The sequence below is a fragment of the Myxine glutinosa genome, chromosome 6 (genome assembly GCF_964187855.1).
Source record: "Myxine glutinosa chromosome 6, kmMyxGlut1.1, whole genome shotgun sequence".
Taxonomy (NCBI): Eukaryota; Metazoa; Chordata; class Myxini; order Myxiniformes; family Myxinidae; genus Myxine; species Myxine glutinosa.
The window spans coordinates 110,785,565-110,929,743 of record NC_136266.1 but is presented as its reverse complement, the minus strand read 5'-3'; the positions used below and the strand labels follow the sequence as shown (position 1 = coordinate 110,929,743).

At 43.7% G+C, this 144,179-nt stretch overlaps 3 protein-coding genes across 3 annotated transcripts in view; 2 read left to right on the top strand and 1 right to left on the bottom strand.

Annotated features, from left to right (window-relative positions):
* Positions 1-55,675, top strand: part of LOC137430184 (1-acyl-sn-glycerol-3-phosphate acyltransferase alpha-like) — a 68,090-nt gene extending 12,415 nt beyond the window's left edge. Inside the window, exons 2-6 of the mRNA XM_068120833.2 lie at positions 28,229-28,362; positions 41,280-41,458; positions 46,081-46,176; positions 51,900-51,972; positions 55,078-55,675. Coding sequence (XP_067976934.2) covers positions 28,229-28,362; positions 41,280-41,458; positions 46,081-46,176; positions 51,900-51,972; positions 55,078-55,199 — 604 coding nt within the window. The 3' untranslated portion in view covers positions 55,200-55,675. The remainder of the gene's footprint in view (positions 1-28,228; positions 28,363-41,279; positions 41,459-46,080; positions 46,177-51,899; positions 51,973-55,077) is intronic.
* A 7,786-nt stretch (positions 55,676-63,461) lies between these two features.
* LOC137430186 (uncharacterized) lies at positions 63,462-89,484 on the top strand. The gene is made up of 5 exons (XM_068120837.2): positions 63,462-63,665; positions 65,398-65,890; positions 70,938-70,994; positions 80,689-80,835; positions 88,859-89,484. Exons 1-5 carry the CDS (start codon positions 63,606-63,608, stop codon positions 89,308-89,310), a joined length of 1,209 nt encoding a protein of 402 aa, XP_067976938.2. The 5' UTR covers positions 63,462-63,605; the 3' UTR covers positions 89,311-89,484.
* A 335-nt stretch (positions 89,485-89,819) lies between these two features.
* Positions 89,820-134,781, bottom strand: LOC137430185 (laminin subunit beta-3-like). The gene is made up of 13 exons (XM_068120836.2): positions 134,351-134,781; positions 134,120-134,223; positions 127,787-127,858; positions 127,238-127,649; positions 123,943-124,127; positions 114,697-115,034; positions 110,264-110,408; positions 108,521-108,707; positions 105,100-105,241; positions 100,702-100,878; positions 96,539-96,707; positions 95,132-95,289; positions 89,820-90,305 (listed from the first exon to the last, which is right to left on the bottom strand). Exons 1-12 carry the CDS (start codon positions 134,404-134,406, stop codon positions 95,144-95,146), a joined length of 2,133 nt encoding a protein of 710 aa, XP_067976937.2. The 5' UTR covers positions 134,407-134,781; the 3' UTR covers positions 89,820-90,305; positions 95,132-95,143.
* Positions 134,782-144,179: the final 9,398 nt, after the last annotated feature.

The following is a 144,179-nucleotide window of genomic DNA, read 5'->3' as shown; positions in this document are numbered from 1 at the left end:
ATTGCTGTTGGATTTGTGAGACGCATCACGACGTGGATGAGACATTGGGGTGATTCCATCTCTCCCTCCCTAGGAGGGACTGATGATGAATTGGTGATGGCAAATTTTGATGTTGAGTTGGAGATGGCAAATTTTGATGAGAGTTGAAAATGGCAAATTTGATTGGTTAGGAGGGAGAGAAGACGAATTTGGTATATGGGAGGAACGGGGAAGACAGTAGGGATGTTTGTTGATTTGTAAAGTAGATGTTTATGGGTAGTGTTGTGTTGTGTGGATACAGTAAGGGGTAAGGGAGGGGCCATGTAGGTTACCTGGTGGGGGGGGGCGTACGATAGGAACGTACCTGTCTCACCTGGTTCCCATGTGCCCCCAGTGTGCATCACCTTACATTGCGTGCACTTTTGTGCCCTTACCACCTTACTCACTTGTTTCTTCTTTTGTCTCCCACCTCCGAGGATCTGGCTTTGGGGTAGAGAGAGAGGAGAGAGAGGTGCTGGCTGCGCAGTTGTGGGCCTGCACTTTCGCTGTTTGCTGCCGGGATCGATACACCATATGGACCGCAATGTTTGTGGCCACCCACAATGGACCGCAGTTCGTTTGCGGCCAAGCACCACCCGGGGATGGACCTATGGGTCAACGTGGCACCTATGCCATACAGGTGAACCACTAATAGTTAACACCACTGAAGGCCACACGAAGAGCAAGAGACACCTGCAGGGTTAGGGGTTGTCGCATTTATTTTTAATCATTGAACAATGGTGACTGCACCGATTGGTGGTGGGGTGGTGCTTTTGATGCTGGGATGGGGTGCTCTGCACGTTATTAAAGGCCGTCGGCCACAGAGCACTCGTGGGTTGGTGTATCGATGCTGGCAAGCGCGCTCTCTCTATGCATAACATCTGCATGTGTTCCTCCAAAAACAGGTCCTGGATCGTAGTGTAAATAGCAGCGTAGTCTTGTAAATAATGCTCCCTACCGGCTGTATGTGTAGTTTGAGAATTCTTTCCGGATTCGGTTATCCTGTGGGTGTGTTTCTGAGAGGAGAAGGGTGCAACGTCGCAGGGGGACATATTTACTCATTTGTGAATATCTGTAAAACTGTCGCACTCAGGGTAGAGTTAATAGTAGAGGGAACTACATTGCGTGCCACACTAAAGTAGGTAAAAATTTATCGGGTCGGGACGCCCCGAGGGTAGAGAAGGGTGCAATGTTGCGAATATGGAATTTGGCCTCCATATCCGCTTGTAAATATTCCCCTATTTTCTCCAATACTCCCCAACTTTCCCCAATCCCCCATTCCCTAGTCCCATTGCATGTAAATAACAATCAGTAGAGCCGACCTTCCCCTTATTCCCCCATTAAATGTCGTGCCCAGGTCCACCGCACCACACGTAGACAACTTTCGGACATCTTCCTAGTTATTCTTAATCTATGTCAGTTAAGGCCTCGTTTCCATTAATTATGACTCTTCGTTGCACCAGAATGTGATTATATGGCATCAGTAGTGAGTTTAGGACCTTTCCCATACCTCCTTCCATCTTCTTCCCCAACAATTACAACAACAACAGAGGAGATGGCGGCGGAGCGGGGGAGGATGCGTCCTCACACCGGCTCGATTAGCGCCATTGACCACGCGCTCCACGGGGTTACCACGAAGGGGCTCCTTGTCAGCTCCTCGTCAAGGGCGGAGCCTGGTAAACCCCCCGCACGCACCCAATGAGAAGCAACGTGCCGATTCCACGAGGCGGAGCTAACGAGCCGAGGGCGTGTCACTCCCCGCCGGATATACGCGGCCACGCGCCGGATGTGACGTCAGATGCGCCTGAACTACGGAGAGCAGAGGAAGCCACCGCCACCCCCAGCGCGACGATACCTCCCCGCATCTTTGGACCGGACCGAACCGGGTCGATTCTGCCCTGAGCCAAGAGTGCACCTTGAGCCATCGACTGCCTGCCTTTCCTTGCCATCAATCCCCGTGTGAGTCAGCTTTGTCCCGTTTATCTGTCGTCTGTTGGGAATAATATAAGATTGTGTCTAAGTGCCTGTCTTCCTGTGATTATACTTCTAGCCCCTGTAATCTGACCTTTCCGTACGAATACCACCTCCTCCGGAGGTCTTGAGAACTGAACCCCTGGTGTCGTATTGTGTTATTGTAATCCAGCCGGGTGTCTTCTTTTTCTTATTGAGCCAGCATCGCGCGACTAGTCAACGTTCGGGCACAATCGGGTAACTTGTGCAGACGTGGTCATACCATAAAACCGCTCGGTAAATAACATCCAAGCCACGTCTGTAACAATATATATTGTTGGGGTTTTGAGAACCCTGCAATGTGTAAAGTGTTGTAAATATACCCCTTTGTAAATAATTATTTGTGTAAATACCTCCATTCATTGTCAAGGTCAAAGGTCGTCCCCTAGTTAGTCCACATCGCAACACGTAGCGAACCATAGGCCCTCTTCATAGTTATTTCATTATTATGTGTTTCAGGTAAGGCTGTGTTTCCAATAGTTTGACTCTACGTTGCATTAATCAAATAAGATAGGTCCCCTTTCAATTTCCCCAATCATCTCCGCTCTCCAAAGTTCCCTTCAAAAGCGGTGCGAGTGGTTTTCTATCCCACAAGCCGCCATTGCCCATGTGCTCATCTCGGAGAAGAAGGGGGGAGGAGCCGCCAAATCACGGGCGTGGCACATCGTCATGATCGGAGGTGGAGTCGGCCAGCCCTAACAGCCAACCAGCACCGCGGTGAGTGACCCGGTAGGCGTGCCCTCGCAGCCGGCGGCTTGATTCCGAGACGAGTGATAAAAGCGACTGAAAGGGACTGCTACGGCAGACGCGTGAGGAGGTTCATGAGAGTCGGTGAGAAGGCACGAGAAGCAGTTGAGTGATCCAGCCGAACCAGAGAAGAGAGAGGGAGACGTGAGGGGGTGCTCGTATTGCGGCAATAGACCGAGACCCTCTAGGGCCCTATTGTCGCGGGTTGTGGAGACACGGAGCTGCCGGCTGCTGTTCGCTTCGAGCCCGGAGCGTGAACCTGAATGCTTACCGCTGCCTGGACCCTTCTCTCCCTGGCGCATCCTTACCTGTACCATCGGCCTGAAACATTCGCTCCCTGGAGCATCCCTGCCTGCAATTCCCTTTGTCGTGTAAGTCCGTGGTCTGTCCTGTGTGTTGTCTGGGATCCAATAATTAAGACTGTTTTAAGGTTTGCGCTGTGTCTTCTTCTTCTTCTGTATATAGCTTTCGTTTCTCCTTTGGTTTCTTTGGTTTTGTAAATAATTAATAAATGTCTGTTATTTCTTCCCCTTTTGGTTTCATTCTTCCCCGATCGCTTTAGTCTTTTCCCCATTGAGTATCTGTGGCGCGATTTTGGCTGAACCGCTTTTAATCGGGTTTAGTCCCTTGATCACGGCTCGAACCGCGGATTGCTAAACCGCTCGGCAAATACCATCTTGTCCGTGGTTCGAGCGGTACCTGTCTCCCTGTTTTGCGGAGGGATTGATAAAGGTATTCGGGATAATACCTGGACCAATAACCCTGATCAATCCCACCCCGCAAAAGAGCGTTACAAGTACCAAGACCGGTCGGATGGCCAGCTTAACAGGACAAGGTGATTAACCCCCCCCCTTGCTAACGGGAGTGCCGTCCCCCGGATCTGTAACAATTGGTAGTCAGGAGTTGGGATCTTGAACCTGGGACTAAATTTATTCAGCCCAAATTTTGGACACCAATTGTGCTATTGGCCATAACAATTGGTGTCGGGGAGTGGGATTTGAGGCCCGAAGCAAATTTTTTAAAACGTCTAAAAATTTGTTCGAAATTACGAGCGGCCGAAATTTTTATTAACATCCAAATTGAGTCGTGCCATGGATAGTTAAGGCGATCGGATGCCGGTAGGGGAGGTAGAAGAGGGTTTAGAGGCAACCCAGGACCCCAGGGAGGAATTGGGAGAAAGAGAGGAGGAAAGCAATGAGAATGCGGTAGAGGGGGTGTCAGGCGCACAAGATGGCGGCACCTCGCACGAGGTTGCAGCAGCACAAAATGGCGGTGCCTCGCACGTGGCGGCGAGGGCCACGCCCACTGCGCAAATGGGGGTGGGCGACATGCGAGCCCTCATGGAGCAATTTATGACTCAAATACAGGCGTCCATCAAACTGGAGGGGGACAGAGCCACGCGGGAGAGAAATGAGATGGGAAGCCAAATTGGGGAATTGAGAAATGACATGGGAAGCCAAATAGGGGAGCTTGAAGGCAAAATAGGGGGGCTCGAAGGCAAATTGGGAGGAGTAGGAAACAAGTTAGGAAGCAAATTGGAGGGATTCGGAAGCAGATTAGGGGACAAACGGGGGGGCATAATTGGCCAAGCCAAATAAATTAATGAGGGGTTGGCGAGGGGGCAAGCCACGTATGAGGAGAAGGAATTGGAGAGGGAGGTTAACCGCAGGTTGAGCGAAGAGGTCGCGGAGGTGCACGACGAGGCAACGCGGTTTGAGAAGCGCGTGTTGAGCGAGTCGGAGCAAGGTGCAGGTAACTGGCCCAGGGTAGAAATAGCGACCCGGGGTATGGGGAAGCCGGCGACCGCCGAGGTAGAAAAGGAAATTTTATTCGGACCAGCGGTCATCAAGGGAAAGAAAAAAGAAATTATGTCTGAATCAATCGAAGCAGTCGTGGAAATTGGATTTGAGCAGACAGCAGACGTAGAAAAGCACTCACAGCGGAGGGAAGAAATGGATTGTGCACAAAGTCTAAACTCACACCTTGATGCCGTGCTTAACCCCAATAAAGATTTGCAGGTGTTGGAGCAGGGAGGAAGAAGAACCCCCAAGGTGAGACGCGCTGTGTATGGTGCGAAAAGGTTTTTCGGAAAAGTGTTTGGCTCGAGAGGGTTTGTCGCACGATTGGGGTCGACATGGCACCCGGGCGTTTGTGGGAGGTCCGTGGTGCGTGGTGTGAGAAAGAATGGCATGCGTGTAAGAAAAAAGTGTGCATCGGAGAGTGAGTGTGTGACAGAGTATGGGGGTGATACCGGGTGCGAGAGCGAATGCACGTCGGAGGGTATGTGTGAAACAGAGTGTACGGAGTGTGACACGGAGAGTGAGTTGGTGGTGGAGCGGGTGCGAGAATGCACACTTGGAATGGTTGAGCATGTGCGAGGAGGCACACCTGAGTTGGTGGTGGCGCGGGTGCAGGAGGGCACATCGGAGCGCATGAGTGGGTGGATGCAAGAGTGCACCCCCATGAGTGGTACGGAGTACGTACCGAGGGAGAGTGCGCAAGATGGTGCACGAGGAGGTGTGTTAAGGAAGTGTGTGAATGACGAGTGTGCGCAAGGTGCGCGAGAGGAGTGGTGTGTAACAGGGTGTGCGAATGGTGGAATGGATGCGCAAGAATGTGCGCGAGAGTGTGTGGTGAGCGTTATGAGTAGACCGGAGTATGGAGCGAAAGAGAACGCACGAGCGAGTACGGTGGTGGAATTGACAAAGTGCATGGGATGTATGAGCAACGAACGGAACAAGTGGTGTGAGAATGCAAAGCGAGCATCGACGTTAAACGGAGCAGCGGTTAGACCGGCGTTTAACCGACGCGAGCTCTCGGTCCGTGCCGGGCTGTGGGTACTGCGGGAACCGGCGAGGGTCGTAATCACGGCGGTTTCAAAAGAACCGCCGTGCACGATCCGGGTCGGGCCGGGCCCCGCCCTGCACGGTCGAGTCCGGGCTTTGCCGGGCAAGGCGACCGGCCCGGTTCGAGGGCAGGTAGGAGGGATCGGAACGGTGCCCCCTTGTGGTGGCGGCATCCCACCTGGGCAGGGTTGGCCCACCGCGCATGGGACCGAAAGGCCTTGCGTAGGGATGGTGCTTTAAACCTCGGCCCAACCAAACCTCCTCCCCTGAACCAAATGCCGGAAGGACCCAACCGCGGTAGACAAACCACCCGCATTCATCGCTCGGCTTTGCGAAGCCAAGCTTTGACAATGTAATGACGCACCGAGGCTCAAGTTTACTGGACATTTGGTAGGGATAGGGAATATGATTGGCAAATTGGATTGGCAAATTTGATGGGTAAATTGATTGGCAAATTTGATTGGCAAGAATTGGATGGGCGAAATTGATAGTGGGAGATGCCTGAGGTGGAGGGATGGCAAATCCACCATCCCTCACATCCACACCGGGCACATGAGCTATAGATTATGGGGTTTGGCAGTGTAAGCTCGCTGAGGGCAGGTTAGGATAATGGATTAGGGATCTAGAGAAATGACAATAGGTAACTTTAGAGTTAAGTAGCGACATGTACCTGTAGTAGGGGACGTAGAATAGATTAGTGGATGATAAGGACGTGGTATGTGCAATAGTGTAAGGGATGACGGGGAAGCATGAGTATTAGGGGACGGCAACTAGTTAGATGATGCTGTGTGTGTGAGAATCTTGGTGTTGAGCAAATGAGGAATTGCTCGTGAGAGATGTGTGTGTGTGTAGAGAGCGTATTGAGCAGAGTATTGTGAAAGAGTGTGATTGTGCATTGTATGGAGTGAACGGTCCCGGAGGAATGAGGGTGCAGGGAGCACCAGGTGTGATGGAACAGGTGTGCAAATGAACAGGTGTATGGAGAATGGTTGTGTGAAATAGCTAGTATGGAATGGATGGTGTGGAGTGAGTATGGTGGAAAATGTGGAGTGGAGTGGTTGGTGCGAAAGGAGTGGATGGGGAAGATGGACCCCCTTCGCGAATACCCGGGGAGGGTAGTTTAAAAGTAGGTAGAGGGTATAGGTAAATTGTGGTTGGATATTGGCATCTGTGGTGTGTGTGGTAGAATGGTGTTTGGCTGGGTGCATTAGTGACGTGGAAATGGCTGGGCGTGTGGCCTGTTAGTGTGTGTGGTTAAATGGGCACTCCGCCACTGTGAGGATGTCGGCCAGGTGAGGCCGCAGGTGGGCTCTGGGAGCCTGTAGAGTTGTGAATGGGGCCCGAGGATCCGAAGGACGGACCCGGGTAGTCCAGTGCCAGAGAGGGCACCGAGTGGGGAGAGCGCCAGAGGGCCTTCCCCAGGTAGATAGGTTAGGGTAAGGAGCAGGTAAGCTCGGAGGCAACTGCAGTGGCGGAGGTGTGCAGGTGAGCGGACCTGCTGGGAGCGCCACATGACCCAGTCCTGAAATTGTGCAAAGGCACAGGGAGTTGAATCGGGGGAGTGAGACCCCAAATTGATGAGCACCACAGTTTGGTCAATGGGAGTTCGGTTTTTAGAACTGCATAGAGTAAAGTGTCCAATGGTTTGGCAGGGAAAGACCCCGGGTAGAGTAAAAGTGTTAAAGTCATTTAGAGGATAGTTAGGATTGAAATCTCCTCGCACCATCTGCATCCACTCACCTGAGGTGATAACGGAACTCCACACCATGGTTTGGTTCTATTTGTTGCGGATGTTTTTGGGAATGTGAGACGCATCATGACATGGGTGTGACATTGTGTTGTTGTTCCATCTCTTCCTCCTTAAGAGGAATTGATGAGGAATTTGAATCGATGGCAAATTTGGTTAGAGGGATTGTGGACGAATTTGGAATTAGGGGAGATATGGGGAAGACAGGATGTAGTGACGGAATTTGTAAATGTAAATTGTTGTGTAAATATGGGGTAAGGGGCAAGGGTAGATTAGGTGACAGGGGGGGTGACGTACGATAGGGACGAGCTTTCTCCGCTCGCTCTCCATGCGCACCTCACTCTGCATTGCCTTGTTCTAATGTGTACCCTTGCGCCCTTACCCATCACTAACTCTGCTTTGTCCTCCTTCCCCACCCATGGATTGTGCTCTCTGGGCACTGAGGGGAAAGCGTGCGGGAGCCGCATCTGTGTGCCCGAGCCGCCGCTGCCAGCTGCCTGGACCGATGCACCACTTTATGGACCACACGATTTGCGGCCTAGCACCACCTTATGGACTACACGTTTGTGGCTAAGCACCACACCCATATGGACCCCACGTGTTGGGGCCTGGCCCCTCTGCTGGGACCAGCCATGATGGCCAGAGAAGAGTTGGCTTGCGGACCACGGCGAGGTGGCCCCTTTTGACCTACAGGTGGACCACCCATAGTTGGCCCCTGTGGGCCCCAAATAAAAATGGACACGTTTTGTGCTTTTTATTATTAGGTGCAAATAGGCAGCAAGCCACAAGAAGGACAACATCAGAAAGAAACATCGGCCAGCAGAGGGAGCAGCAACAAGAACCGGACAACCGTTTGTTGCTTGTTATTTGAAATGTGTGTGCAATGTGCACTGGATGGTGCTTGATGGTGCTTGCTTTGGTGCTTTTTGGTTTTTTTGGTGCTTGCATGCTCGCGGATGCATTGCAATATCAATTCTGCATCCCGGGCAAGTGAGGGTGGTGTATCGGTGCAGTGCATGCTTTTCCTCCCTCCCGCAGGATTCTTTTTTTCTTTCCCAGAAATGACAGGTCCTGGGTTTGCCAAGTAAATACAAATAGTGTCTTGTAAATAATGCTCCCCACCGTAAATGTGTAGTTTGAAAATAATTCCGTAATTCGGTTATCCTGTGGGTGTGAATCTGTTAGGCAGGATGCAACGTAGCAGGGGGACATACTTAATTGTGTTTTAAAACTGTCGCACTCAAGGGTGAGGTTAATCGTAGAGGGTAACTGCATCTGAGTGTCACATTAAGTTAAAGTTTTTTCGGCCCGGGACGTGCCTGGAGGAATGAGGGTGCTGTGTGGGGGTTTTGAGAACCCTGCACTGTGTAAAGTGTTGTAAATATACCTCTTTGTAAATAATTTTTTGTGTGTAAATACCTCCATTCATTGTCAAGGTCAAAGGTCGTCCCCTAGTTAGTCCACATCGCAACACGTAGTGAACCATAGGCCCTCTTCATAGTTATTTCATTATTATGTGTTTCAGGTAAGGCTGTGTTTCCAATAGTTTGACTCTACGTTGCATTAATCAAATAAGATAGGTCCCCTGTCAATTTCCCCAATCATCTCCACTCTCCAAAGTTCCCTTCAAAAGCGGTGCGAGTGGTTTTCTATCCCGCAAGCCGCCATTGCCCATGTGCTCATCTCGGAAAAGAAGGGGGGAGGAGCCGCCAAATCACGGGCGTGGCACGTCGTCATGATCGGAGGTGGAGTCGGCCAGCCCTAACAGCCAACCAGCACCGCGCTGAGCGACCCGGTTGGCATGCCCTCGCAGCCGGCGGCTTGATTCCGAGACGAGTGATAAAAGCGACTGAAAGGGACTGCTTCGGCAGACGCGTGAGGAGGTTCATGAGAGTCGGTGAGAAGGCACGAGAAGCAGTTGAGTGATCTAGCCGAACCAGAGGAGAGAGAGGGAAACGTGAGGGGGTGCTCGTATTGCGGCAATAGACCGAGACCCTCTAGGGCCCTATAGTCGCGGGTTGTGGAGATACGGAGCTGCCGGCTGCTGTTCGCTTCGAGCCCGGAGCGTGAACCTGAACGCTTACCGCTGCCTGGACCCTTCTCTCCCTGGCGCATCCTTACCTGTACCATCGGCCTGAACCATTCGCTCCCTGGCGCATCCCTGCCTGCAATTCCCTTTGTCGTGTAAGTCCGTGGTCTGTCCTGTGTGTTGTCTGGGGTCCAATAATTAAGACTGTTTTAAGGTTTGCACTGTGTCTTCTTCTTCTTCTGTATATAGCTTTCATTTCTCCTTTGGTTTCTTTGGTTTTGTAAATAATTAATAAATGTCTGTTATTTTTTTTTTTTTTTTTTTTTTGTATACAAGATCGAGGCTCGTGAAAGAGCGAACATTAATCACACAGAAAGACAAACCGACACATAAAACATATAACATAGGGAGCGGTAGACAAGATGGGGAGAGAGGGGGAAGGACACAAACACAACATTTGAGAGCAGGGACCGAGAGACATGGAGACATCGAGAGATCTGAGAGAGGGCGAGGGCTTTGGGGGGGGGGGCTTGGGAAGGGGGCGGTGGGAGAGGTATAAAACATATGGACACTGCCAGGACTTCCAGGAAAGAAGTTGGAATTTCAAACAAGGTGGATCTGGGGTGAATTAGCGGGGGTAGAAAAGATCAAGGTTTTGGATGGGGGAAGATAAGAGATGGTGGTGAACAGCTGTTTTAAAGACCTGGAGGGAGGAGTGGGATTGAAGGGAGTGAGGGAGTTTGTTCCAGAGGCGGGAGAAAAGAGGAATGAAAGAGTGAAGGTGAGCAGAGAGCCGAGATTTCGGCAGTTTAACCATCAGAGGGTTGCTGGCAGATCTTGTGCGACCTGTAGGAATATTTGGGGGACAGAGCACAGAGAGAGCTGGGGGTGCAAGGCCGGAGAGGAGTCGGTAGAAGACAGAAAGACCACCTACCTGCCTGCGGTGAGTGAGTGAAAGGCCCTCAGAGATAGCTTCATCGCGGGAGATTCCAATAATTCTGAAAGCTTTGGTTTCAACAGCGTGAAGCCGAGCTAGGTGTGAGGCAGGAGCACCGGCCCATAGGGGAGAACAGTATTCCATTGAGCTGCGGATGAAAGCCTTGTATGTGGTGAGGAGCTCAGGTGTGCCGAGGAAGGACTTCGCACGACGGAGGATGCCCAGTCGGCGACTGGCTTTGGAGGCCAGCTTGGAAATGTGGTTTTCCCAAGAAAGATCATGGCAGATAGTGAGACCCAAAATCTTGAGCGACAGAACTTCTTGGAGAGGATTGTTGAGAAAGTAGATGGGAGGGTTGTCCAGTCGATCTTTTCGGAGAGACATAGTAAGAGTGTGAGATTTGTCAGGATTGAAAGACATGTTCCACTTGTTTGACCAGTCTGTGATTTTGTCCAGGTCTTCAGAGAGTGAGGAGGCAGCAGACTGCCGATCTGAGGGAAGAGGAATGGAGCGGCAGAGAGTGGAGTCATCAGCAAAGAGATAGAGAGGATTTTCGAGAGAGTCAGAGAGATCATTGATGAAGACCAGAAAAAGCACGGGGCCCAGAACACTGCCTTGGGGAACTCCAGCCTGAACAGGAAGAGGAGATGAGAGAAACCCATTCAGGGCCACACGTTGACGACGACTAGAGAGGAAGTCCGCCAGCCATGCGTGGAGATTTCCATGGATACCAAAGGAGGAGAGTTTGGTGAGCAGAGCGGGGTGCCAGACCGTGTCGAAGGCACGTGATATGTCGAGGGAGACAGCTCTAATTTCCTGTTTGGCATTGAGGACCTCCATCCATTGTTGAGACAGCAGAAGCAGCATGTCCAGAGTAGAGTGACCTGGTCTGAAACCAAATTGATGATCAGAGATCAAGCCATTGGAGAAGAGGAAAGATTTCATATCCGAAGCAATGATGGATTCCATGACTTTGCTGATAATTGGGAGAAGGCTGATTGGTCTGTAGTTGCTAGGATCTGTTTTTGCACCTTTTTTGTGCAAAGCGGTGATGTTGGCTGATTTCCAAGCACTCTACATTAGAGTAGTATTAGAGACATTAGAGAATCCTTCAATTCCTAGAGGGATTTCTTACCCTTTTGGTTTCATTCTTCCCTGATCGCTTTAGTCTTTTCCCCATTGAGTATCTGTGGCGCAATTTCGGCCAAACCGCTTTTAATCGGGTTTAGTCCCTTGATAATGGCTCGAACCGCGGATTGCTAAACCGCTCGGCAAATACCATCTTGTCCATGGTTCGAGCGGTACTTGTCTCCCTGTTTTGCGGAGGGATTGATAAAGGTATTCGGGATAATACCTGGACCAATAACCCTGATCAATCCCACCCCGCAAAAGAGCGTTACAAGTACCAGGACCGGTCGGACAGCCAGCTTAACAGGACAAGGGGATTAACCCCCCCCCTTGCTAAAGGGAGTGCCGTCCCCTAGTTAGTCCACATCGCAACACGTAGCGAACCATTGGCCCTCTTCATAGTTATTTCATTGTTATGTGTTTCAGGTAAGGCTGTGTTTCCAATAGTTTGACTCTACGTTGCATTAATCAAATAAGATAGGATATATATATATATAGTAAAGGATAGCACATTGAGCAGAAAAATAATTTAAAATTCTTTATTAATCACCTGACATTTCGCGAGCAAACGAGTTCTCTTCCTCAGTGGTGTTGAGTGAGGTGTGGTGGTGAAACCGTTAAGCTCCGTTGGAGGCGGTTCACGTCATGGATTGGTCCAGTCCTTGCCAATCACAGGGCTTCCCTGCATGCAAATTGATTGCGTAGTATTTTCTATGTGGGATGTAAGTCGATGTGTCGGTTGATGAAGTTTTTATCAGAGTACCGGGCCTCGATAAATCTTTCGACATGTACATATACACAGTCGTGGCCAGAAATAATGCCACCCTTGCACTTTTTTCAAATAATGCACCATTTCTTCCAGAAAATTGTTGAAATTAAAAAACATTTTCGTATCTACATTTGTATTTCTTTAGTTTGCAGTGGAACAAAACAAAAAAGCTGAAAAAATTACTAAATGTAAGCTTATTCCACACAGAAATCCTAAAATGGCCCGGACAATATTATGCAACTTTTAGAAGTTGTTAGAAATAATTAGATTTCAAGCAGGTGATTCTCCTTTGCTTTGGAATTGAACTCACTAGTGGTGAGTTTCAGGTGCCTGAAATATATAAATCACTCACTCAACCAGTTTGAATGGAGAAAAGGAGTCATTCTGCAGTTTTGTGTCACTGTGTTTACCGCAATGAGCATGATGAAAAGAAAGAAAACCAGGGAATTGTCTGAGGAGGTCAGACACAAGATTATAGCCAAGCATGGACAATCTCAAGGCTCCAAGTCCATCTCCAGAGAGCTTGGTGTTTCTGTGTACACAGTACACAATGTTATAAGGAAGGTTAAGGCCCATGGCACTGTGGCCAACCTTCCTGGACGTGGCCGCAAGAGAAAACTTGATCGAAGATTGCGGCAAATGATTGTTCGAATGGTGGAGAAAGCACCTCAATCAATTTCCAAACAGATTCAAACTGACCTTCAGACACAAGGTACAACAGTTTCAACTCGCATCATCCGTTGCCAACTCTATGAAAAGGGGATCTGTGGTAGGAGACGCTGGAGGACCCCACTGCTGAGAGAGAGACATAAAGCCCAACTGGAGTTTGCCAAAACACACATGAACAAGCCAAAATCCTTCAGGGAGAATGTCCTGTGGACAGATGAGACCAAAATTAGAGCTTTTTGGTGATGCACATCATCTCTATGTTTACAAAAAACAAAATGAAGCCTTCAAAGAAAAGAACACCTTCCCTACAGTCAAACATGGAGGAGGTTCAATGATGTTTTGGGGTTGCTGTGCTGCATCTGGCACTGGGTACCTTGAATGTGTGCATGACATCATGAAACTAGAACGGCACTCAGTAGAGCGCATACTCCCGCCGTGGGTCCAAAAAATGAGCCCTATCTTCCAATGGTAAAAAAAATCCTTCAAAAAATTCCTGGATCCAGAATAATATCCTGAGCTTCACCAAAAACTAATCAATTCTTCCTTATCCCAAGGGCAATCATCCCACCAACTTTCATCCAAATTCATTCAGAACTTTTCCAGATATCTTGTTCACAAACACACGAACACACACACGGACGGACACGATCGAATGCAGTACTCCCTGGCGGGAGTAATCAGGAGATTACCAAGCATTTTGGAGTGCAATGTTCAACCCAGTGTCAGAAAGCTGCGTTTCCGTCGAAGGTCATGGGTCTTGCAACAGGACAATGACCCCAAACACACTTCAAAAAGCACCCAGGAATGGTTCAAGAAACGCTGGACTGTTTTGAAGTGGCCAGCAATTAGTCCAGATCTAAATCTCATTGAACACCTGTGGGGGGATCTAAAAACAAAAGTTGGTCATGCTGTTCACGTCCGCCATTACATGCTGACAAAGCGGTTCCCGCTCGTGCGTATTTTACCTCAGAATAGAAAATTTAAAATTTTCTGAAAAACGCGATGTTGCACTTCATACACCAAGAACTATAGAATTTGGACACCCCGGTACTACAATCGCCCCCCCCCCCCCCTCAACGAGAGAAAGACTTGTTAAAAATGTTGCTTCCGAAAGCTGAGCACAATTTGCCCTCAGAGGGTGTCGAACTCGCAACCTTCAGACACCGAGTGTCCGAGGTTCGAATCCCAAACTCCTGACACCAGTTGTCATGTGTCTACCCTGTAGTGAACACCGCAGGGGGACATGGATGACCAAACGAGCTTAAACTTCAAGGTGTTCAATCCAATGGCGGACCTTCGTTATACACGTGGGGGGAAGAGTGGGGGGAAGAGCCATGAGTGCTTACCTGCACAGGTCCACCGGCCATCTTCACACCTGCGATGATTAATTCAAAACCGACACAGAATTTAACTGTACAAAAATACCAGCGTTATTAACGAAATGCTGGTAACAAAATAATGCACGATTAAAAACTATGATTCCTAAATGGGACGTCCCCATACAGACCAGTACACAGCATAAAGGGTAGAATAACTGGAAAATAAATGTGTTATTTTGTGAGCACTTAGCTCTGAGCGCCTCCTGAACCCCGTTGGGAATCGTCCAGGCCCCGAGCACTCAATCCGGATGTGGCACAGGCCCTGGCGGGAAAAAGGCCTCAGCGCGCCCTCGTTTACTCAGCCGCGCTCTTCCTCGTCGTCTGCCTCACCGGCACTCATGTCTATCAGCGCACGCGTGCTATGAACAGTGACTGTTCGTCGTGAAATCCCGCAGCAGAGAGAGCTTGTCGGCGACCGTTCGCTATCAAAGCCAGAAAACCAAGAGAGAAACCAAAAGGAGACTACACAAACGGTGGTCGCTTTCGATCAAATACAATCGCGCAAGAGGAAGAGGACAAAATGTCGGGACTCAAGACTTTTATTACCCGGTCTTCCAACTCCTCCGATGACGTTCACGCACTCCCCAATCAGCGGCCGCCATTCCATCACTCCATGGTCCCAGACCAATCACTGCTCTCCGAGGCATGGCCTTACAGCCCTGCCTGCTTGATGTGGTGATGTCGCGGCTAGCAGTGTGTCAGGGAACTTTTTACTGAACCCTGAAGGTAATAACTTAAGACGAGACTCAGATTCAAGGAGCTTGGTACATCTATCCGAGCCAAGGTTTATTCCAAAGTTTAGAGGGAAACTCGTTACACAAAATATAACAAAGATATATGACGCGTCTCTTGGTTGAAGAAATCTTCTCCCCTCTCGTCCTGCTTCCTCTGATGACCAGTTTCTCCTGCTCTCGGAGCATGGTGCTTAAGTAGACCTTCGCTCCTTTGATGTAGTGAGATTAGAATTCAAAGATCAACACAGGACTCAGCGGCCCCGTCTTTCTGGCACCAGGAACCCATCTGGTCTTCATTATCAGCCGCTAAAGGCATACAAAAGATGGCTATCAAGGGAACAGGGTCACTGTTTGGGCCGAAAAGGTCAACACTCTTTGACAATTTAATCTCAGTCAGTTGACTCTTGACTCATCCAGGGTGAGTCAACACTCTTCCCTGAGCCTTTCACAATGGTTCAATCTTACAGATGGTCGCTTATCGTCTTGGTCCCATTTCCAGTGCATTGCTCAAGCTGCACGATTTGAATACCCATTTTACACAAGATCACATTGAGATGCAATTTAACTGTTTTTAGCAATATTAACATATACTGATAAGTGATAATATATATGAATATATATATTATCCCACAATCCCTCACTTTTTTATTTTTGTTTATATTAACCATTAATCTAAACATCAACCTATTAAATATTCAAACCACAAATTTGGTAATCCAATTTTTTCATACATAAGCAATAAGCATACCCCGTCATCCTGGAAGAATCTGATCACAAAACATTTCTTTGTTCATTGACTCTTTCCATATTGATAATGCAATTCATTTCATTTGTATAAAGCATACAACACTTCACCTTTACCACAACAATTTCAATTCACCATTTAAAAATAATAAAGCATCTGCAACATTTTGCAATACATTTTGCTTCAAAACAAATATTGACTTTGTGTTTTGAAAAGAAAAGAAGAGGCTGATCACTTGTTTGACATTCAAGTATGAAACATTTTCTTCTGGTGTCTTCATAACACCTACACTATTTTGCGTAGGATTTTCCGCTGTTGTGATAGCTGGGCGGAGTCATAAACTGACCCTGCTCTGCATGTAGCATCCTTGCCACTCTTGCTGTGAGCCATAGTAGATTTGAACAAGGCCTTCGTCCAGTTGTTGTCGACTTGCCTCCTCACTCATCATGAGCATGGAGCAAGTGTTGATAAGATGTTGGTTGACCAGCAAGATGTGGAACAGAGATGCCAGATGCATCCACAACGATGTTAGGACCATGATGTTCAAGTTGTCCATGGTCCATACCAGGAGCCTCCAGCAGAATCGTGCACAGCTGTTGTGGAGGAAAAGCACAGCCGTCCACTTACAGCTCCACGCTGGCTCTTCAGATGTTGGTAGAGTAATGATACACATCACCGCATTCAGTAGAAATCGCAGGCAAGATGTCGCCGTCCCGCAATTGCTGACTTGATGAATGTTTGAGGCATTCGAACAAAAGTAAGTGATCGCCTTTCTTCCATATGTTGCAGTGTGATCCAGGCAAATGGTCACATAAATTTTTCTTGGTGAAAGTAAGCATCCGTCTCCAATTTTACAAAGGAGAATATCTTCATCATTCTTTAAGAAGGAGGGTGTATGCCAAGATTAACTTCATTTTTAGCCACAAATTTTCTTTCTCGAACTTCTTCCCAATTCCGTTATCACTCCATTTGAGATGTGATCTGGTCTTATCCTTTTACTCAGCCACATCTGAATCTGCTTTCCACACACACTGAATCAGATAAGGTACATCTTATCATAAAATCACCATATTTAAACTAATCATGTATTTCTTATAACAGTTTCACATTCAACAATTTGTTGTTTTCCTTAAAACATTCAAAAAAGTTATATTCATTTATATGCTTCACACAAATAATATTCAAATCAGGTATGTATTTCACTACTAAACTAAGAATAGCATTTTAAATTGCTTTCAAATCAATATAGTTTGAAAAATTAAACTCATGCAGTTATTTTAACACTACTCAAAGAAAATAAATGCATTAATAAATGAATGTATATGATTAAAATCACAAACAGGAATGTCTAATTCCCAACAAATTATACTTAACAAACAAACTATGCATAATGTATCATTATCATAGTCCTCCCTACTTTTTTTCTTTTTTTTTAACTAACAGTGTGTAACTTGTGTTGATATGAGTTCACTAATCTTGTAAAACTGACACAATTGATAACATTGTCGTTATGCCATTATCTTAACTCTATTGTACTCATTTGCAACATTACTTGATTCAATCTTTTAATCTCAGTATTCATATCATCATAAAATCTTTCTATTTTGGGTCCATATTTGTTTCTATTCTTATCAACTTCCTATGGTTTATCAATTTGTTCCAAAATACCGCAACCAAAGGTTTTAACCAAAACTCTACCAAACTATTTCCAATTTGTACTCAAAATACTAGTGAAACAACAATTCGAAGAATTAACTTCAAAGGGTCAACAAATTCATTTTATAAACAGATCTAATATTCTCATCCAATAATTTTCCTTACCAACTGTCATATTGCAACACTTTAATAAACCTTCGAAAAATGTTTCCCAAATCAAAAAATTCCCTTTTTACTTTACAAATAGCCATCTGTAAATTAGATATTGAATTACAATTTTCTCCCAATTTGTTTGGCCTAAATGGCCGCAGAAGTGGCTGCCAACATGCAGTACCGTTTTTAGCTACCAAGCAAGTATTCGTCCACATAAGACTTCTACCAATTTTTTTTAAATCTGGGATTTCTAATTATATGGATGCACCTCAGGGCATTTCAGGCTGCTGTTAACAATCCACTATGATAAATTAATTCCTTTACCCACAATCAAATAATTAATACAAATTGAGGATATTATCCCTATCACATTCATTTATGGATTCATTATGTTGGATCTAATTTTCAACTGCTGTAAGGAAGAACAATAGCTCTTATAAGTCTTAGTAATATCGTACTTAATTTACCCAACATCTAAGAATTGTGTACTATCCATTCCCCGTCTGTTAACCAGTAACTTTGTTGAAACTCCAAAACTTAATTTGATGAATCCCATGTGTACAACCACCACTTATTGAAAACCCTACTTTTTATGTTGTAGAAAATATCCAAGTAAGTTTTTTTTTTTATGCCCCCTTAACTATTTCTCATCTTTGTCTATACAACTAGTGAGTACCACTGACACCAGTATGCCAATATAGGTGTGCCAGATTAACAAATATGTTGCAGGTACACGTAACATCGCGTTCTGAGTTTAAACGACGTAACAGCGCGTTCATGTCTGCCCCTTGGTTTAAGATTCACAATGCATTCCGTTTTTAGAAACTCACAATAGATCAATTCAGCCAGATTTTCTTTACTATCTTTCTATATCATCTATGCCTAATACACATCCATACATACAGCACAGTTTATATGCTGATAAAATTCAAGTTTATATATATCAAAAATCCGTGAGCAGAGTACTCTGGTAAATCAGTGTAAGACCTCTCCCAAATTTGGCTAATTTTGTACTCCCACATTTTTAAATGAAGCTCATATCCATAAATAGCTTCTATTGTCATATAAATTCTATCAAAAATGGAATCCCAAGATTACTCACAATTTTTTTTACTATTAATTAATGGCTGTTTATAACTCAGCACATCAAATCTGTATATTCCATCTGTCTTGACAAAAGAGATCATTTTCATAATCAAATTATATTTCCATTTTATTTTACGGATTCTCTGGATATTCGATCCCATCCACGTGAAACTATCTATTTCCAGACAGGCACACTGTCGGTGTCAACAATCTTTTAAGATTGACACACAAAAAAACAACAAAAACACAAACATTGACACACAAACAACACACACACACACATGCATTATGCGTATTTGTTTGCGTTGGAACCATTATTTACAGATCAAGATGGGTGTCAATTTTATTTCAATTTCATTAAATTTGTCCTTTAATTTTAGAAATGCAGATACACAAACAGACAAAAAAGTTTATTCTTAGAAAACCCCTATAATGTCACATTGAAATTACCCTTTCGGTTCCCACAATAATTTATCCAAATTTGACAACACACCCATTTACATGTCAGTCGACCACTGACCTATCAATCATGCAAAACAATAGTCCGAAATTCCCACCTGATCATCATGTGACTCTTGTCACATGGTTTCCAAAAAAAATTTGCAAAGCAATTGTTCCAAACTTTGTAAATTCAAATATTGTTTTGCCCAAAATGCTCCCTAATACAGTGGAACCTTGACTTACGAGTTTAATTCGTTCTGTGACCGAGCTCGTAACTCAATTTGCTCGTTTCTCAAATCAAATTTCCCCATTAAAATGCATTGAAATGCTATTAATCCGTTCCAGCCCGCCAAAAACCACACCAATTTTTTTTTTAATATGCAGTATATATAAAAATATCTCGCGCTTTATATTTCACCTGTATGCAGCATACAAGTTGGCAGGATGGCCTGGACTGGAGGTATGCACACTTGACTCTAAACTGTCCAGCCTGGGTTTGAATCCCGACCCAGCTATAACCTGTCATGTCGGTGTTTCACAGGCAGGGTGATTCATCAATGTGTGTACCGCTAAACTGGGCGCCCCGTTTGCGTCCCATTAGTTGTTGGATGTTAAGGATCTCACCGTGTCTTCCACAAAGAGAAGGCGAGCTATCGCCGGCACTCTGAACAAGTTGTGGCCTGGCATGCTCTTCTCCTCTGCCGTTATATACGTCCTCCTCGGCATCTTTTTCCAGAAGAGCCCTGTCTCGTCACAGTTGAAGATTTGCTGGGGGATGTATCGTTCGGCTTCTATCAGTTCGGCAAAAGTTATAATAAAATCTTCAGCTGCCTTCACATCCGAGCTTGCTGCCTCACCAAGTCGACAACACGCACACCTCGCTCATGTTTTTCGACGATTGCGTGTTTTATATCCAAGCACATCATCCTCTTCTTCTTCTCAGTACTGCCCTTGGCACTCAATTACTTAGGACCCATGGTTAAAACTAAGAAATTTTCCAAAATAACCAAAATGCGAAAACAAAACAGCAGCGATATACGGCAGATATGCTTGCACGGCAAGATAACCACGTGACCGGAACCCACCTAGTGGCGGGTGGCGTAAGCTCCAAAATAACCAACATGCGAAAACAAAACAGCAGCGATATACGGCAGATATGCTTGCATGGCAAGATAACCACGTGACCGGAACCCACCTGGTGGCGGGTGGCGTAAGCTCGTAACTCAGATCTCGGCTCGCATCTCAAAGCAATAAACCGCCCGAGCGACGGCTCGTATCTCGGAAAACTCGTAAGTTGGTGCACTCGTAAGTCAAGGTTCCACTGTATTTGCATTTATATTTGGCAAATATGAGACTTCCAGAATTAACTCTAATCCTGGATCTTTTAATTCCATGTTCCAAAAAGTATCCAATTTCGGCATTTGATCAATTAATTATTAATTTGCTAACAAGCAAAAAAATGAATCATTCTTGCTCCGAAAACTTTTCAGACACAAGAAGCATCGACAGTTACTCATGTTGGTCTAGTGATCTAATCTGTTGAGGCCAGTCGTCATTTGGGATCTGCAGCAATGAGGCCTAATCGTTATCTGAGGTACCGGTAAGCACTGGTACCCTTGGGCTTGGTTTGCCCTATGAACTAGTCTTCCTATTTGAATATGGACAACGTCGTCTCCAGTGTCCCATATTTCCACACTTAAAACACCTGGCCTTATCATTAGATCTCTGATTTTCCCTCGGATTGTAAGAAAATTCTCTGTACTGTTCTTTTTGGGGAGACAAATGGGAATTAGATGGGACAACTGTCACTTTTATTCCTACATTCGAGGGCAGTTGTGCATTTATCTCCTCCAATGTATCCTGTATCCTTTTTATTTTAGGTTCTAGGTCCGTTATCCTTTCTTGTTGTTCCCATTTCCTGGATTCAACATCCCAATGATGGAATGCAAGCCAGTCTACCATTAAATTTTGTCTCTTCCTGGCTTTCAATTCTTGTCCTAATCTCTCCAATCGACTTCGCTCAAATGTACCATCTCTTGGAAACTCCTTAGCATGTCCCTTTGTCCACAAATACCAATTCTCAACCTCCCTAATGGCCTCTACACCATAATGGTCGTACATATAATATGTACATGTACCTCTTCGTGGAATATCTGGTTCAACTTTCATACCCTGACAGGCCCCATTCCCCATTCTGCCTGTGTGTGAATAACACTCAGTATTCACTCAATGTACCAGGTAAATTACTAGGATCTGTGCTTTGGAATACACCTGTGCACACCTGTACTATCCACTATGTATGTACTGTAAATAAAATCTACTGGGGTTTGTTCCACCTTTTATCAAAGTAGCGTTGGATGCGTTGTTGCCTAGCTTGTTCCTATAAGCTCCACTCGTACTTCCAGGAAGGATCTCTCCACCTGTTCAATCGGTGATTTCCAGAGAGTCTCTCTCACCTGTGGCTTTTCCACAATCCAATCTCACAGATCTGTATTGCAGATGAGCCAAATGGGTCAGTATCAAATGGGTGAATCCGCAGATATCCCGTTCTGTTGAAGAACACACACAGAATCACACAGAATAGTAATCGCATATATATATATATATATATATATATATATATATATATATATATATCAGTCACTATGCGACCTTCATATCATCAGTGGAGAACCGCCAGCAAGGTGTCCCATACAGCTGCTGCTGCACCTTGCTGGGAGCGATACGCACCGCCTGCCACGCGGTGACGTTATCTCTGGTATCCACTCATCATATGGAGTCGACCTGGTTGCGGTTGGGAGTTACTAATAATGGTATCTGTAATCTGGTTCTCCAACCTGCACAAGTTTTGCATGCACTTGTGACAGTATCTGTATTTATAATCCGTAATGACGCACTGCTAGATGGTTCCTCTGGAACTTTGCAGGCAAGGCGGACGTGCATGGCGATGACGTCATGTTGTCCGCTCATTAGGTTGGAGAACCAGATTACAGATACCATTATATATATATATATATATATATATATATATATATATACTCACCACCTTGCTCTTTTTCCAAGGTTTTCTTCACATTGATAATATCTCACAAATACATCAAAGCTTCTTTCTTGATTTATCAATTTATCAATCAATTTATCAATATTCATCAATAAATCAAATTAATCATTAAGATGACTCCATGCATAAGCCAGATGACTCCATGCACCCCAATGGTGTCAGAATAGCTTTATCTGTTGACTGAGATATATGATCATTGATCGTCACCTCTGTCCCATACCTCATTACCTCATGTCAATTGACGAATCACTGTTCTGTCCTAGGGTCATATCTGACATATTTTTCAATTTTTGCCTGGCCATTACATCACAAAATTCGACTTTTGCAACCACTAAAGGCAACTCATCCTTCATTCATGAGACAGTCAGCCAAAATTGACGAGACAGATATGGAACAGTTCATTGGGAAAAATGTCTCAATTTGAATGGTACCCAAACCTCTTGATAATTAAAATTTTGTAAAACTCCTGAAATGTTCTACCAACGAATGACAATTAATTCATAATATTTGCCAATTTTAATCCAATCATGCTGAAATTTTGACACTTCATTTAACTCTATTACTTGTAATGCACAATTGATCCTACAAGGCTTGAAAACTGTTTTTTTAAGCCCGTGCAATCATTTTACACCGAAAACCTCATGATCTCATTCCTATCAATCATGACAATGGTCATGATTTTAAAATCATTATCATAATCATTATCATTATTATCATTATCATACAATATTCATCCATTTGAAAGAACAAACATTTCCTGTATAAGCATTATACTTTTGTTATCACATCCACGTGGTATAATCTACAATTGTATAAACATCAACAATCAAGAAAAACAAAGAAAGAGAAAAAAAATGGATAGAAAAAAAAGGAGAGAAAGACTGAAAATGAGACTGAAAAAGGAAAGGATAAAATAAAGAAGAAAAATGAAAAAAAATGAGAGCTGGACATAGTAAGAAGCTACAATAAGGGTTTGAGAGGAAGGGTGTGGGAGGGAGGGAAGGGGGGAGGAAGAAAGAGGGGGGGGAGAGAGAGACAGGTAGAAGACAGGTGAGAGAGGTAGGAAGGAAGGGCGAGTGAAGAGAGGAGGGAAGAGGGGAAGAAAGAGGGTGGGGCGGAGGAGTAGGAGGAGGGGTAGGGCAAGGGAGGAATGAGGCTGGGGGGAGGATGGGGCGGGGGCGGAGGAGATTCATAGATTACATGCATCAGCATATTTTTAAAACAACTCATTCGAACAAACGAAGCATTCAGATTTCATATTTTCAAATTCAGAATCCAAAATAAATTTTCACAGCATGGATTGAAAACATTATTGGGTCAACACTTCATTTCATTAGCTCTTGTATGAGCCTCAACCCAAGTGAGTTCAAGTGAGAAATGAAGAAAGAAATAAAGGGAGACAGAAAGATTGAGATGGAGAGAGGGGGCAAACAAACAAGGAGAGAGAGAAGAAAAGAAAAAAAGAACAGGAGAGATGATCTCTAATAATACTGCTGACAAAAGACAGGTGTGATAACATAATGATATCACAAACATCACCTCGAATTAAAATGAATTAATGTCGCAATGAGTGGAGACAGACGGAGAGACTTAATGACGAAGAAGGAAAAAAAACGTCGATAGGAGAAAGACATCTGCATTTGCATCCCGAGAAACATTTGCTACTTAGAAGCATCTGCTGCTTAAAAACATTTGCTACTTCTTTAAAAGCCCAGTCTAATTTACCTTTAAGCCTTTTACCCTTTCATCGATGACCGAATGAACATTATGCAATTTTCATTCAATTGCCCTGCATTATAAAAATTCTACGTACACGTAAAATGGGATTCCCTCTTATCAATTTTTATGCCGATCGGGTAAAATTTAACTGTCATCCAACATGGCCGCTGGAATAAAACCCTAAAAAAAAGAAGTATATTTTCCTAATCGGGATTCAGATATAGGGATGATTACAGATCAAAGTGTCATATTACACAAAGAGCGGGGAGGGGGGGGGGTTTATGATTGACGAACGTTTCGCCCGCACGTACGAACCCGCCCGTGTATGTGCGTACGTGTACGTGTCATGTCGTACTGTGTAGACATGTTGCGGATTGCGCCCACGTGCCAAGTCACGTAAACAAATACGTAAACACAGCAAACAAACACGCGCTACAAACACGCGGGCGCCCGATGAACCGTGGAGCGCAGATTCACGCGTGTTTGGCCCGCACGTACGTGCGAACGCACGTGAGCCCAGTTCAAATTCCTGTCATGCCGTTGAATGAACACCCAGTGGGTTGACTCAGCCTGTCATCCTTTCAAGGTTAATAAATTAACTCTGACCTCATTCCCATGCGAGCAGAACCTTTTCATCTGCAAAACTTGCCTCTATCAAATGATCTTCACACGGATCTCAAACAAAGGTCAAACTTCAAAGGTAACCTTTTCATCTTACAAATACAACAATTAACACAAACACATCTGGTGGCATTTGCACATCTGGTGCATTTGCACACCTGGTGGTATTTGCACCCTCCTTTCATCCAGGCACATTCATCCAGGTACATGACATTAATTAATGACATTGACATTAATGACAATTGATTAATTAATTAATTGACATGACATTAATTAATCCAGGTACATGACATTAATGCACCTCTCTCCAGACGGCTCTCCCAAACTCGTTCGTTTCAATCTACTCCGGAACGTCTCGCACACCAGTCCCCGCTCGGTCGTCATGGCGACTAGCCTGCACGTCGCGGTTGGCGCGATCACACTGTTGGCTGTTTCGTTCACAAATTATGTACGCAAAACGCTGCGAAATGATAAAACTTCGCACCGAAACCCATCTACTTCGCATATTTCATGCAGACAAAACAAGTAGAAACAGACAATCATACACACGTCCATAAGTCGGCCAAATACACACGTCAATGACACATGCCTGGAGATTGTTCATTAATTTGGCATGGGGTTGGTTTAAACTGTGACCTCTAACCCCTGATCTAAGCTAGTGGCGGGGTGTGATTCTTACATGACTGTCAAAAAAAGTGAATTGACGGTGCACTTCATCAGTTCATTTCCTGTCAGAACATCGTAAGATTCTAATTTTCTGTGTTCGTAGGAGCACATCTGGCCAATCACGCACACGAATGTGCGTAAAAATACAGACGCGTGTCCAAACCGCCCGCGGGGCTATCAACCCACGCACCTCCACAGCTGATTAGTATACGTATTTACAAAAAGTCGTAAAAAAATCGAATAGTCGCTAAAAAAAAAGAGGAAAAAATCGCTTTTATTGCTCCTGCCGCAGCATCCGTCATTCTGTCCGCTCCTCCGCCATGACCGAATCGAAATAAAGGGAGCTCAACCGTAGTCTGCGCATTTAATGGCACATGTACCAAAATACAGCACCTCAAAATACCCGTGCAATGGGAACTCAACGTAATTACGACTCGGCCACAAAAACGAGCAGATTTCGCAGGACGTTACCTCAGCAATGTTAATCGTAACAAAAAATCGTAATCTATATATATAATATGTATGTACAGTATACACCTCAGGTCGACCATTATTTACATAATTATACACTAGTACACCATATCAGTGGTTCTTCATGGAACATGAGAGCACAGCACCGTTTCTAAAGACAAAAAAGTCTTAGTGGTTCTTTGTGACCAAAAATTCCATGGCAATGGCACCCTTTCCGAAATGTGTACACATCTGTAGCACAGGGCTTTCTGCATCTCCATACATGCCTTGTGGATTTCACCCATCGACCACATTTCTAATAAATATTAACACTAATTAAGCTAATAAATATTTAACAGTAATTGAGCAGGTCCTTTTTATATCGTTCTGTAAAGACCAACAAGAGGCACGCTCACCTTGGACCTGGAATGGTCTTCTTGTGGAACTTCACAGTTGATCCTGGTACGGGACCACCAAACTGTCAGGGAACTTTTTACTGAACCCTGAAGGTAATAACTTAAGACGAGACTCAGATTCAAGGAGCTTGGTACGTCTATCCGAGCCAAGGTTTATTCCGAAGTTTAGAGGGAAACTCGTTACACAAAATATAACAAAGATATATGACGCGTCTCTTGGTTGAAGAAATCTTCTCCCCTCTCGTCCTGCTTCCTCTGATGACCAGTCTCTCCTGCTCTCGGAGCATGGTGCTTAAGTAGACCTTCGCTCCTTTGATGTAGTGAGATTAGAATTCAAAGATCAACACAGGACTCAGCGGCCCCGTCTTTCTGGCACCAGGAACCCATCTGGTCTTCATTATCAGCCGCTAAAGGCATACAAAAGATGGCTATCAAGGGATCAGGGTCACTGTTTGGGCCGAAAAGGTCAACACTCTTTGACAATTTAATCTCAGTCAGTTGACTCTTGACTCATCCAGGGTGTCAACACTCTTCCCTGAGCCTTTCACAATGGTTCAATCTTAAAGATAGTCGCTTATCATCTTGGTCCCATTTTCAGTGCATTGCTCAAGCTGCACGATTTGAAAACCCATTTTACACAAGATCACATTGAGATGCAATGTAACTGTTTTTAGCAATATTAACATGTACTGATAATATATATGAATATATATATTATCCCACAAGTGCCAGCGGTATTGTTCAACATCTTGTTCTGGTCACTTTTATTTAGTGTTATAAATGCGAGATTTCTTGCTTGTGTGTGTGCTGCATTGTCATAAGGAACCTCAATAACAGAGGCCGTTACATACAGGGGATTAATTACCTATAATCCCACCCCTTGTGATGGGAACGAAGATATGCGCTTACACGACATTCGGTCTAAACAAAATTCCTACTTATGTACATGGGGGTTCTTCTTCTTCATTGTGACATACAGAGCACACTACCTATGCAAATCTACCTGGCTCTAAGGTAATCATTGTCTACCCCTACAAACGTAACAATATACATATATACACACACACACACACACACACACACACACACACACATATATATATATATATATATATATATATATATATATATATATATATATAGTTATATATACAAATACATATACAGTGCATTCAGAAAGTATGAAAGCCCGCTTGGAGTTTGCAAAAAAACACCGAAAGGACTTTCAGACTATGAGAAACAAGATTCTGTGGGCTTTCATGTGTCTTTCACTGAGGAGAGGCTTCCGTCTGGCCACTCTGCCATAAAGCCCAGATCGGTGGAGTGTTGCAGTGATGGTTGTCCTTCTGGAAGTTTCTCCCATCTCCACACAGGATCCATGGAGCTCAGCCAGAGTGTCCATCGGGTTCTTGGTCACCTCAATGACCAAGGCCCTTCTCCCCCGATTGCTCAGTTTGGCCGGGCGGCCAGCTCTAGGAAGAGACCTGGTTGTTCCAAACTTCTTCCATTTAAGAATTATGGAGGCCATCGTGCTCTTGGGGACCTTCAATGCAGCAGAGATTTTTTTTGTAGGCTTCCCCAGATCTGTGCCTCGACGCAATCCTGTCTCTGAGCTCTGCAGGCAGTTCCTTCGACCTCATGGCTTGGTTTTTGGTCTGATATGCATTGTCAGCTATGAGACCTTATATGGACAGGTGTGTGCCTTTCCAAATCATGTCCAACAATTGAATTTACCACAGGTGGATTCCAATGAAGGTGTAGAAACATCTCAAAGATGATCAAGAGAAATGGGAGGCACCTGAGCTAAATTTCAAGTGTCATAGCAAAGGGTATGAATACTTATGTAAATGTGTTATTTCGGTTTTTTGTTTTTTTATTAATTTGCAAAACTTTCTAAAATCCTGTTTTCTCTTTGTCATTATAGGGTATTGAGTGTAGATTGATGAGGGAAAAAATGAATTTAAACGATTTCAGCATAAGGCTGCAACATAACAAAATGTGAAAAAAGTGAAGGGGTCTGAATACTTTCTGAGTGCACTGTACATACAGTATAAGGGTTGCTTTCCAAATTACCTGGAAATTTACCTTTTTATCAAAATTCCCTTTTCATACTTTTGATGAGTATCTTTCTATGTCAACATCTTTCTATTTTTGAATCACCCCGTTTATGGAAGTTATGATTTCTTCTTTTGATTTCTCAGACTGGCCAAGTGGTTTGCTAACCCCATAAAGCATTTGCTGGGCTTGCAGTTCGAGATCCGAGGAGCAGAGCATCTCCTGCGTCCAGGACCGTACATTATTGTATCCAATCATCAGAGTTCCCTTGATTTCCTGGGTAACCCTGCTGCACCTGTCACCTGCTTACTAGGAACACCTGCATGGTCGATTTTATATTTACTAAAATGTGGATATGTCTGTTATTGTGGCATTGTAAAGTAGTTACGTGAAAATCATTCCCATCTGAGCTTACCTTGTGTTTTGGCAATGTTATTTGTAAATACTTTTAATGCATCCATAAATGTATTTACATTGTCAGAATTAATTTCTATGATTTTTAAATCGAGGATTAATTTATCTTGTGTGTGTGTGTGTGTGTGTGTGTGTGTGTGTGTGTGTGTGTGTGTGTGTGTGTGTGTGTGTGTGTGTGTGTGTGTGTGTGTGTGTGTGTGTGTGTGTGTGTGTGTGATAATAATAATAATCTTGTGATCTTATTATATTGCCACATCAGATATCCGGCTAATGCAGATGACCTTTGACCCTTTTGATGAAGGGGCCTTTGACCCCTTCCTTCTCACCCTCCCACCCCACAAATGGCCAAATGATCTTCACACATGAAGCTGCTAGTGGACAGTGTTCGTTTGCATATCCATGCTCTAATAGCGGGACACTTCCAATTTATTGTTCCCAAAAGGACTGGTCAACAATGTTATGGCCGCTGTTATGTTTCGAACAATGTCCGAAACTGGTGGTTGCTCGTGCGGGAAAGCAGGAGGCGGGAGGATGTTTCTTTTCATAAATGGGTTTATTTAGAATTAATACTGTGGATGAGGAAGGACAGGACACTATAAATATATGGAATAGATCTGGCGGTCTATGGACACAATTACGGCGAAGGGAAAAGACAAACTTATCTGCAAGAAAACGAAACCTGCTAATTTAATGGCGCCAAAATACCGGACTCAAACCAGAAATAAAGGGGTGGGCGAGGACTTAAGCAGGCCCGATCCAGTGTTCGGTACAGTATGACCCGGTCAAGCTAGAGTACTATACCTACATAAAGAGAGTAGCGACAACTTCCGCATTGACGCCATTTTGTTTCACTTGCCAGCGCACGGTGCGAGCGCTTGCCGCACCGCCAGTGAACTAATATCTACATGGTCCAAACCTCGGCTGTATGGCAAAGTCGTTTTACCCCCCCCCCCCCCCCTTTATGCAACTCATTATCCTCTCTCTCTCTCTCTCTCTCTCTGTGTGCATGTCCCAGTCCGTGCACGCCTTTATCGTCCGTGCATGTCTTTTATCGTCCGTGCACGTCTATCGTCGTGCACGTCTCTGTCCCTGTCGTGCACGTCTTTTATCGTCCATGCACACCTTGCAGTTGCACAGTTCCTCAGTTGATTTGATGCATTGCAAAGACGGTCTTTGGGACATATTTAACACAAAATACTCGTCGTGTGTGTGTGTGTGTGTGTGTGTGTGTGTGTGTGTGTGTGTGTGTGTGTGTGTGTGTGTGTGTGTGTGTGTGTGTGTGTGATTGGGACTGGGTGCATGTGATTGGGACTGGGTGCGTGTGATTGGGACTGGGTGCGTGTGACTGGGACTGGGTGCGTGCGACTGGGACTGGGTGCGTGCGACTGGGACTGGGTGCGTGGGACTGGGTGCGTGCGACTGGGACTGGGTGCGTGCGACTGGGACTGGGTGCGTGCAACTGGGACTGGGTGTGTGCGACTGGGACTGGGTGTCTGGGACTCGGGGTGTGCGACTGGGACTGGGTGCGTGCGACTCGGACTGGGTGCGTGCGACTGGGACTGGGTGTTTGCGACTGGGACTGGGTGTTTGCGACTGGGACTGGGTGTTTGCGACTGGGACTGGGTGTGTGCGACTGGGACTGGGTGTGTGCGACTGGGACTGGGTGTGTGCGACTGGGACTGGGTGCGTGCAACTGGGACATTGTCATCCCAAAACATTGGAGTCCATGGTGGTGCTCGGCCACAAACAAGTGGTCCATAAGGTGGTGCCCCAAGTTCGTTTGCTCGAGAAAAGTAAAATTCTTAGTCGAGGCAATGGTAGATCACATATTGTCATGGCAAAATCATTTTTCTGACTGAGGGTAATATGATTACAAATAGGGTTTTTGGAAATAATGTACTATTATATCGAGTATGTCTTATTGAGTTTTATAAGCAAAATGAAAAAAAAAAAAGATATTGTCTTCTTGGTAAATAATTAAATAATACAAATACACACATATACACATACACACATATACACATACACACATATACACACACACATATATACACATACACACACACACAGACATATATATACACACACACACATATACACATACACACATATACACACACACACATATATACACATACACACACACACACAGACATATATATATATACACATATATGCACACACACACACACACACACATATATATGCACGTGCACACACACACACACACACACACACACACACACACACACACACACACACACGTACACATATACACACATATACACCCACACACATATACACATACACACACATATACACACACACACGTACACATATACACACATATACACCCACACACATATACACATACACACACATATACACACACACACACACCCCTGGAACTGTATGGAGATTCCGCTCTTGTTCTGCGAGGCTGCGTCATCGCGTTTTTTCATGACGTCATACGATTAAGCTCCTCCCTTTTTGTGCGAACCGATACATACGCCAATATTAATACATGGGACCGATATCACCACTGCTTACCTCGCACAAACACGATGACGAAGTTGGTTTCCATCCCACTCTGCTCACATTGTTCTCCCATACTTTCCGTCTTTGTGGATTTGCAGGGAACCTATACATCTTGTACCCATTCTCCGATTTATTGCTGCATCCAAAGGCGCAACATCCCGTCATTTTGTCAGATTTTTTGATCACCAAACTTTCAGTACTAATTCGTTTTAAGCTGCGTACGGCGTTGATTGATACGCGATCGCGTGTGAAACAAAATGGCACCTGGAGTCACGTGACCCTAAATTTCTGGTCCCCCTATGTCGCTACTCTCTTTATGTAGGTACTCTAGGTCAAGCTGGTCTTGTGCAGGAGGACTAGAGATGAGCAGGAGATGCAAGAGGCCAAGAGACGAAGAAAGGGCAAACAAGATCCACTGTCCATACACAAAATGCTGGGCTTTCACTGTTAAGCCCAACACTTTGGTGATCTTCTCTCCCGAGTGCAAGTATTTACTTGGCTTTTAAAGCTCCACTGACCGTCATTGGCTACCCACTACCAATGAGTGGTAGTCTTCCAGTCTGTCTTGTCTATCTCCAGGGCTTCACAGCTTGCTATACTGCTTTGGCCTGCAGTCCTCTGCCCAAACAGCCCATGATACTTTCATTTAAAGTGTGGAGCACTTTCCATGTGCCTCTGTGCCCACAAGTCCTTCACCTGGCCTCGCCAGTGCAGAAACCCTTACACAAGACTCATTACCCTATTCTGATTACAATAACCACCTTTATCGGTGCACATATTACAGACCACTCATCTCTGACAGATCCCTAATACAGGTTAAACTCTAACGACTCAAATATATGGAACAAGCTATTCATAGCACATTTTAACTATGGATCCCCCCCAAAACCCCTTGCACATAACAATATATAACATGCTAAGCAGTCAGTGCAAGTACATTATACCATTTGTTATTGTTTCAGAATTCTAAATATTGAACAAACCACAGCAATGTCAAGTTCAAATCTATATTGGAAAGTCACCTGCACATCTCTACTGAAAAATTACCAGCACATATCTATTGCAAAGTTAACGGCCCATCTCTTGTTTTTGTTACCCTCGCTAGAGGAGAGGGTATTGCATTTGAGTCCGTTTGTCTGTCTGTCTGTTTGTTTGTCCGCACAGAATGAATATGATTTTCTCTGCAACCGTTGGTCCAATTGACAGGAATTTTTCACCATAGGTGCACCTCCTCCGGTATATTTTTTATGATAATTATGACGTCATAGGTCACGTGGTATGGGCGCCATCTTGGAAAAACCGAAAAACTTTGCACCTCTATATCTCCAAAAGCGCTCCGTAGAAAAAATTGAGACATGGCTCATTGTAAATATCTCTCCATGGGGAATAACATATGTTAATGATGATGTCATAGGTGCCTCTATTATGATGTCATAATTTGACAAGTACAAAACTTCATCCAATCAAGATGAAATTTATTGAGCGTCATCTAGGGATAAATTGGTGGAGAACCAAATTTATGATGACGTCATCGGTCACGTGATTCAACCGCCATATTTGATTTAACACAAAAGCCCTAAAAAACACTAAAACGCGTCCTGGCAAGGGTCTGCAATCTTTGATTGCCCTTTATTGTAACAGTCACGAGGTCCATTGTTTCATATTGTAACAGTCACGAGGTCCATTTGCCCGGTTTGAATATGGTGAGTCATGTCAAACGACCACGACAGTCCTTCACCCCAGAGACCTGTCTCCTGGATCCCACGTCCAGAACTGCGTTACCATGCAGATTGAGGTCATTGGTACCAGTGAGTGCCGTGCAATCACGTGATAGATCTTATCTTCGGCCAGGCAAGGAATCATGTGATGCAATCTTATCTAATCAATCAGTCTGCCTTTAACCCTAAAAAAGGACCGAGGGGTCAACATGCCCCTCCCTCAGCTCCTCCCATTGCCGTGCATTAATTTCACGATTTCTTCACAACCACTCGGGATCACACTCCACTGGCCATTTCATGAATTTTTCCTTTCAAGTCATGCTCATCTTTTGATACAAAAATCTGGTTATTCTTGGCTTGCCACATAAAGTTTGACTAGGTTTCGTATTTCGTGAGTGCTGCATATTGGAATATTCCTACAAGTATAGGCATAATTAATTAGCTTGTAATTATTAAAATACATTAATTTTACCAAAACCAACAGCATATTCTTGTAGATTATATTGAGCACTATGCACATGCCAAATTTAGTAATGATCAAATATTCTATAGCTGAGATCTTAGGGGGGGGGGCATCATCCCCCCTACCCCTCCGTCTTTTGAACATCCGCTCTTTTGAGCATAAACCAGAGACCAAGTCAGTTTAATAAAGTTTATTGTGTAATAAAGCAAGAACAGGATTTGTAAATGGATTCAAAATAAACATTTCTGCTTTACCCCTAATAATACACACCAAACGAACAAGCGGAGCAACACACGGAGGTCTTTAATTATCTATGTCCTTAAGGCCTTCAGACATAGGATAGAAGACAAGGGAAGCCACAAGACAGCAAAGTTCTGAAGCCAAATCCAGTAAGCTGCAAAGCGCTTGTAACACTACTAGCGGGGCAGCTAAGTGCCAAATATCAGTACAATTGTTCAGATTGTGGTAAAAGCACCAAATTTCGTACAGTTCATCTTGAATACATAATAATCGATTTCAGATATAGTGCCAAGAAAAAAATCCCCCTGGTGGCCATATTTGGCCAAAATTCAAGATGGCCACCAGCCGAGCCGTGAATTTCTATTAAACCCGATATTTTCTTTAATATTCAAGCTACAGACATGAATAAAACATCATTTTGTATGTTTTCAGACACAAGGAATCCAATTACAGCATTAATTCTTTCATAAAATGCATATATTTCAGCATAAAGGGCATGTTTATGTCGAAATTGTCAACAATCGACGAACAATTGACCGGATTACAATTTGGAATATTCACGATGACAACAGTCGGAAAGGTGAATGCTTACTTTCTAATATGACTATTAACTGTATTCAGAAACAATTCTTTTCTCTTTTCTGTCAGGTTTACATGTATGGCGCCAATGATGCCATCCAGGTGTTAAGTCTGAACCTTCGGAGCTCCCACAATGTCGACACGGAAAAAGTGTAAGCTCAATGAACATGAGAAGCTGTCCTCACCTCGAAACACACCAGGACCTATTGATTGGACAATATGTGTGCTATGTCAAGAACGTTCGACTGCACCACTTCAGTGTCCTGCACTATCAAAACGAACAGATGTGGGAGCTGGTTCTGACACATTGGCTGACAATTTGAAATGTTTTCATGACTTGGGCAAGCTAGCGGTGGCTATCGATATATCACAGCTTGATGAGGGCGATGGCATTGCAAATACGTTGTCCAAACATAGTGCCAAATGGCATCACTCCTGCCGCTTGAAGTACTGAAGTACTCTGCTAGTAGGCTGACAAGACTACAACCGGTGGAACCATGCACCAGTCAGAAAGGAGATGGTCCTTATATGCTTCGACAAGCTAGTGAAGATCAAAGTAGTGATACATGTTTCTTCTGTGACATAATGGGAACAGAATGTAGTCCGCTGCACGAAGCAATGATGTCAAAACTTACACAACGTGTCAATCACTGTGCTTTCAAGCTACAGGATCAAAAGCTAATTGCCAAACTTAGTGCAGGTGACCTAGTGGCACAGGAAGCGAAATACCATTCAGCATGTCTGGTGAAACTGTACAATGCTAGCAACAGGAAAGTAGAGGAAGAACAAAACCAGAGCCCAGATGGACAGGCTCACGGTATAGCTTTGGTCGAGGTAATTGGCTATATCGAAGATATACGTTTAGCTGACAAGACCGTGGCTCCAATATTCAAATTGAGTAATCTCCTGCAGCTGTATACGGATCGCTTACGAGAGCTAGGGGTGGACATATCGGGCCGTATAAACTCTACACGTCTGAAAGAGAGACCCCTTGCCCATGTATCAGGTCTTCACGCGTACAGACAAGGTCGCGACATCCTTCTGACATTCAAAGAGGATGTAGGACTTGCTCTGAAAGATGCATGTTTGGATGACTTCGATGATGAAGCTATTTGCATAGCAAAGGCAGCACAGATTATTCGCCGAGACATGCTGAAGAAGCACACATCACACTTTGATGGCTACTTTGAAAAAGGATGCCAGGAAGATGCTGTACCAAAGTCGTTGGTAGCACTACTTGGTATGCTAATGGATGAACCCAATATAAAGAACAAGGCATCAGACACAGTGAGACAAGCAACTCTGAGTCTCGCTCAGCTGTTGCAATACAACAGTCATGTGAGAAGGCACCAGGAGTCCACCAATTCGCATCACTGTAAGGACAGAGAGACCCCACTGCCTGTTTATATTGGCCTGATGATCCATGGACATATGCGTAAACGTGAACTGGTGGATATACTGTTTCATCTCGGCTTGTCAGTTTCATATGACAGGGTTCTTGGCATATCAACAGAACTTGCCATCTCAGCATCTGAGCAATATCAAACTGATGGGGTTGTGTGTCCACTTGTCCTGCGTAAAAATCTATTTACAACTGCTGCTGTGGACAATATCGACCACAACCCCAGCTCAACTACAGCATGCGAGGCCTTTCATGGTACAGGAATATCCCTGTTTCAAAACCGAGCAACAGCGTCTGATGGTATTGTACGTGAACCCGCCATTCTGCAACCAACGTCTTCAAAAACACAGATACCGCCACTTCCGGACTCGTACACAACTTTGACACCAGTTACACTGATCAAGAAGGATCCCATTGTTCCATTGCAGAATGGTCCACTAACATGTGACAAAGAACTTGTGAAATCTGCTATTGACTGTGAAACTAAATGGCTGAACAATACCCAAGACCTTATCACCAAAGAGCTTCAGAGCACAGATGAGCCAATATCGTGGGGTGCGTTCCATGCAAACACACTGGAAAGTCCAAGAAACTTTGATGTCACAATTACATCACTGTTACCGTTGTTCTCAGACGATTCCAAGTCTGTCGCCATGATCCGTCATGCAATGGATGTTGTAAAATCTGCGGTTGAACTTCTGAATTCTGGTCAGGTACCAGTGTTAACAGCGGACCAGCCTCTGTTTTCAATTGCAAAGCTGATCCAGTAGAACTGGCCAGATGTGTAAGGAGAAGAAAAGTTTGTTATTCTGCTTGGTGGACTCCACACAGAGATGGACATCTTGAGAGTCCTTGGAAAGTTGCTGGACGGAAATGGCTGGACACATGCGCTAACCCAAGCAAACGTTGCCACAGCAGGGACGGCTGACTCATTTTTAAAGGCGTCACATGTTACAAGAACGAGGCATGCCCATCAAGCCACTTCTAGTGCATTGTCAATCCTCATGCGTAAAGCTTACGACACCTACACGTGTGAGGAAATAGAACCATTGGCCTTTGACAAGTGGTGCCTTAAACAAGCTGAGATGTCTCCACAGTTCCAGTACTGGCTGATCATTATACGATTAGAGCTCCTCGTTTTGGTGTATGTGAGGTCTATTCGTGAAGGGAACTTCGCACTCTACGTCGCAGCCCTAGAAGCAATGGCTCCCTGGTTCTTTGCCCTTGATCAAACACACTATTCCAGATGGATTCCCGTTCATATTCAGGACATGGTTACACTGCAGGACAGACTTCCTGATGTAGCGAGACAGTTTGAACAAGGTGACTTTGTGGTGCACAAAACAAATCGTCCATTCTCAGCTCTTGCCATAGATCATGCACACGAACAAAATAATGCGGTCGTAAAGGGTGATGGTGGGGCGGTTGGTCTTCTGCAAAATCCACGAGCACTCCTACGGTGGATGGTAGCAGGTCCTGAACTGGCTAGGGTTGTACATGGCTTTGAAACAGTTGCCCTCGAGAGCAGTACTTCGAAGAACAATCTTAAGCATCATGAGCATACGCTGTCCGCACAAGTCTCCTTTGCAAAAGAGGTCACGACGCTCGTTCAAGTAATTGATGACATGGGAAATCCATTCACAGAAGAAAGCGGGGACTTGCTGGTCTTGGATAGCCGAGATATTGTTGATTCAGAAATAGCGGATAACGTGCGCTCCATAGAGAATTTGGGCCAGCAGCAGTATGAGCAATATGTCAAAGAGCGTATGTTAGAGAGAACAACCCCTATAATGGATCCCATCAAGAGAAACAACATACCTTTGTTCAGCCGACCACCACCAAAGGTCTCATCTAAAGCAACACACCTATCATCACTTAAAAGTGACTGTGCACTGTTTTCGAGACTCTACATAGCTTCTCAAATGCACGAAGGGGACCTGGAAAATTTCTTCAGGCACGAGAACCACGCGTATCCTCCTTCTCTGTCACAGCTTGGGAAACTCCGGTTTGGGACAAAAGCTGACCTCACGGAATGTTTAGAAAAGCTATGCAAACCCAGTGGAGAAGCCCCTGTAGCTGATGTTATCATATTGGATGGAGCAGCAATCGTCAACATGTTGAGACCAGTAGGGACCAAAACCTTCCAGGAATACGCTACCCTAGTGTTTCTGCCGTACATCAAAGCACAGCTACGAAACGTCTCGAGAGTCGATATCGTTTGGAACATGTACGTAGTGTGTTCAAAAAGTATCCGACCTTTATTTTTCGTGCGTAAAAAAGAAGAAGCTAGGGAGGCGTTGATTGGTGCACGTATGTAGGCGATCCTAATGCGCACGCGTTAATTTTTTCCCACCTGCAGAAGCTGTCATTCGACGGCAGACCGCCGATGAGTGAGGACATGTAAGTGAGCGCCGTCGTATTTTCGTTTTTGACAAAATGACGGAAAAACTTGAACAACACTACTGCATCAAATTTTGTGTTTCATCAAACTTGCATCAAAACTGCAACTTGGTTTCTGGGTCATACCCATAAACCCAGGACTCATCGCCAGTGATCACTGTGTTGACTGTTGAGGAAGCTGGGATCACTGTTCACAGTCTCCAGCATGTCCTGTGCGATCTCCAAACGGAGTTGCTTCTGCTCAATCGTTAGCAGCTTTGGTACAAACTTCGCTGAGATTCTCCTGAAGCCCAAATCCTCCTTCATAATGGAATGAACGGTGTTGAATCTTGCGGATCGTTTCCACTTGGGAATCGCCAAGCTTTACACAAAATTTGATGCAGTAGCGTTGTTCAAGTTTTTCCGTCATTTTGTCAAAAACGAAAATCCGACGGCGCTCACTTACATGTCCTCACTCATGGGTGGTCTGCCGTCGAATGACAGCTTCTGCAGGTGGGAAAAAATTCACGCGTGCGCATTAGGATCGCCTACATACGTGCACCAATCAACGCCTCCCTAGCTTCTTTTTTTTTTACGCACGAAAAATAAAGGTCGGATACTTTTTGAACACAGTAGTACATCCAAGGGAGCCTTAAATCCACAGCTAGAGAGAAACGAGGCAAAGGTATTCGGAGATGTGTAACAGCAGCAAACACTATTCCAGGAAACTGGCAGGAGTTCCTGCGTTTGGACAACAACAAGACTGAGCTCTTCGAATTCTTGGCACATCAGGTATTACCGTCACCAATCACCATGCTTAATATAATTCTTAATATATGCAAATAATTGTACATAACATTTAATATACAATGTAGTTTCATTAACCATGTTAGCAAGTGTGCGTACTACTGATATACCAATGCTCTATACCAATATGAATCTATAATCACTAATACTTCTTTACTGTCGCTACTTCTAACCATAGGTGGTGGAAAATCTCTCCACAGAGAAGGAAGTGTACACGACATGTGGAGAGAATGTGTTGTGTACTCGTGTGAATCAAAACGTATCGGCTATGGCACCTTGTTCGCACGAAGAAGCAGACACGAGAATGTTCGTCCATGCAATGGATGCAGCAAACCGAGGACATCGCAGAATTGTCTTGCGGACAGTCGACACTGATGTACTTGTTCTTGCCGTCTCCAATGCTGTACGTCTTGAGAACACGGAGATATGGGTTGCGTTTGGCACAGGAAAGCATTTCCGGTACATCCTTGCTCATGAGATCGCCACATCGTTAGGCCATGACAAAGCAAGGGCGCTTCCAATGTTTCATGCCTTCACTGGTTGCGACACCGTGTCATCATTTGCGGGGAGAGGAAAGAAGACTGCTTTCGACATTTGGAAATCATTCCCCGAGGTCACTCCAGTCTTCATCACTCTTACGGAAACGCTGTCAAGTTTCAACGAAGAGTACATGTTAGTTTTAGAGTGCTTCGTTGTACTGCTGTATGACAGGACATCTTCAGAAACCAGCGTAAATGCAGCCAGGCAACACATGTTCAGTACCAAAGCTAGATCTCTCGATGGTATACCGCCAACAAGTGCAGCACTGTTACAACAAGTGAAACGGACAGTCTACCAAGGTGGACATATTTGGGGACAGTCACATGTGCGTGTTCCAGAGGTGCCTTCCCCAGATGCATGGGGGTGGAAGAAGAACGCTCTACAATCTACATGAATGGGAACCACTGTGGACACTACTGCCTGAAGCAGCAATGTCTTGTTCCGAGCTGATAAAGTGTCATTGTGTGAAAGGTTGCAGGGGACAATGCAAGTGTGTCAAAGCAAATCTTAAATGCACAACACTCTGTCAATGCAGGGGTGATTGCGACCACAATGAAGGCAACTGACTGTTGTTTGTAAATGATGTAATGATATGGCGTTTTCATTCGCTAGTCGAATGTAGCCTACTGCAGTATTAGTAGTAGACATCATCATGTTTCAGTAGTATTGTCATTCAGTTGACATGGGTGTATATAGTTAATGTATTTGTTGTCTATCATGTCTATATACAACATGAACTGGTCAATTTATTGTTTATTTCAAGATCTGCCAATGTGGGTAATTGTGTTTTAATTCTAGTCTGATTTGTATATCAGTTTTACGGTATCGTTCTTGCCAGCAGTCAGCTATAGTGGCTACTGGTATACTGGTATATCATATCAAGGTGCTTAATAATCTGTTATAATGTGGAATGTCAACCACACCCAACTGCAGTCAGAAGTAGTTGCTTAATGATTTTGTGTTCTTACTTCCCAATATATTGCATTGCGATATTTGTTTACATTTTTATTTATGTTTGCTTCTGCTTGTACATCATATGTTACCATGATGACAATGCATTTATTTTAAAACTCAACCATGTGGTAATTCCATGTAAAGTAATTTTACTTTTCATTTAATGTGAAATGTTTTAATATTGTTCATTTTTAAATCTCATTTCACATGCATCAGTGTACTATGTGCATAATTTAATGGTAGCGATGTATTGTTGTGCTAAACTGTTGGCAGGTGGAACAACAGAGCGATTCGGTTACTAAATTACCATATTATAAATGATGTGTACAATTACACCTTCATGCATTACATATATTATTGCAAGTAAAAAATACTTAGAATTTATATTATGAGTATAATACACCCATGTTGTGATATGATATCACATCACATTGCTTAAAATCGGTCAAATTTTTCACCGATTTCAGATAATTTGGCACAAAAAAGCCCTTTATGTTGAAATAAATGTATTTTATGAAAGAATTAATGCTGTAATTGGATTCCTTGTGTCTGAAAACATACAAAATGATGTTTTATTCATGTCTGTAGCTTGAATATTAAAGAAAATATCGGGTTTAATAGAAATTCACGGCTCGGCTGGTGGCCATCTTGGATTTTGGCCAAATATGGCCACCAGGGGGATTTTTTTCTTGGCACTATATCTGAAATCGATTATTATGTATTCAAGATGAACTGTACGAAATTTGGTGCTTTTACCACAATCTGAACAATTGTTTCACATATCTGCCCCGCTATACCAAAGTTCCTGCAGGCTGCTAGGGCGGGGAAGGGGGTAGGGTGAGGTGGAGGGGGGGTAGGGTGAGGTGGAGGGGGGGTAGGGTGAGGTGGAGGGGGGATAGGGTGAGGTGGAGGGGGGGCATTTTGCACACACAACAGGGTGGGTTTGACGTTTCGAACTATACAAATTAGCAACGCATGTCTACGGTCACATTTAATCACTTTCCGGTCACATTTAATCACTTTACGCTTATTCTAAACATTCAATATGGAGATAACTATGCTATATTAAGCATTTATTAACCCCTAGGAATAATTTCTGCAACAATATTTTTCAAATCGATATTCTTTTTTTTTCTCCAGCTGTTCATTTGCTTTCTTTCCAGGTATGATGGAGGTACTTCCAGAGCGTACCGTGCCCGTGGCCAAAAAGGAGGTTCTCATGTTCACAGGCGCATTTGGCCTGGCGTCGTATCTGTGTGGGACAGTGTTTATCGATCGCAGGCAGCCTGGGGCGGCACGTGGAACGCTTGAGAAAACAGCGTGTTCCCTGCACCAAGACAATGTGAGTTATTGGAAAGGAAATGTTGGGGGAAGAAGGTAAAACTGTCTCTCGGATGTCAGAAGAGTATTATTTCATACTAGCAGAAATACCCGGCATTGCCGGGCGGGGGAGGGGGAAGGGGAGGGGAGGGGAACGGGGGGGGGGGGGGGGAGCGAGCCCCTTGGTAAAGCGAGCGATTTTTTTTTTCATAGCGTCATAGCGTCATAGCGATTTTTTTTTTCATAGCGTCATAGCGTCATAGCGTCATAGCGTTCATAGCGTTTCATAGCGTTCATAGCGTTTCATAGCGTCATAGCGATTTTTTTTTTCATAGCGTCATAGCGTCATAACGTTCATAGCGTCATAATGTTCATAGCGTCATAGCGTCATCACGTGATCGCTCTGAGCGAATCAGCGCCCACCTGCTCTGATTCCGTTGATTCCATGTGCTGAAATGCGCTGAGGTAAATATGAATAAAAAATATGGATCGTCAAATATTTTGAGTTCAGCCATGTTCGTCCCAGGCTCAATGGCCATGTCTATGCCAAATATCAAGCACGTAAGCCTCTCCGTTTAGGAGTCTATCGGTAACATTACACACACACACACACACACACAAACTGTGTTTTATATATACTAGGGCATGCCCGTACTATATATATATCTAAAATTATATCCCCCCCCTCTATTTACATGAAATGGTTTGGTCCAAAGCGAACGGCTTGCGAGTACGGTGACAATCCCCCCCCTCTATTTACATGAAATGGTTTGGTCCAAAGCGAACGGCTTGCGAGTACGGTGACAATCCCCCCCCCCCTCTATTTACATGAAATGGTTTGGTCCAAAGCGAACGGCTTGCGGAGTTTGGTAAAGAAATCGCCAAAGCGTGCACAAACGCGCAGGAAAGCGAAAGAATCGCAAATTAGTTTTAATTAGTTTTAAAACATAGTTTAACGCCAACATAGTTTGCCAACGTGAAATAAATGAATACGCTCTCAAATGTGCCGTCCGAGGCAGAGTCTGTTCGGCACGTTCGGCACACGTGATAGCTCGCTGCTCTCTGATTGGTTGAATCGTTTTTTGGACATAGCTCGGTAACTACTTGTCCGATTAATATGAAACCTTGAAAAGGCACATCCTCGGGTCCCCAGCAATATACCTGGCAAGTTTAAAGTATATCGGACCCGTGGTTGTCGAGAAACAGCGGTCACAGACAAACAAACAAACACACACACAGACACACAGACACACAGACACACACACACACACAGAGATTGCTGGAATTATAGATAGACTAGGGCATGCCCGTACTATATATATATCTAAAATTATATCCCCCCCCTCTATTTACATGAAATGGTTTGGTCCAAAGCGAACGGCTTGCGAGTACGGTGACAATCCCCCCCCTCTATTTACATGAAATGGTTTGGTCCAAAGCGAACGGCTTGCGAGTACGGTGACAATCCACCCCCTCTATTTACATGAAATGGTTTGGTCCAAAGCGAACGGCTTGCGGAGTTTGGTAAAGAAATCGCCAAAGCGTGCACAAACGCGCAGGAAAGCGAAAGAATCGCAAATTAGTTTTAATTAGTTTTAAAACATAGTTTAACGCCAACATAGTTTGCCAACGTGAAATAAATGAATACGCTCTCAAATGTGCCGTCCGAGGCAGAGTCTGTTCGGCACGTTCGGCACACGTGATAGCTCGCTGCTCTCTGATTGGTTGAATCGTTTTTTGGACATAGCTCGGTAACTACTTGTCCGATTAATATGAAACCTTGAAAAGGCACATCCTCGGGTCCCCAGCAATATACCTGGCAAGTTTAAAGTATATCGGACCCGTGGTTGTCGAGAAACAGCGGTCACAGACAAACAAACAAACACACACACAGACACACAGACACACAGACACACACACACACACACACAGAGATTGCTGGAATTATAGATAGATATATATATATATAGACTAGCAGAAGTACCCGGCATTGCCGGGCGGGGAAGGGGAGGGGAACGGGGGGGGGAGCGAGCCTCTTGGCAAAGCGAGCGATTTTTTTTTTCATAGCGTCATAGCGTTTTTTTTTTTTTTGTTTTTTTTTTTTTTTGTATACAAGATCGAGGCTCGTGAAAGAGCTAACATTAATCACACAAAAAGACAAACCGACACACAAAACACAAGGGGAGCGGTAGACAAGATGGTGAGAGAGGGGGAAGGACACAAAAGAGAGGGGGAAGGACACAAACACAACATTTGAGAACAGGGACATCGGGAGGACTTGGGGGGAGGTGGGAGAGGATTAAAACATATGAACACTGCAAGGACTCTGGGGTGAATTACCGGGGGTAGAAAAGATCAAGGTTTTCGATGGGGGAAGATAAGAGATGGTGGTGAACAGCTGTTTTAAAGACCTGGAGGGAGGAGTGGGATTGAAGGGAGTGGGGGAGTTTGTTCCAGAGGCGGGAGAAAAGGGGAATGAAAGAGTGAAGGTGAGCAGAGAGCCTAGACTTTGGCAGTTTAACCAGAAGAGGGTTGCAGGCAGATCTTGTGCGACCTGAAGGAATATTGGGGGGACAGAGCACAGAGAGAGCTGGGGGAGCAAGGCCGGAGAGGAGTCGGTAGAAGACAGAAAGACCACCAACCTGCCTGCGGTGAGTGAGTGAAAGGCCCTCGGCGTTGACTACATCGCAGGAGATTCCAATGATTCTGAAAGCTTTGGCCTCAACAGCGTGAAGCCGAGCAAGGTGTGAGGCAGGAGCACCAGCCCAGAGGGGGGAACAGTATTCCATTGAGCTGCGGATGAAAGCCTTGTATGTGGTGAGGAGCTCAGGTGTGCCAAGGAAGGACTTCGCACGACGGAGGATGCCCAGTCGGCGACTGGCTTTGGAGGCCAGCTTGGAAATGTGGTTTTCCCAAGAAAGATCATGGCAGATAGTGAGACCCAAAAGCTTGAGCGACAGAACTTCTTGGAGAGGATTGTTGAGAAAGTAGATGGGAGGGTTGTCCAGTCGGTCCTTTCGGAGAGACATTGTAAGAGTGTGAGATTTGTCAGGATTGAAAGACATGTTCCACTTGTTTGACCAGTCTGTGATTTTGTCCAGGTCTGCAGAGAGTGAGGAGGCTGCAGACTGCCGATCTGAGGGATGAGGAATGGAGCGACAGAGAGTAGAGTCGTCAGCAAAGAGATAGAGAGGATTTTCAAGAGAGTCAGAGAGATCATTGATGAAGACCAGAAAAAGCACAGGGCCCAGAACACTACCTTGGGGAACTCCAGCCTGAACAGGAAGAGGAGATGAGAGAAACCCATTCAGGGCCACACGTTGACTACGACCAGAGAGGAAGTCCGCCAGCCATGCGTGGAGATTTCCATGGATACCAAAGGAGGAGAGTTTGGAGAGCAGAGCAGGGTGCCAGACCGTATCGAAGGCACGTGAAATGTCAAGGGAGACAGCTGTTCATAGCGTTATAGCGTTTCATAGCGATTTTTCTTTTCATAGCGTTCATAGCGTCATAGCATTCATAGCGTCATAGTGTTTCATAGCGTCATAGCGATTTTTTTTTCATAGCGTCATAGCGTCATAGCGGTCATAGCGTCATATCGTTCATAGCGTCATAGCGTTCATAGCGTTTCATAGCGTCATAGCGATTTTTTTTTTCATAGCGTCATAGCGTTCATAGCGTCATAGCGTCATCACGTGATCGCTCTGAGCGAATCAGCGCCCACCTGCTCTGATTCCGTTGATTCCGTTCGCTAAAAGGCGCTGAGGTAAATATGAATAAAAAATATGGATCGTCAAATATTTTGAGTTCGGCCATGTTCGTCCCAGGCTCAATGGCCATGTCTATGCCAAATATCAAGCACGTAAGCCTCTCCGTTTAGGAGTCTATCGGTAACATTACACACACACACACACACACACACACACACACACACACACACACACACACACACACACACACACACACACACAAACTGTGTTTTATATATATAGATGTAGTCTGTGGCTGCTGGTTGCATCATTGTTGGGAGCGTGGCTGTGCCAGTGATCATGTGGTGCCCCCTGTTTCCCTTAAGCTGGGACTCATTTTGCCGACCTCGGAAGGGTGACAGCCTGAGTCAACCCACCTGGTGTTATGTAACGGCACGACAGGGGCTCAAACTCAAAACCCTAAGATCTTAAGCCAACCATCTTAACCATTAAACTAACACCTGCTGGTTTAGTGTCAGGATGTGCGATGTGAACCCCAATACATCATCATGGTGACCCATCTTGCCCCACGCCCCAGCCATGTCACCACACTCACCTCCGGCCTGAAGAACAGGTGTAAACAAGCCTTCTGTAATGAGGGGTGTAAGGAATACAAGTTCTGCAACGTTTGTGTATGTAATAAATAGATGACCCTTTGCTGCTTAATTTTCTTGATTAATAAAGTGAGGATACAAGACAAAACATTTAATAATAAGGATAAATATTGAAAGTTGTTGTTTTCACTTGATTTTAATTATTTTTTTTTAATATAAATTAGAATGATCTGAAAATGAATGAATCATTTTTAATGTGTAATGGTGATAAAGAAACAATTAATTCGAGGTTTTCGAACGAATATCTCCAGGTGTCGTGTTCCCGTTTGCCTGGCTCACAGATACGTTTATGGATATTTCCAGAAGGGACTAGAAACCATGGAAGACACCTGCTGAATTTCAGACGTGGCGGGTTTCATCTCGCTGTCCAGGCTCAAGTTTGTATATCCAGATCTAACTGTCGAGCTTTGCCTCAAACTTTGCATTTTATTGCACTGTGGTGTTAAAATCACGTCTCACATAGTCTGTGTGTGTGGCGACATCGAATTGAATATATCACATCCATGAGAGAGAGGCCTAAGTATACATCGGTGTTCTTTCATGTACATTGCAAGGACATTAGTAGACGAAGGACGAATATTTATAATGTTAAATGACCTGAGTTAATTCCCTACATTATGAGCCAACCATTCACCAAATGAGAATAAAGAGGCCAACCCATATTTTGCATCTGCCTCTGAACTTTATTATGTGGACTGCAGTGAAATGACTGCTGACATCGTCATATTTATGACGTCACCACAGCGGTTTTCTAGCGGATCAGCCCAGCTGAGTCCCATATTTGTACCTTTTCTACAAATATTATGGCATTGTTTACGTGAGAAATTCAACACACGGGGGGGGGGGGGGGGGGATGGGGGGGTGGTGGATGCCTCATCACGGTGGTTGTACCCTTCGACTCAAGTCAGGTACCAAATCTTCCCCATTCTTCCTTGCTGCCAAGATTTGTCAGGGCAGTGCAGTCACGGTCACAGTGCCGATCTGTCTCCAAATGGACCGGCCCTTTCCCTCTTGTCCGGTCTCCTCTCTCTCTCTCTCTCTCTCTCTCTCTCTCTGTCGTGGCCTTGACTTCGTGAAGATGGGGGAGAAGGGGGACGGGGGGACGGGGGGGGGGTGGGGTGGGTGGGGTACACCAGTGCCGTGTATGAGAGTCTGGCCAACTTAAATCCTGGCGCCATGTTGCATACCTAACTTCGCGCGCTGGCACTGCGAGATGTATGTCAGCTGTGGCAATCCTGTAGTTCTGTGACGAGGGAATCGATGTTATTACTGTTTGGTCGCAGATTTAATGAGGAACAACTAATTCAAGTTAAAGTGATGTGTTGTTTGTTATTGGAATAATAAAATCTGCAAGTGGCGTCATTTATTCACACGAATTGTTTGCCTGTCGCGGCACACGATTTATTGTCAGCTGCATACAGCATACTGATACATTTTATTTCTCTTGGCATGAAATTGTAATTTGATAAAATGGAGCTTGTATACTAGTTTTCATCTATTATCTGGAAACGTAACATACAAAAATAAAACATTAATAAATAATACAAATACTGCCGTACGGGAGTGCAGGCTGTTCAGATTGAATTGGGGCTCCATATCAACCTACACCCACAACGTTGTGCAGAGTCCTATGTATTGAAACAATCCAAATTAACTGCTTTTTTTGACAATATAATATTTGGAAACAGTATTATTTTCCCCCCAAAAATGTTACGTTTTCAAAGAACACTTCACTCAGGAAACTTTCACAAACAGTGACAAATATTGCGTCATAAACAAGTATTTCCTGATATATAAGCATATATAAACAGTGCATGTTACAGGGTATACAGTCACGTGAAAAAGTAAGTACACCCCATGTAAAGTTGTGACTTTTTCAACATATTTCAACATACAGCTATTTGATCTTCATTTCAACAATATTGATAGATAAAGGTGATATAATATAACAAATATCATGAAACATTCACATTTTGTAGTCCATTGTATAATTTAAATAAACATAAATGCAAATTTTGCATGTGGAAAAAGTAAGTACACCCTTGGCTCGAATAGGTGGTATTGCCCCCTTTGGCAGCAACAACCTCAAGTAGGCGTTTCTTATAACTGTCTACCAGTCTCTGACATCGACTGGGAGAAATTTTTGCCCACTCCTCCATGCAGAATTCTTTCAGCTGTGCGATGTTTGAGGGGTTTCTTGCATGCACAGCTCGTTTCAAATCCCCCCACAACATATCGATGGGATTTAGATCCGGGCTTTGACTTGGCCATTCCAGAACCCTCCATTTCTTTCTTTTCAGCAATTCCTTGGTGGATTTACTGGTATGTTTAGGGTCATTCTCATGTTGCAAGGTCCACCTTCGGTTGAGCTTCAACTTTCCGACAGATGGCCTCACATTATCCTCAAGCACGCTCTGGTACAATGAAGAATTCATCGTGGATTATATGATGGTGAGCTGCCCAGGCCCTGATGCAGCAAAGCTGCCCCAAACCATAATATTTCCACCACCATGCTTTACAGTTGGTATCAGGTTCTTGTGGTCAAATGCGGTCTTTGTTTTTCACCAAACATGTCTTCTGGTACTGTGGTCAAATAGCTCTACCTTTGACTCATCTGTCCAGAGCACTTTGTTCCAGAAGTGCTGGTCTTTGCCAAGGTGTTCATTGGCAAACTTTAGTCTTGCCCTGATGTTCTTTCTGGACAGCAATGGTTTCCTCCTGGCACACCTCCCATGTAGATCAAATTTGTGCAGCCTCTTTCTAATGGTAGATCCGTGCACTTTGACATCAACAGTGGCAAGAGCTACCTGTAGGTCCCGTGATGACATTCTGGGGTTCTTAGAGACTTCTTTCAGCATCTTGCGGTCTGCTCTCTGGCTGAACTTGCTGGGGTGGCCTGGCCTGAACAAGTTGGCAGTTGTTTGGAATCTTCTCCACTTGTAGATGATCTTCCGGACAGTCGAATGATTGATTTCAAATTGTTTGGAGATCTTTTTAAATCCCTTCCCAGACTCGTAGGCATCTATAACCTTCTTTCTGAAGGCCTCAGAGAGCTCTTTTGATCTAGGCATGGTGACGCCGCACACTTCAACAACAAAGAGCAAACCAAACTAAATGTCTGAGGTTTAAAAAAGACAGGTTCCTCCAAGATCCTCTCTAACGATGTTCTAATCATTTGCACCTGAGCTGGTGCACCTGATTCTAATTTTAGGTATTTGAAGTAGTGATAAATGTAGGGGTGTACTTACTTTTTCCACATGTGAAATTTGCATTTATGTTTATTTAAATTATACAATGGACTACAAAATGTAAATGTTTTATGATATTTGTTCTATTATATCACCTTTATCTGTCAATATTGTTGAAATGAAGATCAAATAGCTGTATGTTGAAATATGTTGAAAAAGTCAAAACTTTTCATGGGGTGTACTTACTTTTTCACGTGACTGTATGTATAATAAGGGATTATGTATAATACCTGATTTTCAGTTATTATACATAATCCCTTATATATATATAACCTATACACTGCATATGTACACGAAAAATGGTACAGGGAATATGTATAATATATATATATATGGTTGACTAAATAAATGTTAAGCTCACCAGAGACCTAATACACACGTGTCACGTCACTTTTGATTTGAAACCAATGTATATTAAGCGATTTCACTTACCGAACATAAATGAGTAAGGTGATGGATTCCTTCCAACTCGGCGTATTTTAACCGCCCAAATAGCACTTCGTTCCTTGTCTCGAGGAAATCTGTGCATTATACGACTTTGTCCTGGTCTAACAGAACATCCCCAAGTGGCACAACACACCATATTGGTTGATTTTATTGAAATATTACTCAAATGAAATATGCAACGATACGAAGCAATGGCATGGAATGGGTGCAGCAGGAAAGCTGCTCGGCTGAGGTGGTATGCAAAATGGCGCCTGTAAACCACGTGACGCGGGCTCGACCAATCACGGCGGTAGTTGAGCAGATCAAAGGCTGGCCAGACTCTGTTAATATACGGCACTGGGGTACACCATCCTGGATGTCGGTGAACTCTGAGTCGCTCCTGGGAGATCGATCAGGTGTCTCCGTGCCACAGGCTTGTTTGAGAGAACTGTCCAGGGCTATACAACAACAACAATTAGAGCCACGCAGTCTTGAGAAAAAGGACACGAAAGGGTCTTTTCAACTCTTGTTTGCGCTTCTGAGCACAATCGATCTTTCCGAGCACGTTTTCGATCACAAGCCGCGATTTTGTCTGAATCCCGATATTCCCTTTCTCAATGGAATACTGTTCTCCCCTATGGGCTGGTGCTCCTGCCTCACACCTGGCTCGGCTTCACGCTGTTGAATCCAAAGCTTTCAGAATCATTGGAATCTCCCGCGATGAAGCTATCTCTGAGGGCCTTTCACTCACTCACCGCAGGCAGGTAGGTGGTCTTTCTGTCTTCTACCGACTCCTCTCCGGCCTTGCTCCCCCAGCTCTCTCTGTGCTCTGTCCCCCAAATATTCCTACAGGTCGCACAAGATCTGCCAGCCACCCTCTGATGGTTAAACTGCCGAAATCTCGGCTCTCTGCTCACCTTCACTCTTTCATTCCTCTTTTCTCCCGCCTCTGGAACAAACTCCCACACTCACTTCAATCACACTCCTCCCTCCAGGTCTTCAAAACAGCTGTTCACCACCATCTCTTATCTTCCCCCATCCAAAACCTTGATCTTTTCTACCCCCACTAATTCACCCCAGATCCACCTTGTTTGAAATTCCAACTTCTTTCCTGGAAGTCTTGGCAGTGTCCATATGTTTTATACCTCTCCCACCCCCCCCCCCCCTTCCCATGCCTCCCCCCCAAAGCCCTCTCCCTCCCACAGTTCTCTCGATGTCTCCATGTCTCTCGGTCCCTGCTCTCAAATGTTGTGTTTGTGTCCTTCCCCCTCTCTCCCCATCTTGTCTACCGCTCCCGATGTTATTTGTTTTGTGTGTCTGTTTGTCTTTCTGTGTGATTAATGTTCGCTCTTTCACGAGCCTCGATCTTGTATACAAAAAAATAATAATAATAATAATAATAAATAAATTTTAAAAAATGCTAAGAGCACAAGCGGAAAATTTGATTGGTCGAGATGGCGTAAAATGGCATAATATTTTGACCAAGTACTGCTAAACTGGAGGTTTTTGGAAGTGCCAACAATGTGATTTGTGTTTTACAGTATTAAAATACATAATTTAATTCAAATAAAAGAAGTTTTAAAGGCTGTAGGGAAAAACTTTTTCAGAAGTGTACCACAGTTGATGCACCATTTTTTACACCATATTATTTAGCATTTTAAATTAGTTATTTGTGGCTGTTGTTTGTGTCCTTTATGCCATCCCTAAAAACAGAAAGTTTCCTGTTTGAAATGATTTTTTATTTTGTTTGTCTGCCGGGAAGATAGACTGAAACAATGACTGTACTCCTCTCTGTGCATGCGTGATCCGGACGAGATTCCGTCCATGTTGCCAAATTCAGAGCCATAGTACGTGGTGTTCCGATTCGTGTTCTACAGTGTTCAAAATATATAATTCAATTGAAATTAAGTAGTTCCTCAATCATAGACTACCGTCTGTAGACAAACAGCTATGCGTGCAGGATAAAAACAATACAGATGTCCAGGCTCATGGAAGAGCTGTTTTTAGAGCACTCGGGGCTATACACTGACGAATTGGCCACAGGTGGACTCCAATCAAGTTGTAGAGACATCTCAAAGATGATCAAAGGAAATTGGATGCACCTGAGCTCAATTTTGAGTGTCATAGCAAAGGGGTTGAATACTTATTCACTGCAGACATTTCAGATTTTCATTTTTATTTAATTTGTACAAATTTCTCAAAAGAAAATCTACTTTGACATTACCGGGTATTATGTGTAGTTAAGTGACAAAAAAATCTTAATTTAATCCATTTTAAGTTCAGGCTGTAACACAACAAAATGTGAAAAAGTCAAGGGGTGTGAATACTTTTTGAAGGAGCTGTGTTACATTTTGTTGCAAGATCACGTGTTTTGCCTGTTACTGATCATACAAACTTCAAATATCATTTACCAGACTGTTTTGCAGGTCCCAATAATTCCTGTTGTTTTTTCATCGTATGCGAAGTTCTACAACAAGAAAGACAGGAAGTTCAACTCAGGTGTGTTTTCCTTTAACACTTGACAAAAGGTGTATGATGTTCCACAAGCCAAAGCTCACTATATTGCTTACTACTTTTGTGTACACACTTCTAGGACTGGTGATCACTAAATCAGTAACCTGGTTCCTCTATTAACCCCCAGATCATTAAACTTCTAAAATCCAGGCTGACCCCCACCCCCTCCCCCACACCTCCCCCACACCTCCACTCATTTCTTCTCTCTTATCCTGTTTGTGAAACCTCCTTCCAGAGGCTGTTCAGTCCCACTCTGCCTTCCAGTGCTTCAGGCAAATGGTGCACCACCATCTCATGCCCTCCCCCGTCCCCACCTGTGATCTTTTGTACCTCCATTAACCCAACCTAATCTAACCCCCATACGTCCAGGTTTCTAGCATTCCTTCCATCCTCTGGTAGGAAGCATCCTTCCTTTCAAACATCCACAGGATTCCATCCATCAAATGGCATGTTATATACAGTATTATGGAATGTGCTTCTTCATCCTAGGAAGCTTTTATCAGCTTATAGCATCAATTGTAGTTCACAAATGTGATACAGCTGTTCTTCATATGTAAAGAAGATCCTGAAGTTGTTAAGCAAAGGTGAGATTCGATCTATCAATGGAGTCGTTTTTGCATATTTATTTTGCGAAACAGCGTGGCTGTTTGGAGTTGTGTAGATAAGACCTACTTGGGCTTGGAGCCTAATCTTACTATAATTCACCAAATGTCTGTCCGTCTGTCTGTCTGTCTGTGTCCGTCTGTTCCCAGGTACCGCAAAAATGGCTGAACCGATCACAACGAAATTTTGGATGGGTAATCCTGGGACCCCCTGGAGTAAAATAGGCCATATTGTTTTTCCAATTTTTTTTCCAATTTTTCCAATTTCCAATTTTCCAGCTTTTCCAAACACGATGGAATAATATTTACCGATATGAACAGTGATGTGGGTTTTGTTGAAATTCTACAAATACTGTTTAGATTTTGATGATTTGCGTGTGATATTATTTAACGGATGTTTATATGAATCGTTTAAAATATAAAAAAAGCCTTAAATTTCTGATATTTTGCCTTTTCATTTGGGCCTCCCAATTGAAGCCCGCCCGTAGGACGGGTACCGTTGCTATTCACTTTAATTTGAAGTGGAACGTATAGGACAATGGTTGGACCTTGAGTTATTCAGAACGACCTCCTGTAACAAGGGGAGGGAATAATAGTGAATCATGGTGCCCGCAAGGCTAACCCCCGCTCTAGCGGGGAAAATGGCCTTAAAACGATCATTCATTCATTCATATATACCACCCTGATGGGCATTAATGAGCCAGCTGGGTTTTCGCCAAAACATGGCGATGCTCTTGAATCTCGCTCAACTTCCTGAGAATACAATTCCAATTACTACTGCTACCTTCAGCTACACTTGAACCGACAGACCTACAAAGTTGCAGTCCAGTGTCCTCAGCAATAGGTAGTATACTGTACTATGCGTCAATTCCTACATCAATTCAATATAAATTCCGCTGTGAGAATGAAACTGCATAATGCTGCCACCATTCTGGGAGGCAAATTGAGGTTGGGAGAAGTACAGGGTGGGCCATTTATATATTCATGGTTTTGAACCCCTGTAATTATATTGCTAAGAAATTAAATCGAACAAAATATTTACAGGATATAGGTACATATTTCAAGTTTTATGGTAAAAAAATTTCATTGAATTTACAAATGTACAAAATTTGTTATGAATTTTCATGTGATTTCCATCATTTTCAAGCAATGTGTGCATCCTTTTGGGATACTCCAAGACCATTTTCTGTCACATTTCTCCAAAAGCTGCTTGAACCTGCTCTTTCAGGTCTGGAATGTTCATGGTTGAGTTGCGCAAACCTTGCCCTCAAGAAAGCCCCACAAAAAGAAATCGCACGGGGTGAGCTCTGGTGAACGAGGGGGCATATTGGGTGAACTGCAACCCATCCACCGGTCTGTCTCTTGAGCCATTCTTGGCAAATCAAATGCCTCTTCAAATGCAAATCAAATCTTGTTCAAATCAAAAATTCAAATCAAATTTGCAAATTCTTTCTTTGTTCAAATTAAAATTAAAATTTTTATTCTAAATTCATTCAAAATTCAAATTCAAATGTTCAAATTTTCAAATTCATTCAAATGTTCAAATTTTCAAATTCATTCTTATGTTCAAATTTTGTTCAAATTCAAATTTGCTTGTTAAAAAAAAAAAATCAAATTCAAAAATGCAAATCAAATGCAAATGAATCTTTGAAATGCAAATGAAAAATTCTTGGCAAATTTTCAATCGAATGTCTTGTTGAGCCATTCGCGGATCTGGAGACCCCAGTGGGGTGGGGCTCCGTTTCCTGTGGAGCTTTCTTGATAGTAAGATTTGTGCAACACAACCAGCGAACATCCAAGACCTGAAGGAGCAGATTCAAGCAGCTTTTGGAGAAATTACGGTCGGAATGTGACAAAAAATGGTCCTGGAGTATCGCGAAAGGATGCACATCACATACTGCTTGAAAATGATGGAAATGACATCGAAATCCATAACTAAGTTTGTACACTTCTGAATTCAATAAAATTCTGACCACAAAACTTTAAATATGTACCTACATCCTGTGAATATTTTGTTCGATTTTGTTTCTTAGGAACAGAATTGCAGGTGTTCAAAAGCAGGAATAGATCAATGGCCCACCCATATATGAGCTGGTGTGTGACCATTTCATCAGTGGTATCTCCCATACTGGACTTGGTATTAATTAATGAATTCTAGTCTTTATCTGTGCGTGTGTCTGCCAGGGTGGCTTAGCTGTCTCGTTTTTGTCTCCAATAATGGCGGATGGTATTCTTATCCCTGAGCGACGTGATGTCATTGCATACTTCCGATGGGGTTTTTCTTGTACATTTCGGACTTTAGGTATCTCGTGGTTCTCATTGCCATTTAGTGTACCCCGCAAATAAAAAGAAACATTTCCACATATTACAATTATTTCTTTCGAATAATTTATCAGTCTTAATGATTAGAGAATTGTTTGAATGAAGTTATCACAGTTGTGGTGCTGTGCTTTTAATCTGAGCCATCGTTCCTGCATGCATTTCCCAGGCCTCTGCTGCTTGACTGTTCTACCACCAGTAGAGACACGAGGACTCAATGTGACTGATGTCCCTGAACTGACAACCAACGTGCAGTGTGCCATGTCATCCTTTTTTATGGACAACCAATGATGTTGGTTGTCCATAAGACATGTCAGTCATGAAAGACTACGTGCCTTCAGAAAGTATTCACACCCCTTGACTCTTCACATTTTGTTGTGTTGCGGCCTGAATTTAAAATGGATTGAATTGAGATTTTTTTTGTCATTGATCTACACATAATACCCCATAATGTCAAAATGGAGTTTTTTAAATTTTAATTAATTAAAAATGAATAGCTGAAAATGTCCATAACTTTTTGAGATATCATGCTATGTATAGTTTTTGGCCCTATCTCTCAATGGTGAAGGATCACTTAAAAAATTATACTATCCGGATCCGAATGTTGTGGACGGATTTTGGGAGAAACTTGGTGGAGAAGTTGTGTGTGTGACGAGGAAGAATCGATTCAATTTTGGTGAAGATCCGGATCTAGATAGAAGAATTTAAGTGAGTGAAGTGAAGAATTTTTAACCAAATCTAATAATAAATTGTCTTCTGCACAATTCGAGTTTGAGTTTCTGATGACGTCGTCAATCAATGTGCTCTCGGCGTTGGCGGCCATGATGTATGACATTCTCCCTCCATGACATGGTGATTTAAATTATAACAGTTATTTGATCTGTCTGGCTAAGAAAATTAATTATTGGAGGATGTTTTAGAGTCCAGACAGAGATATGTTTCTAAGCTATCTCTAATCGGCACATAAAGTCGTGCTAACCACTGGTAAATTGGCACAACTGCCCCCATGATGGCGGCATAGATAGGCCTGGCATTTGTGTAAATACTTTGGCAGGAATTAGAAATATAGCCAGGGTGCAGCACACAATGGCGTGCACTTTTTAAAAAAGCGCTGCAGGTTCTTCAATGTACCAGTGGATGCCAGCAAATGGAAGAGCCAGCTGAATGTCCCCTGGCTCCAGAAAATTATATGAGCCACCTTTAGAGGCCATTTTCCCCGCAGAGCAGGGATTAGCCTTTTTTCGGGCACTGTGGTCCCCTTTTTGAAGCAATGTTTTATGGCCGGATGCCCTTCCTGTCGCCAACCCTATTAGTCGCCTCTTGCGACACGCGGGGAATTACCAGTGAACTGGTACTCAATTTGCCGACCTCGGAAGGATGACAGGCTGAGTCAACCGTCCTGGCGTTAATTCAGCGATCGACCGGGATTCAAACCCAGGATCCTAGGATCCCAAGCCGGCACCCTAACCGCTAAGCCAACACCAGGCTTCATCAAATGATGTGAACCCGAGATTATCCTGTGAACACGGTAAAGGGAGCTTTTTAGTTCATAGCCATGCAGCACCATGACAACACAGCGCAGAGATAGCATATTCGCCTTTGACCTGTCCATTTTGGGGTTGATTCCTATCCCTACTATAAACTGTTGGACTGGTGCTTCACAGGCGGGGCTCACAAATTCTGCCATTGCTCGGATGGACGTTCATCTGGGTGTTCTGTTCCCTAGCGTTAGTTGCTGGACGTTAAAGATTCCCACTGTATACTTCACGAACAGTAGGCGAGCTAGCGCCGCCACCCTGAACAAATTACAAATTCCTGCCCGAACTACTGCTAGGAAGGCAATGGCAAACCACCCAGTATAATCATTGTTCAGGAAGCTGCTTTAGAGGCACAGACGCCCTGTAACACGTATCGTATGTCAGATATCAAATATAAGGAACAATTGAATAGCGAAAACAAAAGAAAACAGAGAAGACCCTCGGCGTAGTGTGTGGTAAGTACCGTCGGGTAGGACATCGCAGTTCCGTCAGGTAGGACAAGGAGGTCGCAGCACTGTCGGATAGAACTACGATGTTCCAACACCATCGGGTACGACTAGAACGTTCCACCATCATCGGATAGAACTAGGATGTTTCAGCACCGTCGGGTAGGACGAGGACGTTGTAGCACCATTGGGTAGGACGTTGCAGTACCATCGGTAGGACGTTGCACCACCATCAGGTAGTACTTGGAGGTTGCAGCACCGTCAGGTAGGACTAGGAGGTTGCAGCACCGTGGGTTAGGACTAGGTGGTTGCAGCACCGTCCGGTAAGACAAGGCGGTCGCAGCACCGTCCTGTAGGATAAGGATGTCGCAGGACCGTCCTGCAGGATCAGGAGAATGCAGCAACGTCACATAGGACGAGGAAGTCACAGCACCTTCGGGTAGGACTAGGACGTCCCAACACCATCGGATAGAACTAGGACGTTCAAGCACCGTCGGGTAGGACTAGGACGTTCCAGCACCATCGGGTAGGACTAGGACGTTCCAGCACCGTCGGGTAGGACTAGGACATTCCAGCACCATTGGATAGAACTAGGACGTTCAAGCACCGTCGGGTAGGACAAGGACATTGCAGCACTGTCGGGTAGGACGAGGACGTTGCAGCACCGTCGGGTAGCACTAGGACGTTGCAGCACTGTCGGGTAGGACGAGGACGTTGTAGCACCATCAGGTAGGACGTTGCAGTACCATCGGGTAGGACTAGGAGGTTGCAGCACCGTCGGGTAGGAATAGGAAGTTGTAGCACCATCGGATAGGAATAGGAGGTTGCAGCACCGTCGGGTAGGACTAGGAGGTTGAAGTACCATTGGGTAGGTGGACGTTGCAGCACCGTCAGGTAGGACTAGGAGGTTGCAGCACTGTTGGGTTGGACTAGGAGGTTACAGCAGTACCATCAGGTCGGACAAAGAGGTTGCAACACCGTGGGGTAGGACATTGTAGCACCGTCGGGTAGGAGTAGGAGGTTGCAGCATCGTGGGTTTGGACAAGGAGGTTGCATCACCGTCCTGTAGGATAAGGAGGTTGCAGCAACGTCAGATAGCACGAGAACGTTGCAGCACCGTCGGGTAGGACTAGGACGTGGTAGCACCGTCGGGTAGGACGTTCAAGCACCGTCGGGTAGGACTTGGAGCTGGCAGTACCGTCCGGTAGGACTTGCAGGCTGCAGCACCGTCGGGTAGGACTAGGAGGTTGCAGCACCATCGGGTAGGACTCAGAGGTTGCAGCACCGTCGGGTAGGACTAGGAGGTTGCAGTACCATCTGGTCGGACTAGGAGGTTGAAGTACCGTTGGGTAGGTAGACGTTGCACCACCATCAGGTAGGACTTGGAGGTTGCAGCACCGTCAGTTAGGACTTGGAGGTTGCAGCACCATCAGGTAGGACTGGGAGGTTGCAGCACCGTCGCGTAGGACAAGGAGGTTGCAGCACCGTCGGGTTGGACTAGGAGGTTGCAATACCGTCGGGTAGGACTCGGAGGTTGCAATACAGTCGGGTAGGACTATGAGGTTGAAGTAACTATTTTGGAGGTCAACATAGGCCAAAAGGTCAACAACCTTTTCAAATTTGCTAAATCCTCAATTTTCATCCGATTGACTTGAAATTTGAATGGGATTTTCATATCGGCGAACTGAATTCAACCACCAACTATATTTGAAGTCATCATAGGTCACAAGGTCAACATAGGGCAAAGGTGAACCACCACTTTTCTCAAATTTCTAAAATCCTCAATTTTCATCCGATTGACTTGAAATTTGAAGAGCATTTTCATATTTATTTTTTTTGTATACTGAATCGAGGCTCGTGAAAGAGCTAACATTTATTTCACAAACAAATCAACCAGACAAACAAAATATACAAAAAGAGGGAGCGGAAGACAAGATGGGGAGAGAAGGGGAAGCACACAACCACAACATTTGAGAGCAGGGAGAAGTGTGGGAGGGAGAGGACTCGGGGGCAGGAGGCGTGGGAAGGGGAGGGGGGGGGGGGGGGGAGAGGTATAAAACACAAGGGGACCGAAATTAGCGGGGGTAGAAAAGATAAAGGTTTTGGATGGGGGAGGATAAGAGATGGTGGTGAACAGCTGTTTTAAAGACCTGGAGGGTGGAGTGGGATTGAAGAGAGTGAGGGAGTTTGTTCCAGAGGCGGGAGAAAAGAGAAATGAAGGAGTGAAGGTGAGCCGAAAGTCTTGATTTTGGAAGTTTAACCATAAGAGGGTTGCAGGCAGATCTTGTGCGACCTGTAGGAATATTTGGGGGACAGAGCCCAGAGAGGGCTGGGGGGGGGGCAAGGCCAGAGAGGAGTCGGTAGAAGACGGAAAGACCACCAACCTGCCTGCGGTGAGTGAGTGAAAGGCCCTTGGAGTTAGCTTCATCGCGGGAGATTCCAATGATTCTGAACGCTTTGGTTTCAACAGCGTGAAGACGGGCTAGGTGTGTGGCAGGAGCACCAGACCAGAGGGGAGAGCAGTATTCCATAGAGCTGCGGATGAAAGCCTTGTATGTGGTGAGGAGCTCAGGTGTGCCAAGGAAGGACTTCGCACGACGGAGGATGCCCAGTCGGCGACTGGCTTTGAAGGCCAGATTTGAAATGTGGTTTTCCCAGGAAAGATCATGGCAAATAGTGAGACCCAAAAGCTTGAGTGACAGAACTTCTTGGAGAGGATTATTCAGAAAGTGGATGGGAGGGTTTTCCAGTCGGTCTTTTCGGAGAGACATCGTAAGAGTGTGAGATTTATCAGGATTGAAAGACATGTTCCATTTGTTTGCCCAGTCTGTGATTTTGTCCAGGTCTGCAGAGAGTGAGGAGGCTGCAGACTGCCGATCTGAGGGATGAGGAATGGAGCGACAGAGAGTAGAGTCGTCAGCAAAGAGATAGAGAGGATTTTCAAGAGAGTCAGAGAGATCATTGATGAAGACCAGAAAAAGCACAGGGCCCAGAACACTACCTTGGGGAACTCCAGCCTGAACAGGAAGAGGAGATGAGAGAAACCCATTCAGGGCCACACGTTGACTACGACCAGAGAGGAAGTCCGCCAGCCATGCGTGGAGATTTCCATGGATACCAAAGGAGGAGAGTTTGGTGAGCAGAGCAGGGTGCCAGACCGTATCGAAGGCACGTGAAATGTCAAGGGAGACAGCTCTAATTTCCTGTTTGGTGTTGAGGACCTCCATCCATTGTTGAGAAAGCAGAAGCAGCATGTCCAGAGTAGAGTGACCAGGTCTGAAACCAAATTGATGATCAGAGATCAAGCCATTGGAGAAGAGGAAAGATTTCATATCTGAAGCAATGATGGATTCCATGACTTTGCTGATAATTGGGAGAAGGCTGATTGGTCTGTAGTTGCTGGGATCTGTTTTTGCACCTTTTTTGTGCAAAGCGGTGATGCTGGCTGATTTCCAAGCAGATGGCAGATGACCTTGAGCAAAAGAGAGGGTGAAGAGAACAGAAAGAGGGAGTGAAAGAGCGGAAGAACATGATTTTAGGACCAGTGGGCAGATGCCGTCAGGACCAGTTGCAGAATCAGAGTCGAGGGTTGACAGAAACTTTTCCACCTTGTCAGGAGGAAAGGACACAGAGTCCAGGAGCAGCTGGGTACGACTGGGTACGGAGAGGGATGGGTTTGGGACACAAGATTTAGAGGCAAACACAGAGTTGAGGCATTCAGCTTTTTCACGTGCGGAGTCAGCCGTTAAGCCGTTTGAGGTGAGGGAGGGGATGGAGGGGGAACAAACACCAGAAACAGATTTGACCAGACGCCACCAGGATTTGGAAGAGGGAGACAGATAAGAGAGTTCGGTCTTGAGAACGGTGAGATATTGTTTCCTGGCTCTCCTGAGGGTGGACACACACTTGTTTCGGGCTTTGTGAAAGGAAATGAGATTTCCTTCCGTTGGATTTGCTTTCCAGGAGACTAAAGCAAGTTGTTTCAGGGCAACAGCCTGAACAAGATTCCGTGTACCATGGACGGGAGGAAGGGTATGACAACTGAAGACGAGATGGGATAAATCTGTGCATGAGAGAGAGCAATTTACTTTGAAAGAATTCCCAGGATGAGTTGATGTCAGAGGCGGTAGAGATGGGAGACCAGTCCAGATGATTGATGGCTGCTTGAAGACCGTGCCAGTTGGCCTGAGTGAAATGCCAGACTCGTCGCCGCTGAGCAGGCTCTCTGAGAATGGTCAGAGAGATGTCCACTTTGACAAGCACATTCTCAGATGAGCCGATTGGAGCAGAAGAAGAGCAGCAGACATTTTCAGGGAAGTTTGTCATAACCAAATCCAGAAGAGAAGATGCTACGTTGACTGAGATCCGGGTCGGTAAATTGACAGATTGTGTCAGTCCCAGTGAGTCGCAGAAGTCCTTTGCTGAAGAGCCATGGCTGGTGAGAGAGGTACCCACACCCAGCCAACTGGCATGGTGACAATTGAAATCACCACATATGAGGAAGAGAGAGTTGGGATGGGTAGATAGAAGTTGGTCCATATTATCAGACAGCGAGATGTAGATGGAGTCATCACTGTTTGGTCGACGGTACAACACACATATGAACAAAAGGTGGGAGCGAAGGGGAAGCCGTAGCCAAAGGTATTCCTGGGGGTGAGGTGGAGAGAGGGCAGTGGAGGGCGAGTGAGGAAGAGAGTTTTTTTATAAAGATAGCAACCCCACCTCCAGGACGAGGCTCAGGTCTATCATACCGGAGGAGGGAGTAACCTGGGAGAGATACCAAGGCATCAGAGACATCATGAAGGAGGAAAGTTTCTGTTAAGCAGATCACATCTGGTTTGTCAGAAGCAACCTGTATGGAGAGATCAGTCAAGTTTGAGCGAAGGCCCCGGATGTTTGAGGTCCATACCGTTAATGAAGAGGAAGGGGGAGCATCGCGTCCAGAACAGGGGGGGGGGGGGGGGGAGGGGTAGGGTAAGATGTGGAAGAGGAGGAAGAGGTAGGGAGAGCTGTTGAAGGTGTCAGAGATTTATCAGTGAATTATATCAGTGAACTGAATTCAACCACCAATTTTTGAGATCAGCATTGGCCAAAAGGTCAACATCGGCCAAAGGTCAACAATTTCTAATTTCTAAAATCCTCAATTTTCATCTGATTGACTTGAAAACTGAATAGGATTTGCATATCAGCTTACTGAAACCAACCACGAACTATTTTTGAAGTCAAAAGGATGCTCTACTGAGTGCCATGCTACTTTGTTTTATTTTGCCAAGTGTCACTCTGAGTGATTTTTCATTTGTTTGTTGGTCGCCGGCCTACAGGTCACAATTCTAAACCGATTGTCATGAAACTTCACCGAGTTGTAGAGGTCGTCACAATTGAGAAGCCTATTGATTTTGAGGTCAAAGGTCACCTGGAGGTCAAATTTCGAAAATCGCCATTTTAATCGGTTGACTTGAAAATAGAACAGCATTTGCACACTGCTTCACTGAATTGGGAAACCAACTATTTTTGAGATCAAAAGGTCAAAGGTCTCAAGGTCAAACTTCCAAAATCATAAATTTTCATCTGAAAAACCATCAATTTTCATCCAATCGACTTGAAAATAGAACAGTATTTGCATATTGCCTCACTGAATTGGGAAACCAACTATTTTTGAGGTCAAAATGTCAAAGGTTAACTCAAGGTCAAACTTCCAAAATCATAAATTTTCATCTGAAAAACCATCAATTTTCATCCTATTGACTTGAAAATAGAACAGCATTTGTATATATCACTGAATTGGGAAACCAACTATTTTTGCGGTTCAAAGGTCAAAGGTCAACTCAAGGTCAAACATACAAAATCATCAATTTTCATCTGAAAAATCATCAATTTTCATCCGATTGACTTGGGGATTGAACAGCATTTGCATATTGAGTCACTGAATTGGGAAACCAACTATTTTTGAGGTCCAAGGGTCAATTCAAGGTCAAACATACGAAATCATCAATTTTCATCTGAAAAGCCATCGATTTTCATCCGATCGACTTGAAAATAGAACAGCATTTGTATATTGCCTCACTGAATTGGGAAACCAACTATTTTTGCGGTTCAAAGGTCAAAGGTCAACTCAAGGTCAAACATACGAAATCATCAATTTTCATCTGAAAAATCATCAATTTTCATCCGATTGACTTGGGGATTGAACAGCATTTGCACATTGAGTCACTGAATTGGGAAACCAACTATTCTGAGGTCAAAAGGTCAAAGGTCAACTCAAGGTCAATCTTCTAAAATCATCAATTTTCATCTGAAAAATCGTCACTTTTCATCCTATGACCCGAACTTTGATCAAGATCGTCAATTTTAATCTTGATGAAATGGACAATTTGATGGATCAATGGCATCCTTTTAGGGGGTGTATTTTTGCAAGTATCGTCATGATGGTATCTGCAAGTATCTGCATGGCGTCGGCTTCTTGTCTGTTTGTTCATCGCTTGTTTTGAACGTCTCCTCAAAGATCGCCACTCAACGTTAAAACGTCACACATGCGCGCACTGTAAGGGGTGGAGACTCACACTGTACCAGCGCACTATACCGTGCGCACGACGTCGTTGTTCGTTGTACAGTGGCACGGTGTCTGTGTGCGGCGGGTTTTGTTCGGGTGTGAATCGCCTGCTCACCAATTACAAACTCTTGGGGGTGTTCGCGGCAACTGGACCACGTGGTGGATGTTTGCGTGGACGAAGACAAAGCCTCAATTGGACGACAAATCGTTTGTAACTAACAAGGTAGGGAGGCCTTGCTCCTTCAAGCTTCATGTGCCACAGATTCATCGTTCTTCACGCGACTTTCCTTTGTATCAAACGACATGGGAGTGTTCGGTGTTCCGTTTGTGTTGAAGGATAACTTGTGCCGTTGGTTGATGATTGACTCGTTTGTGTTTGTCGCACAGGTAGGCCATTTGGCCCACATTTGTTTATTGCGAAGGTAGGTAGGTAGGTAGGGCGGGAGGGGGGGGTCTATAATGTGATCATTGTACCGCGCGCACTGTTTAAGGTGCAATCGTAAGAGGAAGAAAGGAGTGGTCACGTGTATGGGAAGGGAAGAAAAGAAGAAGAAAAGGACGAAGAGTCAAAATTTAGCAATACAGTATTTGTGTACGTAATAAGTAAATTTACTTGTTTGTGCATTTTTCGATGACGTCATCGAAACGCTCTTGTCCTGGGCCCTCACCGGGCTGGCCACCTCTGGCGGACAATACGAGTAGTCAAATGACTTTGTCCGCAGCCACGCACCGGTTCTTCTGGGCACTTTTTTTTTTTTTGTATACAAGATCGTGTAAGAGCTAACATTAATGACAAAAAACAAACGGACATATCAGACAAAACAAATGGAGCGGGAGACGAGATGGGGAGAGGGGGAAGCACACAAGCACAACATTTGAGAGCAGGGACATCGGGAGATCTGTGGGAGGGAGAGGGCTTGGGGGGAGGAGGCGTGGGAATGGGGGTGGGTGGTGGAAAAGGTAAAAAAAAAATACGGACACAGCTAGGACTTCCAGGAAAGGAGTCGGAATTTCAAAGCAGTGGATCTGGGGTGGATTAATGTGGGTAGAAAAGATCAAGGTTTTGGATGGGGGAAGATCAGAGATGGTGGTGAACAGCTGTTTTAAAGACCTGGAGGGAGGAGTGGGATTGAAGAGAGTGAGGGAGTTTGTTCCAGAGGCGGGAGAAAAGAGGAATGAAGGTGAATAGGGTCTTGATTTTGGCAGTTTCACTAGAAGAGGGTTGCAGGCAGATCTTGTGCCACCTGTAGGAGTATTTGGGGGACAGAGCACAGACAGGGCTGGGGGGGCTAGGCCAGAGAGGAGTCGGTAGAAGACAAAGACCACCAACCTGCCTGCGGTGAGTGAGTGAAAGGCCCTCAGAGTTAGCTTCATTGCGGGAGATTCCAATGATTCTAAAAGCTTTGTTTATTGTTAAAGCCATTGGTTGTATCGACCGTAGATTTATTAATGGCAGGAAGTTTTTTTTACCTGTTCAAGGATATTGAACTCGCCTGATCTTCGAGAAAGACGGTCATGCACTCTTCGTGAAAGACCATGTCCGCATTGAACTAGCAACAGCAGACCGGACACCCAGCTTGACTTCAATCCCGTTGAAACGATGCACCTGCTTGCGAAACGCCTGTTTGTAGTCGGTAGGGAATCAAACCCAGATGAGACTGTTCAAAAGTGTGCTCGCTACCTCTGAGCTGCCCTGCCAGGCGGATGGACCTTTCTCGGTAACGGAAGTAGATTTTGGTGAAAACTTTAATATTGATTCGAATTGAAACATTGGATGCTGAACAATATTGGTCATACCCTGCTTTTTGCACAATATCAATGTAATTGTGATTTAGTTGTCATTAATCACCTTGTTGATTGAGGGTTGTGGTGGGGGCTTTGTTTTTCATGAGGAATTTGAATGTAGAGCAATTGCTGCTGTTTGTTGTTTCTTATGGATGTTTGCTTCGTGACAGGCTATGGCTTTGGCAGGAGCGTGGTCCACGTCTGCTCCATTTCCGACCTGGCTGCAGGGCCAAGGACTCAGTGAAGATGCGGTCAGGGCCATGATCGCCGATCTAGGCATCAAGAGTCACGACGCTCTTCGTGCATGCGCCGAACCAGTCCTAGTGAGAACCGAGCTCTTTCTCGTGGCTCGGGAAAGGTTGCCCTTCGCCATGTATGTTGAAATTCGCCGTTTCGTGGAATCCCTGTGGGAACCGCCGTACTCTGAATTCGGCTCCGCGGATTTGGTGAGTGCAGCTGGCAGCTCACCGCTTCTAGCTGTGTTGTGCTCCATGATGAACGGCATGATTCAGGAGCTTTCCAGTTGTGCCCAGAAGCTGAACTCTTTGTCCAACACTGGAAGGAACAATGCACGTTTGAGCGACACCACTGAAGATTCCAACCCTGCTATCAGAGGCTTTCAAGAATTCTGCCATCAAAACGATGCTTCGGAAACAGAGCCTGGTGAGTGATAACCACGGTTCATGTTTGATTGGTTTTCATAATGATGGGTTTAGCCTGGTGTTGGCTTAGCGGTTAGGGTGCCGGCTTGGGATCCTAGGATCCTGGGTTCGAATCCTGGTCAATCGCTAAATTAACACCAGAGGGGTTGACTCAGCCTATCGTCCTTCCGAGGTTGGCAAATTGAGTACCAGCTTGCTGGGATGAATGATCCCGGTGTGTACCCCGGTTTAGAATAGGTACACCGTATCCCTGCGCATCGTAAGAGGCGATTTAAGGGTTGGCGCCAGGAAGGGCATCCGGCCAAAAAAAAACATTGCCTCAAACAGGGAACCATGATTGTCATGGGGCCCGCAAGGCTAACCCCTGCTCTAGCGGGGAAAATTGCCTTAAAATGATCATTCATTCATTCATTCATTCATTCAATGATGGGCCTTCGTAATTGAGTCTGATGTATGATGTTTCTTGGTGATGCGGCCGCTCAGCACATCTTGTAAATATTCCTTCCGTACGCCATTACAATATAGATATTGGGAAATGTGTTTGAGTGGATATTCCGTTAAGAAAGTTGGTAAATTAATAATCTGTTTTTGTGTCTGTGTCTGTATGTCCATGTGCTTTGTGTGTTCTCCCTGGAAAGGTAGTCGCAACAGAAACTGGGTACTGTTTAAATTTTGGTAGATACTTACCTCCAAGAATTGGGGATGGAGGGATACATTGACCTATGTCCTTTATATTTCCTTGTGCTTATCAAAATTTAATTACCCGGAAATATGTCCATTGTATTGAGATCCTTGAAGCAAAAGGGAAGACTGTTTATGCGCTCCACTCTTCCTTCGAGTAAGGCTCCGTTTGTCCCATTGCACGGCTTCCAATTACGTGGAGGGTTCAAAAAGTTCTCCGTGTGGGAAACTCGGTGTATATTCAACAGAGATGTCAGTAAGTCTCTTTCAGAGCCAAGTCTCAAGTCTTTGAGGGCAAGTCTCAAGTCACAGTCATATTATTTCAACTCGTCAAGTTCCACACCCACATTTACTTATAAACCTTTCCAAGAATGGAGAGATAAATGTTCTTCTCCGGGTGAGTTTTCAAGTGTCGAATTAAATTTGATGTTGAAAAAGCATCAGATATTTTTGTGGAACCTTTTAAACGGCCCTTAGCATCCATTGCATTCTTGCATTTTCACAATAACACAAGAAGGGATCCATATGATGTACAAGCCATCTTTCAAACTCTGAGTCGTCGCTGATGGAACCAACCGGGCATGATTTGTTGAAAGGGTAAAGGCATCGTCTTTGAGGTGAAGTCTGCAGACTCTTGGATCGCTGTGGTTGTCAGTACATCCAGGAAGGCCACCATGACTGTGGAGATTGGCACAGCTCACCTGCACTTTTATTGTCTGATTGTCTTGGATCTTGTGGCCATTGAATATGTAGTAGCCATCAGATGATGTGAAATTGCAGTCCTGCACTACACGGCATTCTTCATTATTAAGTCTTTTCAGACTTTGCTTCCTTTCCATGTTAAGAAAAACGCTGGATCCTCACGGATACACAGAGAGCGAAGTTCGCCAGTGGTCGTTGTGATGTCATCGGGCAGAAATTTTTGAATTGATCCCCAATTCCTTCCGGGAGTGGGCTGGATTTGGTGAAATAAATGATTTGTTTGAGGTTTCTGAGGAAATTCCTAACCCTAAGCCCTTAAATAAAGATAACATGACCAATAGTTGTACATATTGTCTTTGAAGATAAATGACGCGCTTGTCAATAAACATGGCATTGTGCTCTCTGTGCTCGTCTTGATTTGCCTCCGCACGAGCTGTTCGGAAGGAAGAAAATGAGTCTAAAGACATCGCCGTTTCCTAATTTTTAGCTCACCTGGAACGAAGTTCACGGGAGCTTATGCGACGGCGTGTCGTCCGTCCGTCAGTCCTTCAGTCCGTAAACATTTGAAACTTCTTCTCCGAAACCGCTGATGGGATTGCGACCAAATTTGGCACAAATTATATTTGTTGTGTTGTGACTAAAGTTTGTTCACGGCATAAAAAATAATCGGGGTCTACCGGGGGTCAAAGTGGATCCAGGTTTGCCCCCCCAAATATGTGTTTGCTTTCTTCCCAGAAACTACACACACTATTTCAATGAAACTTCACCGCAACCTGCACCACCCGTAATGTATCAACGTTTGTTCACGACATTTAAAAAAATCTGCCCCTTTGGGAATATACAGGGGGGGGGGGCGGTTGCCCCCCAAAATAGGTATTTGCTTTCTTAGAAACTACATATGAAATTCTGATGAAACTTGACCACAACCTTAATCACCTGTGTTGTACCAAAGTTTGTTCCTGGCATTTAATAAATCGGGGTCTAAGGTGGTCTCAGAGGGGGGAGGGCGGGGTTCGGGGTGGGTTGCCCCCTAAAATAGGTCTTTTGGGGGGGGGGGGTTGTTAACTCAGCCTGGCGTTGGCTTAGCGGTCAGGGTGCCGGCTTGGGATCCTGGGATCCTGGGTTCGAATCCCGGTCGATCGCTGAATTAACGCCAGGGGGGTTGACTCAGCCTGTCATCCTTCCGAGGTCGGCAAATTGAGTACCAGCTTGCTGGGATGAATGATCACGGTGTGTACCCCGATTCAGAATAGGCACACCGTATCCCTGCACATCGTAAGAGCGTGACCAAGGGTTGGTGTCAGGAAGGGCATCCGGCCAGAAAAACATTGCCTCAAACAGGGAACCATGATTGTCATGGGGCCCGCAAGGCTAACCCCCGCTCCAGCGGGGAAAAATGGCCTTAAAACGATCATTCATTCATTCATTCAACTCAACTGGACTATGTCCAGCTGAGTTTTTGTCGACACGCAGTGTCCGGCGTCTGTCTGTCTGTTGTCTGTAAACAATTCGACGTCTACGCTCTAAAAGTCACAACTATTGATTATATTTGATGAAACTTGTTATGCAGCATCTTTAAGACATAAACTAGTTTTGGATTGCATTTGGGCGTTGCACGCCCAAAAATGGGCGTGGCAGGGCGGCCATATTGAAAAATCAATTTTTGTCATATTTTTAGCACATATAAACTATATCGTTTGTGGTTCTATTATGCATATTCTAACCATATTGATATAGACCAGTTGAGTTCAGGTTCCCTGGAACCTCTCTAGTTTATTTAAAGTCTTATGATTATGATAGTATGATTCTACATGCTGCCCCTGTCTTCTAGCAAGCATTGAAATTGGTTTAAAATACCTTTAGTCAGTGCAGTATACTGTTTATTCCACCATGTGAGCACCAGGGGTATTGCCCCTATGTGTTTACTTCTCAGCGAGCTATGTAGCATATATATAGTTTTCATTTTTCATGCAATTTACTGTTAATGTTTTCTCAAGCCAGGATAACTTTTATCTTTCACCTTTTTATACAACGCTGAGGCTCGTGGAGAAGCTAGAACATACTGTGCCTTCAGAAAGTATTCACACCCCTTGACCTTTTCCCATTTTGTTGTTACAGCCTGAATTTAAAATGGATTAAATTTAAAAAAATTGTCACCGATCGACACAAAATACCCCATAAAGACAAAGTGAAAACTTGTTTTTCGAAATTTCTACAAATTTATTGAAAATGAAATACAGAAATATCTAATTTACATAAATATTCAGCTCCCTGAGTCGATACTTCATAGAAGTGCCTTTGGCAGCGATTACAGCTTTGAGTCTTCTTGGGTGTGTCTTTATCAGCTTTGCACATCTGGATTTGGGGCTGTATGCTTGGGGTTATTGTCCTGCTGGAACGTAAATCTTCACCGCAGTCTGCAGTCTTTTGCACTCTGAAGAAGGTTCTCCTCTAGGATTTGCCTGTATTTGGCTCCATTCATTGTTCCCTCTCTCCTTACAAGTCTCCTACTCCCTGGCAATGAAAGGCATTCCCTTACCATGACGTTTCCACCACCATGCTTCACGGGAGGGATTGTGTTAGATTGGTGATGAGTTGTGCTTTGTTTCTGCCAGATGTAGCGCTTTGCATTCAGGCCAAAGAGAGTCTCAAGAGTATTCGTTTCATCAGACCACATAATATTTTCCTTCATGCTCAGAGTCTTTCACGTGCCTTTTTGCAAACTCCAGGCATGCTGTCATGTGCCTTTTCAGGAGTAGCCTCTGTCGGGCCACTTTCCCATAAAGCCTAGATTTGTGAAGTGCTGCAGAGACTGTTGTCCTTCCGACAGGTTCTCCCATCTCAACCAAGGAACTCTGTAGTTCTGTCAGAGTGGTCATTGGGATATTGGTCACCTCCCTGACCAAGGTCCTTCTTGCCCGGTTGCTCAGTTTGGTCGGACACCCAGCTCAAGGAAGAGTCTGCGTAGTTCCGCATTCTTTCCATTTCCTAATGATGGAGCACGCTGTGGTCTTGGGAACTTTCACCACTCTAGAAATTGTTTCATATCCTTCCCTATATCTATGCCTCCTCACAATTCTATCTCGGAGTTCTATGGGCAATTCCTTGGACTTCATAGTATAGTTTATTCTCTGACAACTTGACATGCTCTGTCAAATGTGGGACCTTATATAGAAAGGAATGTTTATTTCCAAATCATGTCCAATCAAAGGAAATTGGATGTCCCTGAGCTCAATTTGTAGTGTCATAGCAAAGGGGTTGAATACTTATTGACTCAAGACATTTCAGCTCTTCATTTTTAATTGATTTGTAAAAAATTCTAAAAAAAACAACAAATTCTACTTTGACATTTCAGGGTATTCATACCATGTATGGTGTAGATCAGTGACATAGAATCTTTTAATTCAGGCTGTAACACAACAAAATGTGAAAAAGATCAAGGGGTGTGAATACTTTGTGAAGGCACTGTACATCAAACTTTTTGAATGCTCCTCGCATCATGACTTACACCATTATGTTTCGTGCATTTTGTCAGTTTTACAACTGTGTGATTCTCCAACTGTTCTTCATCTGGGACATCTTCACCAAAAGTACAATAACATTGCTTTGTCATATCAGGAGATTAAAAGTTGTTGTGGTTCAACAGGAGAGTCATGTCATTGCAGTGTTAATGGACAACTTGAAAAACGAGCCAAGAGACTGGGAGCAAGAAATTACAAAAGGTATGGAGTGTGATGACTTCGTAAAGAGATCGTGTAAGTTATTTTATAAAAATTCCACATTTCCACATGTATGTGGTGAATATTTAGGAACACATCATTTAAAGCTTGTGGAATGGCTTTGAGTGCATAAAATGTTCCGAGCACATGTGCGTAAACACACCTAAAACTGACGGTGATGTTGTACATCATTTGTACCCGGAAAGTGTTCTATTCCAAGTTCCATAACCATCCTGAGGTGTTCCTAGCCATGACCAGAGCTGGCTAGTTTTGCTTTCACACATGCTGTGGGCGACATGTTTGCATAACTACATGTGCACAGGATTTGGTGTTGCAGGCCTCCCTCTCCCCCTCCCCCGAGGCCTGCGACAAGTTTCTTGTAGTATTGGCTTGTTAGCTCACCTGGAACGAAGTTCAGGGGAGCGTATGTGATGGCTCTTCATCCGTCCGTTAGTCAGTCCGTCCATAAACACTTGCAACTTCTTCTCCGAAACCGCTGAAGGGATTGTGACCAAACTTGGTAAAAATGTAGCGCTGTGTTGTTGACGGCATTTATATTTGTATTTGTTGTGTTGTGACTAAAGTTTGTTCACGGCATTTAAAAAAATCTGGGTCTAAGGGGGTTTACCGGGGTCAAAGTGGATCCAGGTTTGGCCCTCCAAAATAGGTATTTCCTTTCTTCTCTGAGACAACACACACGGTTTCGATTAAACTTGACCACAATCTTCACCGCCCGTGATGTACCAAAGTTTGTTCACGGCATTAAAAAAAATATGCCCCTTTGCGCGTCTGTGGGAGGGGGGGGGGGGGGAAAGGGTTGCCCCCCAAAATAAGTATTTAAAATTTTCTCAGAATAAGTAATTTTTTCTCAGAAACTACACACGCAATTTCTATAAAACTTCACCACAACCTTCATCACCCATGATGTAACAATGTTTGTTCAAGGCATTAGAAAAATTAGGGTCTGAGGAGGTATATGGGGTTGGGGTAGGGGAGGAGGAGTTGCCCCCCAAAATAGGTATTTTTTGTTTGTTTAAAGTCTTATGATTAGGCCGAAAAAAATATGTTGCTGGTCTCTGGTCAGACCAAAGTTCCAGAATTGATGCGGCGATGCGGTTTTTTTTTCTTTTTTTTTTTGAAAAGCATGGATTTCACATATAAAGGTGTTTTTTGTGTCCTCATGCCTTGCGGTCCTCCTCATCTGCTGTGGCGTCGTCCAGAGAGAAATTAAAGACAGCCAATGGGACTGGTAGGCCTTTTTGTAAATAATGAACACAAGCTTAAGTTATTTTAAAATGTATTTACATCCTGAAAATCATTAAGTTCTTCAAGCATATTATAGAATGCCATTTCGTTCTCGAGATCGCCTCGCCGTACCGTCAAACATTCCAATGTGTCGATCGCGTCAACACTGCGCATGCGCAAGTGGTCTAACAGGCCGATGGTCTCCCACGATCTCTTCTCCCAGTCCACCAGATTATCACAGACACTTACAACTTCATGACAAATGAGATAGGATCCAGGCCTAACTAACGAGACCACCCGCAGCTCTCTAGGCCTTCTGGTTGCTTCACACGAACCTCGACAAAGAAAGTCTTCGTTTCAATAAATGACAATATCCAGCCGATTGGATTCATGACGTCACGGCAAACAAAACTACTCATATCTTTGGAACGGCTGGTTGGATTTGGACAAACTAAACGTAGTTTTGTAGGGGAGAACCGTGCAACAACAGGGGGTTGTATGTACCGTTGGAAAAAAGAAAAAAAAATGTTGACGCGCAGGGTCAAAATCGATTGGCGCGCTGACCAGAGACCGGAAATATATTTTTCTCGGCCTTATGTTAGTATGATTCTACATGCTACCCTGTCTTCTAGCAAGCATTGAAATTGGTTTAAAATACCTTTCGTCAGTGTAGTATTGTCACGTTTGTGGGGGTAAAGAAAGGAATCATAGAGTAAAGGTAGGACTGTATAATTATAGCATGAATCGTGGATGTGTAGGAGAAATCTCGATGTACTTCAGTAGGGAAACTGTAGCTTAAGATTGTTTATGTGTACAAGTTGATGTGTACACGTTGATGTGTACATGTGTTTATGGGGGTGGTGTTGTGCTAATTAGTTAAGGATTAAGGTTCGTTTTCCCCAGTATGTGATTTTTCCCTCTGTAATTTCCCTCGTACGTTTTGCTGAAACCTCTATTAAACCAGCCATGAAAACCTCTATTAAACCACAACAACCATCCACTGTAAGCCAGGCAGGTTCCCAGACACTAAGCCCCGCCTTCATGGACCTCATAGGCAGGCTCTGCCCAGTAGAGGCAGAGAATCAGTGGGCAGCCAAGAAAGGCCACCCCAAAGTTCATGATTGGCCGAGAGGATCATGGAGTGATTCGGAAAGAGCTTTGCCATTGGTCAGTGTGACGTCAGCGGAGAGAAGCTTGGAGAAGCGGGGGCATTTCTGAGAGGATCGCAATAGTTCTGAGGTGAAGGAGGAGCATTGCGTGATAACCGAGGAGATTTGGAGAGTGGACAAGACGCTGGCCATTGTGACAAAGAGGTGGAGAAGTGAGAGGGTGTCTTCACAACTCTCCTTACGTTTGTGGTGCCGTTAAGTTCAACAGCGTGGCCATCTTGTGCCGGGTTCCCGCCGGAGGGACATCGAGCTTCGAGCCTCGTCCCCAGCTACCAACATCACAGTGGAACTCGTGAAGCCAGAGCTAAGTGCCGGCACTGAAAAGGGATTTTATTTTATTTCATCTTTCCCCTTGTCTGTTCTTGAGTCTGTGTGTGGAGGTACCTCAGATAGGAATTAGTTTTACCTCGGCATTCATTTTATTTCTTGGTTTATTTTTAGTAAATCATTATTATTATAGAAATTTCTTCGTCGCGTTTACTTGTTTGTGGTTTCGGAATAAACCCGTGTGTTCCGTTCAGGTAAACGCTTCGCCTTCCTTCATTCCGCGTGTGACAAAAATACCGCCATTTTTTGGGGTGCCGCCTCGGGAGTAAAACTGTCTTGGTTATCCGTCATCCGGCAGTCTTAACCACTGGTGACAGGACAGTATACTCTTTATTCTACCAGGTGAACGCCAGGGGTATTGCCCCTGTTGTTTTTTGTGGATTTACTCTGCCTTTCCGATCGTAGTCCTTGATTTGCTTGTATGCCTCTTTAGGTGTTGTTTTTTCTGTCCGGTGTCTGGACGAATTCTATCTCGCAAAGCAAGTTTGATTTCATCATAAACAGATCAACAAGTGACAGGTGCAGCCACTAGGATTCTCTTGAGAGGATTTGGAATGCAGGCTTTTTATGAACAAATAGAAAATATATGTTGTATTATGCAAGGGAAGGAATTTAAGTGGGAAATTGCAGAAATTATTTGCAATATGCCTTCCGAGCTTAGAAGCAGCCAAATTTGCAGGTCTTCAAAACAGCTGTCCGCCACCATCTCTTATCTTCCCCCATCCAATACCTTGATCTTTTCTACCCCTGTTATCCCCGTTCTAACCCCAAATCTACCTCCTTCAAATTCAGTTTTCTTTCCTGAAAATCCTTGCAGTGTCCATCTTGTTTATCCCGTATACCCAGCCCCAGTCCTCTCCCTTCCACAGATCTCTTGATGTCCCCGTTCTCCATTGTTGTTGTGCTTCGCTCTCTCTCCCCCTCTTGTCTCCCGCTCGCTTTGTTACATGTTCTATGTGTTAGCTCTTACACGAGCCTCGACTTAGTAGTAAAAAAATTTTTTTGGATCAAAAAACATTCTTGATGAAATGTAAATAAATCTCAAATGTTGTCGGATCGACACACATCTGCTGCGAGTCCTGCGTAAAGATTGGTGATCTAGTGAGGCTGGCCTGGCTTTTTATGATGGAAAAGAAATTAGCTGATCAGCTGCTATAATTCCATCAAATCTTCATTGAATGGAGGTCTGGAAGAAAGGCATCAAATATTTCATTTGAACTCTAACAATATAGAAAAGCAATAAAGGAAGCTTGGCCCCAGTGATATCCATATCAGAAGAGACTTCTTTTTTTTTCTTCTTTTTTTTTTTAACCAATTTTGAACTTGTGGAGTGGTGGTTGGTAGATTTATTGTTTAATACATACATAACTTTGTACACTTAAGCATACCTTGCACTGGGTGATTCGTCCACGCAAATCCCGGGTGATTCACCGCATCGTCACCGAGACTTAACCCGAGTGTCACCTTGGGATTGCCTCACATTTGAGTGTCTTGTTTTGGACTCAGCCATGAATCACTTCTACCACTTCAAAACTGCAACTTGATCAGCATGGAATTTGGACTTGCTCAACTCCTAACGAACCTCCAGTGAATAGGTGCTTTCAAAATGACAATCTACCCCAGATTTCCCCTTGCACATGCGTAGAAACCCCCGAAAACAAAGTCGATCGTGATGGCCTAGACATGTATCATATGTGCCAGATAAGGATTGTAGCAAGGAATGGCTTGCCAAGCTTTTTAAAAAGCAGAAAATACTTGGAAACATACCTGCGAGAAAAGGGTCTGCCTCTACACAACAAAAGGTTTGGAGAAACTTGTAATAAACTTGTCCAAAAAGTTCATATCTTGCTGTCTATACTGCAAAAACTCCAGACCATGTGGGCCTGTGAAAAGCCTGAAGGTTGGTTGACGGTCACATTCTACCCAAAACTTTGTGCGTCTTAACACCGATGGCAAGGTTATAGTTGGGGCTTACGATGCACAGGGTAAGTTTAAAATGATAATATTGTGACGGACATCGCCTCCGGATAACTCTAAAGAGGTTGTTGTGTCTTAAAAGACCACAATAGCCAGTTGCCCCAGAACTTCCTGTGGGATCCCATGCCCAGAGTCATGTTACCATACAAAGAAGCCCAAATACGAGCAAGTGTCATGCAACAGACTTTAATTAGTTGGCTGAGCAGAACCAATATTTCATAACTGCTTCTGCCATCTAGAGCCAAATTAAGTTGGTCTGTCTTTTTCTGTCACTTTTTTTCTTTTTCTGTCACTGTCGGTTTCTTTGTGCCACCATCAAAACTGACAGGATAAGTCAGAACACTAATTCTTGCTAAACAATGCTTGACTTGGACAAGGCACGTATTTATAGTCATATATGTACAGGCACATATACAGTCACGTGAAAAAGTAAGTACACCCCATGTAAAGTTTTGACTTTTTCAACATATTTCAACATACAGCTATTTGATCTCATTTCAACAATATTGATAGATGAAGGTGATATAATATAACAAATATCATGAAACAATTACATTTTGTAGTCCATTCTATAATTTAAATAAACATAAATGCAAATTTCGCATGTGGAAAAAGTAAGTCACTCTCACTCACTCACCGCAGGCAGGTTGGTGGTCTTTCCGTCTTCTACCGACTCCTCTCTGGCCTTGCCCCCCCCCCCCCCCCAAGCTCTCTCTGGTCTCTGTCCCCGCAAATATTCCTACAGGTCGCACAAGATCTGCCTGCAACCCTCTTATGGTCAAACTGCCAAAATCAAGACTCTCCGCTCACCTTCACTCCTTCATTCCTCTTTTCTCCCGCCTCTGGAACAAACTCCCTCACTCTCTTCAATCCCATCCACCCTCCACGTCTTTAAAACAGCTGTTCACCACCATCTCTTATCTTCCCCCATCCAAAACCTTGATCTTTTCTACCCCTGCTAATTTCACCCCAATTCCACTTTTTTGAAATACCAACTTCTGTCCTGGAAGTCCTTGGTGTCCTTGTGTTTTATACTTCTCCCTCCCCCCCCCCCCCCCCTTCCCACGCCTCCTCCCCCCAAGCCCTCTCCCTTCCACACATCTCCCTGCTCTCAAATGTTGTGTTTGTGTGCTTCCCCTTCTCTCCCCATCTTGTTTTCCGCTCCCTCTTTTTATATATTTTGTTTGTCTGGTTGATTTGTTTGTGAAGTAAATGTTAGCTCTTTCACGAGCCTCGATTCAGTATACAAAAAAAAGAAAAAAAAGTACACCCCTATCATGACTTCAAATACCTAAAATTATAATCAGGTGCAAATGATTAGAACATCGTCAGAGAGGATCTTAGAGGAACCTGTCTTATTTAAACCTCAGCCATTTAGTTTGGTTTGCTCTTTGTTGTTGAAGTGTGCGGCATCACCATGCCTAGATCAAAAGAGGCCTTCAGAAAGAAAGTTATAGATGCCTTCGAGTCTGGGAAGGGATTTAAAAAGATCTCCAAACAATTTGCAATCAATCATTCGACTGTCCGGAAGATCATCGACAAGTGGAGAAGATTCCAAACAACTGCCAACTTGTTCAGGCCAGGCCGCCCCAGCAAGTTCAGCCAGAGAGCAGACCGCAAGATGCTGAAAGAAGTCTCTAAGAACCCCAGAATGTCATCACGGGACCGACAGGTAGCTCTTGCCACTGTTGATGTCAAAGTGTACGAGTCTACCATTATAAGGAGGCTGCACAAATTTGATCTACATGGGAGGTGTGCCAGGAGGAAACCTTTGCTGTCCAGAAAGAACATCAGGGCAAGACTAAAGTTTGCCAATGAACACCTCGGCAAAGACCAGCACTTCTGGAACAATGTGCTCTGGACAGATGAGTCAAAGGTAGAGCTATTTGGCCACAGTACCAGAAGACATGTTTGGCGAAAACCAAAGACAGCATTTGACCACAAGAACCCGATACCAACTGTAAAGCATGGTGGTGGAAATACTATGGTTTGGGGGCAGCTTTGCTGCATCAGGGCCTGGGCAGCTCACCATCATAGAATCCACGATGAATTCTTCATTGTACCAGAGGGTGCTTGAGGATAATGTGAGGCCATCTGTCTGAAAGTTGAAGCTCAACCGAAGGTGGACCTTGCAACATGACAATGACCCTAAACATCTATCTATAATTCCAGTAATCTCTGTGTGTATGTTTGTATGTTTGTATGTTTGTATGTCTGTGACCGCTGTTTCTCGACAACCACGGGTCCGATATACTTGAAACTTGCCAGGTATATTGCTGGGGACCCGAGGATGTGCCTTTTCAAGGTTTCATATTAATCGGACAAGTAGTTACCGAGCTATGTCCAAAAAACGATTCAACCAATCAGAGAGCAGCGAGCTATCACGTGTGCCGAACGTGGCGAACAGACTCTGCCTCGGACGGCACATTTGAGAGCGTATTCATTTATTTCACGTTGGAAAACTATGTTGCCGTTAAACTATGTTTTAAAACTAATTAAAACTAATTTGCGATTCATCGTATTCATCGCTTCACATTTGCGACAGTGAAGACTTCACTTCCGGCAGCCAATCACAGAACGCGTTGTTGCGAGCCCGAGAGCCTGCGCCATTACGGTTCGTAATTCGATTTCTTCCGGAGAAAATAATAATTTCTCGATTTCTTATGCGCATTATTTCTCCCAATTCAGTCAGAGCGAAGGGCGGAAGCGAAGAGCGTTGTTTTTTTTGTTTACGGGCGTACGGGCGGGGTAGAGCGTACGGGTAGCGTTTTTTGTTTTTTTTGGCAAGGAACGGGCACCCACGTACGGGCATGCCCTAGTACCAGTAAATCCACCAAGGAATAGCTGAAAAGAAAGAAATGGAGGGTTCTGGAATGGCCAAGTCAAAGCCCGTATCTAAATCCCATCGAGATGTTGTGGGGGGATTTGAAACGAGCTGTGTATGCAAAAAAACCCTCAAACATCGCACAGCTGAAAGAATTCTGCATGGAGGAGTGGGCAAAAATTTCTCCCAGTCGATGTCAGTGACTGGTAGACAGTTATAAGAAACACCTACTTGAGGTTGTTTCTGCCAAAGGGGGCAATACCACCTATTAGATAGGGGGCAAGTCAAAGCCTAAAGGGGGCATTGCCCCCATACCCTTTGCCTTCTGCCACTCCTTGAACTTCTTCCTCCTCTCGTCAATCTTCTTTCCAACTTCATCATCCCACCACCATGTTTCCGATTGCCTCGGTGGTCCTTTTGTCCATCCACATACCTCACCAACGGCTCCCAACAGACTATCTTTCATTGACATCCAACCACGTTCAAGCTCAACCACATAATCCTCTACCATACTCAGCCTCTCTTTTAATGCCTCCCTCACTGTCACCTCTTTCAACCTCTACACCTTCATTCTCGGTTGGTACTTCACCCGCCGAGCTCTCCTCGCACCTTTCACTCTGATGTCGCAGACAACTAAGTGGTGCTGTGAAACAGCCTCCTCCCCCGGGATCACCTTTGTGTCCCGGAGGTGCCCCCTATCTCGCCTACACACCAGCAGCTAGTCAATGGTTGTCGTCGACCCACCTGACGTGTATGTACGTCGACCCACCTAACAAGCTTATTATCCTCTTTCTGGAACTGAGTATTACAAATCAACAAATCGGCTCCATCAGCAAACTCCAAAATCCTTTCACCTTCTCCATTTGTCACACCATATCCATAACCCCAATGAACTCTCTCAAAACCATCCATACTCCTTCCCACATGTCCATTCAGGTCTCCTCCTACCACAACAACTTCCTTATCTTTCACGTTTTCCATCATCTTCTCTATTGCACACCAGAACTTGTCCTTCTCTTCATCGCTCCGACCAACCTGCAGAGCATATCCTGAGATGACGTTCACCAAGAGCTTTCCAATCATCATTTTCACCATCATCAACCTTTCACTCACTCTAGTCACACTCACCACACTGTCTACAAACTCCTCAGAAAACCGGACACCAACACCATTCACGCCTTCTGGGCACCCTTGCCACACAAACTTGTATTTCTGTCCCTGCCTCTACCCTTCACCATTCTCACACCACTTCCCTTCCATCTAGTCTCCTGCACACAACATATGTCCACTCTTCTTCTGACCAATACTTCCACCACTTCTCCTGATCTCCCTGTCATTGTCCCTACATTCCATGTCCCAAACCTCAGAAACCGATCTCCACGTCGGGCATCAGACGTTTCGTCATCATAAATGGAGTGATTTCCACCCTTGCTTCGATCGAGTTCCCCACCTTGAGTTTTGACGAGATGGAGTGGGGTCCCCCACGGGGTACTTCGGGCTGTACCCTGCCCATATGTAGTTGTAATTGTCATGGTTCTCTTTTTGAGGCAATGTTTTTATGACCGGATGCCCTTCCTGACGCCAACCCTTTTAGTCGCCTCTTACGACATGCAGGGATACGGTGTACCTATTCTAAATCGGGGTACACACCGGGTGCAAATAGGCGATCACTCTTAAATAATCAATCGCGAGGGATTAACCCAGACTTGCAGCTTTGTTGTATTACTGTCTTTATTCTAAACTGTTGTCATACTCGTTAAAGATTGATGTGTAAAACTCATTGTAACTAAAACGGCATTCGATAGAGCACAAACCTCCGACAGGCTGAACCGTTTACGTTTTCTATCCCACTGATAGGCCGGATGTGGATCCAGACCTAAACCAAAATCGAATCTGCTTGCTCTTGTCACCTAACCAACTCATCCACCTAGTTTAGTCTGAATCCGTCCATCACGTTTTGAGATAGATAGCCTCATCGACAGACAATCACAGACAGACAAACAGGGGTAAAAAGCTAATATCCGTCCACCTTCCTTGACAGAGGTAATTGAACAATATCAATGAGATTTGCACACAAATTGCATTGGCTTTTCAACTTTTCTTCTTTGAAACATTGTTTTGTGAATCCCTGCTCTTAATCTCTGCCTTTGTACAGCAAAGCTAGAGGTGGAAGCAGAAGAGCAAGCAAACAGTGGCACAAGGTTGATCACATTTATTGACGATACAATTGAAAGCTGTAAACGTTATTCAAGACCTGAGACTACCGATGAGCAATCAAGTGATCTCCAAGGTTCCACGAGAGGTAAGCAATCTCCATCTTAAACAAAAAAAGAAGAAGAAGAGTGTTGAAGATATTTTCGTTTCAGAAAAAAATGTTTTTTATTTTTGAGATACGAGAGGTGGTAGTCATGGTTGGTCATTGTTTACCAATCACTGGTGCTAGATTAACAAGCATTCTGAGTATTGCGCTGCAATACATGTCCCCTACCGGCAGTCTGTCGTCCGGAAAACTGTTGGGGAAATTACCAAGGGTTATTTACTCACAAGTTCTGAATCGTTCCCAATCGCTAATTACCTCAGGACGGGCTCACCTGTGATTCACACTCAGGACTTCGATTTATACACCTTGCAGACAGGTCAGCAGAAGCACGACAAAATAAGTTGTTGATAAAGAACCTTTTGAGTCGCTAAATATCAGTAATTTATTATATTTTCCGGTTCACGATCAATGATCGATGTCTATATTATATATGTGTTGCTCGGCTTGGCTCCGCCCCTCCGGAAACCGCACGCTGTGTCGCGCTTTTGACGTTCGCGAGACGAGGCTGAGGGCACGCGGTGCGGCTTGAGGAGAACTCTAGAATAAACAAGAGATATCCCTTTTTAAAATATTTTCGTTTAATTAACGATATCTGCCAAACCATGTGCCCTATCACAAATTCCAAAAGGACTTTTTAGTAGACTGATATGCTGAACAGATCTGTGAAGTTTCCCCTCAATTGGATCAAAAATGAGGGAGGAGCTCGGTTTCAATGAAACCATATGACGCATGACGTCATGCTCACTGACTTTTTTGGTCGTCATGGGTATAGCGATTATGCCTGCAAAGCTTGGCCTCAATCTGTTCAGCTGTTGCAGAGAAAAAGGGGTTTTCATGTTTTCACGAAAAACAATATGGCGGCCGAACCACGTGACCTGTGACGTGATAATTACCATTAAAATATTCTACAGACCGAGTCACCCCTACGGTGAAAATTTGATCTCAATTGGTCCCATTGCAGAGAAAATCTTTTTTAAAGGAAATTAAAACTTAAAATGGCACTGAGTTAAGGATCATCAGAATTATCAGAATTCCCAAAGTTCAAAGTGCCATAACTTTGTCAAAAATGATCGAAACGTCGTAAAGTTCGAACTGGATCTGTAACTTATCATGAGGAAACCATGCGCCAAGTTTGAAATCATTAGCATTAAGCGTTTAGAAAAAAAGTCCGGAAAACTGTTCTTTGCGTGACAGACTGACGGACTGACGGAGGGACGGCGTGCAAACCTATGGTCCCCTCCGGTGTACACCGGTAGGGGACTAATAAGCTTACCACTGATTGGATCAGCCTATTTTTGCCGTTGGGTGACGTGCTTTTGTTTCCTCGAATGGTGAGTTTAATATCGAACTAAAAACAGACCAGACACACCATGTATTAAACTTTCCAGAAAACAAATCTCTTGCAATGCACCGCATCTGTTCATATGAATGATCAAGCTGGCATAATTGTCATGATGATGACCTTGGCATTGGCACAGTCTTGAACGTATAAATGGGGCAACTGTGCTCTGGCTCTTGGGTGAGTTCTGGGTGATTTGCTAGAAAATATAGGCAGGTGACGAAATGCCGCTATAAAATCACATCGCCAATAATCGCTAATAAACAAACAAGTAATCAAATGGTGACTAATGCATGCATGTATATTGTATGTGTATATGTATATTTGTATATGTGCATGGTGACAATACTGGGTACACCTTTACACAGATTTAAAAAATATGAACTGAATGAAAAGACACCTATGGCTTTGTTGTAGCAAATAGTCTTCAGGACCTGCAAAAACCTGATTTTCACATTATATCATGCACTTAGATTTGCATTGGTTGAGTAAACAAGACAAAAATGGCATATTTTCGAAATAAAATGTTACATTCTCACTATGTCAATTTTTATTTCATTGTCTTTAAATAAAAATATGCATTGATGATTAAAATTGTAATTAAACAATGTTTGATGTCTAGTATGTCTTGTTTTTTTACATTTTCTAAAATTCCTTCAAATGTGCAATGCGTGGCAAAATAAGTGATTCGTGCATAACGCTTGGTGTACACCAAATTCACAATAATTGTGATGTCAGTTTCATTTTCAAATCACGAAGGACTCGTGAAATGAACTAGGTGTGTAGGTTAAGAAATACCTTAAGAAGCATGCCCTTGATGCATATTCAATCGGTCAATCAGAAAGTTAATTTTTTTCGCGATAATCTTGTCATATATTTTTTCGTGTCCGCCCCGTTATGCACGAATCATATCCCAGCAAAAGTTAAAGAAACCCGCGTCGCTCGAAACTTGATTATGTGTAATGCGGGTCCCGTTTGTTGTAATAACAAAGCAGTCACTCGCTGGCAGACGACCACTCATTTACAGATGACGTCAGAACTTGTTTTCGTGTCCGTGTCCTCCGGTGCTGCGTTATGCGTGAATCCAGCATGCGCAGTGCACTCTCGTTTTCATTTTGGTGAAAACGAAGCATGTAGCAGGTCTGATGCTTCAAACTCGGACTCCAATATACAGGGTGAATCAAAAGTAGCGTCCGCGCCCAATTTCTGTTTTTTTTGGCTGTCAGATTCTTTTCCCCCGAATTTTCCCCCAAATAAATGGTTAGATAAACATGTCATTCATTTATTTCTACCTTCTTGTACACTGTAATACAAATGGCAAACAAACAATCGACTGACAGAAATATATATATATATATATATATATATATATATATATATATATATATATATATATATATATATATATATATATACATACATACATACATACATACATACATACATACATATACATATACATATACATATATACATACATACATACATACATACAGTGGGGAGAACAAGTATTTGATACACTGCCGATTTTGCAGGTTTTCCCACTTACAAAGCACGTAAAGGTCTGTAATTTTTATCATAGGTACACTTCAACTGTGGAAGACGGAATCTAAAACAAAAAATCCTGAAAATCACATTGTATGATTTTTAAGTAATTAATTTGCATTTTATTGCATGAAATAAGTATTTGATCACCTACCAACCAGTAAGAATTCCGGCTCTCACAGACCTGTTAGTTTTTTCTTTAAGAAGCCCTCCCATTCTCCACTCATTACCTGTATTAACTGCACCTGTTTGAACTCGTTATCTGCATAAAAGACGTCTCCAGACCGTCTCCGACCACAAAGACCGCAAAGACCGACCGCAAAGCCGTCTCCAGACCTGTCCACACTCAATCAGACTCCAACCTCTCCACAATGGGCAAGACCAGAGAGCTGTCTAAGGACATCAGGGACAAATTTGTAGACTTGCACAAGGCTGGGATGGGCTACAGGACAATAGGCAAGCAGCTTGGTGAGAAGGCAACAACTGTTGGCGCAATTATTAGAAAATGGAAGAAGTTCAAGATGACAGTCAATCTCCCTCGGTCTGGGGCTCCATGCAAGATCTCACCTCGTGGAGCCTCAATGATCATGAGAAAGGTGAGGGATCAGCCCAGAACTACACGGCAGGACCTGGTCAATGACCTGAAGAGAGCTGGGACCACAGTATCAAAGAAAACCATAAGTAACACACTACGCCGTCATGGATTAAAATCCTGCAGCGCACGCAAGGTCCCTCTGCTCAAGCCAGCGCATGTCCAGGCCCGTCTGAAGTTTGCCAATGACCATCTGGATGATCCAGAGGAGGAATGGGAGAAGGTCATGTGGTCTGATGAGACCAAAATAGAGCTTTTTGGTTTAAACTCCACTCGCCGTGTTTGGAGGAAGAAGAAGGATGAGTACAACCCCAAGAACACCATCCCAACCGTGAAGCATGGAGGTGGAAACATCATTCTTTGGGGATGCTTTTCTGCAAAGGGGACAGGACGACTGCACCGTATTGAGGGGAGGATGGATGGGGCCATGTATCGCGAGATCTTGGCCAACAATCTCCTTCCCTCAATAAGAGCATTGAAGATGGGGCGTGGCTGGGTCTTCCAGCATGACAACGACCCGAAACACACAGCCAGGGCAACTAAGGAGTGGCTCCGTACGAAGCATCTCAAGGTCCTGGAGTGGCCTAGCCAGTCTCCAGACCTGAACCCAATAGAAAATCTTTGGAGGGAGCTGAAAGTCTGTGTTGCGCAGCGACAGCCCCGAAACCTGAAGGATCTGGTGAAGATCTGTATGGAGGAGTGGGCCAAAATTCCTGCTGCAGTGTGTGCAAACCTGGTTAAGAACTACAGGAAACGTCTGATCTCTGTAATTGCAAAAACAAAGGTTTCTGTACCAAATATTAAGTTCTGTTTTTCTGATGTATCAAATACTTATTTCATGCAATAAAATGCAAATTAATTACTTAAAAATCATACAATGTGATTTTCAGGATTTTTGTTTTAGATTCCGTCTTCCACAGTTGAAGTGTACCTATGATAAAAATTACAGACCTTGTCGTGCTTTGTAAGTGGGAAAACCTGCAAAATCGGCAGTGTATCAAATACTTGTTCTCCCCACTGTATATACATACAGAAATCGGGCGCTACTTATGACTCACCCTATATACAGAACATCATAATACAGCATACTTGCTGTTTCCTGAAACTTTATTTTTTCCACTCAGATGTAACACTTCGTGTATCCAGTATTGCAGCCATATATATCCTGTATATATATTTTGTAACATACTCGGTCTCCCTAGCGAGTAACGTGAGACTGCCAAATATTAGCTCCCACGGCACTGAGTGGAGACTTCCCCTTCCCTTATCCCTACCCATCTCCCCCCCCCCCCCCCCCCCCCCCGCATGAGACGGTTCTGGCGCGCTGTCGTTATGTTCAATTAACTTGGATGTGCAGCGGTTTCAACGTCCATGTATAGTTTGGGGGGAGAACTTGGGTTATGCTGAAACTGTTCTGCAGCTCAACATCCACAGCAAATACACTTTATAAATAACAGGTATCATAAATAATGAGGTTGGGCTACAGCAAGAAATAATGAATGAAGTGAGATGCGAAAATCCCGATTGGCGAACACACTTAACTGGACAGAACGGTTTCCTCGTCTCGGCCTTAAGGTAAACATATCATATGCAGACTCGTTCAGGGACACAGGACAGAAAAAAAAAATAGACTGAATTGGAAAGGGTAGAGGTTTTGTGTGGCCTTCTCTTTTTGGTTGAGATGTCAATGGGGGTGTAGTCACATGGGTCAGGCTCTTTTGCGTTCGTGCAGGATGCTCTGAGCGCTGACTTGATTTGATGTCCATATGCAGCTGAGGCTGCCTGGCTCGCCCATACTCCTCCAGACTCTCGAAGTCACCTCAGTTGTTTGCTAAGCAGTCGGCAGCTGACGAGCACAGCAGCTCTAACTCCACCGCCTCCAACTCCCCTGTTGCTTCACTGCCCTCTCCCTGTCACTTTACCTGTCTGGGTGTGGCTGCTTTATATAGCCAAGGCCCCCCAAACCCCATGGTGTGAGACTCCCAGACGCCTCCCTAAGGTCGCGCATGTGCTGCCATTTTCAAATGGAATGTGTGGGGGAGTTGTGAAAGGACAATGGGGAATGACAGTATTAATTATAGAAGGGAAACAGCTGATCCCAGTCATTGTTCGTTTGGTTTACAAAACGCTTGGAATACCATTCATTATTTAATTAGTAATTAACCCCCAAGTCATTTTCATAAAGTTCTATGTATGTATTTTTGTTCCTGGTTGCCGATACTGTTGTTCACCGCACACACTCGTCCACCATTTTCAAAACCGTTCACACCATCTATATACATTTTACCACAACATAGTTCGTACCATATTGTGCAGTCATTCTCTTAAAAATGTCATGGGGTTTGACACCTTCACAAAGCAAAAACCTGATGACTGCTTTGTAACGGTGTACTCTTGTCGTGGGGCAACCATCTTTACAGCACGATTATTAGTGCCACACATGGGGAAGTCGGGGACTAAGTGGTCAACAACAAATAACTCTCTTTTGCCTCTGAAATATTGTTGCATGCAATAGTTATATTGCAAACATCCATATAATAATAGTGTAGCAGCATAGCAAACCTGTTGTGCATTTTGTGATACAAGCACCAAATTTGGCACAAATGTACATTAATATGTTGCGAACATTTTCAGATATTGGGCCACTTGAAATTCCGTAATTTTTTTTTTCAAATTTTTTCAAATTTCGTAATTTCAAATTTTTCGAGTGACACCGTCACAATTTCGGTCTTCGAGGCCGGCCGATATAGTGGGGCGGCTTAGCCCAAATATTCAAAAGAATTGTGCATTTTGTGATACAAGCACCAAATTTGGCACAAATGTACATTAATATGTTGCGAACATTGTGTGGTCAGCAATGAAGACGAGAGTCTGAATTACATGTATGCAAAAGACCTTGTGAACCAGTGAAGCAAATACACGGGTAAGCATGAATTAAATCTAGGGCATGATATAATTTCCATGATGTTTACCTCTACACTCAATGGTGGAAGGAGGTAATGTTTTGATCCCAGCTTGTCTGTATGTCTGTTTGTCTGTTAGTCCACAAAATTCCAGACAAAGCTTGTAGTAGTGGTAGTTGTAGTGGTAGTGGTGATAACAGAAATTGTTATATAGAACTGAACTTATATTATTATTATATGCAGAAAATAACTTCATTTCTATATGCCCTGCAGTGGACAGGTTAATTGGTTTATGCACTGAAGGGGTCACCCTGGTGTGCACTGCTGTGTTCTGCCTCACTGAGTTGTTCAGGTATGATGTACTCAGCACAAGCTTCCGGTCGGCCCGGAGGTGGGGGTGCGGGGCCTGTCACGGAACGTCAAAACAAACGGCCTGCCGGGGCCGCCCAAAAGTCGGGCGTGAGGGGCGCGTCCACTAATGGAACGCCTCTCGCTTCCCAGATCGAGGGCCACGTGGTCAGGAGAACCTCGTCCCTTCCGGTCACACTTTGCCTATCGGCCGGCCTCGAAGACCGAAATTGTGACGGTGTCACCCGAAAAATTTGAAATTACGAAATTTGAAAAAATTTGAAAAAAAAAATTACGGAATTTCAAGTGGCCCAATATCTGAAAATGTTCGCAACATATTAATGTACATTTGTGCCAAATTTGGTGCTTGTTTCACAAAATGCACAATTCTTTTGAATATTTGGGCTAAGCCGCCCCACTATAATAGCGTAAGGACTCGACTTTGTTATCCCTTTTACGCCGCACCCAGTGACCCGATGCCCACGGCACTAATGGATTTACGATCTACGAACCGCGCTCTTTGTTTATCACGTACAGCCATACTCGAAAAATCTGAATTAGCCGACGTTGGGGCCCAAAAGCATCCGATTAACTGCCGATACGACGCCATCTTACGACGCCATCGTATTGGCGTCTGCTGGGCGAAGGCGAAGCGAGCCGTCCGCTGATTGGACAGTCGAGTGGTGTGAACATGGGTGGTGTGAACCAAATGGTCTTTTTATTCCCTTGAACATTTTAAATTAGGATATATAAGGAAACGTCTTTATCGTCATTTTAATAAAGTTAAATGGAGTGACGTTGCGATACTCGGGGTGCGTTGCATAAATCCTCGTAACTCAGAGAGGTGTAGCAGGTGGCGAGACGTAAGGAAGCTTAAAGATAACGAGCTGAAAACAGACGAACGATATGTCAATCTCTTTCTACACCGAACGGAAATAAAAGTATGAGAGTGGGAAGGCATGGCCTGAGCACTTCGAGCAGAGAGGACTGATTGGACTTAACTTAAAGAGAGAAAATTGGAGCTTAACGGAAGAAGAAGATCCCATGAGCGCTCCCCTATGCCATCCATAATGGTACACTCTATCCATACACCACATCCTCCCTTCCGTGGATGTTCCACGGGTTTCGGCTAGTGCACTATTAATGAGAGTAAAATTTGCTTTATTTATTGACTAACATTTGTACTTAGATGGACTTGACTTTGTCACGTGTTGGGTGATAATGTTCACGAGTTCAACTTGACCTCTATTTTCACATGTGCATGAACATATCTTTCAGGTAGACCGGTGGAACATGGAAGGCAGCTGTTCTTAAGACGTCAACAAGAGGTACTTGGTATGGATGAATTGCAGGTGGATGTGCCAAGGTGCTACCAGAGCGTAGGCAACAAGAAGCACAAGTGTAACCACTGTCCGTACAGTTCCAACAACGTGGGACATTTTCAGGCACACTTGAGAATTCACACTGGGGAGAGGCCTTACAAGTGCAGTGCTTGTGGCAAAGCGTTCACTCAGTCGTCGGTTCTACAAACGCACATGAGAGTTCACACCGGAGAGAAACCATACAAGTGTACGGCCTGCGAAAAGACTTTCGCTCACCTGCACTCCCTGCAGACGCACACACGGATTCATACTGGCGAAAAGCCATACATGTGCTCCTCTTGTGGAAAGGCGTTCACTCACTCGACAACCCTTCGGAATCACATGAGAACCGCAGCTTGCCACCCTTGATTGCGACCCGGTGGGTTTGCTGACCATCGCTCCATGTGTTATTTCCTACATTGATTTGTTTTCTCCTGTCGTGTCAGTATTTTTATTTCATCATAAATTTGCTCTTCAACGTTAACATGGAGATGCAAACTTTCCTTACAAAACAAATAAAACATTTAACGGTGAAAATTCAAATATACGAGACAATTTTTGTGGTACGCAAACTTTCTTCACCAACGAGTAATTAATTGATAGTCAAAAGTTCAAATTTGTGTATTTACCTGCTTAGTGTAATTTGCATGACTTTTTACGATAGAGAGCCTTAAAACCTTTGTTTGATGCGAAGGATATTCTCTGGCATTTACCCAGATAGCATTGCAAATAGTTGTTCGTTAGGTTTTAGGTCCTTTAAATATTGTGGTTGAAACTCCAACTGTGAGAGCCAAAGCCAAGCCATAAACATGTCTGTTACGATCGCAACAAAGCAAACCAATTGATCGACTCGGTCAGTAATGAGAATAAACGACTGCTCGGGCGTTACATTTTATTATAAATATATGAACCAATGTTTGGAGTTTATTAGGTGAACCACTTTTTTTTTTTCTTCCCCTTTTTTGTAGCATTCCTTGGAATGACACCAACGGACATCATGAGATGAGAGATGAGTCGAGTTGCCATTTAAAATCTGATAAACAGTCATCAGCTGGCAAGGAATACATTGAAACCTTTCTTTGGTAAATGGGTCACAAGTTGTATTAGTAGGTATAACCGAGTAATTTTTGTCAAAATGTGATGGTACCACATCGATAAACTGATCCCAAGTGCAAGGCGACGGGTGTGGTCTCAACAAAAATCAAAGCATTTCAGACTCAACATAAAGAATGTTCAAGTGAGGGAGTTGGGGGTTTAAGTGGGTACAACTAACATGCCAATATATTATGTGAAATGAGACCATTAACATGTAACGTGCTTGGCCGGATGAATCGATCCCGTGCTCATTGCCTCGTGTGAAGATTCTGCGAAGAGAAACATTGCGAAGATTAAGCGAAAGATGCTTGATGAAAGCTCGTCTCCTGGAAATCAATTACACACTTGTGCATTTCGGTGATTTAAGATTGTAATAGGAGGTGCATGAAACGTGTTAACTATGGCTACGACTACTACCACCACTACTACCACTACTATGACTACTACAACTACGTGCTACCAATTAATCCCTCATTTTAGCGGGGCCAGTTGGGGGAACGTTATTACCCTCCCTGCCCCCCCCCCCCCCTCCATAATGTTATATTTTAAACACTGGAGAACATGAATCAGAGCACAAACTTGCCGTTTATCAGTATATTGGCTCTGGATTTGGAAAATTGTATGGAACCTCCTCCCAAGTGCACATGTGCAGAGAGAAATTAGGCAATTTATTTTGTCTATATGCCCATTTGATAAATCAAACAAAATTGAAAACGAGAACGGCACTCTGTGGAGAGCATACCTCTGCCTGGTTGGCCATATCAATCAATGGTGAAGAATCACTTAAATTTTTTTACTAGCCTAATCCGGATCTTCACCAAAATCTAATCATTTTGTCAGTCGCATATATGCTACAACTCTGCCAAATTTACTCCGAATCCGTCCACAACTTTTTGAGATATTTTGTTCACAAACGGACAGACAGACAGACATGGGTGAAAACAACATCCATCCACCTTTGGTAGCGGAGGTAATCATTCCATGCAGGAAACTTACTGTTTTCAGGGAGGTAATGAAGGACACAAACAGCAGGCGCAAATAACGAATTCAACAGGTCAAATAAGGTGGTGCAAAAGACGCTGCATCAATGGCGGTAAACTTCCACAAAACGGCCTTTAAAACGTTTATTTTATTTCGATTTAAATCTTGCCACTTCCAAAAACCTCCAGTTTAACACTACTTGGACAAAAAATGTTTTTTGTTTGGCCGTCTTTCACAAACCGACTGGCGAGGCCGAACTAACGTTGGATTAACTGGAGCTGTTTCTGCCTGGATGTTGTAATCCGTTCCAGCTGCGCAATTTGATGCGCAATTTGCTGGTGCTTTTGGGATTCTGAGAATAGTAAATCACTGCAGTGGTAGCTAGAATATAGCAAAGTCGATATTGGCCCGTTACGTAAACGCTTTTATTCCTCATCAACATTTCTTCCTCCTGGTATTCGTGGGAGTTTCATTTTAGTTTTTTTTTTTTTAAATCCGTACTGCGGAACTTCAATCTGGATGTTGAATCGGTAAAATTGAAGGACGAGTTACCCTCACCTGAGGAGAGGGTATTGCATTTGAGTCCGTTTGTCTGTCTGTCTGTTTTCACCCCTCAGCCCAAATTGGGCTAAGGGGTATTGTCGTCCTGGCGTCCGTCAACTTTTGGTTTCCGTCAATTTCGAGCAGAACGGCTTGTCCGATTAAATCCATGTTTGCAGTGTGTGTTGGGGTTGAGTAGAGGAAGGTGCCTTTCGAAAATGGGCGCGCTACGATTTTCAATATGGCCGCCACGGCAGCCATCTTGAAATTGGTTTCCACCATGCATGAGCTGAGGGGTTACGCCCGCTTTGCGGTGCTATTTATTCTGTTTGTCATCAGTGTCATCAGATTATTGTGCTTTGCCACCAGTTCATTTTGTTTTTAAGGACTTCTTGTAAAACTGTTCACTTTTTGTTACTGAAAAAATAATTATATAACTTGCACCCGTCATGCTACTTAATGTGCAGCACTATATACCTTTGTGCATTTATTTGTACATCGTATGTACACGTACACAGTGAGAACCCGTTGTACGATTGGTCGGGTTAATCAGTGAAAATTGTGTCATAACTTGACTATAATTTGACCATTTGTTCACCATCGATTGTTTGATCTCCCTTTGTTTATCGCCGCAGTTCTTCATGGTGACTGTGTATCATAGTCACGTCATAGTGTATCACTGGCGTCCAACCATGCGGATTCTTGTGCGCTCTTCTTTGTCATATGGTTTTCTTTAAGCTTTTAAACAATTATTTATTGCGAAATGGTTCTGCCCCAACGCAGTAAAGATTGCTGCGTATGGACTATCTGTTATGTACACACAGGGAAGCAGAGGGGGAGTTGAGAGGAAGAAGAGTTCTTACCCGTTTTGTAAGTGGTGTACACCGTGATCTGGGTGAATGGGGGTGTAATGTAATGTTGCAACGGTAGTGTAAATACGTAATTCAATCATAACTAATTAACATTTTATTGGTAACGTTTCTCTGAATTTTATTTCATCTTATTCTTGTTTTCCCAATTAAATGTTGCTTTTGGTTTTGGAAGGTATTGTTTTAAGCTCTGCCAACCTACTACTGTACACAAATAAATGAATAAGGAGCAGCTGGTAAAAGTAATTGGATCTTTAATCTGTCTGTCTTTTTTTTTTTTTTTTTTTTTTTTTTTTTCCTACCAAATGTTGACACTTCGTAACAGTGGAAGAGGTATCCCTCCAACACCTCCATCCTCAACCACAACCTCTCCTTCCGAAACCGACCTTACCCCGAAAGATGAATTTCCAGATCGCCGTCTTGTGCCGGTACTTCCAGCGAGTTTATAAATGATTAGTTCCGGACTGAGTTAACTCGATCGCTATTTGGGTTTGATCTTCACGTCGGGTATTTACGTATGCAGACTGTATATTGCTTCCTAGTCTTGTATCATCTTTTTCTTTCCATTAAAACGTTTTCGAAAAATGTCACAAACTCCTGCTCTATTTATTTAATTTTATTCTGTTTGGCCTTCGCCTTAATTGCAGATGATGTCTGGCAAAGTGGTAGGAAATGGTGGATAACATACCCTTTAAAATAATCAACTTAAACTTGGTACATGGAATGATTACCTCCACCACCAAAGGTGGATGGAGGTTATGTTTTCACCCCTGTCTGTCTGTCTGTCTGTCTGTCTGTGTGTCCGTTTGTGAACAAAATATCTCAAGAAGTTGTTGACGGATTCGGTCGACATTTGGCAGAGATGTATCGTATGTGACGAGGACGAAATGATTAGATTTTGGTGAAGATCTGGATATTGGATCTGGCTACAGGAATTTTTTAAAGTGATTCTTCACCATTGGTAGATAGGGCCAAAAACGATACATATCAGGTTATCTCAAAAATTTGTGGATGGATTTGGACGAAACTTGGTGGAGAGGTTGGGTGTGTGAAAAGGACTAATCGTTTCGATTTTGGTGAAGTTCTGAATAGGAATTCGGCTACAATAATTATTTAATTTTAAGTGATTCTTCACTATCGAGAGATCGGGTGAAAATCGATATATAACATATTTCAAAAAGTTATGGACAAGTTATGAATAAACTTGGTGGATGAGTTGGTTAGGTGACGAGAACAAGCCGATTACATTTTTGGTTCAGGTCCGAATCCAGATCCGGCCTATCAGTGGGATACAAAACGTTAACTGTTCACCAGGTGGAGGTATGCTCTCTACTGAGTGCCATTCTAGTTGTGAGAAGTTACAGAAGAAGTTAGTTTCAGGGCGTTTCCAGTTTCAGGTTGATCTTTGTATCGGTAACGAGAGTTGAGCCCCTTCATTTTGATTTAGCAGCCACACACACTGTCATAATACCTCATTTGAGTCTTTGCCTACTGTATATGGCTCACAATTGCCGAGTGCCTGGAACAAGAACATTCATTGGGGCCGGTCGGGGACACGTATTACAAAGCAGTTGTCACTGTGTGCTTGTTAAATGTTAAAAGTTGAACATTTCACTTTGTGGAAATCTTCCTCCATTGCTTTATTTGAGGTTATGAGCTCAATGATTATTATAAATCTCTGATTGGTACACTTAGACGATTCATGTCTCTATAACAGAATTCCATGTCTGCTCATAATCGCTCTAACATTGAAATTACATGAAAATTTCCTTGGCAGGTGAATATAATCTGCTGATGAATACTAACTTATCCAATCGTTGCTGTTAGATCAGCACATCTCTGCATTGGCCTACATCTGGTGAACATCAGACGTCATATTCAAAAATGGAAATCGGAGTGGTCACTATAATTTTGTGGTGGGAAGAAGACTCCACCGCCCCGGGAAGCAAGGAGAAGCTCGTGTTTTGAGCATTAACCCTTCTTCAGTTCATAAGAGGGTCATGACTGTCCTTTCAAGACTTGTTTCCCCGCAGCGGTTAGCATATCTCGATTTACGTCCTGCTGATTTCATCGTTTGTGCTACTTGGCTGCCGATGCAGATCGACTAAACCTTCACCAGGTCAGTAAGACTAATTCTTCATTTTCAGACACTAGCTCGAGTGTTGGTATTCCGTTGCCCTCTGGTATCGCCATTTTAAATGAAGACAAGCCATTCAAAAACAGTACATTCTGGCTCTAAGGCTTTTGAAATGTTCAATGTTGTTGCCAAACCACAGTTGTTGGTCCATCTTTTTGAAGCAGCTGTCCTGTAGAGACTCTAGTTTTCACTCTAGTTTGAAAGTGAATGCCTAGTTCGGGAATAATCGTTATCTCAGGTTAGTGTTCATACATGTTGGGTTCGGAGTCATGACCGTCCTTCCAAGGCTTGTTTTGAGTGCAGTGTGGGTGGATGGGAGAGGCCCTACCTTGAATTGATGCTTCACCTTCAGTGCTTAAGTGTTGATGAATGTTTGGAGATTTTGAATATTATTTATTCTAATGTTGTTCATGAAGTGTATGGCATAGCTTTTCAGTTGCTATAATTTGACAGCATGTTCCTTTAATAAAAATTTGATTATGCATCGCATTGATGTGCCAATCATCCATTGCACACCATCCCTCCCCCCCCCCCCACCCTCATCCCAATGGGAGATTCGGTTACTCACTTTGCTGCGTTCTCAATACTGGCAATCCATGTAGGTGTACATGCGGTTCACGATGGAATTCTGCAGTTGATTCGCACGTTCTTCCAGCGATCCCCACTCCACGGGTCCTCCCAGGTTTGCCGTGCGACTTGCCATTTGCTTCACTTTGAGATGCATTTCTGTACATAATTGTGACATCACCATGATTGGCAATTAGCACAGGTTTTTACACACCATATGATATGAATGGTTTAACATGCTAATCAATACTGCTATAATGGGAGGAGGAAGGGAAGAATAGGAAGACGGAGGAGAAGGCCCATTTCACTTAAGGACTAGTCATGAACGTTTCCATGGCTCAGAACAGAACACTGGACAGGTGACCCTTCAGAGTGCGGAATCTTGTGCTGATCAACCATCAGAATTGAAGCCACTCCAAGTGCAATGTGGCAAGGTGTGAGATAGCTTAGAGGTACGCGCACTCGTCTCTAAACTGTTTAGCTTGGGTTTGAATCCCGACCGAGCAGTTATAAACTCTCTTCCTGGTGTTTCGCATGTAGCGAGTCATCAATGTGTGTGTCCTCGAGCCGTCAATATGATTGACATGAGACTAGGCTTCCTGTCTGCTGGCATTAGTTGGTGTACATTAAATATCCTGCAGTGTCCTTCGTGAAGAGTAGGCAAGCGGTACTGCATCGGTGGCGCAGTCATGCCCCCCAGCACATGATTCTACCCGCATCCATTTGCTGCATACGAAAGAACCGCCATTTGAGTCTCTCAACCACCTAGCTGCTCTAAGATTATCTACTAGGCAGAAAATAGTCTGGCATTGCTTGGACAGCTCTTATTACCCAAGGATTATATTGTTAGCCAGAAGGGCATGACGGACATCTTGCTCTACTTGGTTTCTGAATCACGTCAGTCAAATTTACTTTGTTTCCTGTCACATTGCAACAATGATGTCGAGTGTAGTGATCTTTCTGGAGAATTTTGAATCCATTTTCAGCTTTTCCTCCTCGTCAAAATCAATGTTCGCTTGGCTCTATGGAGTGTGGTGGACAACTGTTGGATATTTTGGACACTAAGATGGTGCATGTTGGTTAAAATATGTACATCACAGGTGGATCAGGCTATACCAACACTTGGAAAGGTCTTTGCATAACCGCCTTCCTTAAACTGACATAAAAGTCTCCATTGGCTCTGAAGCGCACACGTGACATCGTATCGTCACGTCGGCCAGTCTTGAATCGTGTGTTGCACCATTCATAGAAATTATGATCACATCAACTTGAGGTAATAGAGTGAATACATAAATGTAGTTCCTTATTAGTCCCCCTACCGGTTTTACAGGGCAGTTTTCAGTTTTCAGAGAGAGAGTAGGGTAGGGTGTGGAAGAGGGGGGGGGGGGGGGCTACATGTATGGTGTACCTTCAACCTCATTGAGCCGTTGCCTTAGTCCTGTCACAAAGCTCGAAGCTTCATTTTGCAGGCCCTGGATTCGTACCATCACCTCCTGAGATGCCCCTTCTCCCAAGAGTACTCCAGTTCTGCCGACGCTTAACATCTTCGCAAGTTTGGCAGACAGCTCCTCCACCATCTAAACGTGTTACATAAAACGTGTATGAGTTATTCACAGTTTTAAAATTGTGAATTTGCTTACCGACAATAGGGTTGGTTATAAATCACAACATCTGCCAGCACATTGCTCAAAGCTGTCTGGGAAGCAGCATGAAGTCTCTCGGTGTGAGTATGTTGTATGTGCGAGTATAATTATAAATTGACTGATGAGAAGTGATGTGTGTGCATGACAGTTTTGTCGTGGTGAAGGATCCACATGCACTGTCTAAATAGATCATGGTGTGCACATCACTCAGCATTAGCTGCAAGGAGTGAGGAGGTTCTTGTGTAAGAGAGCACCATTGTCTGTCCTTTGGGAACAATGTCTTCGTCATCAAAGAACACTTCAAGCATCTCCTTTCCCACGGGTCTTGTTAGTTTTGGCATTTCTTCAGCCCTTCTGGCTGTGACTTCCACGCATAACATTGGGCCTTCGTCTCAGGGTCAGAAGGGTAGACACATCCATTGTACAGGTGTCCCAGAATGCTTGGTGATACCTGCCCTTCATTGGAGCAGATGGCAGGCAGTAAACCAGAAGGCTGGAATCTGACCAAAGTACCAGCAAATACTAGCAAGACAATTGCACACACATACACGCACAAACACACACAAACACTCATTGACTCTTGAAAGGTACCAATGGATCTTATATACACACAAACACTCATGGACTCTTGAAAGGTACCAATGGATCTTAAATGTCACAAGTGAACGTGAGCAGACAGAACAGCTGGGTTCACTGCTCCAAATAGCATGCAGTTTGTTCTTGGTCCAGTCCTTCATCTTGACCTGTAACAGGACACTTTGTGGTCGTGTCGGGAATCTAACGCGTACTATACAGCTCAAAAAACCATGTACTCTCACTCACTCGGTCATTTACCAAATAAAGGCAATACTTTTCAACCACAATAAGTTTTAAACATTATTTGGTGAATGCATATGGAACAGCCGGCTTAATGTCTTTTCTAACCTGGAGTATATCCAGGGCAGGTCGCGTAATAATGAACTCTGGGTAATTAATTGCGTTGAACTCTGGGTAATCAAACCCATAGGTAAGCAGTTTTTTTTATTCACACTTGGCGAGCCTGTTTGGAGGCAACGTCCAATGGCATCTGCTGTTAGTATCGTTACATTTGTAGGGGGTAGGCAGTGATTACCTTCGTCCAGGTAGAATTGCATAGGCAGTGTGCTCCGACTGTCGTGAAGAAGAAGAAACCCCATGTAATAAGTAGGAAATTTGTGTAGATCGTATGTCATGTAAGCTTTTATCTTTGTCCCCATGAGAGGGGTGGGGTATGTTAATTAGCGACGGATTATGGGTAAATGAATCCCCTGTATGTAATGGCCTCTGTTATTTTTTTCCCCTCTGTTCCTTATGACACCAGCAGCACACGCACGTAATAAGGAATCGCCCATTAACCACACTAAATAAAAACCAACCGGAAGCAGGACATTGAGCACTACCGCGGATCACATCGACCTGGTGAGCACACAGGCACAAAAGGTCCGTGAAGCCACACCCCGAAGAGCAGTGATTGGTCCGGGATTTGATTGGTGCAAGGGCTGGTAAGATGGGACTCGCTGATAGGAGCAGACACAGAGACGCTGTGGGATGATGTCAGAGCCTCGAGTACAAAACAATTAGAACGGTGGACATTTTCTCTCTCGAGTTCTGGATCTGGTGGTGAACGGTCGTGTCCCGACATCGCTCTTCTTCTTTCCTACTTTTGACGATGAACGGCCGAGGCTCTGGACTTCCTCGCATCGTTTGGCTGTGGTGTTGGTGTTGGTGAACAAAATTGTGAGGATAAGCGCGGCTGTAAGAGCGAGCTGCGCGCTAAGGCCTACTGTGCTCCAACGAGTGCGTTTTCGCGTGCAGGGACGTAAAGGCCTCAGATGATCTTTGATGATTCCTGACAAGATTCAAGAGCAACTTAGAGCTAAGTGCCACAAATTAACACATTTATTTTCACAGTTATATTTCCCTTTGTCTGTATTTGAGTCTGTATTTGGGGACGTCCCGTTTAGGAATTGGTTTTATTTGGCCGTGTTTTATTTTGTTACCGGCATTTTCTTCAATAAAGCCGGTATTTTTGTTCAGTTTAAATCCGTGTTGTTTGAGTTAATTTATCCCGGTGTGAAGAAGTCGGGTGGGAGCCATCCAGGTAAGTTCGTCATCCTCCTTCCCCTCGTCATCCTCCTTTCCCTCGCGTGTAAAGAATACCGTCATTTTTGGATTGAACGCCTTGGAGTAAAGCTCGTTTGGCCATCTGTGTCGACCTGCGGTGTTCACCAGGGGTTGTTCACACGACAGTATAAAGCAAAGATCCGCAGCTCCGCATCCGCAGCTCAATGGAATACTGTTCTCCCCTATGGGCCGGTGCTCCTGCCTCACACCTAGCTCGGCTTCACGCTGTTGAAACCAAAGCTTTCAGAATTATTGGAATCTCCTGCGATGAAGCTATCTCTGAGGGCCTTTCACTCACTCACCGCAGGCAGGTAGGTGGTCTTTCTGTCTTCTACCGACTCCTCTCCGGCCTTGCACCCCCAGCTCTCTCTGTGCTCTGTCCCCCAAATATTCCTACAGGTCGCACAAGATCTGCCAGCAACCCTCTGATGGTTAAACTGCCGAAATCTCGGCTCTCTGCTCACCTTCACTCTTTCATTCCTCTTTTCTCCCGCCTCTGGAACAAACTCCCTCACTCCCTTCAATCCCACTCCTCCCTTCAGGTCTATAAAACAGCTGTTCACCACCATCTCTTATCTTCCCCCATCCAAAACCTTGATCTTTTCTACCCCCGCTAATTCACCCCAGATCCACCTTGTTTGAAATTCCAACTTCTTTCCTGGAAGTCCTGGCAGTGTCCATATGTTTTATACCTCTCCCACCGCCCCCTTCCCATGCCCCCCCCCAAAGCCCTCGCCCTCTCTCAGATCTCTCGATGTCTCCATGTCTCTCGGTCCCTGCTCTCAAATGTTGTGTTTGTGTCCTTCCCCCTCTCTCCCCATCTTGTCTACCGCTCCCGATGTTATATGTTTTATGTGTCGGTTTGTCTTTCTGTGTGATTAATGTTCGCTCTTTCACGAGCCTCGATCTTGTATACAAAAAAAAAAAAGAAAAAAAAAAAAAGATGTACATGAATGCAGGTGTGACTTTAGTCAGACAGTTCTTTGCCAATAACAAAGGGGGGGTTTTAGAGATGGAAAATTGCTAATTCCTTGTACATGTGGTGCTGCCCAATTTTGCAGGAAGTCATGAAAAATGGGACTCCATGTTCCTATGGGATGGATGGGTGTTTGGCTTTCCTATTGGCTTGTAAATGCAATTATAGCCCCCACCCACCCCCCAAGAAACGCATTTCCTGTACAGTGCCTGTTTTTGTTTATTAACACTGATCTACTAAAGGTACGTGGAAGGATTCCATGCAGGATGAGGACATTAGGAGACATCTTTGTATACTTTCACATGAATTGCAAGAGCACAACTAGTGTTTGGGATTTGAATCTCGGATTCCTGCATCATGATCCATGTGGTCGTCTTCACGCAGGACGAGGTTTTAGGGTAGCATCATTGACTGAGGGTGTGGCTGTGCCGCTGATGCAGTACACTGTGTAGGTTAGGGCAGGAATTTGGAAGATGTTCATGGTGCCATCGTTAGCTAGTCGACTCTTCGCGAAGACCATGGGATTTTTAACATCCATCAACTCTGGTTAGCAGATGGGACACCCAGTTAAACGTCCATCAGAGGGACGGCACACACATTGATGATTCACCCAGCCTGTGAAACACTGGGATGACAGTTTATAGCTGGGCAGAGATTCAAACCCAGATTAGACAGCTTAGAGGTGAGTGTGCGCACCTCTAAGCCATCCTACCAGCCCCTGGATCCATGTGATTGGAGAGGAATGGCCAAGCAGGCCAACGAATCCCGATTATAGTCACAACTGGTGTACTTGCTCGCCATAGGCCTTACCTGATGGCTGTGAGCGGCTTCGGCCTTCGCCTTCGCTGAAGTTTCTCTCGCATTCTCTGCGAGTATTTGCAGCCGGGCCCGATCCTCCTGCAACTCTTCATTGCCGGTCTCCAGTTTGGCAATCTGCCACTCTTCTTTGCCATTTTGTGACCGTACTTCCTCCAGCACTGACCCCGTCTGAAATTGGTTGGTACAAGGACGGGTTATCTGACATTAGACAAGATGAATTCGATCAACGGACAAGGTGAGAAAGACGAGAACAACGACCGGTACACATGTGGTTATCTACTATGACCATTAAAATTGTTTGGTGACTATCCCAAGCGAGTGATGCCATAAATGGAACTCCACCTCTCCTTCCCACACCCCCCCAAAAACAAACCAGTAAACTGTTCGGTTAAGATATCAAGTTAATCAAATCTCATGTTAACAATCTCCATCCCAAGGAACTATCTGCATGTTACATGAAGGAAAGATTCACCCTCCGACCATTTAATATCACCCATACATACCCTTATGTCTGCGACGTAAGGGTGAAAGGTGCGAGGAGAGCTCGGCGGGTGAAGTACCAATCGAGAATGAAGGTGTGGAGGTTGAAAGAGGTGACAGTGAGGGAGGCATTAAAAGAGAGGCTGAGTAGGGTAGAGGATGATGTGGTTGAGCTTGAAAGTGGTTGGATGTCAATGAAAGCTAGTCTGTTGGGAGCTGTTGGTGAGGTATGTGGATGGACAAAAGGACCACCGAGGCACTCGGAAACATGGTGGTGGGATGATGAAGTTGGAAAGAGGATTGACGAGAAGAGGAAGAAGTTCAAGGAGTGGCAGAAGGCGAAGGGTACGGGAGCAGAAACAGCAGAGCATGAAAGTTATAAGGCAGCCAGGAAGGCTGCAAAGAAAGAGGTAGCAAAGGCGCAGGAGGCATGTAGGAAAATGTTCGGAGAACGCTTGGATTCGGAAGAGGGTCAGAAAGCAGTATTCAGGATTGCAAAGCAGATAGCGAAAGAGAGGTGTGATGTGATGGGGGTGAGTTGCTTGAAGGATGAAGTGGGACAAATCGTTGTCGACCCAGATGGAATTAAAGGAAGATGGAAAAGATATATGGAAATGCTGTTGAATACAGAGAATGAATGGGATGGCAACATAGAGAGTAACCCAGTTTTAGGACTGGCAGAGAAGATAACTGAGAAGGAAGTTGAGGAAGCGATAAAAGCAATGAAGGGTAGAAAAGCGGGAGGGCCGACGGGAGTTGTGGGAGATATGTTGAAGGCAGCAGGAAGTTGGGGTGTGAAGAGAATGACAGAGATCTGTAATCTGGTGGTGAAAGAAGGCCGCATTCCAGTGGATTGGGAACTGAGTACCCTCGTCCCTCTATACAAGGGGAAAGGTGACCCTCTGTAGTGTGGCTCGTACCGAGCGATAAAGTTATTGGAGCATGGAATGAAGGTATTGGAAAGAGTGTTGGAGAGGAGGATAAGGAAGAAAGTGAAGATCGACGAAATGCAGTTTGGATTTATGCCAGGAAGAGGAACGACAGACGCGCTTTTCATTGTGAGGCAGTTGCAGGGGAAGTACATGGAGAAGAGGAAGAAGTTGTTTCTTGGGTTTGTTGATCTGGAGAAAGCATTCGATTGGGTTCCACGCAAAGTATTGACATGGGCATTGAGGAAGTTAGGAGTGGAGGAATGGTTGATCAGAGTAGTGATGGCAATGTACAAAAGAGCGCGCACAGCTGTAAGGACGAAGGACGGGAACAGTGGTGAGTTTGAGGTGAAGGTGGGAGTGCATCAGGGGGTCGGTACTAAGTCCACTACTATTTGTAGCTGTGATGGAGGTGCTGGCTCAGAACGTAAAGGAGGGTTTACCGTGGGAGTTGTTGTATGCAGATGATCTGGTGTTGATTGCGGAAAGTATGGATGGACTGAAGGAAAAGATGAACACGTGGAAGGAATGTATGGAGACAAAAGGTCTGAAGGTGAATATCGGAAAGACGAAGGTGATGGCAAGTGGTAAAGCATGTGGTGAGGTGGAAACAACTGGGAAGTGGCCCTGTGCTGTGTGTAGGAAGGGTGTCGGAGTGAACTCCATTCAGTGTACAATGTGCGCTGAGTGGGTTCATCAAAAATGTAGTGGTCTGGGAGGGTCATTAACCAGTGTGGCAGCTACATTCAAATGTAAGGTGTGCACAGAGGGAGCTGCAGATGGAGGAAATGTTGAGTTGGATCTTGGAGACGGCGTGAAGCTGGAAGGTGTGAAAACATTTTGCTACCTCGGAGACATGCTGAATGGAGAAGGTGGATCAGACTCGGCAACGGTTGCTCGAGTGAGATGTGCATGGAAGAAGTTTTGGGAATTGAGTGGCGTGCTGATGATGAGGGGAGTGTCGTTGAAGCTGAAGGGAAAGGTGTATGCTGCATGTGTGAAAAGTGTTATGATTTATGGGAGCGAGACATGGGTAATGAACGTAGAGCAGCAACGAAGGTTGGAAAGGGTGGAAATGCGAATGGTTCGACGGATGTGCGGAGTATCGTTGAGAGAGAGGAAGACAAATGATGAATTGCGAAAGATGATGGGAATAGAGCCTGTGATTGATGCTGTGAAGAGGAACAGGTTGAGATGGTTTGGTCATGTGTTGAGGAAGGATGAAAGTGACTGGTTGAGAAGAGTGATGGAAATGAATGTAGAAGGAAGTAGAAGACGGGGAAGACCGAGAAAGACTTGGCTAAAGATGGTGGAAGAAGAAATGCGGGCAAGGGGGTTAACAAGGAGAGATGCAGAAAATAGGGCAAAATGGAGAAGATTGTCATGGGGACCGCAAGGCTAACCTCCACTCTAGCAGGGAAAATGGCCTTTAAAATGCATAATGTTGTTTGTATACATACCCTTATCCTTCTACTTAAAACCTCCTTTCCATTTTCTCATTTCTTTCTTTTCTCTGGACTTCTTTTCTTACACTAGCCCCAATTCCCCTTGCATTTCCCTCATGTTACACCCACACCGAGGAGGGAGAAAGTACGAGGAAGTTAATATGGGGCACAAAGATTGCATTAGTATCGACATCTTGATGATGGATTTCAATCAATTGACGGTGTTGTAAAAAGAAGACCCAAAGTTGTCGCATTTACCACCATCTTTTTCTGAAGGTAGTTCTTTCTTGCCAATGAAAGCAATACAGGGTGGCTACAAATTACCACTCCAAATTGAAACCATAACAAAAAAATAGCTCCGAGTGAGCTGACGGTCATCTCTTGAGGTTGTAGTTCAGACGACTGCTGATTTTAGGGGGAAGCCCTGGAACCTCCCTGACATCTCTAGAGGCCCCCTGATATGAAATCGAAACATCAAAGACCGGTTGATCATGTGGACCATGGAGTAGAAGAGCTATATCAGGTTTCAGAACAATCGGTTGGTAAATAAGGGAGGAGTATTGATCTGAAGTTTGCGGGCTAACCCTCACTTGGGAGCCCCCATGAACTGAAATCGAAAAATCTTAGCCCGAGCGATTGTGCAGACTACTGTCTTGGATTAATGTGTCAAGTTTCAGAACAATCAGCCGGATGATAAGGGAGGAATAGCAAAATGAGGAAAGAATTAACGGACGACTGGACGGACGGACAGACATCTGGGCATCACAACCTATTTTATAAGTTCAACTCTTGGAGAATCGAGATGAGATGACGTAAAAAATGAAATGGGTACAAGGATGCGATTTTCTGCATCGTGATAAGAACGTCTCAAAGTTTTATTGACTTTCCTTTCATTTCCAGGTGTCTCCTGTAACATGTGACATCATATTTACTGGAAATGGCGTCCCCTCCCCACAGCCTTATCTGGTTTGTAGAGACCAAATCAGCTACACAGGTTCATCAAATTGTCAGGATCACCTACGGGAGGCACTCGGCAGTCACCATCGAGGAAAACTATTCGTGAGCAGCACAAAATGTTTATGGAGACTGGTAGTGTCCTGTAGACTAGAGGAAAGGGCAGGCCGGCCAAGCACAAGAGTTGAGGATGTTGAACACATCCGCGACTCATTTGAACGCAGTCCCCAAAAGTCCATTTGGATTCGGACGCTGCTCTTGATATAACTTCACCAAATGTCGTTTCACATGCAGCAAACCGCATCATTGTATCCCATTTCATTTATATATTTATTACGGTTTGAATTTGGAACGGTAATTTGTGGACACCCTGTATATCCAGTATACACTTTGATAGGATTATCAACCCGACCATACAAGCAATGCTCATGAAATGAAAAAGTGCATCCGTAATTATTGTTTATTGGTACAAACCATTTGCATGATGAAACTTCTGCTTTGACTGTAAGGTAAGAGATAAAAGTCAGCGAATAAGACCAGTATTGAAAACAATTAGCCTCGTGGCAGGTGTAGCCTGTTACCTGATGCAGCTCCTGCTCCAGACCATCAAGAACAACTTTCACTTTGTTTCTTTTGGCTTTTGCAGCTTCAATAGCCTGTTGTGCGTCATGTACATCTCTGCGTAATGCCCGAGTTGACTCTTGGACCCCATTTGCCATTCTCCTACGGGAGAGGTGGGAAGTGGAGGTGAGGACTGCGAGCGCACAGTGAGGTGGGAAGTGGATGTGAGGACGGAAAGCGCACAATGAGGTGGGAAGTTGATGTGAGGATGGAGAGGGCACAATGAGGTGGGAAGTGGAGGTGAGGACTGAGAGTGCACAATGAGGTGGGAAGTGGATGTGAGGACAGAGGGCGCACAATGAGGTTGGAAGTGGTTGTGAGGATGGAGAGGACACAATGAGGTGGGAGGTGGAGATGAGGACTGAGAGCGCACAATGAGGTGGGAAGTGGATGTGAGGACTGAGAGCGCACAATGAGGTGGGAAGTGGAGGTGAGGACTGAGAGCGCACATTGAGGTGGGAAGTGGATGTGAGGACTGAGGGTGCACAATGAGGTGGGAAGTGGTTGTGAGGATGGAGAGGACACAATAAGGTGGAGGTGAGGTCTGAGAGCGCACAATGAGGTGGGAAGTGGATGTGAGGACTGAACGCACAATGAGGTGGGAAGTGGAGGTGAGGACTGAGAGCGCACAATGAGGTGGGAAGTGGATGTGAGGACTGAGAGCGCACAATGAGGTGGGAAGTGGATGTGAGGACAAAGAGTGCACAATGAAGTGGGAAGTGGATGTGAGGACTGAGAGCGCACAATGAGGTGGGGAGTGGATGTGAGGACTGAGAGTGCACAATGAGGTGGGAAGTGGATGTGAGGACTGAAAGCGCACAATGAGGTGGGAAGTGGAGGTGAGGACTGAGAGCGCACAATGAGGTGGGAAGTGGATGTGAGGACTGAGAGCGCACAATGAGGTGGGAAGTGGATGTGAGGACTGAGAGCGCACAATGAAGTGTGAAGTGGATGTGAGGACTGAGAGTGCACAATGAGGTGGGAAGTGGAGGTGAGGACTGAGAGCGCACAATGAGGTGGGAAGTGGATGTGAGGACAGAGTGCACAATGAGGTGGGAAGTGGATGTGAGGACTGAGAGCGCACAATGAAGTGTGAAGTGGATGTGAGGACTGAGAGTGCACAATGAGGTGGGAAGTGGATGTGAGGACTGAGAGCGCACAATGAGGTGGGAAGTGGATGTGAGGACAGAGTGCACATTGAAGTGGGAAGTGGATGTGAGGACAGAGCGCATAATGAGGTGGGAAGTGGATGTGAGGACTGAGAGCGCACAATGAAGTGGGAAGTGAATGTGAGGACTGAGGGCACACAATGAGGTTGGAAGTGGTTGTGAGGATGGAGAAGACACAATGAGGTGGGAGGTGGAGGTGAGGGTGGAGAGCGCACACTGGATGGGTGGGTCACCCCTCCGACGCAGGGGGCACGATTCTCAAATGCTTTGCATTGTTTGTGGGGGCACGACTGTGCTGTTGATGTATAGCCCTCCGCTCTGTATACGTTAGTGCAGGGGTTTTTGGACTTTGGCCAGAGCACCGGCACACAATAACCTATTCTTTTTCAGAGAGTGCCATAGCATATTTAATTTCTCGTGGACAGACCACCCAGATTAACACTCCGCTAAGGACGCTACACTCATTGATGTGACCCCAAAAGTAGGAGCGAGGCAATGGAAAGAGGAGATCCCAAGAAGCCATTTGGCATGCTTAGGGAGGTATTCATGGAGAACTGTTCAGGTACAATCTTTCACTGTCATCATCATCCACCTTTAGAGGCCATTTTTCCCCGCAGAGCCGTGGTTGGCCTTTTTCGGGCACCGTGGTCCCCTTTCTGAAGCAATGTTTTACGGCCGGATGCCCTTCCTGCCGCCAACCCTGTTAGTCGTCTCTTGCGACATACAGGGAATTACCAGTGAACTGGTACTCAATTCTTTAATATACCTTTCTTTCCAGTCAACTAATGTATTGGAAATAAATTCCAGAAATCCAAGAATGTTTGAATTTCTGGAATGACCTCAAAATTCCAGAAATCAAAGAATGTATTAGATCTCAATTCTTTAATATACCTTTCTTTCCAGTGAACTAATGTAGTAGAAATCAATTCCAGAAATTCCAGAATGTCAGAATTTCTGGAATGACCTCAAAATTCCAGAAACTCCAGAAATCAAAGAATGTATTAGATCTCAATTCTTTAATATACCTTTCTTTCCAGTGAACTAATGTATTAGAAATCAATTTCAGAAATTCCAGAATGTCAGAATTTCTGGAATAACCTCAAAATTCCAGAAATTCCAGAAATCAAAGAATGTATTAGATCTCAATTCTTTAATATACCTTTCTTTCCAGTGAACTAATGTAGTAGAAATCAATTCCAGAAATTCCAGAATGTCAGAATTTCTGGAATGACCTCAAAATTCCAGAAATTCCAGAAATCAAAGAATGTATTAGATCTCAATTCATTAATATACCTTTCTTTCCAGTGAACTAATGTATTAGAAATCAATTCCAGAAATTCCAGAATGTCAGAATTTCTGGAATGACCTCAAAATTCCAGAAATTCCAGAAATCAAAGAATGTATTAGATCTCAATTCTTTAATATACCTTTCTTTCCAGTGAACTAATGTATTAGAAATCAATTCCAGAAATTCCAGAATGTCAGAATTTCTGGAATAACCTCAAAATTCCAGAAATTCCAGAAATCAAAGAATGTATTAGATCTCAATTCATTAATATACCTTTCTTTCCAGTGAACTAATGTTTGAGAAATCAATTCGAGAAATTCCAGAATGTCAGAATTTCTGGAATGACCTCAAAATTCCAAAAACTTCAGAAATCAAAGAATGTATTAGATCTCAATTCTTTAACATACCTTTCTTTCCAGTGAACTAATGTATTAGAAATCAATTCCAGAAATTCCAGAATGTCAGAATTTCTGGAATAACCTCAAAATTCCAGAAATCAAAGAATGTATTAGATCTCAATTCTTTAATATACCTTTCTTTCCAGTGAACTAAACTTCCAGTATAATAAATAATTACCTTAAACTGGTACAGATCTTTCACTGTACATTAATGTATTCTTTAATACTCTGTTCAAAATTTGAAAAGTTTGAAAGTTTCAATCCTGATGTTTAAAATATCCATGAGCAGCTATAGAGAACAAGCAAAGTTTTGGTTAAGAATGGGGTAATGTGGACTCTAAGGACTTGATTCCAGTAGAAGTAAATTTTAGAGTGTAGTGTATCTTGTGGCACTAGACATGTAGGTCTAAGAAGACCGTGAAAGATTTTGCCCCGGGCCCTGGGTTTGTGTGGGTACTATTGAGATGATGAGGAAGATGGGTGTTTGAAACGACATGAAATGCACATTTCGAGTTGTAACTTTCACCTCGCATTTTCTGCTTCCTCCTTCAAAATTGAGATTGCTTTCAGCTCCGTCGCAGTAATGTTCAGGGTATTGTCCGTGTTCCCATAGTGCACACGTATGTATTCCAATTCGGGCAAGGCTGCGGACACCGATATGGCAAGCACCCGTTCGCACAGTTGTGCCACTGTCTGCAAGGGCACCAAAGGATCTGAGCACACACACAGACACACACACACACACATACACACACACCAACATTTAGCAAGAAGTGAGGGGATGATACTGAGCAGCACAGCAGGAAAAAACAAAAATCCTAATAGTTTATAGTATGTGAATACCTTTTGTGCAATTAATTTCTAATACATTTATATCACTTATACAGACAGCCGATATATCTCCCAGGAGCGACCCAGATACCCCCCACATCCAGGATGGTGTTACCTCACCTTCAGGAAGTTAGGGCCACAACAGAGTTAGAGAGAGAAAGAGAAGAGGGGATGAGCCGGTCCATGGCTCTGTGTCCATGTCCGCGCTGCACTGACGAATCCGGGCATCATGGAAGAAGGGAATATTTAGCCCCCGACTTGTGTTGGAGGGTACACTACCACCGCGAAGAGGCGTCCCCGATATTTGTCTGTATATCAGTAAAAGTGGTTGCATGGTGTGTTTGCGTTTTGCTGCTGTTATTGTTGCTGTTGTAGCAATGACCTCAAATTTATTACATTTGTGAGGCAGCCATTTTGTGCCTCTTGCAAGCCTTGAACTTCCTGTGTGAGTGTTATTGAACGAGTCAATAACTGAAAAACTTGTATTGGGCCAATGTGGCTCTACAAAGCTCAAACATCCTATAATTCAAAACTCGAAAACATTATATTGAATTATCCTTACATGACTTTGCCTGGTGTTGGCTGAAAGGTGAAAGTGGCTGCCTCGGGGTCCAGGTTACTGGGAAAGTTGAGCCATTCGAGTATCCTGCGTCGGAGTGGTGACCCATCCAGCATTATGGCCCCTGTGTCGGAGTGGTGACCCATCCAGGATTATGGCCCCTGTGTCGGAGTGGTGACCCATCCAGGATTGTGGCCCCTGCGTCGGTGTGGTGATCCATCTGGGATTGTGCCCTCTGTGTCGGAGTGGTGACCCATCCGGGATTGTGCCCACTGTGTCGGAGTGGTGACCCATCCGGGATTGTGCCCTCTGTGTCGGAGTGGTGACCCATCCGGGATTGTGCCCTCTGTGTCGGAGTGGTGACCCATCCGGGATTGTGCCCTCTGTGTCGGAGTGGTGACCCATCCGGGATTGTGCCCTCTGTGTCGGAGTGGTGACCCATCCGGGATTGTGCCCTCTGTGTCGGAATGGTGACCCATCCGGGATTGTGCCCTCTGTGTCGGAGTGGTGACCCATCCGGGATTGTGCCCTCTGTGTCGGAGTGGTGACCCATCCGGGATTGTGCCCTCTGTGTCGGAGTCGTGACCCATCCGGGATTGTGCCCCATTGCCAATGGAAAACATCTTCGGCAACTCTACGTGTTTGAAGACGCGAAATAAGTAGTTCTTCTTGTATAACTCTCCAGGTTTTGGATTCCATAAACTGAACATAGACAATAGTGTTGGAAATTCTTTTTACAGATGATACCGGCCTCTCATGCCGCGGCCTGGAGCAGCGTTCGTTCAAGGAAATAAACAAAAGGGTCCAGGTGATGGAATGTTGGGTAACGGGTGGCGGTACGAAGATTTGTCTCTTCTCAAATGGATGCAGGTGTCTCACCTTTGAGAACTGCAGCAACATCTTTGAGCAAGTCTTTTGTATGAGAAATGGAACTCCTTCCTTCGTTCAGGGTTGCGTCACCCTTCTCTCGAGCTGTGCTTGCGATGTGGTGCAGACGATTAAGGGTCTTCAGCGTTTCCCTCAGCTACAAAAACAAGGAAACAAAATAACAAATCCACCCTTCATGATGCTCCACCAAAAAACATCCTTACCTGTGATTGTTGAATCTTTGGTTTTAATGGCTACCTGCTATACGATGGTGTGGGTTCTATTCCCAAGGTTACTCACTCTCGGTAACCCGCAATTAGCAAGTATAGTGTGTGTGTGTGTGTGTGTGTGTGTGTGTGTGTGTGTGTGTGTGTGTGTGTGTGTGTGTGTGTGTGTGTGTGTGTGTGTGTGTGTATAAAAGAGAGAGATAGAATTGTGAGGAACAGAAATGAAAGAACGAGGTGTGTGTGTGTGTGTGTGTGCGCTCGCTCTTCTGCAGCGGACTGACATATGCTGGTTGAGGGTGTTGGCCTCACCAAAGTATTGGGTTTTGAATGTATCTTCTATGTAATAAAAATACTTTTTATATATTTTTTTCAATTTAGGAATCGACCAATAGGTTTTGTATAAATGGCCTTGAGTTTGTCTGGCCTGTTATGATGAGCCATTCCACTCCTCCAATGAAGAAGCACATCAATAATGTTTATGTCACGCAAAAACGCAGCAGATCGATGTGGTTGGGAACCGACAGGATGGCCTTGAGCCTGCAGGAGGTGTGCGCACTCACCCCTGAACTGTCTCCCTTGGTTTGAATCTCCACCCATCTATCAACTGTCACCCTGGTATTTCGCCAACTGGGAGAGGCATTCATGCATGTTAAGCTGGGTGTCCAATCTGTTAGCAATAAGTGATGGACGTTAAAAATCCAATGGTGTCCTTCGCAAAGAGTCGGCAAGCTATCGCTGGCTCCTGAAGAAATTACAAATACCTGCTTTAACCCACAGGGGGCACTGCATCAGCGGCACAGCTCTGCGCCGCCATCAAACTATCCGCAGCCATGTGCTGCATATGGAGGAAGAAGAATCAATGCGGATTATGTTAATATCGATATCACCTGATGCTTTGAAACGTATTTTAAAAAGTGACTTCACCTTTATAAGCTTTAGGTTTCTATGACTTTACCCACATAAGCTTTAGGTTTCTAGTACTTTACCCACATAAGCTTTAGGTTTACAGGACTTTATCCCCATAAGCTTTAGGTTTCTATGACTTTACCCAAATAAGCTTTAGGTTTACAGGACTTTATCCCCATAAGCTTTGGGTTTCTATGACTTTACCCACATAAGCTTTAGGTTTACATGACTTTGCCCCCATAAGCTTTCGGTTTCTAGTACTTTACCCACATAAGCTTTAGGTTTACAGGACTTTATCCCCATAAGCTTTAGGTTTCTATGACTTTACCCAAATAAGCTTTAGGTTTACAGGACTTTATCCCCATAAGCTTTGGGTTTCTATGACTTTACCCACATAAGCTTTAGGTTTACATGACTTTGCCCCCATAAGCTTTCGGTTTCTATGACTTTACCCACATAAGCTTTATGTTTACAGGACTTTATCCCCATAAGCTTTAGGTTTACATGACTTTGCCCCCATAAGCTTTAGGTTTCTATGACTTTACCCAAATAAGCTTTATGTTTACAGGACTTTATCCCCATAAGCTTTAGGTTTACATGACTTTGCCCCCATAAGCTTTCGGTTTCTATGACTTTACCCACATAAGCTTTATGTTTACAGGACTTTATCCCCATAAGCTTTAGGTTTACATGACTTTGCCCCCATAAGCTTTAGGTTTCTATGACTTTACCCAAATAAGCTTTATGTTTACAGGACTTTATCCCCATAAGCTTTAGGTTTACATGACTTTGCCCCCATAAGCTTTCGGTTTCTATGACTTTACCCACATAAGCTTTAGGTTTACAGGACTTTATCCCCATAAGCTTTAGGTTTCTATGACTTTACCCACATAAGCTTTCAGTTTACAGGACTTTATCCCGATACGCTTTAGGTTTACAGGACTTTATCCCCATAAGCTTTAGGTTTCTATGACTTTACCCACATAAGCTTTAGGTTTCTAGTACTTTACCCAAATAAGCTTTAGGTTTACAGGACTTTATCCCCATAAGCTTTAGGTTTCTATGACTTTACCCAAATAAGCTTTAGGTTTACAGGACTTTGTCCCCATAAGCTTTCGGTTTCTATGACTTTACCCACATAAACTCTAGCTTTACAGGACTTTATCCCCATACGCTTTAGGTTTACAGGACTTTATCCCCATAAGCTTTAGGTTTGTGCGACTTTACCCACATAAGCTTTAGGTTTACAGGACTTTATCCCCATAAGCTTTAGGTTTACGGGACTTTATCCCCATAAGCTTTCGGTTTCTATGACTTTACCCACATAAGCTTTAGGTTTACAGGACTTTACCCACATAAGCTTTAGGTTTACGGGACTTTATCCCCATAAGCTTTCGGTATGTATGACTTTATCCACATAAGCTTTAGGTTTACAGGACTTTATCCCCATAAGCTTTAGGTTTACGGGACTTTATCCCCATAAGCTTTAGGTTTACGGGACTTTATCCCCATAAGCTTTCGGTTTCTGTGACTTTACCCACATAAGCTTTAGGTTTACAGGACTTTATCCCCATAAGCTTTAGGTTTACGGGACTTTATCCCCATAAGCTTTAGGTTTACGGGACTTTATCCCCATAAGCTTTCGGTTTCTGTGACTTTACCCACATAAGCTTTAGGTTTACAGGACTTTATCCACATAAGCTTTAGGTTTACGGGACTTTATCCCCATAAGCTTTCGGTTTCTATGACTTTACCCACATAAGCTTTAGGTTTACAGGACTTTATCCCCATAAGCTTTAGGTTTACAGGACTTTATCCCCATAAGCTTTAGGTTTACAGGACTTTATCCCCATAAGCTTTCGGTTTCTGTGACTTTACCCACATAAGCTTTAGGTTTACAGGACTTTATCCCCATAAGCTTTAGGTTTACAGGACTTTATCCCCATAAGCTTTAGGTTTACAGGACTTTATCCCCATAAGCTTTCGGTTTCTGTGACTTTACCCACATAAGCTTTAGGTTTACGGGACTTTATCCCCATAAGCTTTCGGTTTCTATGACTTTACCCACATAAGCTTTAGGTTTACAGGACTTTACCCCCATAAGCTTTAGGTGTACGGGACTTTATCCCCATAAGCTTTCGGTTTCTATGACTTTACCCACATAAGCTTTAGGTTTACAGGACTTTACCCCCATAAGCTTTAGGTTTACGGGACTTTATCCCCATAAGCTTTCGGTTTCTATGACTTTACCCACATAAGCTTTAGGTTTACAGGACTTTATCCCCATTCTTCAGAGATTCTGCACCTGATTAGCTATGAGATTATTCATTAGCTATGATTATTATTCATTGAGAACTGGATTTCTAGGAGAGGCCAAAATCAACACAGGAAGCACTCACATTGCAACCATGTTGTTTGGCAACCAAGAGGTCAATGTGAAACCAAAATTTGTAATTTCAGGGTTATTTGCAAATTATGAGATTACATAATATTCCTGCTGAAAGACTACAATTGTGTTGGTAACCATTTGAGTGTGTTTGAGTGCTTGATTTGGTCATGGTTGTGACTGTACGATTTGTGGTCGCAGATAATAGAGCCCTTTAGTGTACCTTTTATGAATCGATAGAACAAATCCACTTCTCAAGCAGAGCCACCTGTGCTCAAGAGATAGACAGGTATCTAGAAACTGCAGGAAACAGGTCTGGGTCCGTACCTGCTGTCAGCCCTTGATGTAAACAGTTCATCTCTAATTATAATGAAAGTCAGAGAACAGAAGGCAAAGCAATCTACCATATAAAACACAGTCAGTTTGTGTGTTTGTGTGTGTGTTTGTACAGATGTCTGTCCCCCTTCACAAGAGTAGGTTTTAAAGGCAATCTTTTAACACGAATGTGTGTTCATTACGGTCTCCGTTTGAGGATAAAACAAACTCGAAAAATATTTCCCATAAAAGAGTAATTATGTCTCTTCTATTGGATTTGTAGGCGGTGGCTTGCAAACCGAGCCTCAAGGGCGGTGTACAGAAGCGTTTTTTTAAATAACAATAAATACAAGGCACAGGGAGGTGAAATTCGCTGCATGTGATGTGCAACGTGCGCAGAGTCAAACGAGTGTTCATTTATGTACGTAGGATGTCTATTAAATAAAGAAGATATAAGCAAACCTGACACTAGGCCGAGGCTTCAGAGTTTGGCATGCTCACGAGGTTGCGCACGAGGTCTAATAAACTGTTCCAACCCGTCATATTTGACGGGCTTTTTACTAGTAACCTTTATAAAACAGCAATTTTTCACCCAAAATGCATTGCTTTACCTTCTGGATCAAGATTTCCATTTCCTCGTCTCGCTTTTCGAGCTCGGTCTGTGTCTGGAGTGCTTTCCTCAAGGCTTTGTCTGCCAACCGCACAATGCTGTGTTCATCTGCCAAGAATTTGTCCCAAAGGTTTTGTGTGTCCATGGATTTAAGATGGAGGATTGTTTGCTGGATTTCCTTTTCGTGTCGAGTCATGTGAGCCTGTGCACGTAATCCACGCTGTGTTATTTTGTGCCTGCTCTGCTCCCTGTGAGCCACAGCTTGGTCCACGGACGATGAAGCCTTCTCGAGCATCTTTTGGGAATATCGATCCGCCTCCCTGGTAGCTGCGTACGCTCCTGGGAAGGAAATGAAGAAGTGATGAGTGGGTGAGATCGAAAATTACATTTTCTTTGCAAAAATCGAAGCCTCCAGGAGCAGCAGCACTGAGAATAGAAAACAACCACACAAGCAAATCAAGAAACCAAAAACGGTAACATCTTTCACAGCCTCTATTCCCTCAACACTTCCTCCCCTTCCTACACATTTGCCTCCTAAAATCTCCTTATCCCTTCAATCTATTTTCACTTCCTCCCCTCTTCTCAAAACCTCTCTTACTCCTTGTCTACAATCCCCATCCCCATCACCTCCTCCTTTCTTCTCTCAATACCTCTCAACTTTCATTTTCTGAGATATACTGTACGTGCGTATGTTTGTGTATGGACAGAAAAGAGCATGGTGTTGGATGGGGAATGATTTGAGATGGTGGTGAACAGCTGTCTTGATGACTTGGAGGGAAGAATGAGGTTAAAGAAAATGTGGAAGTTGGTTCCACAGGCAGAAAAATAAACAAAATAGAAGGTGTTCATAGAATACTTATCCCGTGCAGTCAACTTGGTACGAGGCAACTTTTCTATTTTTAAGGGTTTTTTTTCCCTTGATCCAATATGGTTGCCAGACCATGTGACCGATGACATCATAAATCTAAAGAGAGGGGGGAGGGGAGGGGGGAAATGGAGGGGAGGGGGGAAAGGGAGGGGAGGGGGGAAAGGGAGGGGAGTGGTGAGGGGAGAGAGAGGGGAGGGGGGAATGGGGGGGAAGGGGAGGGAGGGGGGAAGTGGAGGGGAGGAGAGGGGGGAAGGGGGAGGCAGGAGAGGAAGGGGGTTCATATATATACTGGTGGGTGAATGGGGTGAATGTGGCGTTCATCACGTTTCTGAGTTAAGTGTGATGCCGATCAGGAAGAACAATAAGCCATACTACCAACTTCGTACACTTTAGTCAGGTTTGTTATGTAATTTCGTTCTTTTTTTGTGGAGATTAGCAAAACTATACATTTTTGGAAAGCTGATAGCACCAGGAATCCGAAAAACCATGTTTCCATTTGCGCAAATTTTTCTTTGGCGGCCATATTGGATTTTCAAAATGGCCACCATCGGAAACCTATTTTTCGCGATATCTCAACATCCGAACCACCTAGAGTGCTGATTCCAACACCTATACCCACATTTTTGGGGATGAGGAATCACATGAAGCCATCTAAAATAATCTACACCTACCCTGGGATACCAGGTGGCAGCCTACAGCGGATTTTCAAGATGGCCACTTTCAGGAAACATGTTTTTTTCTGAATATGTATACCACATTGAGTGATGTTTCGCTACATTGTGGCACACGGATCATAATTATGAAACCACATCCCTCATATATCCTAAACAGGTGATTTATGTATTCAAGAGGTAAGTATATAGAGATGAGGCTATACAATCCATAATTATACATGTAATAATTACTTTTATTTGAACATAGAATATTTCCCATAGATGAAATTTTATCTTTGTCAACATTCATCAACATTTTGTCCTCATAGGTTTTCAAATGTCCTCATCACTGTCGTCAGAGCAGAGAACAGGTTGACAGTCATCGTCGTTTTCACATTCGGAGCTGCACAAACACAAGTCTGTGCATGCCAAGTCATTGGCACGGCACAAACACCGTCTCGATGAGCAGTCTCCTTTGCACTGACATCTGACCATCTCAAGTATTGCTTTCGGTGCTGGTGGTACATCTGTCATTAGTGGTTTCAATTCCCCATCGTTGTCCTTGAAGTAGCCATGTTGCTGTGGATCCAGGAACACTTGATGTGCGATAGTAGCCTGAGCCCATACCCTTGCCTGAAGATGTACACGATCAACATGCTGATTTAGAGCCCCTAGCGTTGGAGGTAACTTGTGACTTTCAGTCATGTGTTTACAGAAGAGGTACCAGCGCAACTCCGGAATGCTGTTGATACATATTCCCTTTGGTACGTACACTGCACATACAAATCTTTCCAAGTTGGACATCTGATCTGCGGTCACATCTGCAGCATCACCGAGCATTCTCATGGCCTGTATCACGTCACTATCGGCTCTGACGAAAGCTTCAAACCATGTTGTTTTGCCTATTCGCGAAAACCATCCAGTATTGTCTGCTCCTGTGAATGTGTGGAATGCTGGCAATGCCTTGGCCTTTTCGACGCCAAGATTGTTCCAGATTGGTTGTACTTGCACAAGGCCCGACACAAGGGAGACAGCAGTGTTTTTGAGCAGAACATCATAGTTAGCTATGACCAAGACCAGGACATCCGTATCAGGAGAGAAGAAGGTAAGCTGTTCTGCGTTGGGATTGCGGCGAGTTGCCAGCACTGCTTGGTGAATCATCAGAGTGTCTGCCTCCTCATGATTATTGTCTTCAAAATGCACGCCTTTGTTACTCTTGGCCTTTCCTGCTGCACATATAATTATCAGCTTGGAGGCATCTCTGTTGTACTCCAACGTTTTCTCAGCCAGATATTCTGCCAAATCTGACTTTGTCTGATCGTGTGACAAGAACCGCTTCATGGTGATGTGTTGGATCTTGGTATTGTCCTTCACTTGGTACTGGACTGGATTGTGCCCCCCTCGTCTTTTTTGTCTTGTGCTTTGCTTCAACGAATCGGCCTTGTAAGTATCAAACACGAGGATAACTTCGTCAAAATGTCTTGTCAGTGACATCAATCTGGTATTAAAGCTGACACTGAGATCTTCAACGGTTACTGTTGCAGCTGGTTTTGTCAACAATTTCTGTACAAGAACCATGGCGTCGACTACTGCTATTTTCATAGCTGCAGAGTTATGGACTTGAGCTTGAGGACTTGAGGTCGGAGCTAAGTCACCCGGAGCTAAGTCTCCATGTTTCACAAGGAGATGGATTAACTTTGACTTGTCAAGGCAAGGAAGCAGGTCACCGTTTGGTGCGAACAAGGTGCGAGGTGTAAGGGTGAATTCGTAGTTGCCTATTGCGTCTTTCTGGTCAACATCACGGCTTGATTTTGTCAATATCATCAGCCTTCCATACAAGTCTTTTGTTTCCTTCAAGTCGACTGACTTGTCCCTGAGCATGATCTTGGTCTTCTTCACACCAGACAAGTACATCGTGTTGTTTTCTTTTTTCACGGGTGCAAATAAGCTGACTGTTCCGTTGATTCTTTCGTCAACATACTCTTCGTACAAGTGTTGACCAATGTTGTCGATATTCAGGATTTGTGACGTGTGCTCCTCTGGGACATAGGCATGTGTGATCAAGTTGTATATGCTATTTCCTTCTGTGGTAAATGGATTGCCATGACTCATGATAGCAGCCTTGATCTTTTCAACCGCTGTATTGTTCAGATTCACTGCCCTCGGACTAAGTTCGTGGTGTTCTGTCACTTTGTCTGTTTTGGTGTCGAACTGATCTTTGAATTCTCTGGTCAGCCGTGACAATTCTGGAGAGGCCATAAAGAATCTCTGCCTTGCATTGGCATTATTGGAGATGCCTGGAAGTCCAGAATGAACCTTCATTGCTCTGTTTTCCTGTTCACAAGCGTGGTCTGCACCGATTGATACAAAGGGGATGCTAGATTTCGTTACTGAGATATTTCCATTCTCGAGTTCCCTGTATGTGGCCGGATGCGTCTTCCTCAGGTCATACATATCTGCTATGTATCGCGGCCAAAGACGTTTGTATTTGATACGATCCATGGAGAAAAATAGCTTGCTGAGTGCCTCACCAGATTCGAGGTGGAGTTTGAGATCTGCGTCCCGAGAAGCTTCCACAAAGAACAGAATTGTCTCCACTCGATGCAGGTAATTCATCAAGGACTTGAACATGGCTTTTTTGGATTGTTCTGTTTCCCAAGTCTTGAATATGTTCACAACATCAGCTGTAGTGATGACATTCAACAGTTTTGTGTTGGCTTCTTTCACACTTGTGGCTTTGGTGAACTTGTCCTTTTCTGAACATGCCTCGTCTATTTCTTCTGACATATCTGAGCAAACGGCTTTCAACTGTGGATAATCTTTGAAGAACAGGTCCAGCGCCATTTCATAAAGTGCTATATATGAATAAATATGAGCACGGAGAGTGCGTTTGTAATGCGAACATCTCAGGATCTGCCTTGTTGTTGAAGGTCCGTAGAGGTCGGCCTCTATCCACGCGTCATCAATACCTGAGTTCTCAATGGAAGTACCCAGGGCTCTCAAAGCAGCCATGACCACATGCAGCTCGCCAAGCCGAGGTACAACGGTACCTTTCAGGTCTGGCCTTGCATCCAGCAGCCTTATCACCTTTTCATAGAGGGCCATATCCCAGGAAATGACTGTAGGGTGGCTTGTACCAACAACTAAGTTCTTTAGCTGAGTTGTCTGAGAGATGACGGTCAGAAGAGTCGACCACTCGTGTGCTACTTCAGGTAGAAGGGGTAAGACTCCGACTTGTGTCAAACTGTGACTACCCGACAGCAATGAGTGGTATCCTGCCCAACCAGGTATATATGTGCTGTTTGATTTCTGCATTCTGGTGATCATAGAAGCAACCAACCATCCTAGATGTGTAAGGTGATACGCTGGTGATATACCATCCTTGCTGATGTGGAATGTGTCTGTTCTCTTTATGGTTTTCGGCACCGGCTTGTCACAATGAAGCATAGGAACCTGGTACGGGGTCACTGACAAACTGGTAGTGTCAGCTATGCTCAGTTGTGGCGCCAATGTTTCTCCTTGAGTGTCACGTTTTTGATAAACAGCAATGATTGTTCCATGGGTTGTCCCTTTGCCATCCACGCTGTCTTCAGCAAAGTCTGTGTTATCAGCTGCAAAAAACACAAAAGTTCCCTCCTTCAAAAATGGAGGAACATAAAGTCCTTGGAACTTCAGGGTGTTTTCCACAATGGCATTTGCTAGGGCTGTTTCGAGGTGCATAACACGACTGTACGAGACACAGTAACCTTGAGAGCAGAGACTTTCCAGGAGTTTCTTGTTTCTTGTGTCATGGTGAACTGCCAAGGCTAATCCTAGAGACTGTGGAGTTTCTTGTGATTTGGTTGATCGGAAGGTCGCAGAATCAGTTTTGGGCCTATAGTTCACTTGCTTGTCAGATTTGAATCCACCCAATAGCATCTGACTAACAGTGAGTACTTCTCTGTTAACGTGAGTGGTTCGTTTTTCAGTTTCTAGTGTTTCTGTTGGCCCCACCATAACCCATCTGATCATTGTGTGGAGTGCTGCTGGAACATCATCTGTGCTGCTAGTGACCTGTATAGCATCGGATGAGTTTTCCTGTTGGTGGAAGTTCTTGATAATTCTGCGCAATGCCTTTGCTGCTTTATAGATAATATTCAGATCGTCTACTTCACTTTCTATCATGGCAGACTGAACCATATCGGATTCGCATGCATCTGGGGAGTAAAGAACAGAAGGTTTTCTCCTGTCCTTTTGCCTAACAGACGTTACGTGTGGTAGTTCTAGAAGAATTCTCTCCTTGAGCCAGTGTCTACTATATGCAGGGAAGTGGTGCGCCAATGCATCTGTGCCACCAAGCAAGTTGATGTATGTTGTTTCAATATGTGCCATGGATAAGTATTGTTTATTCTGAGTTTGACAGTCGACAAGGCTAATCAACTCAATCAAACATGATGTTTGAAACGGATGACCTCTCTCTGTTGTTCCCTTGTTATCCTTGGTACGTAACACATGGAATACATTTGTTGTCCAACATGACTTATGGTATTGAACATCGATTGCATGTGCATCAGTGGGTGAGATGGATGTGTTTAACCTAGTTTGCAGGGTGAGATTTCCAGACAGCTCCACAGCATCGTGTAATGCTTTCCCACCGTTTTCTGTTCTCAATGTGTACAATTTTTGCTCGTTATCTTCCTGGCAGAAAAAGCAATGTTCCTTAATGAATGGAGCTGTTGCAGAACGTGTAAACGGACTGGTGGTGGAAGTTGATGGTTCGTCCAGTTCTGTGCTTTTTCGCTTTTGTCCACGTTTTTTCTCTGTGTAGGAGCCGGCTGAAATGTGATATTGATGGCGGTCTTTGGCACGTTGTACCTTCTCTTTGTTGGTTGCATTTGAATAACAGATACGATGCCAAACTGCATTATTGAATTGCAGACTTTCACTTGTTTCATCCTTTAAGCGACTGTGAATTTTAACATATTTTCCATCATGGTAGGCTGCTCTATCATTAAGGGTTTGTAGCAAGTGTTCAAACGAGTCCGGTTTGGGCTGCTGGACAAGCGTTCCATATTTTGCTGAAGCGGTTTGACAAATTATGCAGTGCTGCCACTGTGTGGGCTGAGTCGTAACTTCACTCATCTTCTCTCAAGACCTGCAAATATATAAAACGACAACAGGTAAGTAATTGTGAGCTTCATGAGGTTTATTTTAAATGAACTATTAGGTCTGATATAATGACTTTCCATGTACATGAACTGAACATGTTGAAATGATTATTTTCATGTACATGAATTATGAAATGAAATGAAATGAGTAGATTATTTTAGATGGCTTCATGTGATTCCTCATCCCCAAAAATGTGGGTATAGGTGTTGGAATCAGCACTCTAGGTGGTTCGGATGTTGAGATATCGCGAAAAATAGGTTTCCGATGGTGGCCATTTTGAAAATCCAATATGGCCGCCAAAGAAAAATTTGCGCAAATGGAAACATGGTTTTTCGGATTCCTGGTGCTATAAGCTTTCCAAAAATGTATAGGTTTGCTAATCTCCACAAAAAAAGAACGAAATTATAAATCTGAACATAATGAACCTGACTACTTCTGGAATTGTTTGATTTATTTGTATTCAAATGTCTGGTGATTGTTTTGTATTTTTTTATGCGAATATGTACTTGTATATAACTGTCATTAATTTAAAAAGGCTTCGGCACTATCGAGCTTCTTCTTTTTTTTGTACTCCAAAAAAAACGATTTTTATTTTATTTTATTTTTTGCCTAAAACACTCCCAGGCACTCACTGGTGAACCTCTGAAAGTTTGACGAAGATCTGTTCAGCCATCTCTGAGAAAAATGGCGACACACACACAGACAGACATCTCTCTTATATAGTAGATTTACAGATGTTCCTGACAATTTAGTGATAAATACAGGTATGACTGCTATCTTGCGAACAGTAGGATACATATCAGCACGACGTATCACTGCTCAAAATATATATATGCTGTGAAGATACAATGTACCTGAATAAAGAGGTTAAAATGGGCATCAGACCCCAAAAAGATCACATTAGACCCCAAAAAGATGACATCAGACCCCAAAAAGATGACACCAGACCCCAAAAAGATGACATCAGACCCCAAAAAGATGACATCAGACCCCAAAAAGATGACATCAGACCCCAAAAAGATGACATCAGACCCCAAAAAGATGACAGACCCCAAAAAGATGACATCAGACCCCAAAAAGATGACATCAGACCCCAAAAAGATGACATCAGACCTCAAAAAGATGACATCAGACTCCACGCCGTTCAGATGTGAACGTTATTACCTCCGCCATCGAACATTATTACCTTTCACCCCTGTCTGTTTCTAAACAGAATATCTCAAAAATTTGAGGATGGATTTGGCCAATATTTGGTGGAATGGATGGGTGTGTGACGAGGACATATTGATTCAATTTTGGTGAAGATCTGGATCCGGATACTATAATTTTAAAGTGATCCTTCACCATTGGGAGATAGGGCCAAAAACGATATTTAGCACGATATCTTAAAAATTATGGATGGATTTGGACAAAACTTGTCGGACAGCTTGGGTGTGTGACAAGGAAGAACCGATTCAATTTTAGTGAAGATCCAAATCCGGATCCGGATATGAGAGGTTTTTAATTTTTTAAGTGATTCTTCACTATTGATAGATAGGGCCAAAAACGACATATAGCAGGATATCTCAAAAAGTTGTGGATGGATTCGAACGAAACTCGGTGGATGAGTTGGTTAGGCGACAATAACAAGCCGATAAGTTTTTGGTTCAGGTCCGAATCCAGATCCGGCCTATCAGTGGATACAAAACGTAAACTGTTCATACCTGGTAGAGGTATGCGCTCTACCAAGTGTCATTCTTGTTAAAGCCGTTTCAGATTAGTGACCAAGCAACTTGGCTGAATTGTTGAGAGTACGCAGGACATTTGGAAAAGTATTCCTTAATTGTTCATTGATAAATTGTAAGAGGACGTGAGAATAAGGCGGAAGGTTTATACTATAGCAAAGGGGCTCACATAGAGATACAAAGTCATACTCGTACATTAGACAACATCATATTTGAGTTTATTGTTTTGGTTTTCTTCCCCCTCGCCGACACCCCCAGGATAATTGATTGGACCAATCACATATTTATCATCTCGTTGCAATTGCTCACCCATTATAACCTCTGCACGTGTATTGCATGTTTTCCTCCATGAATATTTTCAATATTCCATATAATATCCCAAAGAGAGACGGATCGGTTACGTGCCTGGCTCGGGCAGGGTTGCTTCAACCTCTGCATCTCAAGCTTATGTGCCTTCCTTTGGAAGAATTACTCATTCATTGTTGTTTGAGGCTGGCAGGATATGTCTACCCTGGGTTTAAATCCTGACCTAGCTATAAACTGCCATCCTGGTGTTTCACATGCAGGACGAGGGAACCATGTTCATGCCATGCCCTCCCTTGGATGGATGTTAAACTGGATGTCCCATATACTGGCCTTCGTTAAGGGACATTGAATATGTCATTCATGAAGAGGAAACGGTCATCGCCAGCACTCTGAACAAATTACAAACTCTAACCTGCAGCGGAATTCCCTGCAAAAAAATGATGCTGCCTGCAGCTGCATATAAAAGAAGAAGAAGGTTTTTCAACAGAGTGCATAATATATAGATGACTTCTTACGGGTACGTCATTGGGTGCATAAACCATACTCACCATTCAATCCCATTGTGTACACCTCTTGTTGAGCTCTCACTATGCTCGTTGCTGATTGGTTCACTTCCTCCACATGGATGTTCAAAACATTAATATCGAAGTTTATCGCATTGCTCCAGTCCAAGAAAATCTCCAAGGCGTTCTCATTGTTGGTCTGCTTTTCTCCCAGCATACGCAATGTGAACCTGGGATATAGGACAGAATCCATGGAGGATGAGTGGTGGGTCGAGAAATTTGAAAAAGGTAGAGGTGATGGATTAAACAGGTGAGTAAAAGTTTACTTGGCTAACTTTTACAGGCATTGTGCAACTTTAGCGAATGGCTAGGATTCTGCTCGGTCTTCACACAGTTTGACTAGACCCAGACCTTGGATGTTTATTAGTCACCTATCCGGAGGGACTCTGTCCATCTGCCCACCCGTCTGTCCGTCCTACCTGTGGTTTTCTGTACTTTTTCTAATACCCTTTAGCTGTTTAGCATATTGAACTGGAACTTTATGGCTTTATTATGATAACTTACAGAACAAGTTTGAGTTTCGGGGCGTTTTTACAATTTTTCATGGAGTTATGGCCTTTTTGAACTTAGAAAATATCACATTATATGAGTGCATGGCTCAGTTTTCCAGACTGTTTTCCCCATACCCTTTAACATATTGACCTGAAACTTGGAACATGGCTTTATTATGATAACTTACAGAACAAGTTTGAGTTTCGGGGAGTTTTTACAATTTTTCATGGAGTTATGGCCTTTTTGAACTTAGAAAATATCACATTATATGAGTGCATGGCTCAGTTTTCCAGACTGTTTTCCCCATACCCTTTAACATATTGACCTGAAACTTGGAACATGGCTTTATTATCATAAGTTACAGAACAAGTTTGAGTTTCGGGGAGTTTTTACAATTTTTCATGGAGTTATGGCCTTTTTGAACTTAGAAAATATCACATTATATGAGTGCATGGCTCAGTTTTCCAGACTGTTTTCCCATACCCTTTAACATATTGACCTGAAACTTGGTACCAGGCTTTATTATGACAACTTACAGAACAAGTTTGAGTTTCGGGGAGTTTTTACAATTTTTCATGGAGTTATGGCCTTTTTGAACTTAGAAAATATCACATTATATGAGTGCATGGCTCAGTTTTCCAGACTGTTTCCCCATACCCTTTAACATATTGAACTGAAACTTGGAACATGGCTTTATTATGACAACTTACAGAACAAGTTTGAGTTTCGGGGAGTTTTTACAATTTTTCATGGAGTTATGGCCTTTTTGAACTTAGAAAATATCACATTATATGAGTGCATGGCTCAGTTTTCCAGACTGTTTTCCCATACCCTTTAACATATTGACCTGAAACTTGGTACCAGGCTTTATTATGACAACCTCCGCTCTGCTGGTACCAACCTCCTGACCCTCCCCCACCCCCCATCCGGACCAAATTTAGATCCTGGGGGGACAGGGCCTTCTCCATCGCTGCTCCCACCCTCTGGAACTCACTACCTCACACCATCAGAGACTCCTCCTCACTCACCACATTCAAAACATCACTCAAGACCCACCTGTTCAACACTGCATTCAACATTTAACCCACAGCATCTAACCCCTGACTTTCTCCTCTCCTTCTCCCTCCTTTGTGCTTTGAATATTTCCCTATTGATTCTTCTTTTTTTGCAATTGTTTTTATGTTTTGCTATGCATTATGTTTTGCACTCTGTCAAAGCGTCTTTGGGCTCCCTGAAAAGCGCTATATAAAATAAATGCATTATTATTATTATTATTATCATAAGTTACAGAACAAGTTTGAGTTTCGGGGAGTTTTGACAATTTTTCATGGAGTTATGGCCTTTTTGAACTTAGAAAATATCACATTATATGAGTGCATGGCTCAGTTTTTCAGACTGTTTTCCCCATACCCTTTAACATATTGAACTGAAACTTGGAACATGGCTTTATTATGATAACTTACAGAACAAGTTTGAGTTTCGGGGAGTTTTTACAATTTTTCATGGAGTTATGGCCTTTTTGAACTTAGAAAATATCACATTATATGAGTGCATGGCTCAGTTTTTCAGGCTGTTTTTCCCATACCCTTTAACATATTGACCTGAAACTTGGTACCAGGCTTTATTATGATAACTTACAGAACAAGTTTGAGTTTCGGGGAGTTTTGACAATTTTTCATGGAGTTATGGCCTTTTTGAACTTAGAAAATATCACATTATATGAGTGCATGGCTCAGTTTTTCAGACTGTTTTCCCCATACCCTTTAACATATTGACCTGAAACTTGGTACCAGGCTTTATTATGACAACTTACAGAACAAGTTTGAGTTTCGGGGAGTTTTTACAATTTTTCATGGAGTTATGGCCTTTTTGAACTTAGAAAATATCACATTATATGAGTGCATGGCTCAGTTTTTCAGACTGTTTTCCCCATACCCTTTAACATATTGAACTGAAATTTGGAACATGGCTTTATTATGATAACTTACAGAACAAGTTTGAGTTTCGGGGAGTTTTTACAATTTTTCATGGAGTTATGGCCTTTTTGAACTTAGAAAATATCACATTATATGAGTGCATGGCTCAGTTTTTCAGACTGTTTTCCCCATACCCTTTAACATATTGAACTGAAACTTGGAACATGGCTTTATTATGATAACTTACAGAACAAGTTTGAGTTTCGGGGAGTTTTTACAATTTTTCATGGAGTTATGGCCTTTTTGACCTTAGAAAATATCACATTATATGAGTGCATGGCTCAGTTTTCCAGACTGTTTTTCCCATACCCTTTAACATATTGAACTGAAACTTGGAACATGGCTTTATTATGATAACTTACAGAACAAGTTTGAGTTTCGGGGAGTTTTTACAATTTTTCATGGAGTTATGGCCTTTTTGAACTTAGAAAATATCACATTATATGAGTGCATGGCTCAGTTTTTCAGAGTGTTTTCCCCATACCCTTTAACATATTGAACTGAAACTTGGTACATGGCTTTATTATCATAAGTTACAGAACAAGTTTAAGTTTTGGGGCGTTCCCCCAATTTTTCATGGAGTTATGCCCTTTTTGGACTTGTAAAATATCACACATCATACATGGGGCAGTTTTCCAGAGTTTTTCCCCTTACCTTTAACAAATTTAACTGAAACTTGGTAGGGGACATGCATGCATTGCAAAGCAATTCTCCCTCTTGTTAATATGGTACATTATATCCCCTTCACTGAGCATTGACATATTTTCCAAGACAATGCAGTTTCAGGTCAAATCTCCAGGCCACCATCTTACCTCGTCTTATCATGAGCCTGAAAAATCGACTTCACTCTTCGTGACGTGTCTTCCTGTGGGGTCACATTTTTGATCTTTGCCAGAGCTCTGTCTATCTTAGCAAAGTGCTCATGGTATGTCGCAGTGGAAGTTCCATGGGACTGAAGCTCATTGGCACGATGTCTGCTTTGGATCATAGAGCCTGAGAGGTGATCGAGCACTGCATCCCATACCCCAAAACACCTGTGGCATGGTGGGCACTCTGGGAATGGGGAGCAATGTCCGCGAGCACACCTGTCGCACTTGGCACCAGCAACACCAGGGCGGCATTGGCAATGGTTTGGCCCCATCCGATGGCAGCTAGGCCCGAGAGAGCCTTGAAGGTTGCAGTTACATGCTGGTTGTTGGGGAACATAGTGTCCTTGATCGCCAGCTGGATTTGGAAAGTTAATTTGGGTTGTTGCGGAGTTGTCAGAAAATGAAAATGTCAGTTATCAACAGGAAATACATAGCAAATGCTTGTAATGAAAGATGTCAAAGGTTGTGTGGTCAATATGGCAGTTAACTTACAAGGAATTGTTGGTGCGGTCCCTTCTTCCTCATCCTGGATGTCACCTCGGGGTCCTCCATGAATCTTTACAACTACATAAAAAACAATGGGAGAATATTTTAATGGTTACATCAAAATACGGTGATCGTGCCAATCATACATGGTGGTGGTTGAGCCAACGTTATTGACATGAGTGTTGGGGTGCACACAACAAGCTTTGAATGTTTCTGTGGTTAAAATTAATCGTGGACAGGTCATCACCTTGTCACAGGGTGTGTAGATTTACAATGAGAAGCAAACAGGCATGGGGCCCACACAAATAAGGTCAACCTACACACTCAATCATACAACACGTAATAAACACGTATTTATTACATTGTCACGGAATAGGGTTAGGGAAGAAAAAACAAGACCCAAAGTCTAACGGCGGCGTCGCCAGGCTTGTTTGATACTTTAGTTGAAGAGGATAGTATGACCTGGGTGGAGATACCAGTTAGCAAATAATGTAAGTATTAAATTAGTTTGAAGAACTCTGAGTCTCCAAGCTGTCTGTCACCATGGTAGTGAAGAAATTGCATTGAGACACCATATGGTTTATTCTATATGTTGGTCAGTTAGTCAACACTATCAAAGTGACCTCAGCACCATCCCGACACACCACTGTGTGTGTTACGAAATGAGGTGTTTTACGGCGGCCGTAGTTCAAATCCTGCCACCAACCTCCGTGAAGGAGGACCCAGTGAGTTGGTCCTCATTTTGCCGACCTCGGAAGGATGGCAGGCTGAATCAACCCGATCTGGTGTAAATTCAACAGCTGACCGGGATTCAAACTCAGGACCCCAGGACCCCAGGATCCCAAGGCCTCCACCCTAACCGTTAAGCCAACACCAGGCTTAAGGTGGTTGGAGGCAGTCATAAGAAATGCTTCAATGTTTGAAGAGCCCTTAATCAAAGTTATAATTATACATGATCTGGGGGTATGCACCTCCCATCCCCCCCCCCCCCCCCCACCACCCCAACAATTTCACCGCTGTCTGTTTGTTTGTCCGTTTGTCTGTTTGTGAACTAAATATCTCAAAACGTTGTGGACGGATTCGGTCGATATTTAGCAGAGATATAGCGTATGTGACAGGGACGAAATGATTAGATTTTGGTGAAGATTCGGATCCGGCTACTAGAATGTTTAAGTGATTCTTCACCATTGGGGAGATTGGGCCAAAAACGATACATAGCAGGATATCTCAAAAAGTTGTGGACGGATTTGGACGAAACTTGGTGGAGAGGTTCGGTGTGTGACGAGGAAGAATCGATTCAATTTTGGTGAAGATCCCGATCCGGATCCGGCTTGTAGAATTTTAAAATGATTCTTCACCATTGAGTGACATGGCCAACCAGGTGGAGGTGTGCTCCCCACTGAGTGCCGTTCTAGTTCTTTCTCTTTACAGCAACTATTATCCAACTTGGTGGGGTCGGCCGGGGGAAACTTGCGCCAAGTCATCACATACCGGCTGGCCAGGCTTGACATTCGACTTGTTGGGGAAGAAATTTGTAATTTGTTCAGGGTGCCGGAGATAACTTGCCTACTCTTCATGAAGGACACCATGGGATCTTAACGCCCACCAACAAATGCTAGCGGATGTGACGTCAAACTAGACAGGCACCCACATTGATGAATCATTCTGACTGTGAAACACCAGGACGACAGTTATTAGCTGGGTTGGGATTCTAACCCAGGCTCCCACAGCCTAGAGGTGAGTACATGTATACCTCTAGAGTCTAGACCATCCAGCTCGCCAAGACTAAGTACGCAGTATTTCAATTATATTTAATTAATATACACCCTGATATGAATTGTGAATTTCTCATATATTATTCAAAAATTCATTTAATTTACATGTGCATACAAATGATCTATGGTTAATTCATCATCAATGTCGTGTTTCCTTTCTTTTTTGAACCGAAGGTACTCAGGTAACCTAAAGGTCTTCATGAGTATTCATCATTTTGATTTCCTTTAATATGATTCCCATCTCATCAGTGTTTAAGGCTCATATCTTCAAATGAGGGCCAGCCATTGTCTCCAGATTGAATATACTGTTATTGACAAGTCAGTCTGACAAGTTAATCAGTCTGTTACGACCTGAGTGTGGGATGCAGTGCCTGCCGGGGGGCGCAGCATCACGGAGCACGCCAGCCTAATTCAATACAGCGAACTTGTCGACAACACAAATTCCATATAACGCCGGTTCCTTGGAATTCCGACACAGGTTAATACGTTAATCCTGAATTGTGATTGTTTTGCCTTCTTAACAGCCTTCCTGCCCTATAGCTCAGGTGTAGCGGAGCAATGAAGCTTCACAAAGGTTGGCTCTTCTTGTCGAAGATAATTTTCCAATCAACATACTAAAATACGCCATTTGTGTCTGTCTGATAAATTTTTGACGCCAATACATTCCGTCGTTACTTATCCAATCTCAACCAAACTTGACAGGATGACTAAGGGTTTACATAATGAAGGTTGTAGCGCATTCATTTGCCCCCCCCCCCCCCCCCCCCAAGGGGGTTTTCTCCCAAAGAGCGAGTTTGCCTGGCATTGCCGTCAATTGGGTTGCACGTTGAGGTGTATATAAATGTTAAATTAGCTTTATCGTGGCGTTTTTCCAAAGACGCTTTTAATAACAAAATTAATGATAATCGCATATTAGCCGGCGAAGCCGGTGTTGTCAAGAAACGCGTACGTATTATGTCGAAAACCTGATTATGCCTTGGCTTGAGAATTCCGAAGCTCAATGGAGGCCGCCATCTTGTAGCCGGCGAAGCCGGTGTTGTCAATAAACGCGTACGTACTAGTACCGACTGCAAAGCCGCAATGAGCCGGCGAAGCCAAAGCCTCTTGCCACTATTTTACCCATCACTATGGTATCAGTAGGTTAGGTAGTTGATAGTAGGTAGGTGTAGTAGGTACCGTACCTGGTAAGACTTGGTAAAAGAGAAGAGCAGACAGTCCTCCCCAATACCTGCATACCTCTTGCCACTATTTTACCCATCACCATGGCATCAGTAGGTTAGGTAGTTGGTAGTAGGTAGGTAGGTAGTTGGTAGTAGGTAGGTGTAGTAGGTACCGTACCTGGTAAGACTTGGTAAAAAGAGAAGAGCAGACAGTCCTCCCCAATACCTGCATACAATAAATGTCACAAGAAGCTTAAGGAAGTAACGATACGATGTGCTAGCTTAAGGCCTATTTTAAGAAATTTTAACTGGGCTTAACATACGTTTTCACAGTATGTGTGTAGTCTTCTAACTTCAGTCGCTGGCAGGACTGGTTCTCTCCGGGCACGGCAGCTTCCTCCACCAGAAGACGTTAGCTTGCAGTGATTAATTCGGTGAATTCTGTCTCAACTTCGGATATTTCCGGCCGTGAAAAACTATCCGTATTTCTAAACTAAATATGTAAACCGCTTATACCATATTTCTGGCCGTGAAAAACTATCCCATACGGCCGCGAGATTTCTAAAAAATAATTCTTCATCAATGTTAGAATATTTGACGCCGTTTTCACCCTCCGAAACGCGTAATAATATTTTTTCAAATGCTCGAATCTCATTGGTTCTGGTGTTTGATGACGATTTTCGTTGAAGACAACGAGGTTGGTCTTAACGTATTTTAATTACTAATTAGAGGTTTCATTAGATTGTGAATCAAAGAACGACGGGTGAAACAAACTCCTATTGAACTTTTTCGCAATTGTTTTATGCAAACTTCCGCATCCGGTCGATGGCGGCCACCATTGAGTGATTTCATTTTAGAAATATTTTTGCAAATGCTCGACTCTCATTGGGTCCGGTGTTTGGTGACGCGTTTTGTTGAAGATAACCAGGCCCGTGCGGGCCGATGTTGGTCTTAAATTATTTTATTAATACATTGGAGGTGCATAAGATTGTGAATCAAACGATGACGGGTGAAAGAAACTCCTAATGAACGTTTTAAATTTGTTATGCATACTTCCGCATCCGCAAGATGGCTGCCTCCACTGCGCTTCGGATTCTCGAGCCAAGGCATAATCAGGTTTTCAACATAATACGTACTCGTTTATTGACAACACCGGCTTCGCCGGCTATTATGTCAAAAACCTGATTATGCCTTGGCTTGAGAATTCCGAAGCTCAATGGAGGCCGCCATCTTGCGGATGCGGAAGTATGCATAACAAATTGAAAAACGTTCAATAGGAGTTTCTTTCACCCGTCTTTGTTTGATTCACCATCTTATGCACCTCCAATTTATTATTAAAATACTTTAAGACCAACCTCCGCCCGCACGCGCCTGGTTATCTTCAACGAAAAGCGTCACCAAACACCCGAACCAATGAGATTCGAGCATTTGAAAAAATATTTCTAAAACCAAATCACGCAATGGAGGCCGCCATCGACCGGATGCGGAAGTTTGCGTAAAACAATTGCGAAAAAGTTCAATAGGAGTTTGTTTCACCCGTCTTTGTTTGATTCACAATCTAATGCACCTCTAATTTGTAATTAAAATACGTTAAGACCAACCTCGTTATCTGCAACGAAAATCGTCACCAAACACCGGAACCAATGAGATTTGAGCATTTGAAAAATATTTTTTTAAAGCTTATTACGCGTTTCTGAGGGTGAAAACGGCGTCAAATATTCTAAAATTGACGAAGAATTATTTTTTAGAAATCTCGCTGCCGTAGGGGATAGTTTTTCACGGCCAGAAATACGGTATAAGCGGTTTACATAAAGAAAGAAAGCTCGGTTTGATTAACGACAGTCACACATTGCTGTTGCAACGGCGCTATCGTCTGATCTGTCGGCACTGATCTTACTGCAAGCTAACTTCTTCTGGTGGAGGAAGCCGCAGTGCCCGGAGAGAACCAGCCCTGACAGCGACTGAAGTTAGAAGACTACACACATACTGTGAAAACGTATGTTAAGCCCAGTTAAAATTTCTTAAAATAGGCCTTAAGCTAGCACATCGTATAGTTACTTCCTTAAGCTTCTTGTGACATTTATTGTATGTAGGTATTGGGGAGGACTGTCTGCTCTTCTCTTTTACCAAGTCTTACCAGGTACGGTACCTACACCGACCTACTATCAACTACCTAACCTACTGATGCTATCGTGATGGGTAAAATAGTGGCAAGAGGCTTTGGCTTCGCCGGCTCATTGCGGCTTTGCAGTCGGGTACTAGTACTAATGTTATTACAAAACAATATTAATACTAATAATGTCCCACTTCCCCAAGGCGTTTTTCCTGCAGTGATAACGTGTATAAATAGCTTATAGTTATAATGGCGTTTCTGTGGGAGCAACGGCTTCTACAGGAAGTAAAAAATATTATAAACCACAAACACATATGCTTAGCTTTTTAAACAGTCGCTAATGCTGTTTATAACACTAAATGAAGAAATTTGGAGGAATCCCGACATCCATGAAGTAAGGTTTACTTACAGAACTTAGCGAAGATCTATGGTACTCTATATAACCCACAAATGTTGGGTTAATAACATGGCCCTTTCTGCCGCTACCGTGGCTTTTTCCGTAGCAAACTTTTGAAACTCGCTCCTGCTGTTTGATAAGAAACTGAAAGGGAGAAGCTCGGGTTGTGCTCCTTTACCAAGCTAACGCTTGCCAAGCTAGCTGTTCCTTAACGGTTTTGAATGGAGTTCTTGCTCAAATGCTTAAACCACTTGGCGATCTCTCCACAAGAAACTTGGTAAATGAACACACACCCAATGTTCTTGAGACCCGACCATAGATCAGCGGTTCTTAACGTGGGGGGTGCCCCCCATGGGGGTCGTTTGGGGTTTTCCGGGGGTCATGAAGGGGTCATAAATAACATCAATTTGTTGAGCCCATTTTTAGGAACCTAGCAAAGATACATACCACACACAGTATTTTGTTCGCGTATGCGCGTACGTCACGACCCCCAGGTTAAGAACCGCTGCCATAGATCGACTGTAATCTACCCAAAGAGGAATGACCTTTTTTTCCGCTCCCGTAGTGAGCGGGTGCACTAGTCACTATAAATGGTAATTCTGCACATTCAATGATTTAGCATATCCAGAAAAACTTTCTTCAGGATACCGTTGAATTTTTTTTTGAATCCTGAAAATATGTCGCTGGAACATTTCTCGAAGAACATACAATTTGCACATGTCAGCAATACCTTGAGTATGTTAAGAAATTAAGTTCGATTTGTTTTAAAATTGAACTCCGAAAACAGTAAAAAAAAAAAAAGAAAAAAAAGCTGAAGACAAAAAAAAACAATCACAGGTGAGAATGTCAGGTATCCGTTCTGGCCATCCACAGAACACCTGCAGGGTGCCTTACCGGATAGAATGAGAAGCAGAGAGCACAACTTGAACCGGACACCTAGAGCAAAAACAACTTGAATAGCCATGAGAAGTCTTCTCTTTGACGCTTTGGCAGACAAACTGCAGCAACAACAACAGAAAATGGTGTCTGCGTGCGAAGAGGTTGCACGAATGTCGACCACACAACAATGCAGTCCTTTAGTTGTGGCGGGGCAAAGTGTTGCTGGTTTATGATAGGCAACCACACCTTGTCGTTCTGTCTGGATCTGCAGCTTGGAACAGGAAAATCCCTCGCATCGTCATCGTCCATCAATTTCCATCAGTCACGCACCTTTTGGGTGTCTGAAGCTCCAACGGTACCGAGGCTGGACAGGAAACAGGTACGCCACCATGACACGGAGCAGGGCGTGGCCAGACGTCTGCCAGGTGAGTAACGAAATCCCCAGGCAGATGACATGCAGAGACATTGGCCTTGCGCTCCAAGCATTTGTATTTAAATTTTAAAGCGATTCTTCACCATTGAGTGACATGGCCAACCAGGTGGAGGTTTGCTCTCCACTGAGTGCCGTTCTAGTTGACAGATACTTTCACAAGAGAAATTCCAGGTAAACCAACATTGATGAATCATGACGTTTAGTAACACGTTAACTCCATCCCATTAACAATCAACTGTTATATGATCACTTAGTAACACGTTATTTCCATCCCATTGTCAATCATTAACTGTTAAATGATCACTTAGTAACACGTTAACTCCATCCCATTGTCAATCATTAACTGTTATATGATCACGTAGTAACATGTTAACTCCATCCCATTGTCAAACATTAACTGTTATATGATCACTTAGTAACACGTTAGCTCCATCCCATTATCAATCATCAACTGTTATATGATCATTTAGTAACACGTTAACTCCATCCCATTATCAATCATCAACTGTTATATGATCACTTAGTAACACGTTAACTCCATCCCATTGTCAAACATTAACTGTTATATGATCACTTAGTAACACGTTAACTCCATCCCATTGTCAAACATTAACTGTTATATGATCACTTAGTAACACGTTAACTCCATCCCATTATCAATCATCAACTGTTATATGATCATTTAGTAACACGTTAACTCCATCCCATTATCAATCATCAACTGTTATATGATCACTTAGTAACACGTTAACTCCATCCCATTAACAATCATCAACTGTTATATGATCACTTAGTAACACGTTAACTCCATCCCATTATCAATCATCAACTGTTATATGATCACTTAGCAACACGTCAACTCCATCCCATTATCAATCATCAACTGTTATATGATCACTTAGTAACATGCTAACTCCATCCCATTGTCAATCATCAACTGTTATATGATCACTTAGTGAAACGTTAACTCCATCCCATTGTCAATCATTAACTGTTATATGATTACTTAGTAACACGTTATTTCCATCCCATTGTCAATCATCAACTGTTATATGATCACTTCGTAACACGTTAACTCCATCCCGTTGTCAATCATTAACTGTTATATGATCACTTAGTAACACGTTAACTCCATCCCGTTGTCAATCATTAACTGTTATATGATCACTTAGTAACATGTTAACTCCATCCCATTGTCAAACATTAACTGTTATATGATCACTTAGTAACACGTTAACTCCATCCCATTATCAATCATCAACTGTTATATGATCATTTAGTAACACGTTAACTCCATCCCATTATCAATCAACTGTTATATGATCACTTAGTAACACGTTAACTCCATCCCATTGTCAAACATTAACTGTTATATGATCACTTAGTAACACGTTAACTCCATCCCATTGTCAAACATTAACTGTTATATGATCACTTAGTAACACGTTAACTCCATCCCATTATCAATCATCAACTGTTATATGATCATTTAGTAACACGTTAACTCCATCCCATTTATCAATCATCAACTGTTATATGATCACTTAGTAACACGTTAACTCCATCCCATTGTCAAACATTAACTGTTATATGATCACTTAGTAACACGTTAACTCCATCCCATTATCAATCATCAACTGTTATATGATCATTTAGTAACACGTTAACTCCATCCCATTATCAATCATCAACTGTTATATGATCACTTAGTAACACGTTAACTCCATCCCATTAACAATCATCAACTGTTAGATGATCACTTAGTAACACGTTAACTCCATCCCATTATCAATCATCAACTGTTATATGATCACTTAGCAACACGTCAACTCCATCCCATTATCAATCATCAACTGTTATATGATCACTTAGTAACACGTTAACTCCATCCCATTATCAATCATCAACTGTTATATGATCATTTAGTAACACGTTAACTCCATCCCATTATCAATCATCAACTGTTATATGATCACTTAGTAACACGTTAACTCCATCCCATTAACAATCATCAACTGTTAGATGATCACTTAGTAACACGTTAACTCCATCCCATTATCAATCATCAACTGTTATATGATCACTTAGTAACATGCTAACTCCATCCCATTGTCAATCATCAACTGTTATATGATCACTTAGTGAAACGTTAACTCCATCCCATTGTCAATCATTAACTGTTATATGATTACTTAGTAACACGTTATTTCCATCCCATTGTCAATCATCAACTGTTATATGATCACTTCGTAACACGTTAACTCCATCCCGTTGTCAATCATTAACTGTTATATGATCACTTAGTAACACGTTAACTCCATCCCGTTGTCAATCATTAACTGTTATATGATCACTTAGTAACATGTTAACTCCATCCCATTGTCAAACATTAACTGTTATATGATCACTTAGTAACACGTTAACTCCATCCCATTATCAATCATCAACTGTTATATGATCATTTAGTAACACGTTAACTCCATCCCATTATCAATCAACTGTTATATGATCACTTAGTAACACGTTAACTCCATCCCATTGTCAAACATTAACTGTTATATGATCACTTAGTAACACGTTAACTCCATCCCATTGTCAAACATTAACTGTTATATGATCACTTAGTAACACGTTAACTCCATCCCATTATCAATCATCAACTGTTATATGATCATTTAGTAACACGTTAACTCCATCCCATTATCAATCATCAACTGTTATATGATCACTTAGTAACACGTTAACTCCATCCCATTAACAATCATCAACTGTTATATGATCACTTAGTAACACGTTAACTCCATCCCATTATCAATCATCGACTGTTATATGATCACTTAGCAACACGTCAACTCCATCCCATTATCAATCATCAACTGTTATATGATCACTTAGTAACATGCTAACTCCATCCCATTGTCAATCATCAACTGTGATATGATCACTTAGTGAAACGTTAACTCCATCCCATTGTCAATCATTAACTGTTATATGATTACTTAGTAACACGTTATTTCCATCCCATTGTCAATCATCAACTGTTATATGATCACTTCGTAACACGTTAACTCCATCCCGTTGTCAATCATTAACTGTTATATGATCACTTAGTAACACGTTAACTCCATCCCGTTGTCAATCATTAACTGTTATATGATCACTTAGTAACACGTTAACTCCATCCCATTGTCAAACATTAACTGTTATATGATCACTTCGTAACACGTTAACTCCATCCCGTTGTCAATCATCAACTGTTATATGATCACTTCGTAACACGTTAACTCCATCCCGTTGTCAATCATTAACTGTTATATGATCACTTAGTAACACGTTAACTCCATCCCGTTGTCAATCATTAACTGTTATATGATCACTTAGTAACACGTTAACTCCATCCCATTGTCAAACATTAACTGTTATATGATCACTTAGTAACACGTTAGCTCCATCCCGTTGTCAAACATTAACTGTTATATCATCACATAGTAACACGTTAACTCCATCCCATTGTCAACTAGAATCCGGGCACTCGGTAGGGCGCATACCTTCGCCGCAGCTACTGTTCTGTACTTGGCATGGGAGTGTATGCGATGTGAAACTTTATGTGAAATGCGATCGATTTTTAAAAATCAGAATTTGAGCAAATCTGTTTCATTCGTCTGTTAATATGCCTCCCCGATTGACAAATCTGCAATTTGAATTTCATTTGAGGTTGAAATGATTGCGGGAGATCGCGTTATAGTGATGACGTCTTGGATGGACATCCTCTTCTTCAGTCGCGCATAACTTTGAGTGAAATACGATCGAGTTAAAAATAGTCAGAATTTGAGCAAATCTGTTTCATTCGTTTGTTAATATGCCTCATCTCTTGACAAATCTGCAATTATAATTTTTTTTTGAGGTTGAAATGATCGCGGGAGATCGCGTTATAGTGATGACGTCCTGGATGGACATCTTCTTCTTCAGTCGCTCATAACTTTGAGTGAAATACGATCGAGTTAAAAATAGTCAGAATTTGAGCAAATCTGTTTCCCAAAATCTAATCAAATGTGTCCCGTATAATAACCAATCATCCCACCAAATTTCATGCAATTCGGTTGAATACTTTTTGAGTTATGCGATTAACATACACACACACAGACATACAAATAAATACACAGCGATCAAAACATAACCTTCCGCTTTTGCGAAGGTAATCATTAACTGTTATTATCACTTTTTTGAAATTGTGATTTTTTTTTGTTTGTGATCACACGAGGCTGCACGGTCGATGATTGTGAGATTGTGATTTTGAGTGTGTGTGTGTGTGTGTGTGTGTGTGTGTGTGTGTGTGTGTGTGTGTGTGTGTGTGTGTGTGTGTGTGTGTCTGTGGCACCACACCATAGACACATACGACATAGCCAAGCCACGCAATTGCCTGCATTTAAACTCACAAATTAAAAAGCTAACCGGAAGTCATGCATTAAGCACTGCCGCTGATAACATTGACTTGGAATCGCACAGGACGGGCAGGCCGAGAGGACACACCCCCGAGGAGCCGTTATTGGGAGAGGGGTAGAGGGGGGCGGGGGGGTTGATTGACAGGAAGGCCGGGGAAAGATGGGACTCGCTGATTGGCGAAGGCCCCAGATGACGTCAGAGCCTGGACGATAAAGAAACGCACTGGAGAACATTTTCTCTCTTCATTCTTTGTCCTTCGCTCCTCCCTTCTCCTTGACTTCTCGCTCTGACCGACCTTTAGCGCTCTCATGTGCCTTGTCCTACCAAAGACAATAGTGAAAGGTTGCGATTCCCTCTTGCGCATTCTCGCCCTGAACCTCGTACAAACGGTGGCATTTTGCTCTCGGGCTGAAGGAAGCGATCGGACCGGCCGTGTTGGGACATCTTGCTGGTGGTCGTGCAGAGGCACAGCAGCCGCGGCTCGGGGACTCTGGTTTCCCGTGCAGAGGACGGGTGCAGGGGCGGATCCAGGAATTTCAAGACGGGGGGGGGGGGGTGCATGAAACTATAGCGCTGGGGGTGGGGGGATAGAGGGGGGGGTCTGGGGGTCCTCCCCCAGGAAATTTTTTAAAAAAAAGATCATCAGAAACGGCATTTCGTGTGTTCTTGGAAGTTTCTGCAGTTCCTTGTGTTCTTCCCTGGTCCAACAGTTCAGCAGATTCACACCGCCTGCACCCTCATCCTGGATCGAAGGGGGGGGGGTGCACACCCCCTGCACCCCCCCCCCTGGATCTGCCCCCGGGGTGGACGAGCACGGTGTGGCAGAGCGAGCTGCATCTGGCCCATTCGATTCGCGCGGAAGGCCTGTTTCACGCCAGCGGGCGGGGTAAAGTGAACAAGGGCGTACTGAGGCCTAGCAGCGCGGGACCGAGCGGATTTCTCCCACCAACACCAGAGCCGCGTCCAGACTACACGCTCGGGGCCTGGACGAGTCTTTACGAGACGCACCGGTCGAGTGAGCTAAGTGCCCTAAGTAACCACACAATTCTTTTCAGTTATCCTTCCCTTTCGTCTGTTTTTAAGTCTGTTCTGGCGACGTCCCATTTAGGAATTTAGTTTATCGTGCGTTTCTTTGTGCCAGCATTTATTTAAAATAAACCTGTTATTTTTGTACAGTTTAAATCCGTTTTCGTTTGAGTTACTTTTTGCAGGTTTGAGCACTGCCGGTGGGATCCGTGAAGGTAAGCGCTCCGGTTTCTCCCCCTCCCTCTTGTTTCCCCACGCGTATACTCCGCCATTTGATGAACGCCTTGGAGTAACAGCTCGTTTGGTCGTCTGTGCTACCTTAAGGTGTTCACCAAGGGTAGTCACATGACAATATATTACGATACATGACATATGCATGTAATGTATGATCCACTCATGATTCTGTGTCATGCAATATATGTAACATGTAATGATACATGACATATGCATGTAATGTATGATCCACTTATTATTTTGTGTGGTCCCATATATGTAATATATGATGTATGCATGTAATGTATGATCCACTCATGATTGTGTGGTCCCATATATGGAATATATAATGATACATGACAGATGCATGTAATGTATGATCCACTCATGATTGTGTGGTCCCATATATGTCATATATAATGATACATGACGTATGCATGTAATGTATGATTCACTCATGAGTCTGTGTGATCCCTAATATGTAATATTGTCTTGTGACTACCCTGTGTGGTGAACACCGCAGGGTGACACGGAAGACCAAACGAGCTTAACACTCCGAGTCGTTCAATTCAATGGCGGACTTTCATTATACGCGCAGGGAGCAAGTGGGGGGAAAAGCCGGGAGCGCCTACCTGCACGGGATCAACCGGTCGCCTTCAGGCCTGCAATAATTAATGCGAGCAAACATTGATTCAAAATGTACAAAAATACTGGTTTTATTAAAAGAAATGCCGGTAACAAAATAGTGCACGATAAACTAAAATTCGAAATTGGGACCTCCCCACACACAGACCCAAGTACAGACGAAAGGGAAAAATAATGATTGCAAAAATAAAAGGTGTGGTTGGCACTTATCTGTGAGCGGCTCCCGAATCTTGTCAGGAATTATCTCAGGCCCGTGTTTCTGCGCGGGAAACCGCAACTAGTTGGCGCGAAATAGGCCTCGCTCGCCCTCATTCCCTCAATGTCCGCTTGTCTTCCCGATCATCCAACCTGTGCAGGAGCGCTACGAACTCCGACCGCTCGGTGTTGCCAAGAGAGGAATGAATCTGCGATCGTCCACGCATGTTCACCACCAAAAGCTGCAATTGTCAACCGAATCCAAGAACGAACAGCCAGACCAGGAGCGAGCGCAAGCGAATTAATCAGTCAAGACTCTTCTCAATACACCAAGAACGAATACGAATTCACGATCCAAGCCACGAACCATGAACAGGAACAGCACAAGAGCAGTCCAGCAGAGAGAGCATGTTCGCTATGAATGCCAGCCTGGAGAGAGAGAGCACGTGTTCGCCATGAATGCCAGCCCGGAGAGAGCAAAAATGTCAGGGAACATAGTCTTTTATCATGCAGGCTCTGACTTCATCCCCACGCCATCCTTGACTGATCCAACCAAGGCGTGCCACCTCTTAATAGTCCATCTCTGCTCGACGAACCTAATCAATCTCGTGCTCTGCCGGGGTGTTGCGTCTCGAGGGTGCCACTTGTATTCTCACCCATGTCAATGTTATCAGATGTAGTGCTTGATGCCCGGTTTCCGGTTAGTTTTTATATTCAGTGGCATTAAATGCGCGAATCTGGCTCTATGTGTGGGTGCTGTGTCAAAAGGATCAAAGGAATAGATTACAGAGGCAACTACACACAGGGGATGAATTTATCCATCATCCCTCGCTAATTAACAAGCCCCACCCCTCTGATGGGGACGAAGATACAAGTTTACCCAACATCCGGTCTACACAAATTTCCGACTTATGGTACATCAAGGTTTCTTCTTCTTCTTCTTCATGACAGTCGGATCACACTAATCTATGCAATCTACCTGGATTAAGGTATCCCTCCCCCCCACAAATGTAACAATATGTAATGATACATAACATATGCATGTAATGTATGAAAATTAGTGAACTGTGTGGACGGAAAGAACAGTCAAAACAAATAAGAAGTAAATACTTTAAATGGTAATTGATGGGCCGTGAGAGAAAGGGAATCTGTAAGTTATAACAGGGAATCTAAGTTGTAACAGGGAATCTGTAAGTTGTAACAGGGAATCTGTAAGTTGTAACAGGGAATCTGTAAGTTGTAACAGGGAATCCCTTTCTCTCACAGCGGATCAATCAACATTTAAGTTATTTCATTCTTATTTGTTCCGATTCTATAATTAGCTCATTTTAACAGCAACATAATTATTCTCATCACCACACACAGAAACGAGTCGTCGTTGGCTCTGCATTACACGTGACGAATTTTTTCTTTACCATTTTTACCTCCTTTCTGTGTCACGAGACATCGAGGATAAAGATACATGCATATTAGACCTGCCCCATGTTGAACAGCACGGAATCTTTTACACCCAAAACTGAATTCAAAATGAAAAATGACAATGATGACGAGATGCAAATATGACAAGAGTCCACGCAGATGCACACGGTTTAGCGTTTTACTCACCGAAGCTGAATAACAACATGGCGCCTTGTGGTCATGTGATCACATATCCACCAATTACGATTGTTTTCGCTCAAACCAAGTTTGCCGAACCCTCCCCTCCCACCTCAACTCACTTTGTTATCCCCCTCCCTTTTCGTTCTCTCTTTCTCCTTTCTTCTAGTTCTACTTCTCATTCCTCCTCCCTTCCTCCCTTCTTTCCTTTCCTCTTTCTCCTCCTCTTATTCTGCCTTCATCAACTTGTCACTTGACGTTTTTATGCTAGGCAATACGTCAGATATGACGCGCAGACCTTTGTCAAATTGGCGTTCCTCACCCCTAGCACGTCAATGAAGACGTCATTTGCAGAATTTTATTCTTCACCGATAACGCGCCCCATTCTTTCTTCGTTTTGACGAAGGGTAAAGCCAGAAATGTTAATTACCCTGCGCTCGCAAAGCGAATATCAAGGTTAGGCATTCGGTTGCGTATGTGCATACGTTTGGCGGACGTGTCTGCATTTTTCATTTTCTCGGCAACAATTGGACGGATTGACCCGAAATTTTACCATAGGAGCGCCTCCACCTGTAGGATTTTTTGTCATAATTATGACGTCATAGGTCACGTGGTACGGACACCATCCTGGAAAAACGTTACACCTCTATATCTCCTAAACCGCTCAATGGAAAAAATTAAAACATAGCTCATTGTCAAGTGCTCCCCATGGGGAATAACATGTTAGTGATGTCATCGGTGCCTTCATTATGACGTCATAATTCGTCAAGTACAACGCTTGATCTGATCAGTTTGAAAAAAAATTCCTCTGCAACTGTTTGTCCGATGGGAACACAAAACTAATGGGAACACAAAATTTTCAGAATATGAGCGGCTCCTCCTGTAGAATTTCTTTAATGATAATCAGACATCATAGCTCATGTGGTACAGGCGCCATCTTGGAAAAACCGAAAAACGTTGCACCTCTATATCTCCAAAACCGCTCTATGGAAAAAAATTGGAACATGGCTCATTGTAAAGAACTCCATATGGGGAATAGGTGTTGTTAACGATGACGTCATTGGTGCCATAATTATGACGTCATAATTTGACAGGGACAACGCTTAGTCTGATCAGTTTGAAATTTTTTGAGCGTGATCCATGCAACAATTATATTAGAGAATATAAACTTATGATGTCATCGCTCACGTGGTCTGGCAGCCATATTGGATCAAAGAAAAAAAAACGTTGAAAAACAGAAGAGTTGGCTCACAACAAGTTGACTGCACAGGGTAAGTATTCTATGAATACCATCTAGTTCGTCTTTTTATTCATGGCGGATCAACTACTTTCAGGTATTTTAAATGGTTAGTGGTATTGTTTATGACAAACAGCCAGAATAACGAGCAAGACCAATCGATCAATATGAAAAATCCTCCATTTTCGCAAGTAATAAAGACAGGGGTGAAAACGCAACCTCTGACCACCTTGGTCCACCATGGGTGGCGGAGGTAATAAATGCTCAGGATTTGAAATTAAACTTTT

Excerpts from the sequence above, each read along its gene's own strand:
- LOC137430186 (XM_068120837.2), top strand. The coding sequence starts at position 63,606 with ATGTTTGCGTGGACGAAGACAAAGCCTCAATTGGACGACAAATCGTTT. Across the intron at positions 65,891-70,937 it reads TGCTTCGGAAACAGAGCCTG|TGTTAATGGACAACTTGAAA; the intron begins GTGAGTGATAAC and ends ATGTCATTGCAG. Across the intron at positions 80,836-88,858 it reads TCTCCAAGGTTCCACGAGAG|GTAGACCGGTGGAACATGGA; the intron begins GTAAGCAATCTC and ends CATATCTTTCAG.
- LOC137430185 (XM_068120836.2), bottom strand. The coding sequence starts at position 134,406 with ATGACGATGCGAGGGATTTTCCTGTTCCAAGCTGCAGATCCAGACAGA. Across the intron at positions 127,859-134,119 it reads TCTGCTTCTCATTCTATCCG|TTGTAAAGATTCATGGAGGA; the intron begins GTAAGGCACCCT and ends TTTTTTATGTAG. Across the intron at positions 115,035-123,942 it reads GTACACAATGGGATTGAATG|GAGCGTACGCAGCTACCAGG; the intron begins GTGAGTATGGTT and ends TTTCCTTCCCAG.